The 139192-nt window shown below is 47.2% G+C and overlaps 6 protein-coding genes across 25 annotated transcripts; 3 read left to right on the forward strand and 3 right to left on the reverse strand.

Annotated features, from left to right (window-relative positions):
- The first annotated feature begins 13998 nt into the window (after window positions 1-13998).
- Window positions 13999-23756, forward strand: SELENBP1 (selenium binding protein 1). Its single transcript, XM_046026967.1, has 13 exons — window positions 13999-14052; window positions 15803-15891; window positions 18396-18452; window positions 18630-18742; window positions 19002-19187; window positions 19681-19801; window positions 21155-21337; window positions 21604-21782; window positions 22228-22306; window positions 22399-22520; window positions 22781-22873; window positions 23048-23166; window positions 23343-23756. The coding sequence occupies exons 1-13, from the start codon at window positions 14009-14011 to the stop codon at window positions 23503-23505; spliced, it is 1548 nt and encodes a 515-aa protein (XP_045882923.1). The 5' UTR covers window positions 13999-14008; the 3' UTR covers window positions 23506-23756.
- Window positions 23757-33693: 9937 nt separating this feature from the next.
- Window positions 33694-43332, forward strand: RFX5 (regulatory factor X5). Of its 5 annotated transcripts, none has more exons than XM_046025357.1 (10): window positions 33694-33743; window positions 34625-34753; window positions 35028-35061; window positions 35496-35578; window positions 35841-35960; window positions 36137-36256; window positions 36395-36476; window positions 36737-36938; window positions 37179-37279; window positions 37422-43332. In XM_046025357.1, the coding sequence occupies exons 2-10, from the start codon at window positions 34638-34640 to the stop codon at window positions 38433-38435; spliced, it is 1872 nt and encodes a 623-aa protein (XP_045881313.1). In that variant the 5' UTR covers window positions 33694-33743; window positions 34625-34637; the 3' UTR covers window positions 38436-43332. The 5 variants fall into 5 exon arrangements, with proteins under 5 accessions (XP_045881313.1, XP_045881304.1, XP_045881337.1 ...); XM_046025348.1 differs by having other exon boundaries at window positions 33707-33803; XM_046025381.1 differs by lacking the exon at window positions 33694-33743 and adding an exon at window positions 34120-34232.
- A 5241-nt stretch (window positions 43333-48573) lies between these two features.
- PI4KB (phosphatidylinositol 4-kinase beta) lies at window positions 48574-75818 on the forward strand. Of its 4 annotated transcripts, XM_046003228.1 has the most exons (13): window positions 48577-49236; window positions 56741-57677; window positions 62325-62369; window positions 63701-63723; window positions 64757-64985; window positions 66673-66900; window positions 68473-68582; window positions 69105-69209; window positions 69413-69536; window positions 70284-70549; window positions 73310-73442; window positions 73689-73809; window positions 74948-75818. In XM_046003228.1, exons 2-13 carry the CDS (start codon window positions 56769-56771, stop codon window positions 75127-75129), a joined length of 2475 nt encoding a protein of 824 aa, XP_045859184.1. In that variant the 5' UTR covers window positions 48577-49236; window positions 56741-56768; the 3' UTR covers window positions 75130-75818. The 4 variants fall into 4 exon arrangements, with proteins under 4 accessions (XP_045859191.1, XP_045859199.1, XP_045859184.1 ...); XM_046003235.1 differs by lacking the exon at window positions 63701-63723 and having other exon boundaries at window positions 48574-49236; window positions 64758-64985; XM_046003243.1 differs by lacking the exons at window positions 62325-62369; window positions 63701-63723 and having other exon boundaries at window positions 48575-49236; window positions 64758-64985.
- Window positions 75819-75966: 148 nt separating this feature from the next.
- ZNF687 (zinc finger protein 687) lies at window positions 75967-85242 on the reverse strand. 11 transcript variants are annotated; one of them, XM_046003172.1, is made up of 12 exons: window positions 84607-85242; window positions 83878-84143; window positions 83102-83160; window positions 82941-83016; window positions 79494-81619; window positions 79191-79369; window positions 78641-78817; window positions 78391-78553; window positions 77904-78236; window positions 77696-77808; window positions 77318-77459; window positions 75967-77173 (listed from the first exon to the last, which is right to left on the reverse strand). In XM_046003172.1, the coding sequence occupies exons 5-12, from the start codon at window positions 81600-81602 to the stop codon at window positions 76679-76681; spliced, it is 3711 nt and encodes a 1236-aa protein (XP_045859128.1). In that variant the 5' UTR covers window positions 81603-81619; window positions 82941-83016; window positions 83102-83160; window positions 83878-84143; window positions 84607-85242; the 3' UTR covers window positions 75967-76678. The 11 variants fall into 11 exon arrangements, with proteins under 11 accessions (XP_045859128.1, XP_045859099.1, XP_045859115.1 ...); XM_046003143.1 differs by lacking the exon at window positions 83878-84143; XM_046003159.1 differs by lacking the exon at window positions 83878-84143 and having other exon boundaries at window positions 82941-83030.
- Window positions 85243-106303: 21061 nt separating this feature from the next.
- Window positions 106304-107942, reverse strand: LOC123940476 (L-lactate dehydrogenase A chain-like). Of its 2 annotated transcripts, XM_046003332.1 has the most exons (2): window positions 107167-107942; window positions 106304-106897 (listed from the first exon to the last, which is right to left on the reverse strand). In XM_046003332.1, exons 1-2 carry the CDS (start codon window positions 107851-107853, stop codon window positions 106742-106744), a joined length of 843 nt encoding a protein of 280 aa, XP_045859288.1. In that variant the 5' UTR covers window positions 107854-107942; the 3' UTR covers window positions 106304-106741. The 2 variants fall into 2 exon arrangements, with proteins under 2 accessions (XP_045859288.1, XP_045859281.1); XM_046003325.1 differs by having other exon boundaries at window positions 106304-107938.
- A 13313-nt stretch (window positions 107943-121255) lies between these two features.
- On the reverse strand, window positions 121256-132135 carry PSMD4 (proteasome 26S subunit ubiquitin receptor, non-ATPase 4). Of its 2 annotated transcripts, none has more exons than XM_046003313.1 (10): window positions 132057-132135; window positions 125822-125962; window positions 124208-124322; window positions 123748-123834; window positions 123453-123521; window positions 123067-123282; window positions 122573-122681; window positions 122275-122406; window positions 122123-122190; window positions 121256-121542 (listed from the first exon to the last, which is right to left on the reverse strand). In XM_046003313.1, exons 1-10 carry the CDS (start codon window positions 132080-132082, stop codon window positions 121372-121374), a joined length of 1134 nt encoding a protein of 377 aa, XP_045859269.1. In that variant the 5' UTR covers window positions 132083-132135; the 3' UTR covers window positions 121256-121371. The 2 variants fall into 2 exon arrangements, with proteins under 2 accessions (XP_045859269.1, XP_045859261.1); XM_046003305.1 differs by having other exon boundaries at window positions 125789-125962.
- Window positions 132136-139192: the final 7057 nt, after the last annotated feature.

Here is a 139192-nt window from a genome sequence, read left to right on the forward strand (position 1 = left end):
GACTCTATCCCAGGACTCCAGGATCATGATCTGAGCTTAAGGCAGGTGCTTCACCGACTGAGTCATCCAGGCGTCCCTGGTCTCATTTTTAATTAAACAACTTATTTGGAGATAATTATAGAGTCACATGCAGTTTTAAGAAAAAACAAAATACTGAAAGATCCTGGGTACTCTACCCAGTTTCTCCTGATGGTAGTATCTTGCAAACTATAGTACAGTGTCACAACGAGGAAATCATTGGTACAGTCAAGATACACACCAGTTTGCCCCCGTGTTGCGGGTTTATAGCCACACCCACTTTCCTCCAACCCTCAGCCCCACCTGAACTCCTGGTAATTCCATGTCTATAGTTTTATCACCTCAAGAATGTTATAGGAATTGGATCATACAGTATGTAAACCTTTGTAATTGGCTTTTTTTCACTCAGCATCTCTGAAGATTCGTGCAGTTTGTCATGTATAAACAATAGTTCATTTTTTAAAACTGAGATATAATGACATACAATATTAGTTTCAGGTGTACAGCATGATGATTTGGTATTTGTATATATTGTAAATGACCACCACAGTTAACATCATCACCACCAAATTTTTCTTTATTGTGCTGAGAACTTTAAATCTACTTAGTTATTTTTATTTTTAAAGAATTTATTTATTTCACAGAGAGAGAGACCGCAAGCAAGAGGAGAGACAGGCAGAGGGAGAGAGAGAAACAGGCTTCCTGATGAACAGAGAGCCCAATCAGGGACTCAATCCTAGGACCCTGGAATTGTGACATGAGCCAAAAGTAGCCACTTAACCAACTGAGCTACCCAGGCGCACCTTAGTTATTTTTAAGTATGCAATACAGTGTTTACTATCTATGATCACCATGCTATACATTACATCTCTATGACTTATTTACTTTATAACTGGAAATTTATACCTTTTGATCCCCTGCACTGATTTTTCCCCACTCCCCCCACACTCCTCTCCTCTGGTAACTACCAATCTGTTCTCTGTTCTATGAGTTGTTTTTTTAATTTCACATACAGGTGAAATTTGTCTTTCCCTATCTGACTTATTTCACTTAGTATATGTGCTGCCGAAGCGAGCACTGACTTATTTCACTTAACATAATGCCCACAACAAGGATGCAGAGAAAAGGGGACTCTCTTAACACCATTGGTAGGAATGCAAGCTGGTACAGCCACTCCAGAAAACAGCATGGAGGTTCCTCAAAAAGCTAAAAACAGAGCCACCCTATAACAAAGCAATTGCACTCCTGGTTTTCACCCCATAGTTACAAATATGGTGATTAGAAGGGGCACCTTCACCCTGATATTTATAGCAGCAATGTCCACAATAGCCAAAGTATGGAAAGAGCCTAGTTGTCCATTGATGGATGGATAAAGAAGATGTGATATATATACACACAAGGGAGTATTACTGAGACATCAAAAAAAAAAAAAAAAGAAAGAAAGAAATCTTGCCATTTACAGCGACATGGATGGAACTAGAGGGAATTATGCTAAGCAAAATAAGTCAATCAGAGAAAGACAATTACACGGTTTCACTCATATGTACAATATAAAACAGCGCAGAGGATCATAGGGGAAGGGAGGGAAACTGAATGGGAAGTCATCAGAGAGGGAGACAAACCATGAGAGACTATACTATAGGGAAATAAACTGAGGTTGCTGGAGGGGAGAGGGGTGGGGGAATGGGGTAACTGGGTGATGGACATTAAGGAGGACACAGGATGTAACGAGCACTGGGTGTTATATAAGACTGATGAATCATTGAACTCTACATCTGAAACTAATGAAACACTATATGTTAATTAATTTAATTTAAATAAATTTTAAAAATAACACCCTCAATTTCCAACCATGTTGCCACAAATAGCCAGATTTCCTTCTTTTTATGGCTGGATAATACTCGTGTGTGTGTGTGTGTGTGTGTGTGTGTGTGTACACATTTTGTTTTGTTTACCCATTCCTCCAACGAGGGACACTTATGTTGCTTCCGCATCTTGGCTATTGTAAATAATGCTGCAATAAACATAAGGGTGTGCACATCTTTTCAAGTAGTGTTTTCATTTTCTTCGGGTAAATACCCAGACGTGGAATTGCTGGATCATAGGGCAGTTCTATTTTTAAAATTTTTTAGGAAACTCCATCCCGTTTTCCATATTGGATCCACCAGCATACATTCCCACCCACAGGGCACAAGAGCTCCCTTTTCTCCACATCCTCACTGACAATTGTAATTTCTCGTCTTTGTGGTAATAGCCATTCTGACAGGTGTGAGGTGACATCTCATTGTGGTTTCGATCTGCATTTCCCTGATGATGAGTGATGTCGAGCACCTTTTCACATGCCTGTTGGCTTTCTCTGTGTCTTCTTTGGAAAAATGTCTACTTACATCCTCTGCCCATTTTTTAATCGGATTGTTTGGGTTCGTTTTTGGGTTTTTTTGTTTTTGTTTTTGTTTTTTTTTTTGCTATTAAGTTGTATGTGTTCTTTACATATTTTGAATATCCACCCCTTATCTCACAGATGATTTGCAAATATTTTCTCTTATTCCATAGCTTGCCTTTTCATCGTGTTGATGGTTTTGTTCACTGTGCAATAGTTCATTTCTTTTTGTTGCAGAGTAAACTTAACCATGGTGTGGATATACCAGAATTTGTTTAATCATGCCCACACAGAAAGGCCTCTGGATTGTTTCTTTCTGTTTGTGGCCATTACAAATAAAACTAGTATAAACATTCCTGTACAAGTTTTTGTATGTACTGTTCTCATTTTCCCAACCGATGATGAGGCTGTTGCTGATCTTTATGACTTTCCCCTGTTACTTCTTATTCCTTTGCCCTAATAATAGCTAAAATTTATAGAGTGTTTACTGCATGCCAGACCCTGTCCTAAGTGCTTCATAAGTATTACTCAATTCTCAAAATAACATTTGAGGTAGGAACTATTATTATCCCTATTTTACAGGTGTTGAAACTAAAGCAGAGACAGGGACACAGCCAGCATGTGTGAACACTTGCAGTTGGATCTGGGTTGGTGGGAACCAGAGCTCAACCTCTAAACCATGATGTTATACAGCAAAGAGTCAAAATGGTCGGGATTCTTTCCCTACAGAGTCACGTAGACCTTCACTCCTGGGTGGTCTGAACTCTTTGTTATCTCGATTCTGCTGCTTTAGTGTTCTGCCGAATTTCACCGTTAGACATGGTCTAAGGTATTCCTGGGGTGCCCCTGGCTTGCACCCATCTCCCTCCATGACCCTGTTGTGTGACAGCAACCTTATTTTCTCTAAATCATCAAGACCAATCACCCCAGCTAATATCTTGTCCCCCTTTTCTGCCTGTTCTTTCGATAGCATTAAAAGCCCAAAAGAGCCAGGTCATGGTGTCAAGGTCTTGGAACTATTGGTGTCTCCTCCTTGTGGGAGGAAATCTTGTTGGATACCAAACTTCTAACCCAGCAGAGCCCAGAGTCATGGGTCTGCAAGCAAAACTGTTGTGACTGGGTCATAACTTCCATCCTTCTCTTGGTTTCTGGGCCCATTGTGATTTCTGGCTGAAAGAGAAATGGTGTCATAGAATGCTTGCTGGTTGAAGACATAAATTGTTCTCTGTGGGCAGCACTCCATTCTTAGAAGGTTTTGCCATAAATGAGTCTCCTGTCAGGTCAACTCCTTCTAAGGGATGGTGTACGTGATAAGATCCATGACTCTCGTGAGTCTCTGTGGTGGTTAAACCACAGGCTCTAGGGATGCCTGGGTGGCTCAGTGGGTTAAGCTGCTGCCTTCAGCTCAGGTCATGATCCCGGGGTCCTGGGACTGAGTCCCGCATCTGGCTCCCAGCTCCACAGAGAGTCTGCTTCTCCCTCTGACCTTCCCCCTCTCATGCTCTCTCTCACTCTCTCTCTCTCTCTCTCAAATAAATAAATAAAATCTTAAACCACAAGTTCTAGACCAATCATCTCAATTCAAACGCAGACCTCACCACTCACTTACCTCCTATTGACCTGGAGCAATTCGCAAAAGTTCTCTGTGATTCAGCTTCCTTATCTGTAAAATGGAGCTAGTGATAGTATGTTGCTCAATATGGCTGCCATGAAGATTACATTAGTTAATACGTGCAGGGCACTTGGCACGCTGGGCTTTGCCAGCAGTCTGTCACTGTACAGTGAAGAGCTTGTCTCAGAAGCCACGTTGTGTGGGCCACCATGGGAACGTACGAGGCATCCAGGATGTCCACAGGTGGTGGTGGTAGCAAATGTATGGGGGCAGGGAAAATAAATCCAACTATGAAATTGCCTTCTAGAGAGAACAAATCCCCCCCCCCCCCACCGCCTTGTTGAAAAGACCTAATGTAAGCATCCTGTACCAGTTGCTGGTCTGGTCTGGTGGCTTCTGTAGCCCAAGGGAACCTTTAACAATACCCCCACCAGGTCAGACACAGTACGGGGCAGTCCATCCTGTGAAGGCCATGTGAAGCCTGTGTTCTTGCTGCCACAGCCACTTCGGTGGCTCCCTTCCAGGGAGGAGAACTTATATATGATAAGGGGTCCCAGCAATACAAATATTCTTATATTCAGGGACCCGGCTATGAGGCCTATGCACAAGCCTTCTTCCTAAACTCCCTGTCCCTAGTCCTCTAATTTTTGTATCCAAATCTGTCCACCTGGCCAAAGACTGGCCTTGCCCATGAATCCATAAAGATCCTCAGACTATGTCTTCTTCCAATGAAACCAGCGACGCATTCTACTTGAAATTTTATCCACTGGATGATTTTCTTCCGCCGCCAGCTGCCAGGACTATCTCAGAAAACATTGCTAGTCTTTTTGTTGTTGTTGTTGTTGTTGTTGTTGTTTACAAAGAAAGAGGCATTTATTAATTTTCTGTGATCTGAACACTCTTTTTTTTTTAAGGTTTTATTTATTTATTTGACACAGAGAGAGAAAGATAGTGAGAGAGAGAGAGCACAAGCAGGGGGAGCGGCATGCAGGCAGGAGAGGAGAGAAGCAGGTTCCCTGCTTAGCCAGGCACCCAGTGAGGGAGGGACTCGATCTAAGGATCCTGGGATCTTGACCTGTGCCGGAGGCAGGCGCTGAACAGACTGAGCCACCCAGGCTCCCCCAAACCCTTTTTAATGTACAGTTCCGCTGTGGGTCTATGCAACAGATCTCCAGAACTTCAGAAGAGCTTTCTTGCTACAGTCGGAACACGAACCACTTAGTGAATGCTCAGTGCTATTCGAAGAGCTTTACATATTTAATCTTCAAAATAACTTATGTGGGTAGGTATTTTTTTAACTATCTCTCTTTCAGAGATTAGGAAAGTGAGGTACACGGAGGTCCAATTACTTGCCCGGATTCATGCAGCTAGGAACTGTGGAACCGGAATTCAAACACAGGCAGTCTGGTTCTCCAATGATTGCTGTTCGTCTCCTAACAGACCACTGCTGCCTGGTGATAGTGTACTGTGGAGAGCCAGCTGCCTGTAATCCTAGCTCCAATGCTTTTTTCTTTCTCAGTATCTTTCTCAATATCTTTCCTTAAGCCATCGGGCCAGACTGAGCCATTTCTGGCAAGACAGGGCAAGCTGGAGGGCACGCAGGGGCATTTCGTGGTTCCTCTAGCCATCAGGAAGTTCTCAGGCTGCATCCTGCTGTTCTTGGAGGTGAGCATGGCGCTCCAGAGATCCTGGGTCAGCTAAGTGGACTGGATAATCCTCGGTTCGTGAAGGGGCTTGGGCCACAGAGTCACCCAGTGCCCCATGTTTCGTTTCTCTTGGAACCCAGAAGCCCACAAGAGGCTGTTTATCAAGAGAGGAGCTGTTACCTGCTGATGTGGGCTGAGCCTCAACATGTCTTCTGGCCACCCCGGGTGCAGTGGGGAGACTCTCCTGGCTTTTGCTTGCCACACCCGGATCACCCCAATCTGTAGAGCACTATTGGATCCACTGAGTCCCAAGGCCCCCAGTGCAGAAGTGTTGAACCACAGCAGGAGCAGCCGGAGAGCGCTTCTCTGTCCCAGACCCCACGGTCAGAATACTCTCTGCCCCTGCCATTCCAAGTACAGCCCTGGCTCCTCAGGCCTCAAGGGACCCTGGAAGCTTCTGCAGCATTGCTAGCCACCCACACATTTGCCTGGGCCCCCATCAACCTCAGCGTGCCCACCGCTGTCCTACTTCTTTGCATCTGAGCCCTCCTTTGTGTGCCAGTCTGACCCAGACTGTCACGGGCTTGCTCCCCCCTGCAAAGGGATCTGGGAAAGCGACTATCTGGCCTCTGTGGGTCCTCTAGCAGTGGGTAATCGATTGTCTTGGACCAGACGTAAAAGGGGCTGTCAGTGCTTGCCCTGCTCGCCAGCCCCAAAGCATGAAAGATAAAAACAACCCATTCCAGGAGCTGTAGCCAAGGTTCTATGATTCACTACATTTGAGCCAAGCTGTTATAGGCACAGAGTCTGAAATGGGCTGCCAAGATTCAAATTCTGGGCTCGTGTGAGTTGGAGCGTGTTACTTCCCTTTAGTATCCTGTAAGATCCTTATCTGTAAAATGGGCATAATAAAAGAGTCTTCACTTTATAGGTTTTTTAATAAGGATTAAATAAGGTAGAGCATGTAAAGAGCTTAAGGAAGTACCTGGCACATAGTAAACTTTTATGTGAGTGTGGGGTTCACTTTAAAGTGCTTAGAACAGTAGCAAGGCTATACTAAACATTTCATAAACGATATCTGTTGTTATGATTATGACCTGTTTATTGCCTGCTTGTCGAGGTATTTCTATGGACTGTGTCCTAGAAGTGGAATTCCCAGGTAAAATGCTATGCACAATTTAACTTTTGGTAGGTATTGACTGACAAACTGCCTTTGTTTTTTGTTTGTTTGTTTGTTTGTTTGTTTTTAAAATTTTGTTTGTTTATTTGACAGAGAGAGACACAGTGAGAGAGGAACACAAGCTGAGGGAGTGGGAGAGGGAGAAGCAGGCTCCCCAACCCCAACCCTCCCCCAAGCAGTGAGCCCTGATGTGGGGCTTGATCCCAGGATTCTGGGATCATGACCTGAGCCGAAGGCAGACGCTTAATGACTGAGCCACCCAAGTGCCCCTACAAACTGCCTTTGTTAGTAAGGCACCAGTTGGCACTCTTGCCAATCCTGAATGCTGCCCTTTTCCTCATGTTCTATGACTGGATTTTAACCATTTAAATTCTTGCTCATCTGATAGGCAACAGTGTTATTATATTCTTTCACTATTTCAATTTTTGAATTATGCATGCCTTTCAAGCCTCCTATACAATTTAAAAAATGTGTTATTAATACAAATGTGAAAAATAAAAATTCCTCCCTATAATCCACTTAGAGGTAACCTGTGTTGGTTACATTTGGTAAGTTTGGTATGATAAAAGAAGCTTTATCTCTTCAAATCTGTTTCTACAAACACATAATCATATATATATAAAAATATAGTATGTGTTTATATTACATACTAAATTAAATTATATAACATAATTATGTACTATGTAGTTATAAATTATAATTTAAATTAATTAGTTTACTATATAAATGAATCAAATTAAAACTCTGGTTTAACTAATTAATTTTATATCTCATTTTAATTAAATGGGATCACACTATTTTTCGGCCCTTTCCCCCCTCAACCATATTTCTTGGATATCCTTCCACGTCAAAATGTATAAAACTATACATTATGGTTGCTTGGTGTTCATGTTATGGATGTTCCATAATATATTTATCTATTCCCCTATTGGTTGTTTCCAACTTTTCACTATTATGAACAATGTCACAATGAACATCTTATTAATATATTTGAATACTTGTCTATTTCCACAGAGTAGATCACTAGAAGTAGATTTCCTCTGAAAATGTTGCTAGGTACTGCTAAATTGCCTTATTTTATTTTATTTTTTTATTATTATTTTAAAATTTTATTTTATTTATGGGGGAGGGGCAGAGGGAAAGGAAGAGAGAGACTCTTTTTTTTTTTAAGATTTTATTTATTTATTTGAGAGAGAGAGAGTGAGAGAGAGCATGAAAGGGGAGAAGGTCAGAGGGAGCAGACGCCCCATGGAGCAGGGAGCCCGATGCGGGACTCGATCCCAGGACCCTGGGATCATGACCTGAGCTGAAGGCAGTCACTTAACCAACTGAGCCACCCAGGCGCCCAAAGAGAGAGACTCTTAAGCAGGCTCCACACCCAGCATGAAGCTTGACATGGGGCTTGATCTCACAAACCCGAGATCATGACCTGAACCCAAATCAAGGGTCAGACACTTAACCAACTGAGCCATTCAGCACCTGCTAAACTGCCTTCTTAAAATGTCTCACCATTTTACACCTTTGCCAAAGCATACAAGAGTGCCCTTGTCCCCACACTTCTTCAGCACTAAATATTAACAATCTTTTGATTTTTGAAAATCATATCATGTTGTTTTTGCTGCAACAAGTATTTCTTGGGGCACCTGGGTGGCTCAGTCAGTGAAGTGTCTGCCCTCAGCTCAGGTTATGATCTCAGGGTCCTAGAATCGAGCCGCGTATTAGGTTTGCTGCTCAAAAAGTAGACTGCTTTCTCCCTCTCCCTCTGCCTGCCGCTCACCCTGTTTGTGGTCTCACTCATTCTCTCTCCCTATCTCAAATAAATATATAAAAATCTTTAAAAAAAAAAAACCCATATGTATTTCTTTAATTACTAATGAGATTGCATATCTTATGTTTATTAGCCATTTATCCTTCATTTTCACATTCTAGTAATATTTTTCTATTGTATTGTTTGTCTCTTTCTAATTGATATGTTAAAGATCTTTGCATATTAAGACCAATCATTATTTTTTTTCCATTTTATTTATTTTTTCAGCGTAACAGTATTCATTGTTTTTGCACAACACCCAGTGCTCCATGCAAAACGTGCCCTCCCCATTACCCACCACCTGTTCCCCCAACCTCTCACCCCTGACCCTTCAAAACCCTCAGGTTGTTTTTCAGAGTCCATAGTCTCTTATGGTTCGCCTCCCCTTCCACAATCATTATTTTTTAGTTTAAGCCTTTTTATTGTATTTTTTAATTTTTTTTAAAAGATTTTATTTATTTATTTGACAGAGAGACAGAGATCACAAGTAGGCAGAGAGGCAGGCAGAGAGAGAGGAGGAAGCAGGCTCCCTGCTGAGCAGAAAGCCTAATGTGGGCCTCGATCCCAGGACCCTGAAATCATGGCCTGAGCTAAAGGCAGACCATAAACTGATCAACTGACTGAGCCACCTAGGTGCCCTCACCCTTTTTAAACTTCTAAGCAGTCTTTTGCTAAGCTGAGACAGAAAATCCCAAAATATTCCCTTTCCAGACAGCACTTTCCATCTTTCTACAGTTAGCCGTGACCCCGGGAGATCCTAGGGGAATAGCAGGCCAGATACAGTGTATGAGAGACAGAGGATCCAGGAAGGCAGTGAGGCTCTTCCCCAGACCTTCCTCTGACTCCATGTAGGACTGAAGACAAGGGTCCCAAAGCTTCAGAATTCCCGTGTCTTTGGGACACTGGGACACTCTTCCCAGGCAGCATTTGGGTGAAGAGGTGAGAAAATGGAGGCACTGAGAAGGAGAGGACTTGTTCCTGCCCGTTCTGAGCTTAGTAGAGAAACTGTGACTCAGGGATATGACTCCAGGGGCCAAAGGTTCTTCCAGCCTCAAATAGAAAGGCTTTTATTTTCCTTTGGATTTTTTAGTTACAGTATTATAACATGTCCAAAATGGAGGCTTGATTAGGGGTTTTGATGGCTTAATTTGGGCCATTAACCAAGACTGATGTAATTCTTTCTTCCCAGGGCCTTTAACCGAGAAGGTACAAGCCAAGCGGGCCTCTGTGAAGTTGGAGATGATGCATAAAAGCCATTTTATGGCTCTTGTCTCAGCTTTTCTGGAGCCAGGCTTGGCACAGGAGGAAGGCTAGGGCAGGAGGGGCAGGGGAGGAGGTAACAGTGAACTTTCCCCCACATCCCTGTGACTGATGATGCTGTTCCCTCTTCTCGACTACATAACTGGGTTCAAACCCACTTCACCTTTTCTTCTAGTAGATTAGATATGGGACAACAACGTAATTTCTGTTCTAGTCAGACCCTTCTTCACTTGAACTTGAGTCTGTCTTCAAGGTATCTCCTTTTCTCACCCACAGATTAAAGAGATTGAAGAATAGAAAGCTATGAACCATCTTCAGATCTTGATTCAAATAGACGGTAAAACAAAAATTGATGAGATGATAAGGGAAATTTGAACACTGAATATTTGATCATAGTAAAGACTTACTATTTGTTTAGGTATGCTTATGACATGATGGTTTTTTAAAAAAAAGAATTCTAGGGGCTCCTGGGTGGCTCAGTGGATTAAGATTCTGCCACCAGCTCAGGTCATGGTCTCAGGGTCCTGGGATCGAGTCCCACGTCGGGCTCTCTGCTCAGCGGGCAGCTTGCTTCCCCCTCTCTCTCTGCCTGCCTCTCTGCCTACTTGTGATCTCTCTCTCTCTGTCAAATAAATAAATAAAATCTTTTTTAAAAAGTTCTAATCTTGGAGAGATACATACAGAAATATCGATGCCAGAAATATGACCATGTCCAGGGTTGGCTTCAAAATGGCTTCAAAATGATCCAAGTTAGAGGAGGGCTGGGAGGTAGAGATGAAGCTAGATGGGTGGTGGGCAGACTTTTATGGAAGGTGGGAGGTGTACCTGCAGGTTCATTATACTATTCTCCCTATTTTTTTCTTTTTTTTTTCAATATTTTATTTATTTATTTGACAGAGAGAGAGTTAACAAGTAGGCAGAGAAGCAAGCAGAGAGAGGGGGAAGCAGGCTCCCTGCTAAGCAGAGAGTCTGATTTGGGGCTCGATCCCAGGATCCTGAGATCATGACCTGAGCTGAAGGCAGAGCCAACCCACTGAGCCACCCAGATGCCCCTATTCTCCCTATTTTTGCATATATTGAAATTTTCCACTGAGAGGTAGACAAAGACACAGAAAAAGCTCTCCCTCTCTCAATCTCTATTCTTTTCCTCTGTCTCCAGGGATGGGGAAACGGTTGCTTTTTTAAACACTTCCCAGTGTCTCCGTTGCTCTTATCATCAGAGGCAGGCACCTGATAAAACTGAGTCACACTTAACAGCTCACGGGGAATCCCTACAGTGGCAAGGTGAGAAGAGGCTGCCCCATCCTGAAGAAAGACACTGTGCGTGGCAAAGTTTCCAGCATCCACGGCAATCCCAAAGGGAGGACATTTCCGAGCGGTTGGGGGGCAGGCAAGAAGCCCTCTGAGCACCTCTCAAATCATGTCCCTTGTAGGAAGCCCTAGCAGAGGGCTTTCTTCCCCCCACCCCCTTCTCTGAGCTCTGTTGTTATTCTGGGCGTCAGGCTTTGAACTCAGCCTTGTGCAGAGACAGGGAGGTGCTGTGAAATAAGCATGAGCAGCTGGTTGAAACTCTGTTTCCTCTGATGTGAGATGAAGAAAAAGCTACTTACGTGGCCAGGTTTGCTGTGGGCAGTCCCTGAGCCGGCTGCTAGCAAGCAGGGCCAGGCCTGGCGCCAGTCACATCTGGTAACAGATTCTCAGGAAATGCCCCTGCCTTCTGCAGAGGGTGTGGAGCCGGTCTGGTAAAACAAGGAGGCAGGAGCAGGACAGGGCTCATAAACTCTGTTTAGCTGGTAGAAACCTCAGCCTGCCCAGCAAGTCCTACCTCAGGCCTCCCCAGGCTGCTGCGGTAGGCACCACAGGCCCCGTGTATAGTGGGTTGTGATGCTCCTTTGCAGACAAATCCGTGTATAGACCAGACAACCCTGTTGAACCCCCATCTGCTCTCAGCCACCTGCACTATCCTGTGTCCTTCATAGCACTTCTTGGCCATATGTGATTGGTTTATACGTTTCCTTGATTATCAGTATGTCATCTCTATGAAGGCAGAAACTTTGCCTCCTTCCCCATCTTGTCCACAAAAACAGGTGCTCCAGAAGTGTTTGTGGAATGCGAGAATGAATGAATGTGTCTCCCCAAGGAGAGGGCAGACAGGCCAAAAACAACAACAACAAAGTTGGTTACAAAAGTAATCCATGCTTATTATTTTTAAAATATTTTTTAAAATATGCAAGTGTCTCAAGTAAAAATGGAAAATTACCCTTTCCCTCCATCACCTCTCTCCAAAGGTCATACTTGGATGTAGTAGTATCTTTCAGATAGCACAGGGCCGGGTATCCCCCACTCCCTTCCCACCGTGAAGACCCCACTGCTCAGTTCAGGGGATGCCTTCTTCACTGCTCTCCCCATTCCCAAGAAAGGGCCTCGGAGAACACCCGGAGACAAAACACCACAGCTTGTGCCTTCCTTCTGGCATTTCTGCCTCCCCGCTCCCTCCCCACTACCTTGCCCCCTCCTCACCCCTGACAAAGCCAGAACCAGACAAAACACAATATGACCCCAGAGTAGTTAGAAAAACTGGGAGCTCTAGAGTCAGATGAACCTGGGATTCCTGCTCTGCATCTCCCAGGTGCCTTTGGCTCCTTCTGAGCCTCAGCTTCTTCCTCAGTAAAAGGGAAGATGACTTACCTACAAGACTGGGGCGTGGCAAGGGTTATCTGGGACACACTTGCAGGGGTGAGTGTGACCAAGTGGCTCATACAGGTTAGTTCTGCTTTCTTCCTGATACCACTCCCCTGGCTGGACTTTGATTGCTTCCGTGTCACTTTTATTTTGCTAGAGAGGAAGAACAACTTTTTTTCTTTAAGATTTTATGTATTTATTTATTTGACACAGCCAGACACAGCAAGAGAGGGAACACGGGGGGGGGGGGGGGGGGGGGGGGAGGGTGGGCGGGGGGGGACGTGGAGAGGGAGAAGCAGGCTTTCCGCCTTAGCAGGGAACCCGATGCAGGGCTTGATCCCGGAACCACGGGATCATGACCCGAGCTGAAAGCAGACACCCAACAACTGAGCCACCAGGCTCCCTTTCTTTTTTCTGTTGTTGTTGTTTTTTAACATTTTTAACATTTTGATTCTTGGAGACTCCAGCTTCATCCATCTCCTCCCCCTTCCCTTCTCTGGTTTTAATCCTTCCTTCCTCCCTTTGCCATCTTACCAAACGATGGTCTCAGGACCTGTTTCAAGAGGTCCAAAGAAATCTGGCTGAGGCCAGAAGGGAAAGGGGGGAACCAGCAGCAAGGCTCCATGCCCCCAAGGCTGCAAGAATCCATTTTCTGTCTGTGGAGATGGAGCAGAGCCAAAGTTCAATTACATAACCATCTGGCTATTCAGAGGCTAGCCTGATAACCTGCCTCCTCTAATATTTACTGAGCTTTTCTAGAACTTGAAAGAGCAGGAAGGAGCATGGGCTGCACCCAGCCTTCTTTGCAGTGGCCATGCTCAGTATCAGGATTGTGTACAGCCTCCTGGGACAAACAGACCTGGGCCGGGGTCCCACCTTCCCAGGGCCAGCCCAGGGTGGGAAGCTCAGGTCTCTCCCCATATCCCTTTGTGTGAATCTGGGAGTCAGCCAGCTCTGGTTGGACTCTGGTTGTCTAGAAAAGGAAAAATCAGATAGAGAAGGGAGCCATTAAGTTCCTGAGAAGAAACATTTGGGATGCTCAGGACACAAGGAGGCTGACCAGGGTGGCCCACTATGGGAGCAAAGACACCAGGGGTCATGGACACCACTATTACCAGCCTGAGTCCTCTCCCAGGACTGCCTCCACCCATAGCCCTAATTCGGACAACTCTTCCCAAGCACCTTGCAGGCTCTGGAGGAAATCTTCTGGGAGAAAGCAGCAGGTAGAGGCTAAGGTCCCATGCCGGAGCCATTGAGCACGCCAGGTCCAAGGTCAGGGCATGGAGAGCTGGCAGTTCAGGACGAAACGGTGCTTTGCAATTCTTGTCTAGGACCAGCAAAATCACAGCTTCTTTGGCGGTAACAGCTCAGGGACTTTGGATGAGAGGGTGAACATGGACTTTCTTTCTCTTTCAGATCTTGGATGTTGGATTACTTCAAGCCCCCCAAAGCAGGGAAGTGGAGGAGGTATGAGATGAGACCTCAGGAGGAGGGGGAGGAGGCCAGAGGGGTGGGCTTAAGGCAGGGTAAGTGGAGGCCACCAGCAGACAAAGAAGGAAGCTAGCAGAGGTGAAGAAGCAGCCATGAGGGGTGGCCGGCAGGGGAACAGCTGCCTCCACAGGGTTGTCTGTGGCACATGCCTGGCAGATGGTGCCCTGGTGAGGCTGTAGCAGTAGGAAAAAGCCAGGATAGGTTGAGTGTTACTGGGGAGCAGGGGGTAAGGGAGCCTCCCTGCCCCGGGCAGCCACGTAGCCTCCTCCTGTGTGGGCCCCCTCATCCAGGGGAACCAGGAGGACAGATCCCCGTCATACAGCAGCCCCGTTTTGTTCTCCTTCCTTCCACTCCAGTTTGGGAAGTCCATGGATCTTTCCGTCCGCGGTCTGAAGACCAAAATTTGTCCCTTTCACTAGCCAATAAAAACTTCACCCCATAGCTTTCATCCAAGGAGATGAAAGTGGCTTCTGTAGACACAGAGTCAGCAGGTACCTAGAAGAGGGGGGCAAGGTCACCCTTCAGGCAGCCAGCTTGCAGAAAGAGGGGGGGCCCTTGGCTTCAAGATGAAGGACTATTGGGGGCCCTTCAACCCCAGCTTCTCTGGATGAGGGCAGCCCCAGGGAGAGCTGACAGATCAGGCCTCACCCCTCCCTTGGTTCTTCAGTGAGCAGTTACCATTTGCCCGGAGGCCATCCCACGTCCCTGGGACACTATCCTAGCAGGCTCGGCAGCCCTGGCCAGCACCAAATCCTCCTTCTTTCCTGGATGGTTGAAGACCTGAGAGTTTTGTGACTCATCACAGGCCAGTGAGGGACAGTGGCACCCTGCTGGTCTGCCCTGGGGCCTTGCTCTCCACCTTGGGAGCTGCTGAGGTGCCAAGCAGAGAGATGAGGGTAGGGAAGACTCCACTTCCACTTCCTGAGATTGATGAGGGTAACAGAAGGGGGTGACGGGCACTGCCAACTTCCCTTCCACTTCAAAGCTCAAGGGGAATACATGAGCGTGGAGACATGGGAAGACATGGGTGAGCAGATGAGGGTGGGTAAGAGTGTGCCTTTTGGCCCGTGGGTGTCCGGGATGGGAGGGTTATTTTAGGAGAGAGCTGACTCTGGCTGTGGATAATAGCAAATGGGCCCAGGGCCCTGAGTGCCCCTCCATAGCAAGAAACAGATCCAAGTCCAGAGGAGAGCCTCTAGACACAGGAACACGTGCATGCCTAGGCTCACAGAAGCACAGAAGCACCACAGACACGCACTCCCATGCGTCCAAGCACAGACCCACACGGCATAAACATTCTGGCAGGCACAGGCTCACATAGGTGCACACAGACGTGCCCAAGTCCAGACACAAGGAACATTCCCACTGGCACATTTTCACACACAGAGATACACACACACATACCCAGGGGCTACGCACAGGTATACAAGACCGTGCGGCCCCACAAAGTCCATGTGCCCAGGCACCCACAAAAGAGATGCATGCACAGGCCCAGCACATATCTCCCTGTGCACAGGCCTCAGTGTGGGCGCGAGCACACACACACACACACACACACACACACAGTAACTCAAACACCAGCCTCAGGAGCAGACTGCGTGAGAGAGTCCTGGCCAGCTGCCCTTGATCTTTCCCTTTTTTGCTCTGGGCTGTAGCCCAGGCCCGCCCCCTACTCCACCCCGCCCCCGACTGGTTGTATAAATTCCTTCCCTTTGCCCCTTTCCAGCACAGCCTGCTTGGACACCTGCGTAGCCCGGGTCTCTGATCCCTCCTGGCAGGCCGGTCAGGATCACAGCATAGCAGCAAGCAGCATGGGTAAGGAGGGGGCCTCCTGGCAACCCAGTACCACCATCCTGTTGCCCACAATACAGGGACTGACCGAAAAGCTGGGTGGGGGGAAGCTAGCTAGGGGAGGGAGTGCTGGACTCTGTTCCACCGTCCCCACCCCTGCCCCTGCATTTCCCACTTCAGCCAAAGTTTCTAGAGCTGCAAGGAGAGGAGGGTGGGTGGCCCTGGACCCCCATGTGGGTTCCCACTGCAGCCTGGAGCCAGGGGCCTTTCTGCAGCTGGGAAAATCTGGTAGGGGTGGGGTAGTATGTAAGGAGAACCTCTTGTCCCTGGCTGTCACTGAGGCGAAAGATAATCCTCATTCCAGCCTGGGCCAGGTTTTTAACTCCAGAAAGTAGGAAACCCAGGCCTTTGGGGCCAGTTCACTCTCTAGCCACCTTGAACCCCCTTGAAAGGGAATCAGAGCCCACACACTCTCACTGGGGTCCCCTGGTCCAGTACCTCCCACCCTCCCAGAAGTCCCCCTATTTGCCGTCCTCTGGCTCCCAGATGTCAGGCTGAGGAAGAATTTGGGTCTGCTTGGGATTATCGATGTCTTTGTCCCTTGCATCTGACTCTTTCCTGGACTGGCAGAATACCTAGCAGCCAGCCTGACACTGGGAAAACCCAGTGAGCTTCCCCTGGGTTCATCTCAAATCCAAAGGTGTTCAGAGATCTTGCTTGAAGTGCTTAGGACAAGGAGGGTGCTTCCCAGCAAGCACATTGATACTCCTAGGGACCTGGGGTTGCACAGGGCCTGAAACGTCGGGAGTGGGGTGGGGAGGGAACAATGACACAACCAGCAACACCACTCTCACACCTTCTCTCTGTCTCTGTTCCACTTTGTGGGTTTTGAATCTGTCTTGAGTCTTGGAGTTTTGAATCTTCTGTTCTGTGTCCAGCAACCTCCTTCCTCTCCCCCTTGCCACCTGTGCCAGGCCCTGGCACAAGTCCCCTTAACTGCTTTGGACTGGACCTCTCACCCTGCCCCATCCACCCCAGCCCTCTCTCGGGGCACCAACTGCGGGGCCCGGGATTTCTGTCCCCCCACCCCCTTGCTTTCTGGCACAGCCCTACCCATATTTATACAGTGCTTCTCCTTTACAAAAGTTCTTTGTGAATACCTTGGCTTATTTGACCTTCAGAGTCACCTAGAAAAGAAGGTAAGATATGATTACCCCCTTTTAGCCAAAGAAATGGAAAAAGTGAAGAGAGCAGGTATCAGATCTGGACCTTGAAACTAGGTTTCTGTACTCCAAAACGCTGTTGCCACTTGGCCTCCTAAGTCACTTGGCTGCCCTGAGTAGGGGACCTGGTTTCCTGGCTGAGGGCCTGAGCCCAGGCTCCTGGGGAGACTTGACTCCCAGCTCCTCCTGCCTCCCCACGTGCCGCGCCCCCAGTCGTCAGGGCCGTGGCCAGACTGGCCCTGAGCCAGGGCAGGGAGGCAGTACCCGGTCCTGTGATCTCCACTCTGGGATTTCCTCCAGCCTGCCGCTCCCTCTGGGCTATTCCTCAGCTTTTCCTCCTGGTCAAACCCCAAACCCTTAGACAGGCCCAGTCCCTTGCACCCCGCCTTCTCAGCAGCTGACTTTAGTCCAGTAGATCTCTGTGGTTTCTGTTGCCAGACTTCAGGGACAAGGAGGGCCACACCCTACAGCTTTGCTGGGTGGGCCTCTGAGCCCCCCAGAGGTGCACCAAACACAGATAAAGGAAGTGGGCTCACGGGTAGGGGTACAAACTGGTCTGAGGACATCCAGGTGGTAACAGCCCTACGGCCTTGAACTTCAGCCTCCTGTTCCCTACCAGACCTTCAGCTAAGTCACCCAGGCTCTGGCCAGCAGCCTGGGGTCAGGACCCAGAAGGGAGAAAAACAGGAAGTGTCCCGGGTCTGGGTAGAAATACTGTCTGCGATAGAGTCAAACAGGTACCACCCTTGCTAGCTGGGGGACAGCCAGGGCTGACGGGCTCTGATCAAGTCCAACACTGCACACTTGACTGCACCTTCCTGTTTACCGCTCCTAAAAGCCCACTGTGGTGTTCTTATTACCTTCTTTTTACACTCTGTGTGGAAGTGGGTTAAGTAACTTGCCCAAGCGCCCATGGCTAGTCAGTGAGCAGCTGGGCCTGGGGAGCAAGTTGTCATGGTAACCGCTGTATGCGCAGCCTCTGCTGCGTTCACCCTTGTCCTGCCGTCCCCTGGGTCCTGCTTAAGTGTCTGTCCATCCTCAGGTCCTACCTGTGCAGCTCTTTCTGCCACAGGCACCACACACACACATACACACACACTTTCTCTCTCTCTCTCTCTCTCTCTCTCTCTCAGCAGAGCTTTCAAGGGCAGGGAGATGGGTGGTTGTGATGGTACCAGAGTTGACACACAATCTGGGACAGCGTGTCTGCCTTGGCCAGTGGCGGCACATGGGTGGCAGCACGTGGGGAAGGAGCCTTCACCTTCCAGAAAGTGGTCCAACCAATGTGCCCCATTGTTTCCACAGCTACAAAATGCGGGAAGTGTGGACCTGGCTACCCTACCCCTCTGGAGGCCATGAAAGGTCAGTGGGCAACATCTGAGAGCCCCCCGGAAAGGAATTCTACAAGCCAATACCTTCTACTGAGTCCTCGGCTAGTGGGGGTGGGAGCCCCGAGACCTCAGCCTTGGGCACACCCAGCGCCACCCCTATCATTCCTCTCCACCCTGCCATCCCCACTAACTGCTTGCTACCCTTCAGGACCCAGGGAGGAGATTGTCTACCTGCCCTGTATTTACCGAAACACTGGCATTGAGGCCCCGGATTATCTGGCCACTGTGGACGTTGACCCCAAGTCTCCCCAGTATTGCCAGGTGAGGTGGAGCTCCAGCACTGGTGGGCCCTAAGACCCTTCCTCCAGCCCTGGCCCCAGCGAGGCCCTTCCCCAGCTCCAGCCTTCTGCACCCCCCTTTGGGCGTGACTGTAGATTGTGTTCACTGCCCAAGGGCGCCCCCTGAGGTCCAGGGCAGTGATGAATTCCCGCCTGTACAGTACTGCCAAGCCCAAGTGGATCCAGGGATCCCAGATGCATGGTCTGGATGAGCACCAGCCCTCCCCCATCTCCCCTCGCAGGTCATCCACCGGCTGCCCATGCCCAACTTGAAAGATGAGCTCCATCACTCGGGATGGAACACCTGCAGCAGCTGCTTCGGGGACAGCACCAAGTCACGCGACAAGCTGCTGCTGCCCTGTCTCATGTCCTCCCGTATCTATGTGGTGGATGTGGGCTCTGATCCCCGGGCCCCGAAGCTACACAAGGTATGCCCCTGCCATTGTTGCTGAGGGACCATGGTGGGGGGGCGGGGGGGAGGTGGGCAGTGGAGGGGTGGGCGAAGCTTTTCAGTTTGTTTGTTTTTTTTCATTTTCCCTCCCTTAAGCAGGAGCCTCCAATCCCTCCTTTCACAAGTTGTTGAGTACCTTCTTTGTGCCAGGCACTCACTGCTGGCTGCTGGTGCTACAAAGTTAACGCTGGCAATGGCTGGGAGAAGCTTCTGGTCTCACAGGGCTATGAGACAGGGGAGAGAAGTCAGGCTTTCTGCCTGCAGAATTAGTGGTCTCTCAGACTCTCCCTTGCTGCTCTGCAGAAGCTTCCAGATTAAATCTCTGCCCTAGTCCCACTGGGAAAATTGGGTCCATGTCTTGAAGGAAAAGAAGGTGGGGTCAGCAGATAGGAGTAGGGAAATGGGGGAGTCGTGGGCGGGTCCCTCCCGGCCCTGGGAGATTTCTGATGCCATTCCTTATCCCTCTCCAGGTCATTGAGGCTGAGGACATCCATGGCAAGTGTGGCCTGGGCTACATCCACACCAGCCACTGCCTGGCTAGTGGGGAAGTGATGGTCAGCTCCCTGGGAGACCCCAAGGGCAATAGCAAAGGTATCTGCTGGCACTGTAGGCACACCTGTGGGGAGAAGAGATCCCAAGCTGGGGGAGGGATAGAAGGACCTTCCAGGGAGAACTAGAGAGCTGGGTCTCCTCCAAAATTTAAACCATTGTCAATTAACTTCAGTTGTTCCCATTATTTCTTTTTTTTTTTTAAGATTTTTTTTTTTTAAATTTATTTGACAGAGAGAGAGATCACAAGTAGGCAGAGAGGCAGGCAGAGAGAGAGGAGGAAGCAGGCTCCCCGCGGAGCAGAGAACCCGATGCGGGGCTCGATCCCAGGACCCCGAGATCATGACCTGAGCCGAAGGCAGCGGCTTAATCCACTGAGCCACCCAGGCGCCCCTTGTTGTTCCCATTATTTCTATGAAGATGAAACCTGACTCTTAGAAGTTATAGTCAGAACAGCCTTCCGTGAGGAATGTGAGCACAGACATGGCCCCAGAAAAAGGCATACATTTGACGTCAGTCTTTATGAATTCAGGAGCAAGTCTCATGGCCCTTGGGATCCTGCATCTTCACATTTGCTCTCTCATTTATGGTAGGATTAGGACTGACACAAAATGTCTGCTATGTGCCAAATACAGCTTCTGAGGGAGCCGCTACCAGGATCTCTGGTTCCAGATCAGAAAGCGGGGCACAGATTGCTAAATATCTTACCCAAAGTCACAGCTAGTGAGTTGTGGGTGGAACTCCAACTCAGGAATCTGGATCCAGCTGCGTCCTCATCACATGCCAGGCTGCTTTCCTCCAAACCTTACCCATTTTTGTCAGTGTCCTCCATCTGATCAGAGCGGAATATCAGCTCCTTCTCAGAGACCGGAGGAATGTGACACTCCTAGATTCAATAACACTGAGGAGTTGATACCTAGTTGTATTTGCAAAGAGTTGCCCAAGTGTTGTAACATACCAAGCAAGGGGAAATATGTTGGGCATTCATGTTGAATGAGAAGTAAATATAATTTGCCTGCTCTAAAAAAGAAAAAAAAATGTAGTGAGCAGAATGCAGCCTAGACTCTGGGAGGAACCCCACATAGAATGGGAGGCTGGGCAAGAGAAGCACAGGGTGCTGTGTCCCAGGCTCTTGGCTCAAGAGGACAGAAAATTTCCCCTAGGAAGGGGATGAAATTGATGGCGGTAGGGGTACCAGAGTAAGTCCCCACCTCCCACCTGGTCCTCTGGGTAGGACCCTCTGGACACCTGAATTGAAGGAACTAGCAAATCCAGTGGGAGGAAAGGGCACCTGGCAATGGACTTGGAGCCTCTTGAACATGCCTCCGGGTGGGTGAGGGCTTGGTGATGGTAGCATCTCTATTGCCTCTACCTGCCACGTCCTTCCCTGCTCAGGGGGTTTTGTGCTGCTGGATGGAGAGACGTTTGAGGTGAAGGGGACGTGGGAACGGCCTGGGGGAGCTGCACCTATGGGCTATGACTTCTGGTACCAGCCTCGACACAATGTCATGATCAGCACTGAATGGGCGGCTCCCAATGTCTTTCGAGATGGCTTCAACCCCGCTGATGTAGAGGCAGGTGAGAATCCCCTCCAGAGGCCGGCTGGAGCCTGGGCATGCACACTCCTCCTGTCTGCTTGGAAACCCCTCTCCGGGCCTCTTCCTATGAACCTGACTCTTGGGGTGATGGTATAGGATTGTGCCAAGTACTCTGACTTGCTCAGGCGTCCTTCTAATCCCTCCAGCCGGTTCTTCCACCTTCTGCTGGGGGCTGTGTGGAGGGTTTTGCCCACTGCCTCCTGCCCGGATCCTGAGCCTACCCTCTGGCCCCGTCCCCCACCCCAGGGCTCTATGGTAGCCACATACATGTGTGGGACTGGCAGCGCCATGAGATCGTGCAGACCCTGCCTTTGCAGGATGGGCTCATCCCCCTGGAGGTCCGCTTCCTGCACAACCCAGATGCATCCCAGGGCTTCGTGGGCTGTGCCCTCAGCTCCACCATCCAGCGCTTCTACAAGAATCAGGTGACATGTGTCCTTAGGCCCTCTCCTCCCAGTAGTCCCAGCTTGTACCTCTGCTAGTCTTCCAGAGCCACGAGGTACCCCTCTCTCTAGACTTGGGCCCCTCTGCCTGGCTCTGCTAGCCCAAATTATCCAGGAACAAAATCCAAGGCCACCTGCTCTATCTCGCTTCTCTCCTAAACCCTCAAATCCCATTTATTTGTTCAAAAATTATTTGTGAGTTTCTACAGTAAGCACTGAGCTAGGTGCTGGGAACACAGTGGAGAAGCCGACATCATCCCTGTGTTAAGGGGTCCACGTGGGCTTAGACCCTGGTGGTAGGAAAACCCTGAATCTACTGTCTCCCTGTAGACAGTGGGCTCTGGAAAGACCCAGCTCCAACCCCAGCCCCCCAATCTCCCAAGCTCACCTCTCTACCTCCTCACCCTGCCCCCGCCTACCAAAACAGGGAGGTACTTGGTCTGTGGAGAAGGTGATCCAGGTGCCCCCCAAGAAAGTGAAGGGCTGGCTGCTGCCCGAAATGCCAAGTGAGTGCCCAGGGGAGGGTGGGAATCAGGAAGGGACTCCTGGCTTGGGGAACGAGAGTCCTTAAAGCCTCGGCACCACACCCCCACCCCAGGCCTGATCACGGACATCCTGCTGTCCCTGGATGACCGCTTCCTCTACTTCAGCAACTGGCTGCATGGGGACCTGCGACAGTATGACATCTCTGACCCACATAGGCCCCGCCTCACGGGACAGGTGGGGTGCTAACAGAATGAGGAGCCAGAAGGAGGGCGGAAGAAGAAGTCTGGGGATGAGGGAGAGGGTATGAAGTGGCTGAAGGATGTTAAAGGAGGTGGAGGGAGAACAAAAATGGGAGGCTGAGGGATGGCACAGCCCAGGACTATGGGGCGCCGTGGCTACCCGCGGGGAGTGGGGAACGTGGGGCAAGCTGCTCTTTCTGTGGTGTCCTCACCTCCCACCATTATCCTCCTTATGCTCTGGATCTCCCCACTCAGCTCTTCCTTGGGGGCAGCATCGTTAAGGGAGGGCCCGTGCAAGTGTTGGAGGACCAGGAGCTGAAATGCCAGCCAGAGCCGCTGGTAGTCAAGGTGAAGAGCTACCTCCCCTCGCCCTCCCCTGAAAACCTCCTCCTCGCAGCCCCCATCTGGACTCATGAGACCCTCAGATCCATGCTGGGGAAGTATCGGGGGGGGGGCATGCTCCATGATCCCCCTCCAAGGACCCATGTGTTGCCATGGGGCTCACCCCCTGGTTTTCCCAAGGGGAAACGGGTACCTGGAGGCCCCCAGATGATCCAGCTTAGCCTAGACGGGAAGCGTCTCTACGTCACCACGTCTCTGTACAGTGCCTGGGACAAACAGTTTTACCCCGATCTCATCAGGTGAGAAGCAGACAGCCTGGGCTTCCCTCCCTCGTGTTCCTCTCCCAGAAGACTCCTTGGGCTGCTTCCACCCTGCAGGCCCTGCTCCTTCCTTAGGACCTAGCCCAGCATTACAGACTCTTGGGGGAAGGGGATGGGCCACCTGTGACCTCTCTTCTACTCCCTGTTCCCACCAGGGAAGGCTCCGTGATGCTGCAGGTCGATGTAGACACAGTAAAGGGAGGCCTGAAGTTGAACCCCAACTTCCTCGTCGACTTTGGGAAGGAGCCTCTAGGCCCAGCCCTGGCCCACGAGCTCCGCTACCCTGGGGGTGACTGCAGCTCTGACATTTGGCTCTGAAGTCCAGCCCTGGTAGCCGCTCCATATCTGAGCCCTCATTTCTGCGGAGACCTGGCTTCGTTCTGCTCCTTCTTGGTCCCCAACCCTTGGCAGCTTATCCCACAAAAGCCAAACCTGAGGCTGCTGGAATGTGTTGAGTAGTGTATTCTCTTACAGATCACTGCTGCGTGTTGCTCCCTGGCTGTTTTTACATGAGCTCTTGGGACATTATTTGGCCAAGAAATAAACTGGTGAACCTAGTGATCACCTCATCTCTGGGGGCACGGGGTCTGTGACTTCCCTTCTGCTGACCCTTTGCATCTTGCATAGGAAAGTCCTGGAGAGTACTCCAGGGGAGGGGTGCCTGGGTGGCTCAGTCGGTTAAGTGTCTGCCTTCGGCTCTGGTCATGATGCCAGGGTCCTAGGATTGAGCCTTGCATCAGGATCCCCGCTCTGCGGGAAGTCTGCTGCTCCCTCTCCCACTCCTTCCCACTTGTGCTATCTCAAATAAATAGGTAAAAATCTTTAAAAAAAAATAAAAAAGAGTACTCCAGGGGAGTGTCTAGTTCATACTAGTGATGACAACATGATGCTAAGGGTGCTCTGATCTCTCCTTTATGGCCAGACAGAATGTGGAGCTCTGGGAGATTGTTGTCACAAGGAGACCTGGGAGGAGGGAGTGTCAATTGGTGTTCCTAAACTTTACTATTTTTTAAATCCATGCTTTCTTTCAATGAATGTAAAATTTCACCCACCACCCCCAGGAGAGCGTAGCATGCCCCCTCATACACAAGGGACACCCCAGACCCCTGACCTGGATGGTGCAATCTGCTGGCGAGAGTACTGGGAGAACATAGAGCTGTCAGGAGGTTAGGCCTGTCACCTCCCGTCTGGAAGACATGAATATGACCAGGCAGGAGGGCCGGGAATGTCAAGGTGAACCAATCCAACAGACCAGGCCTGGCCCTCTTGTCTCCAGACCTGGCCCTCTTGTCTCCAGACCTGGACGGTGTTTTAGGACCTTGCTCAAAGCAGAAATGTCTCCTTTTTCTGCAGTAGGTCTTTATTCTTCATGGAAGGAATGAGACGGGAGTGTCAGGAACCTAAGAGACAAAAGCTAGGCAGTAATTCTATTGAATCCTTTACGCCTCACCAGAGACAATACCAAGCAACATTCAGGTATCAGCTTATGTTCTTCTCTGCCTTCCACAAAGGTGTCTTGTTTGAATGGATGAATGAACGAATGAGTGAATTTTTAAAAGTTATCTTGTTTAAACATTGGAAGAGTCTAGGACTCCCAAGATGGCCAGGGCATCCCCAGAATGGAACACACTTCTTTCCTTTGGGGTCTCTAAATATGCTCCTTGAAAGATCTACCTCCACTTAGTCCTGATTCCATGAGTCTGCCTTACCTGCCATCTGGGCCAGGTTATCACATCCTTTGGAGAGCCGCCTTCACTGAGTCCCCAGGGTAGGGGCCTCCTGCACTTCACCTCAGCATGCACATATGTCACGTTATACTGAAACTCCCTGTTTATTCCCAATCCCTGGCTTGCATCTTAGCACACAGCGAGCTCTAATGACTAAATGAATATAAAGGAGGTGTGTGGGATGAGTGAGTTACAGCGAGCCTTGGGATGTTGTGGGTCTTACCAGATGTTTCTCTCCTCAATTTCTTCCCTGTCCTTCTCAATAACCAAACTGCTTCAGAAAGAAAAAAGGATCATATAGTTCTACATCATTTCCAAATATTTCTAAAACCTTAAAATTCCATTCAACCAAATGAACTTCAAACACTTACCATACCAGAAAGCAAGGAAACTATGAAGACTACAGGGGTTATGTCTAAAGGACATGGGCAAAAGTCTGATATCTAGACTACATGAAAAACTCCCGAAATTCAACAGTAAAAACCCAAAAATTCCAATTTGAACATGGGCAGAACACATGAACAGACATTACACTAAAGAGGATATAAAGATGGCAAGTAAGCACATGAAAAGATAACCAACATCACTGGCCATTGGGGAAATTAAAACCATGTGATACCACTACACACCTATCAGGATGGCTAAAATAAAAAATAGTGATAATAAAAAATGCTGGCAAATGTGGAAAGACTGGGTTGTTCATACATTGCTGGTGGAAATATAAAATGGTATAGCCATTCTGGAAAATACTTGGGCAGTCCCTTATAAAGACCAAACATGCAGGGGGAGAGCTAAGATGGTGGCATAATGGGAAGAACCTAGGCTTGCTTGCCTTGTCCCTTGAACACAGCTAGATAGCTATCAAATCATTCCGAATACCCAAGAACCAGACCTGAAGACTGACGGAACAAACTGCACAGCTAGAGGGACAGAAGAGGCCACATCAAGGAAGAAGTAAGCAGAGTCACCTTAAAAGACAAAATAACCCTCAGGCTTGAGCAAAAAAAATATTTAAAATGACCAAACATGTACTTATATGATCCAGCAATTAACTTTTGGGCATATATCCCAGAAAATGTATGTTCAAACAAAAACCTGTATAGAGTTGTTCATAGCAGCTTAACTCATAATAGCTCCAAACTGGAAACCATCCAAATGTCTTTCAGTGGATTCATGGCTAAACTGCTATATCCATACCATGAACTATAACACTCAGAAATAAAGAGGAACTAACAACTGGTACACACAGCAATCTGGATGAATCTCAAGGGAATTACGCTGAGGGAGGGGAGCCAATCTCAAAAGGTTACATATAGTTTGATTCAATTTATAGAACATTCATGAAATAACAAAAGTATAGGTTTGGAGGGACACCTGGGTAGCCCCTCCTCTCCTAAAAGAAATAAATTTAAAAAAAAATTTTTTTTTTTTAAGTATGGAACTGGGGCACCTGGGTGGCTCAGTTAGTTAAGCCTCTGCCTTCAGCTCAGGTCGTGATCTCAGGGTCCTGGGATCAAGTCCCACATCAGGCTCTCAGCTCAGGAGGGAGCCTGCTTCTCCCTCTCTCTCTGCCTGCCTCTCTGCCTACTGTGATCTCTCTCTGTCAAATAAATAAATAAAATCTTTTTTTAAAAAAGTATGGTACTGGAGAACAGATCAGTGTTTGCCAGGGCTTAAGGATGGCACTGGGCAAGGGGGATTGTCTGTAAAAGTATACACAGAGGGTCCTTGTAGTGATGAAACTGGTGTGTAGTTTGACTGGGAAATGATGGTTACACACACCTACAGTATGATAAGAAATTGTATGATAAATATACATACACATACATGTAAGTGAGTGTGTGCAAAGCTGGTGAAACCTGAGTAAATTTGGTGCATTGTATCAATGTCAGTCAGTTTCTTGGTTCTGATATTGTGCTGTGGTTATACAAGCTACACCATCAGGGCAAACTGGGTGAAGGGTTCATGAGCTCTTTCAGTATTATTTCTTGCAACTACACGTGAACCCAAAATTCTCTCCAAAGGAAAAAAAAATCACATGAGTCAACTTGAAGGAGCTTCCACTGGCCAAAGATAGAACAATCTGAGTTTCAAAAAGAATAATAATTGGGGGTGCCTGGGTGTTGGTTAAGCATCTACCTTCAGCTGGTGTCATGATCCCAGGGTCCTGGGATGGAGGCCAGTTTCAGGCTCCCTGCTCAGCGGGGAGTCTGCTTCTCCCTCTGCATGCTCTGCCTGCCACTCTCCCTGCCTGTGCTCTCTCCCTGACAAATAAATAAATAAAATCTTTTAAAAAAAGTCCTTATTTCTTGGCCATACTGAAGTATTTACATGAAAACTAAATTATATACAGGTGTACTGATATAATGAGTGTCTCCATTGAAACGACCTAGAGTGATGAGTTGGAGGATGGAAGAAATGCAGATAAAACAAGATTGAGGAGACATTAATAATTCTTAAAGCAGGGGGCGCCTGAGTGGCTCAGTGGGTTAAGCCTCTGCCTTCGGCTCAGGTCATGATCTCAGAGTCCTGGGATTGAGCCCCGCATCCGGCTCTCTGCTCAGTGGGGAGCCTTCTTCCCCCCTTCTCTCTGCCTACTTGTGATCTCTCTCTCTCTCTCTCTCTCTGTCAAATAAATAAATTAAAAAAAAAATTCTTAAAGCAGAATATTAGGTATATGCATGTGGGGCATAATATTCTTCCTTCTCCTTTTGTATGTTTGAAAATTTTTCATAATAAAAACTTTTAAAAAAATACTATTCACCTGTATCCTGGTCCTGGTTTCATTTCACTACTTCTGATCCTTCATCACTGAAACAGACACTCCAAAAAGAAGAGAGTCCCTCCTGTCCCAGATGCCACAGGCACCAGCAGTATGTGACCCAAACTTCCCTAATTCCTACAGTACCTATTCTGACCCATCTCTGTTGTACATACACAGATTCCTCCCCATGCCCCAGTCCCAGGCTAGAGGAGTATGAAGAGCAAAACTGAGCTTACTGTGCCAAAGTCTAGTGTGACACTAGCTGCTTCTTCTAGCACCATGGTCACCTCCACAAGTTGGTTTAGGACACTATCCAGAAAGTTCTAGAGAGTTTGCTGAGCTCAGAGACATCCCCAGAAAAGCTGTAGCCCCCGTCCACATGACAAAGGATTGACAGAGTCTTGGAAAATGTCCACCCATCACTGGTCCTTTTAGCATGGTTATCCCTCCCGCCATTGCAATTGGGTAAGTCTTTAAGGATAACCTCAGGTAATTGGATTTATCCCAGGAATTATTGAGGATCACTCTCCTTGCATCTTCCAAGCATTGGATTGCCCCACTCCATGTCCTAAATATCTGCTTCCCGCCATTCTCTGGCACACCATTAGGAGTCCCTTTCCTGACTTACTGATTTTTTATTTTTTTTTATTATTATTATTTTTTAAAGATTTTATTTATTTATTTGACAGAGAGAGAGATCACAAGTAGGTAGAGAAGCAGGCAGAGAGAGAGGCAGAGAGAGAGGAGGAAGCAGGCTCCCCGCAGAGCAGAGAGCCCGATGCGGGGCTCGATCCCAGGACCCTGAGATCATGACCTGAGCCGAAGGCAGCGGCTTAATCCACTGAGCCACCCAGGCGCCCCTGACTTACTGATTTTTAAGGCCTAGCAAACTCTCTGATTTAAACACTACCTGACTTAGAGGAATACGTACAACAATATGTTAAGTAAACAAATTAAGTTGCAGAGTTATATATATAAGAGAATAGTATAATACCCATTTTAAGGAAAAAATTGAACAAAAACTTCTGGTTAGGTGGACTTGTGTTTGTATGAACAGGGAAATGGGCATGGAGGATACTTACCAGAAATGTTACCCTAGGGGGTAGAGGATTTTTTAGGAAACCTATAAGCTGTTTCGAAAACTAACCTGGAAAAGTAAATTCATAGTGTTTCAGTTATCTCTTGCTGTGTAACAAACCACCACCAAAACTTAGTGGCTTAAAGCAATGGCAACACTACTTTTGTTCACAAATCTGTAATTTGGACAGGGCTCTATGGGAACTCTGTTCGGTGTCAGTTGGAGCAGCTTAAAGACTAGAAGCTAGAATCATCCGATGGCTCACTTACTCACAAGCCCAGTGATTGATGCTGGCTGTCACCAGCAACCTAGACATGACCTTTCCATGTGGCTGCTTGGCCTCCTAACAACATGGTGGCTGGGTTCCAAGGGTGAGTGTCCTGAGAGAGAGCAAAGAGGAAACTGCCCAAACTTGGAAGTCATACAGCATAACTTCCACTGCATTCCGTTCACTGAGATAGTTACAAAGACCTGGGCTTCAAGGGGACAGGAAATAGATTCCATCTCTTGATGGGGAAGTGGCAAAATTCTGGAATAGTCTGTGAAACCAGAAATACTTTTGTGGCCACATGTGAAAAATATAATCTTCTATATGTAGAAACTAATAATGGAAAATGTCCAGGATCACACATCAAAACACAATTACATCAATTAAAACAGAGTGGGGGGGTGACTGGGCACCTCAGTGGGTTAAGCCTCTGCCTTTGGTTCAGGTCATGATCTCAGGGTCCTGGGATCGAGTCCCGCATTGGGCTCTCTGCTCAGCGGGGAGCCTGTTCCTCCCCTCTCTCTCTCTGCCTGCCTCTCTGCCTACTTGTGATCTCTCTCTGTCAAATAAATAAATAAATAAAATCTTAAAAAAAAAAAAACAGTGTGGAGTGGGGGCACCTGGGTGGCTCAGTCATTAAGCATCTGCCTTCTGCTCAGGTCGTGATCCCAGGGTCCTGGGATCGAGCCCCACATCGGGGTCCCTGCTCTGCAGGAAACCTTCTTCTCCCTTTCCCACCCCACCTGCTTGTGTCTCTCTCTGTCAAATAAATAAATAAAATCTTAAAAAAAAAAAAACAGTGTGGGGTGGAGGAATGGATAAATGGAATCAACAGGAGAGCAGAAGGTCCAGGAACAGACCCAACTATAAAATGGAACTTAGCGTGCTCGCTTCGGCAGCACATATACTAAAATGGAACTTAGCATATGATAAAAGTATGAAAGGAAACAACTATAATAAGAAGGAAGTGAGGGGTATCTGGCTGACTCAGTCAGTGGAGCCGACTCTTGACCTTTAGGTTGTGAGTTCGAGCCCTACATTGGGTGTAGCTATTACTTAAAAAAATAATTTTTTTAAGAAAAGAAGGAAATGATAAATATTTTGAAAAGACTGGCCAAAAAAAGAAAAGAAAAGATAGGCCACCCATTTGGAAAACAAACAAATGAAATTAGATCCTATGGAAGACGTTTTTGAGGGGCACCTGGGTGGCTCAGTCATTAGGGTCTGCCTTTGGCTCAGGTCATGATCCCAGGGTCCTCTGATGGAGCCCTGCATCAGGCTCCCTGCTTCTCCCTCTCCCACACCCCCTGCTTGTATTCCCTCTCTCACTGTCTCTCTCTGTGTCAAATAAATAAAATCTTAAAAAAAAAAAAAGACATTATTGATTGACTGAACAACCATTCCCAAAACTTTTTCCCTTGTTCACCAGAAGTAACTTATATCTTTAATTTTATGGTAATAATTCTATTACTTTTACTCTTTACCACATATGTATTTATCCATAAACAATATATTGTTCAGTTTTGCCTGCCATTAAATATTTGTAAATTGCATTGCACTATGTGTTTTCTTCTGTTATAGTTCCTTTGCTGTTTCTAAAGTTCATCTGTGTAGATGCATGTAGCTGTGGCTCATTCATTCCCACTCCTATGACATTCCATACTATAAAGATACCACAGCTTATCACTCTGCTCCTGATGGACATTGGGATCTCCAGTTTTTGCTAATGCACACAGTGAGACTATAAACCTTACCGCCTCTATCTTCAGGGCGTGTCTGTAGCAGTAGGTTGCTGAATCATAGAATATTCACATATTCAACATTATCAAGTAATTCCAAACTCTTTTCCAAAATTATAGCAGATTGCATCCCCACCAGCAGTGGGTGAGGGCTCCTGTTGGCTCACAGCCCAGTCAGCTCTCAGCACTGCCAGACCTTGTAATTGCTGCCAATTTAGTGGGTATGAAATGGTATCTCATTGTGGTTTTAGCTTGCATTTTCTTGATTACTATAGAGAGAGAACAACTTTTCATATGTTTATGAGCCATTTCTGCTTCTTTTATAAAATTCCTGTTGATTTCCTCTGCCCATTTCTCTGGGTGGGTGTTTATCTTTTCATTTGTAGAAGGCCTTTATAAATTCCACATGATAATCCTTTGTCAGTTATGTGTCTTGAAAATACCATCTTCCAGTCTGTGGCTCCATTTCACATTCTTTTCATAGTGCTTTTTAAAGTAAATTTAGGTTTTTAATATTAATTATCTAAATTTATCAATATTGTCTCTCATGGTTTGTTTTCTTGTGTTTAAGAATTCACCCCTGGGGCGCCTGGGTGGCTCAGTGGGTTAAAGCCTCTGTCTTCGGCTCGGGTTATGATCCCAGAGTCCTGGGATCAAGCCCCGCATCGGGCTCTCTTCCTCCTGCTTCCTCCTCTCTCTGCCTGCCTCTCTGCCTACTTGTGATCTCTGTCTGTCAAATAAATAAATAAAATCTTAAAAAAAAAATTCACTCCCAATAGGCATTGTACAATAGTTTCTAGAGCATATTCTGAATCCAGAATATGGATTCCCTCACTTACTGTGTAACACTGGGCAAATTATTAACCTCTCAATGCCTTTGTCTTCTCATCTGTAAAATAGGGATAATCACAGTACTTCTCTGACAGAGTTGCTATGAGATAAAGTGGCAACATTTGTGGGGTCTTTAGAGAAATCCTCACCACATATTAAACTCTAGATAAATACTTGCTGTTATTGTGGTGATGTTTATCAGATCATTTCTATTGTTACTCCTCAGGGGAAAGTACATTATACCTTATTCAGCGTTATATCCCCCCCCACCCCGCTCTGGGGGGGATATATATTTATGCCAATGCCTGGCATAAATGAACACTTGGCTGTTTTTTCCTTCTTGAGCCTTTCACCCCATGCAACCTCACCTCCTTACAGTGCTGTCAAAATAATGTCCCTTACATAGCTATGATACTTTTTCTCCCTTTACTGAAGTTTCCATTTATTCCTTGCCACCTGCAAATTCCTAAACCGGCATAATTTATTCCAATCTCTTTTTCTAATCAAAGTGCCCTATATCTCCCTTCATATCAAACAGTGGTGATTGGGTGTATCTTTTCATCAGTCTGTACCTACATTTGTGTATTATTAGTATCTACAAGTATGTATACAGCCAGTCTAGGGCAGTGTTCAAGAGAATGGGCTCTGAAGGCAGACTGCCTGTCTTTGGATCCTGATTCTAGCACTTACTACATTTGTAACTGTGGACAAGTCCTTTCATCTCTGGGAATCTCAGTTTCTTTGCCTGTAAAGCAGAAACAATAACTACCTATTTCAAAGAGTTGCCATGACCATTAAATGAGGTAGGTGCTCAGCATTCAGGATGGTGTCTAGCACACAGTGAACACCAATAAATTTTTGCTGTTATTAGAAAACCTTCTCGCCAGTATATCCTTATTCCCCCAAACTCTGCAATTCCTTGGGTTCTCCCTGTATCCACAGAAGCCAGTTGCAGGTAATTAGAGGCTATCGAGGCCAAAGGAGACCAGAGCGGCGGTGTTGCTGTCTTCTTTACAAAAGTACACTGATGATGAGACTAGAGGATGTATTAGAAGTCAGGACTGCAAATATACTTTTAGGTGTCACAAATACATATTTAGGTGTTGTGCAAAGCGAAATGTATCCACTCAAAAGAATTTTAACCTGCAGTCCCTGACCTCTGAAATCAGATGCAAAACTTGGCCTGTGTATGCATTTTTCATGGCTAAGGGTTCATTGCTTTCATTGGATTCATGACCTAAAAAAGATCCTTAACGAAAAGGGTTAAGAACCTATGACCTATACAGGACGATGTGCTCTAAAAGCAAAGAGTTCCTGTGGGCATCCAGCACCCCCTGGGGGTGTCAGTCAAAATTCCAATGTTCGCTGAGTGCATAACTGTGGGGATCCAGATACATTAGCAACTCTGTGGAAGGACATAAAGTACCCTCGGAAACCCAGAAACGCTTGGCATTTTAACTAAATGTGGTCCAGCTGCGGAGGTTTTGAGGCCTCCATCACAGAGGAATGTAAGCCTGTGTTTACAGATTTGTTGTGGAGTGCCAGTATGCTGTGATGACGGCGGGGGGCAGGAATGGGGTACTTAACTTGTTTTTCATCAAAAGGAGGTTATGTGAGCTTACAGCGAAACTCCCATCACTACTACCCATAATTTTCTAGCTTTTTTTTTTTTTTTTTTTAATCATCCGTTTATTTTCTTCCAGTAGCTCAGACGGCCGAAGGCAAAACAGAAACCCGGAAGGAGAGGGCAAAGGAAAAGAAAGCTCCAAAGGGAGCCCTACCGCCCGGTCTTTCGTCCTGCGGTCCCTTTAAGAGAAGAATCTCTTGGGACCGGCCGTCCCAACCGACCCCAGTTTTAACCGAAACCTAACCCGGACTTCCCCCTCTTCACTCAAATAAGACCAACTTTGGATTTTCCCTCCCCTATTGACCAATCAGAATCTGTTACCAGGCAGACTTTAGCTGCCGCCGGTGCGAGCCCAGCGCCTTCTGTCTCCGGGTGGCAACAAAGACCAATGAGAAAGCAGGTCGTCCGAGTATCTAGGCAGATCGGGACTGTTCCAGCCATTCAGAAAAAAAGAAAATAAAGCAACGCACGAGCCCGCTGGGCCAGGACCGTGGGCTGGGCTGGAGTGAAGGTGGCTACGAGGTAGTTTCTCTTTCTCCCTTACCTTTATTGTTGCTTGTGTTGGAAGGCGACTGTTCAAAGGTAGGGAGGGGGCAGTATGAGTTGGGAGGAGAGCAGAAAAAGATTTTGGCTGTATTTTCAACAGCTCCTTCAACCAATGTGCACGTGCCCCGAATTTGGGACCCCGTTCCCCCAACCGGGTTTCCTACGCCCAGCCCAGGAGTTCGCCGCCCTGAACCCCCAACCTTGCAGCAACGCAGGACTGATTGCAGGGGGAAGGGAAGGAGGTGGGGGCGCGCCTCAGGATGGGAGGTTGAGGGAGATGACGTAGGGACCGGCGACGTGGGGAAGGGGAGCGGCGGGGGAAGCCGTGGCGAGATTAAGTAATGAGAACTTGGGCCCAGTGTTTTCCAAGGCTGGAAGGGCAGAATATGTTCGTATCCTTTCTGACCGCCCAGGAAAATTCAGGCGTGAGGAGTAGCTTAGAGAATTGAAGAACTTTGCTTTGTGGTTGTTATTGTTTTTATTTTTATTTATTTATTTATTTTTTAAAGGGGATGAGGGCAGCGGGGTCAGAGGCAGAAATGGACCAGTCTAACGTCGACTTCCATTCCCCCTATCTCTTCCTTTACAGTTTTCCATATTTAGGAGACTGCAGAAAGGTGGGGCAGATGGAATGGGGATGGCAAAGATCTCTTTGGGTATACATGGGCATGGAGAAGTAATGGGATAATTTCTAATTTTTGGAGAAGGCAAGTAGTGAAAAAAAAAAACAACACTGAGGCAATTTAGAGCCTTTCTTTCTGTTTCTCTGTGTTTCTGGGTAGGGAGATGGGAGTGCCCCTGGGACCTCCAGGGAAAGGGAGGTTAAGTCTTAATGCCTACTCTTCTCTCAATTCTAGCCCTCATGCCGGGATGGCAGAAGATGAACCCGATGCTAAGAGCCCCAAGACTGGGGGAAGGGCCCCCTCAGGTAGTACTGAGGCGGGAGAACCCACCACCCTTCTTCAGAGGCTCCGAGGTACCATTTCGTAAGTACTCATCTCCACCTCCAAATCTTGCTCCAGAACAGTAGCACTTCCTCTGTAGATGAATTGCCTCTCCCTGAGCAAGTGCATCTGAGCACTTCATTCTTCATGAATGATCCTTCATCATTCTGGAAGATTCACCATTCATGAAAGATTCTCCATCATGGGAATTGTTTCTGAGCACCCATTAAGCATCTCATCCCTCTTCCTCTCCCTAACAATAAGACACCAGAGAAAATCTTGTGTATGACCTCCAGCTTTCTCCTCTTTTCCACAGTAAGGCTGTGCAGAACAAAGTCGAGGGAATCCTGGTAAGTATTTTTGGGCAGAGGGCAATAGAGAGGTGGACTTGCAGGGGAATGAGGATGATGAAGATAGGAGTAACTGAGAGGCCTGTGTGGGACAGGCAGTATAGTCTTCCCTGTCAGAAGGTAACTAACTGGCTTTGCAACTCTTGCCAGTTTGACCTTGAGCATCTTACTTCATCTCTCTGTGACCTGTTGTGTAGATGCTCAGTAGGCATAATATCAAAGCAGATCCCTGCCACTCCTCCTTTCAACACGGTAGCTCACGAAAGCATTCCTTGCGCACAGTGAACACAGAGCCCCAAATCACTTCTAAGGTCCTTTTTTTAGTCTGAGGATCTCTAAGGCAGCTAGACTTTGAGGGATGGATCAGAAGATCCTATCTTGCATCCTTCTTGGCCTCATTTTTTCTTCTGCCTCTCTCTTCCTCCCTACCTCAGCAAGATGTACAGAAATTCTCAGACAATGACAAGCTGTATCTCTACCTTCAGCTCCCCTCAGGGCCTAGTACTGGAGACAAAAGGTAGGTTTGGTGCTAAAGTTTAAGATAGCAGAGGGTTCTGGTTCTTAAAGGGAGGCTCACTGGGATGGGGCTGAGTGAATAGGAATCCTCATGACAGCTGTCCTTGGTGAGAAGAGTAGTCCCTGTCCTGCCCTGGTTTACCAGGAAAAGCTGGATTCTGGGCAAAGTGATTTGGTCCAGCACTGCTGAAGCAGTGGTCTGGATAGAACCACGACAACCCTTAGGATCTGAGTAAAGCCTGTCCCTTTCACTTCTCTTGCAGCTCAGAGCCAAGTACACTCAGCAATGAGGAGTACATGTATGCCTACAGGTGGATCCGCAACCACCTAGAGGAGCATACTGACACCTGTTTGCCAAAGCAAAGTGTTTATGATGCCTATCGGTGGGTGAATGGGGTGGTGGTGTGTGGGTTGGCGGGCATAGGACTCCCCCTCACCCCTGGAGAGCTCCCTGCCTTGACAGAGTCTGACTTCTTAAAGGGTTTCCCAAAATCTAACCATGACCTCCCTCTCTGAGTGTCTTCCCACTTTGCATTCCCCCCCCCAACCACTCACTCAGGAAGTACTGTGAGAGCCTCGCCTGTTGCCGCCCACTCAGCACAGCCAACTTTGGCAAAATCATCAGAGAGATCTTCCCTGACATCAAGGCCCGAAGGCTTGGTGGCCGGGGCCAGTCCAAGTATCCTTGAATGGAGAGGTGGGCTTGGAGGACCCAGGGAAGAAAACTTAGGGTGTGGAGGGCCAGGAGTGGGAACAGCCTAGCCTTCCCACGGGGCTTGGAGATCCCCACTGTTGGCTGCTCTTTAACTTGCCTCAGATATTGCTACAGTGGCATACGAAGGAAGACCTTGGTTTCAATGCCACCCTTGCCTGGACTTGACCTGAAGAGCTCTGACAGTGTAAGTAACAACCAACCCTCCCATCGCACTCTTCTCTCCAAGGTGGAGGGCTGACACAACCTAGGTCATTCTGCACATAACTTCTGCTATATAAGATATGCCCTTCCGCGTACCCTATGGCTCAGACAGAGGCGAATAGAATTTGTGGGTTTCTGGGATGAGTCACTGCCATCTCCAGTCTAGTCTTAACTAGGGTTGACCATGGTGTCTGAAGGGGGCCAAATTTGGAGTGTGAGTGGGTATGTCCTTCCCCACTGCAGCCAGAAATGGGCCCAGAAGTAACCCCAGCACCTCGAGATGAGCTGGTAGAGGCAGCCTGCGCTCTGACCTGTGACTGGGCAGAACGGATCCTGAAACGGTCCTTCAGTTCCATCGTTGAGGTCGCCCGCTTCCTGCTGCAGCAGCATCTCATCTCTGCCCGATCTGCGCATGCCCACGTGCTCAAGGCCATGGGGCTCACTGGTGGGTGGAGACCCTCACATGTCCCAAGAAACTCTCAGCCACTTTCAACCTCATAGGCCCTCCCACCTACTCGGACAGAGACACCTTGCATTTGTCTTCTGTTCCTAGTGACCCTCATGGGAATTGGGATGTGCCTTAGACCGCCTTCTTCCCCTTCTCCACCCGTCAGTGAGGGTATCCTCCCTTGGCCATTGTTTCCTCCTCACCCTTGCCCTATTACCTTTTCCCCCACCTCTGCAGAAGATGATGAACATGCCCCTCGGGAGCGGTCATCTAAATCCAAGAATGGTGTGGAGAGCCTAGAAGGTGGAGCCCCTAAGAAATCAGAAAGAGCAGCCCAGGTAAGGAGGTTAAAGCCCCTGACCTTACTGCCCTGGGCTGGGGGCTTGGTATCCCCTTTCCTGTATTTTCTTACCCTCCTGTGTCTGTGTTCACTCCAACATCTAGGCTTCCCACTTACTGTGTCCTCTCTTTACCTTTTAGCCCCCTAGGGAGCTGGAAGCCCGGGCTGGGGCCGGCACCCCTGCACGCGGTGAGCGGAAGAAGAGTGTAGTGGAGAGCCCAGCCCCAGCAGCCAATAACCCACAGGTTAATGCCCTGGTGGCCCGGCTGCCTCTGCTCCTTCCCCGGGCCCCTCGCTCACTTATTCCGCCAATCAGAGTCTCTCCACCCATCCTGGCCCCCAAGCTTTCTTCAGGCCTGAAAGTGGCTACGTTGCCTCTGCCCAGTAGGGCTGGGGGGCCCCAGGCAGCTATGCCGATCATTAACATGATCTTGCCGACTGTTCCTGCTTTGCCTGGACCCGGATCCGGACCCGGACCCGGACCCAGACCCGGGCCTGGGCCTGGCCAAGCCCTGCCTACGGCACTCAGTCAGCTGCAGGGCCCAGAGAACAGGGAAGCAGGCATAGGTGGTGACCCGGGACCCCATGACAAGGGTGTCAAGAGGACAGCTGAAGTACCTGTGAGTGAGGCCATTGGGCAAGATCCACCTGCTAAAGCCACAAAGCAGGATAGAGAGGATACAGGAAGTGATGCCAAAAGAAAACGGGGGCGCCCTCGAAAAAAATCAGGTGGAAGTAAGGAAAGGAACTCCCCTCCTGACGAATCAGCAGCTGCCATGGACTCGGCCCAATCCCCAAGGTTACAGACGTGGGTGTCTGGAGGGGAAAGCAACTCAGCTGGAGGGTCAGGGAAGCCAGGGCCAGTGGGAGAGGCTGAGAAGGGGATGGTGCTTGCCCAGGGTCAGGAAGAGGGTGCTGTTGCCAGAGGAGGAAGGGGCCCCAGTTCCTGGCATGCCAAAGAAGCAGAAGATAAAATTCCTCTGGTCACCTCAAAAGTGAGTGTCATCAAGGGCAGTAGAAGCCAAAAGGAAGCTCTTCATTTGGTGAAGGGCGAGGTAGACACCGCAACGCAGAGTAATAACGACTTAAAGGGGCACAGGCTTCAAAATTCCTTATTCCACGAGGGGAAAGACCCCAAAGCAACACCCCCATGATAGGTATGTGGGGGAGAGTGTTTATAAACACACTAACTCTGCCTGCCTAGTAGAGGCCCCTCTCTGCATTTGCTTCTCATTTGGCTCTCCTTTTCCTAAGAGAATTCATTCTCAAGTCCAGACAGCTGAGGCACCCTGTCTTACACAGTGTCCGGCTCCTGCTTCTGACCTTTCCAGCTCAATACCCTTGGCTTTAGAGTCACTGATAAATCTGTCGTGACTGTCTTAACCTGGATCTCTGGGCTATCCTGCGGAAAGATAGGGATGGAGTTAAGTATGATGAATGTACTGGATAGGAATCTTTTGGTTTTAAATGGTAAACAAAACAAAACAAAAAACCTAACTCAACTGGCTTAAAAATAAAGACTTACAGGCTCAACCTAACTGGAAAGTCCAGAGGTGGTACTGGCTCCCAGAAAAGCTGATGCCTGGCTCAGTGCGTCTCTAAACACCTGATTGATTCCCCCTCCCTGCTGCTACCTTCTGTAGGATCATCTTAAACCTGGGCCACTTAGTGGCTGCCAGAACTCCTGGGATTACACGTTTTCTCGTTTATATACAACCAGAAAGGGGGAGGGGGTGGGGGTGGGGGTGGGGGGGAGATCTTTGTGCCAGACATCCTAGCAATGCCTTAAAATGGACTCTGATTAGGCCAGCCTGGGTCACATGCTGATCCTTAACCAATCACTGTGGCCAGAAGGATGGGGTATGCTAATTTGCTCTTTCTACATCAGGGGCAGGATGGGATCAGCCACCTCAGCATCACACAAGTCTCTAAAATGACAACTGTCATGGGCAGTTCCTGGGGAGATAGCGGACCCCTGGCCAATACCAGGAAGTCCGTGTGCTTTTAGCTTGCGAGGTTGGGATCAGCTACACCTATTTACGTTTCCCCTCACCGTCTTGCATTTTCCTTCCTGCAACTGTAGCCTCTTTCCTCTTGCAGGCTCAGAAGGAATGAGAGAGAAGTCACTCTCCTTTAGGGACTATCTCTTTCATTTCTTTTAGATGACTATCCCTTACATTTCAGAGATGGAGTTCCTTCCCTTTCCTGTTTCTGAATGTTAGTTTTCTCCTCATTCTGCTTCCCTATCCTCTGACCCTACGGCCACTTTCACCAAGTAGAGTGAAAGGTTTCTTTCCTAGTCATTTTATTAAATCCATTCTGTATCCACCAGGTGTCAGTCTCTTGTCATACATATGTCAGGATTTCAGCCAGGGTTGTGGGGCTTAGGCTAGGTATGTGGCACGAGGGAGCGCTGCACAGCAGCAGGCACCAGGAAGAAGGGAACCCAGACGTTACCCTTCGAAAAGCAGTAAACCAACCAATATTTACTGAGGACCTATGTGGTCTTCTGCATAAAGGTAGCTTCCATCAGGGAATCTCGGTTCTGCCCAGGAAACAGGTTTGCTTTCAGGGAGGCTTCACTCATTTGTTTCCACCACAGCAGGCTTTTAAAGATTATAATATGTAATATTTGGCATCTATAAAGAATATATTTAACATGAATAAATTATGAAACATAATATTAAATGAATACCTTTGGCCCATCACCCAACTTATACATTAAAACATTAGAAATACCATTGAGTTTGTTGTGTTCATACCCAGTCCTATCCCACTGCCTCTCCCTAGGTAACCACTGTCCTTAATTTTGTGTTAAGTTGCCTGCATCACACACACACGTGTGTGTATATATTTAACCATATATGTATAATATTCTTTAAAAATTATTGTTCAGTTTTGCTTTAACTTTACAAAAATTTTATGCTCTAATAGTGCCCTGAAGTTTTCTTTTTTTCACTTAACATTATTTCTAAGATTCATCTATGTTATAAGTAGCTGTAATCCATTCATTTTCACCTGTGTAATACTCCAGCAAGTACATAAGCCACAAGTTATTTATGCATTCACCTATTAATGGACATTTGGGTTGTTCCCAATTTCCTGCTATTCCAAACAATGCTGCTATGAACATTCTTGTACCTGTTAGTGCCTTTTTTGAAGGAAGATTTCTAAAAAGGTTTCCAAGCTAGTTCATTTGGTCTGTACACCCTCTGAGCTGGGGCCTGTTCCCTCTTTTCTTATTCTCTGGAAGAGCTGACATCAGATTGAGATGAGCTGTCCCTTGACAGTTTGGCAAAACAGTTGCCAAACCCATCTTTGCCTAGCATTTCTTTTTGAGAAAGATTTTAACCATCGATTCAATTTCTTTAATAATTATAGGCTGTCTGGCCTTCCTGTTTCTTTTTGAGTCAATTAAGGTGGTTTTTCTAGGATTTTGTGCATTTCCTGTCTTTTTTTTTTTAATGAAATTTTTCTTTCTCTTTTTTTTTTTTTGCCTCTGTTCTCTGGGTAGTCATGTGTGTCTTTTCATTTCTACTATTTACTTTCACCTTCTTATTTCCTCCTCATCAATTGCACCAGAAATGTGCTATTTTACTTGTTTATGTAGCTACTACTTTGGACTTTGTCAATCTTCTCCCTTGTGTATTGTTTTCCATTTCATTAACTATGGATATTATCTATAATATTTCCTTCTTCTGCCTTCTTTAGATTAATTTTATGTTTTTCCATAACATCTTAATTTTGACACTTATCTAATTTTCAAGCTGTTTTTTTACTGTAAGTTTTTAAGGACCTGTTTCTCTACATCCCCCCAATATATTTTTTTGCTGTATTTTGATTATAACTTCACCCTAAGAATATTTAAATTACCTGTATGACTTTTTAAATTTATGAGTTATTTAGAAAAGTTTTATGAATTTCCAAGTGACTGGTTATTTAAAATTCTATCTTTTTTATATCCATTTTCAGCTTAACCCATTTGTGCTCAGAGATGTGGTGCTCTGATACTAAACCTTTGAAATTTGTTGGGATTATATTTCTGTAATTCCTGCTCGATATCTAAATGGTTTGTTTTCTGCTCACTCTTGCCTGTGGTAGTTCATTTCCTTGTATATTCTCCATTTGGGGATTTTGAGCTTATATTTTGTTAAACTTAATCTATGGTAATTCAGAGAGCCTAAATTGGGGGTACTTTCCTCCAAAGAGGATCTGCATTTGCTTGTGCCAGGAGTCAAATGATGCTCCTGACCTGGGACTGTGTTAGCCCCTCAGGAATCTCAGTTCAATCCGGGAATCCCAGGTTTTCTCCTATTCCATGGCTAGGCCCAGGGCCTAGCACCTGTTCACAAAACTGATATTGGCCTTTGTCCCCAAGGCAAACCTATTGCTCCTCCTGCATGTTGCTTGTCTTTCCTAAAGGTTTCAGCTTAATGTTATTTTTTTTCTTCCTTTCGTGATTTCTCTTACTTTCTAATGAGCCCAGCAATGTGTTAAACATTATGTTTCTTGTAATTTATCCAGGCTTCACTTGTATTCTAATGGGAGAGCCCTTTCTCTTCCCCAGGCTGCCAGAAATAGGCACTACTGCAGTTTTTGTATTTTCCTTCTTGTTTTTTAAGTTCCAGGAACTTATTAGAAGCCAACTGACATAGGCTCGACTTCAAGTCAATAATGATCACAGCACAGTGGCAACCTAACAGTTATGTTAGCATTACGCACAGAGACCTGTGGGGGCCCAGAGGAATAGCATATAGATTGGACGGGGATCAGGGATGACTTCCAGTAGAGATGAGTAGGAGTTAGCTAGACAAGTCTAACTCATAAGCAAGGACAGGACAACATAAGACATATGGTAAAAAGAGTTAAATCATAGTACTCATTCTGCGTAAGAGCTATAGTTCAGAGAGATCACTTTGGGCTGAATAATTTGGGAAGGTTTCATGGAAAAGATATGCTTGAATTAAGCCTTTAAGGTATGTGGAGCTTGGGTGAAAAAGGAGAAGACATTCCAGAAAAAGCAGGAGTCAGGGGATGTGAGATGTAGAGATGTGACTAAAGGCATAGCAGAACAACTCCCCCACCCCAGGTTGGAGACCTGGCAGGCAGAAGGGGTGTCTACAACACTGAGAAGTCAACTTGAAGAACACACAACCATTATTATAGGTATCTGTTGACTGAATGAATGGATGAAAGGTATAAAGTCTCCATTAGAGGATGAAGTAACTGGAATCAGAAGGAACCAGGCAGGCAGATGGTTCCATGTGGAAGGAGAAGAGGGACTGGGCCGGGCTGCTGACACATTAGACGTGACAGGCATACAGGAAAATAAACTACTGGTATGAGATGGAAGCATCCAAGGGAACATAGTCCTTACCTTGGTTGAGCCTGAGGATGTATCCATTCATTCTGGGAGACCAGCCCACCCGAGGATTTGAAATTTACATGTTGGGTGGGTTTTTTTTTTTTTTTTAAGTTTATTTTTTATTTTTTTAGTAATCTCTGCACCCAATGTGGGGCTCAAACTCATAACCCCAAGATCAAGAGCCGCATGCTCTTCTGACTGAGCCAGCCAGTACCTGCCCCCCTACCATGAAGTTTTTAAGTAACCTATTTTAAAAACCTATTTTAAAAATCTAACATGAGGGGCGCCTGGCTGGCTCAGTTGGAAAAGTATGCAACTCTTGACCTTGGGGTTTTGAGCTCAACTCCCACACTGGGTGTAGAGATTACTTAAATTATGTAAGTAAATAAAACTTGAAAGAAATCTAATATGAAACAAGTTATTGTAGTTTAGGCAATCTTCAGTTTACTAGATTAAAGGTTTGGGGACTACCTGCTGCTTCCTCTCTACCATTCCTTATTCTCTCCTCAGGACCCTACGGTGTACTTCCATGACCTCACCCACCAAGTGTCATATTTTTTTATTTTAGCCCTATCATAAGTTGAAGATAATTTATAACTTACTAAAATTGAAATAATCATTTACTATTAAACCAAGACAAGCTATATATGTCTAGTCTATAGCCCCAAATAAATGAACTCACTGTTTATTTTTGTGGATAATAAGCAACTTTCTTCAGAAATGAAAGCAAATGCCATATTCACTCATATACTGAACAGGGGACTAATGTCATTATATGTTTGTTTAAGTGTTTCATCTCACGTTATGGTTCCTCAGTAGGCTTATCCCTTCTTTGCCTAGGATTGTCCTGCTTGCTCTATACCATGAGATAAAGCTAAGCACAACATACATAATGTATTATTTAAGAAATGTTCATGAGAAGGTATTTGTTTGCTGGAAAGAGCATGAATTCAGTTCATATCTTCGCTTTACTTCTTATGATTTTGAACATTTATTTAGTCCAGTTTTTCAAACTGTAGATTGCAACCCATTCGTGGGTTGTGACACTGATTTTGCAGGATGCAAAACAAGGGAAGAAAAAATACGTTTTCAAAAAAGGAAATTAAATAGAGTAGAAAATATCAGAATGCATTGCATATAGTTAGGTATTATTTCATGAAACCTTTATTTCAGTGAAGACACATTTGTGTGTTCCTCAGTGATCATGATATAAGATGTATTTTTTATTGTGTGTTGAAATTTTTAAAAAATGACTTGACCATTCTGAAGCTCAGTCTCCATAAAATGGTATATCTCTTTTACAGGATTGTAATGAGGAATAAATGAAGTAATGTTTGTTTTCATCCACAGTAGAGGGTTGGGCAGTAACTGTGGCTTCTTATATTTTCTCTGAAAAACACTCCAGGGGCGCCTGGGCGACTCAGTCAAGTGTTGGACTCTTTTGATTTCAGCTCAGATCAGGATCTCAGGGTCCTTAGATGGAGACTGCGTTGGACTCTGTACTCAGTGCAGAGTCTGCTTGTCCCTCTCTCTCTCTGCTTCTCTCCCAGCCCCCCGCTGCTCACACTCTCTAAAACAAATAAATAAAATCTTTAAAAAATAAATAAAAATAGATTCAGCATGGTGAGGAGTTTTAGAGAATATCATAAATATCATGCTTTTAATTTAATATAGGAAACAACGTGTTATAATCTGACAATTGAGATCAAGAAAACAAAAGCAAGTGGGAAGAAGAAAAACTAGTCAAAATATTTACTTGTTAATATTTTTAATTTATTAATTCATTTATGAAAAATAACTTTTCCCAAACCAAAATAAAGTCAGTAAGACAGTTGGCATTGTTTTACATTTTTGGAAATCCCTTTAATGCCCCACTGGATTCTCATATCTGCTTCTGCATTCCATCTGTTGCTATATCAACAAACATAATTTTTTCTCCATGTGGTAGAAACTAAGGATACGGCTAGAATACGAAGATGAATCCTATCCTGTCTTGAGTTTAGACCAGAGGGGTTTGGAGACTTCTAGAAACAAAGAATGAGTGAGTGAGTAGGTGAGTGAGTGAGTAAATAAATGAGTGAATCAATCTCTAGAAAAAGAAAGACCAAGTCATACAGAGATGCAAAGAAATTCACACTTGAGCCCTTAGAGCTATAAACACAGAAACTCAATACTCTTTTGCTTAATATTGTGTTTGTGAGGGGAGGGCAGGGGAGGTCTCACTTGGTTAATGAAGGTCTTAATAGGTGCACATGGGTGATTCATGTGGTTAGTCATCTATTTTTTTTTAAGATTTTATTTATTTATTTGACAGACAGAGGTCACAAGTAGGCAGAGAGGCAGGCAGAGAGAGAGGGAGAAGCAGGCTCCCCGCTGAGCAGAGAGTCCAATGTGGGACTTGATCCCAGGACCCTGGGATCATGACCTGAGCCAAAGGCAGAGACTTTAACCCACCAAGCCACCCAGGCGCCCTCATCTAACTCTTTTTAGGGTTTTATTTATTTAGTTGACAGAGAGAAATACAGCAAAAGAGGGAACACAAGCAGGAGGAATGAGAGAGGGAGAAGCAGGCTTCCCTAATGCATGGCTTGATCCCAGGATCTGGGGATTATGACCTGAGCTGAAGGCCGATGCTTAATGACTGAGCCACCCAGATGCTCCAGCATCCAACTTTTGATTTCAGCTCAGGTCATGATCTCAGGGTTGTGAGATCGAGTCGGCATAGGGCTCTGCACCAGGCATGGAGCCTGCCTAAGATTTTTCTCTCCCTGTCCCTCTACCCCTCCACCACCTCTAAAAAAATAATAGACTTAAAAATGGTCTGTAAAAAAAAAAAAAAAAAGGTCTGTAGCTATAAAAAGTTCCTACTTAAAATTTCAGCAGAGATGTTCCTGAAATCTCGTTTTATTGTTGTTGGAAAATAAACAACTTCCTACTATAAAAAGTAGGGCTTTCCCATCCCTTTCCAAATGTTTCAAAAACTGACCTTAAGGGGCACCTGGGTGGCTCAGTCCCTTAAGTGTCTGACTTCCACTGGGGTCATGGTCTTGGCGTCCTGGGATCAAGCCCCACGTCCAGCTCCGCACTCAGCAGGGAGTCTACTTCTCCCTCTGTCCCCCCGCCCCTGCTCATTCTCTCACTCTCTCTCAAATAAAAAAAATAAAATCTTTTTTAAAAAAGATTTTATTTGTCAGAGAGAGAGAGAGAGACAGAGTACAAGCAGGGGGAGTGGCAGGCAGAGGGAGAAGCAGGCTCCCCAGTGAACAGTGAGCCTCATGCAGGATCCAATCCCAGGACCACCACCTGAGCTGAAGGCAGATGCTTAACTGACTGAGCCACCCAGGCGTCTCTAAATAAATAACAACTTAAAAAAAGAAAGAAAGGGCCTTAAGGCCCTTGGGAATCCTACCCTGGAAGGGAGGAATATGTGACACCTTAAACTCTAGGCTAAAGCAGGATCATCATCTCTTGACCCTTGCCTGACAGCAGATTGGGAGCTGGCCACGAGTTATAGGACCTGACAAGCGAACTGGTGATTCCCCGCTCCAGACCAGTGGTGACAAATTCAAACTATCTTCGGCACTCTTGGCCTCTTTCTCTGCTCACCTTTCGCTACTGTACTCCCGCTTTAACCTAGTTTATCAGCTTGCCCTCTCCTCATGATTCAAGCAAATTCCTATATTTCTATTCTTCAACATACAATTTTTTAGTCTTCAGAATGCTCTCTCCTCTTTTTTGTTCTGTGGGATCCTGCCCAATATCTCTTCTAATACTTGGTTTGCAGTATTTTTCAGAGGTCTTCCACACATTCATTCGCCATATATTGAGTGGCTAGGCCTTCTGTGTTAATTAATCATGCTACTTCTTTTTTAAAAAAGATTTTATTTATTTATTTGACAGAGAGAGACATCACAAGTAGGTAGAGAGGCAGGCAGACAGGGGCGGGGCGGGGGGGGGAGGGGAACAGGCTCCCCGCTGAGCAGAGAGCCGGCTGTGGGGCTCTATCTCAGGACCCTGAGATCATGACCTGAGCTGAAGGCAGAGGTTTAACCCACTGAGCCACCCAGGTGCCCCTAATCATGCTACTACTTTTTATTCTGCCTCCCTTTTACCTCCGTGTATTTTTTTAAGATTTTATTTATTTGGGGCACCTGGGTGGCTCAGTGGGTTAAAGCCTCTGCCTTCAGCTCAGGTCATGATCTCAGGGTCCTGGAATCGAGCCCCGAAACGGGCTCTCTGCTCAGCAGGGAGCCTGCTTACCCTCTCTCTCTCTGCCTGCCTCTCTGCCTCCAGGTGATCTCTGTCAAATAAATAAATAAAATCTTTAACAAAAAAAAAATAAATAAAAGATTTTATTTATTTGCTAGGGATCACAAGATCACAAGTAGGCAGAGGGGCAGGTAGGGCGCGGGGAAAGGGGAGCAGGCTCCCTGCTGAGCACAGAGCCCGATGCAGGGCTGGATCCCAGGATCCTGGGATCATGACCTGAGCCGAAAACAGAGGCTTTTTTTTTTTAAGATTTTATTTATTTATTTGACAGACAGAGATCACAAGTAGGCAGAAGCAGGCAGAGAGAGGAGGAAGCAGGCACCCTGCTGAGGAGAGAGCCCCATGCGGCCGGATCCCAGGACCCTGAGATCATGACCTAAGCCGAAGGCAGAGGCTTTAATCCCCTGAGCCACCCAGGTGCCCTGCTTCCATGTATTCTTAAAATTTCTTCTTTAATTTCCTGATTATTCTGGAAATTCATTCTATTCTGCCTTCCCATTAAACAACCTGCGTGGCTCAGTCCGTTGAGCGGCTGCCTTCAGCTCAGGCCATGATCCCAGCATCCTAGGATCAAGTCCCGCCTGATTCGGCTGGGAGTCCTCCTTGCTCGGCAGGGAGCCTGCTTCTCTCTCTGCCACTCTGCCTACTTGTGTGCGCGCTCTCTCTCTCTCTGACAAATAAAATCCTAAAAAAAAAAAAAGTAGGATGTATGACATCCTTGTCTTCAAAAAACAAAACACACAAGCAGTGACCCTTTTCTTTCATCGTCCTATATTACTGTCCCAATAATAGTAATTTAGTGCTATGGTTGTAAAGTGCTATGGCTGTAATTTGTACTCCCCTTTAATCCTCACAAAACCCTGTAAAGTGTTAATATTCCTGGATCCACTTTGCAGACATAGAAACTGAGGTTCAAAGAGGTTACTTCAGTCCTCCCAAATCAAACAGACCTTAAGTGGCAGGGAAGGTGGCATCCAAGATCTGGGCTAGCCTCAGAAATCTAGCCTCAACAACAGTATTAAGTAAGGCCCTATGAGGATTGGGACAGAGGTTCTGAGGGAGAGGGCTCCCAATCAATAAGACTGACAAATACACAAAACCAAAACCACAGGTCCAGCTTCAGGGCGTGTTTTTATTTGTTTAGTTGTACATGGTTTGTTCTTGTTTGGAAGAAGGGGTTACGGTCACTCACCTCTCCCGACCTGGCTCTGTCCAGCCCCTCCCTGGAGGGATCGACGTCCGGAGGCGGGAGTTCAAAGCCTACCCAAGCAGGTGGTGACCTCCGAGGCAGGACCACCGCCTCGAGTCGCGCAGCTAACGGCGAAAGACTGACGCGGTTGGACCGCGCCATTCCCGAAGCGATAAGGGGCGTAATCTGGGCAGTGTCCTTAAACATTAATAGGAAAAGGGTGGTGAGGGTGACGATCTTTCCCGCCCGCTCTTTCTCTTTCTCCGCTCCCCGCCGGGCCCGCCTCGTCCTTCCCACAGCCTAATTTACTAAGAGAGTCTTGCGGAATAGAGGGAAAGGGGGAAAGCCACTCACAGCAATTACGGTAACTCGGTTGCTAACACATACGGGCTCATTTACATATAATTTGCATGTTCAGGTACTTATGGAAGTACCCGACGTGTCTATACTTCCTTTCTAACAGGGCACCCGCACCGGCCTACGGACCTGCCGCTCTCCGCTCTAGGACAGGAGCCCCTTTCCCTAATCCAGTAAATTTTACTACCTTCTCGGTTCCCTAGCCTCGCAAACGCTACCTCTTAACCTCACGAACATTGGCCCCTCCTCCCACCCGTAGGATCCTCCCTTCGTCCTCTCCTCCCTCCCCAGCTTCCAAAAGCGTCTGACCCGCCCCCTTTTCTATTTTTTTTTTTTTTTTTCCCCTTTTCTATTTCTGAACGGGCATGTTCCAGGCAGCTTACCCGACTCCTTAGATTGCTATAGGATTGGTAGGGTCCTGAGCGTCGGAGAAGCAGGAAGGCATATCCCAAGAAGGGTTGCTGGGACTCACAAGAAGAATTGAGCCCTCCTGGGATTTTTTTTTTTTTTTTTTTTTTTTTTTTTTTTTTGTCTTGCTTTTGCGGAGGGAAGGCGAGGAGGCTGGGCGACCCGGTCCTACTTGAGGCAGTGCGAAGGCCCCCTCAGGCGGCGCCGAGGGCAGCCCTTAAGCCGGGGCCTGGCTCAGCCGCCGCGGCCGCTGTCAGGGAAGCGCAGGCGGCCAATGGAACCCTGGAGCGGGCGCTGCTGCTGAGGCGGCGGTGTCGGCAGCCCGACCCCGACCGCCCGCACCCCCATCGTGGGGGGGTCCCCCGAGGTAAGCGACCCCTACCCCGTGAGTCTTCCTGGCCCTGTGAGTTGTGGGGAGGAGTCCCTCTCCCACCCTGTCCCGGGCAGTGTGCCCCCGCCCCCACACTTGGGTTTGACTACAAAACTGCTCCCTGGGTGGCAGCTACACCCCGGGTGCCTTCTCCACCCTTTCTCCCCAAGTCTAGGGTCTCCTCTGCTTTTTTGGCCTCCTCTTCTGTTTAGCTCCTCCCTCCGTCCCGGGATCTCCCCCTCCCCCTTATCCCTGTTGCCTCCGTCCCGAATTATTTTCTCCTAAGTCACTAACCGTTCATCAGGGTACCTTGTAATGTCCATCCTTGTTTGCCCTTCCTCGTTATCTGTGTTCCTGCCCCCAAACCTTTGCCACAGCCTTCGCCTTCATCCCTTTTCCTATTTTTGCCCCTCTCCTCTTGTCTCGGTGCAGCGACAGCACTGGATTCCCATTTCCCTGAGCTCTCTTTTCCCTGTGGCCCTCTATTCCTCTGTTTCTGATTCCATTACCTCACCGCCACCCACCCAGCGTCTAGCTTCCAAGAATTGCCTGTTCCCCTCCCCTTAAGGAATCTCAGGCCCTCATTGTCATTCCCAAAGTAACACTGGCACTGTACTTTGACCTTAATCCTTACCCTTCTCTAGAGTGCTTTATGACCCCTGTAACTTTCTTTAGCTTCCCTTTCCCCCCCGTCCTCAGTACCCCAACCTCTGGAGGTTTGTTCCTATAGAAAAGATCTGACAGTGCGTCTTCCCATTCAGGATTTCCATCTCTGGCACTTTCTCTCTTGAGTTTCAAGGATTTTGCTAATCCTGTGACCCTTGGTTCTGCTTTCCCTGTAGTTTTTTAATGTGTTTTCTGTCACATTCATTATCTCTACATACCACTTATTTCAGGATCAGCTAAACCTTGAACTAAGAAGAAAATGTGTTGAGAGGAGGGACAGGGGGAGGGGGAAGCCTCAGCTGTTTCACTCAGGCTTTTCTGGACAGAAGTGTGTTTCTGAAGGATGGAGTAAGTTTTGTAGTTCATATCAGATTGCGCTTTGTTGACTACCCAGGATCAGCCACTAAGAGGGACGAACAGGCCTGCATGGAAACTGTGTGAGATTGTGAGAAATTTTGTTTCGGATTATTTGATTTTAGGCTTGTCCTTAAGAGATCACTGAGTAGAGTGTCTTCCAGATCTACAAGGAGTCAATTCATTGTCTGTGGCTTAATGGAATGGTTTTGGTTGATTCCATAAGGGCTTAGGCCTAGGGGTTGGGGTTGGGGGTAACTGGAAAAAGAATATGAGACGTTGGACATTCAGAATCAGGACTCCTGGGTTCAGCATGTAACTTCCTCAGTTGACCTCTAGAGTGACCTTTTTGGGAGAAGGGCCCACTCTGTAGGCATCAGCAGTAATAGGCTACTTGTAGGATGTGGGTTGGGGGGAAATTAGACTTGGTTTATTTGTTTACAAAACGTTCTGAGTTTCACAGATGAAAGGCATTTTTTTTTTTTTTTTTTTTTTTGACAGAGAGAGATCGCAAGTAGACAGAGAGGCAGGCAGAGAGAGAGAGGGAAGCAGGCTCGCCGCCGAGCAGAGAGCCCGATGCGGGACTCGATCCCAGGACCCTGAGATCATGACCTGAGCCGAAGGCAGCGGCTTAACCCACTGAGCCACCCAGGCGCCCCGAAAGGCAATTTTTTAATTTTTATTTATTTGACAGAGAGAGATCACAGATAGGCAGGCAGAGAGAGGGAGAAGCAGGCTCTCCGCTAAGTGGAGAGCCGGACACGGGACTCGATCCTAGGACCCTGAGATCATCGCCTGAGCGATGAAGGCAGAGGCTTTACCCCACTGAACCACCAGGCACTTTCCTGCAAGAGGTGTTTCTTCGTAGTGGTTTAGCGACCTGAGAGGTTTTCCTTCATTGTGATCTCTCTATTGGGTCTTTCTAGTCGACAGTTGTGGTAGTAAGGCCATTTGAAAGACAAGCTCCAGGTCTGCTTCCTTTGTCTGCCTTGCCTTTTTTCTCCACTACATGAAGTTGGTGACCACCTGTGCTGTTCCTCTTGGACTTGACTCCAGATTCTGTAGGTGGAAAGTGTGTTTGTGGGAAAGCCTTTTGAGGAAAACGGCTGGAAAAGAGAACTTGGAGTGAAGTGGGGCTCAGGAAACTAGTTGCTCTCTGGTATGCCATGTCTCTCTTGGCCTGTGATAGTGAAGAGGGCATGTGAGGTTGGATTTATCTTCCAACTCTAGGTCTTTTTGGAAGTAATCATACTTCCTCTTCCCACTTCTCCCTTGTCTCTCTCTTAACTGTTACCCAGAGTGCAGTCTCCTCATCCTCCTTTTTAGGAGCAGTTTTACTCCTTGGAAACACCCCCAAAGAGATATTGTATTTCCCCTAGTTTCCCTGCTTCATTCTCATAGCAGGATCCACACTGCATGAGAACATGTTTGCTGAATGCCATCCAAAGCAGCAAATTGAGATTCTTTGATTTGGGAAAGAAGTTTGGGAGGAACCTTTCAGTAACTGGCATGAGACAAGAGAGGGCCTAGTCCAAGCACATTTGGGGCTTGCTGCAGGGAGGAACAGTTCAGAGCGAGGTGAATGCACAGGTTACTTTCTTTGCCATCCTCTGTTTCAGCAGGGGCTCCCAGAGCTGGCTTGAGCTGTCTGACTGGATCTGCTTATACCAGCTCCCATGGCCCTGCACAGAGACCTCTCAGCTTGATTCAATATTGACTTAACTACTCTGAGACTACTGCCTTCCCTACCTTTCTCCTGCTAGCTCGAGAATGCCCTCTTCCCTGATGCCAGTCCCCCACTGGGGCCTCGGGGAAGCATTCACATGATTCCTGCTAGGACCTGAGCCTACTTCACTATTTGGCCCCAAGTTTCTATGAGGAAAAAGTAGTACTTGATCTTCACTTTGTCCATTGAGGTCAAGGGGAAAAGATGAGCTGAGACCCTTTTAACAAAAGGTTTGAGTTAGACTTTAAGATATGAGGAGGAACTTCTTAACAGCGGAACAAGCAGCCTAAGGTGATGCGGTATCTCTTTGGAAGAGCAGCTTCTTTTTAAAAATTATCATCAAAGGTGGGGTGCCTGGCTGGCTCAGTTGGTGGAGCACACAACTCTTGATCTCTGATTTGTAAGTTCAAGCCCCACAATGAGTGTAGAGATTACTTAAAAAAATAAAATCTTTAAAAGAAAATTATTATTAAAGGCAAACATGCACTTGGTAATAAATCCAATGGTACCTAAGAGTTTATGGTAAAATCAGCAGTCCCTTTCCATTCTGCCCAGGACTCCTTTAGAGTGAACATCTTAATTATCTCCATGTCACCATAGCATTGGATAAAATGCTTGTGCCTCTATTTCTTGATTTTTTTATTTATTGTTACAAAAGAAGATTGAACGTTAGAGGATTTATACTTCTTGTTTATATAATTGTCATTATTATTAGAAGCCCGTGTAATTTTAAATAACATATGTGAACTTCTCTTTCTTTTCCATGAACTTGTAACAGTCTGTTTTAACTATCCACCTTGTAGGATGAAGATAGTGACTTCACTATCCTTTTTTCCAACTCACACGATCCATCTCAAAGGGAAGAAAATTGAGCTTGCCTATCTGCTTGGAAATCAGATGATCTCTTAAGACAATTCCACGAAAGTACAGGAACCTTTAAAAACACGAGGATTTGTCTGAACCTTTTCATATATTCCTAGTCCCCCAAGAAGGGAATGGTCATTAGCCTGGTGGGGGGGATTGATTTGGGGCTTTCTACTATCTTGTCTCAGCAGAGACCAGTCCCTTTAATGGAGATCAGTGGAGGGTTGGAGGGCTCTTTGCCTGGAATCTTTTGAGGAGATGAGAAACAGAAAGCCAGGTTAAACGTCCCCTCTCCCTAGAGTTTTTGCAGACATTTACTTAAATGCTAAGTCATACAGAACACAAGCATATACACCCTCTCTGTCCTCTATAGCCACTGCTGTGCTCAGCCCTGAACAGCCCCCTGATGCATGGATGAAGATTCCCTACATTACCCAGACAATTAGCTGTGGAGCCCAATCAGTTGTTAACACTCCTCCACTCCCACCCCAGTGCCTAGAAGCCAGCTGCTAGGCTGGGGTGGGGAAGGCCTCTAAGGGTTCCTTCATCATCCAATTGGAAGACCAGTTTAGGCTCCCAGTGTGAAATGTGGAGCCTCAGTTGTTCGAATGTTCTTGAGAGCATAGGAGCCATTTGATATTAAAGGTTTGGATTGTCGTCTTTTTTTCTGTTCTCTTGCAAGGGGAAGGGTGATGAATAGAGGACATCTTCCTTTTTTCTTTTGCTTTCTAGTCCTTTCGCTTTCTTTAGAATGGTTCCTTACCAAAGCTATATTGTCTTTGCTTTTGAAAAATGAATGAATTGATGTTGAAGATTGTATTAGGACTTAGGTGTTGGAGAATCCCTTTCCTATTTCTTATTGTCTAAATTGGCAAGTCAACATCTCCTCTCCCCATGACTTGTTTCAGATGTAGCCAATCCTTGAGGCTCAGGGAGGCAAGGGAGGTCCAGCTCCAATTTGGTAGTTTCTAGTGGCAGAGCCACTAGAGAGGAGTCCAGCTTCCCTGCATCTCTTGACACCATCTGGTTCCCTGGGGAATAAGAACTGTGAGATGGAGGTCTGTTCAGTGCAGTGCTGTGATGCGGGATTCCTGGCTAAGCTCTGGGATAAGAAATAATAATAATAATAATGGCATCCTTCCCTCCCCTCCTGGTGCCAGTAATAATCCCAGTAGTGATCATTGAAGCAGGCATCTGCTGAGGATCCTGGGAGGTCTGAGGTGCTGTATATGGGAGGCTATCTGAACTTCATGTCCCTTGGAAGTATTGAAAAGTGGATTTCAGGAGCTTTTGATAACTTGGAAGTCTCTGGAGTAGAGGGAAGGGGAAAGATTTGCTAAGCATAGAGACACTGAGGGAAAAATAAAAGCTGGTTGTATAAAATGACTGAGGCTATCATGTGAGTTTTTCAGCAAACCTAAAAGGTGGTGGTCTCAGTTGAGTTAGAATGACCCACTGGGGCAGAGTGCTCTGCAGAGTTGTGGCAAGGAGTGATTAAAGCTTTCTTATTATTTCTGTGTAACCTAAAGTTGGCGAGTAGAGACAGCTCCACATAGGCAGCCATGCTGGTTCTACTACTTAGAGGGCTCTGCCTAATTTTAGGAGAGAGCATGATGAACGAGTTGCCAAATTTTTACTGATACCAAGTGTAAGCTGCATCAGAGAAATTAAATTCAGGGATGCGAACTTCTTGTTTGACAGAGTGGGGAGAAAGATAAACTAAAGTAGCCTTTTTTGGTGATCTTTGAGAACAGAAGAATTCCCCATCTGTCTTCCTACAAGACTTTAGTAGTGACTGCTGGGAGGCAGAGCAGAGTAACTGACTTTTTTTTTTTAAGATTTTATTTATTCATTTGACAGAGAGAGAGAGAGAGCACAAGTAGTCAGAACAGCAGACAGAGGGAAAGGGAGAAGCAGACTCTGCTGAGCAGAGAGCCTGATGCGGGACTCGAACCTAGGACCCTGGGATCGTGACCTGAGCCCAGGGCAGCCCCTTAACCAACTAAGCCACCCAGGCGCCCCTGAGATTAACTGACTCTTAACATTTCAGAGGTGCAAGAAGAGGCACTGTAAGAGTAGTGGTGGGAAATGGGGCTTCCTGCCCTGATTAGAGAATTTGTATCTCAAGCCTCCTTTCACCAACCCAAAGTTATATGCACCCAGACTTGCTTCAAAGGCAGCGTCACTAATAGTTGGAAACTACCTGCATTTCAGCTCCACAGTAGATTCTGTCTTCCTCTTGCTCACGCTCTTGAGTTAGTCTTAAACTCACTCTCATTTGTGTTTTTGTGAAAAGGCCTCTGAGCCTGTTGTTGACTATAGTCAGGCTCTGGAGCTGGGTTGATCTGACATCAACAACGTGCCTCTCCCAGTCTTTGCTTTGAAATTTCCTTTTGTTCTACTATTCTAATCCAAATTTGGTGGGGCTCAGGAGAATCGTTCTAGGAGGGCAGTGGCTTTTGTCAGCAATGTTCTCTCACCCCTGAGAGGGATTCTTGGTGATGTGATTCCTGTTCCTCCGTGTTCTTTGGATGTTATAGACCCATGAGCTCTAGCTGAATTCTTTTTGCCTTCTCCCAGCCTTTCTAGTTCTTGGGCTGTGTGTATGATAATGGAGAAAGTAGTGTTGCGGGTAGGAGAGGGGTGTCCTGGGAGATTCTTAGACACAAGTTTTTGGGAGATTCTTAGACAACAAGTGTAACTCTGATTGACTTATTTCCTTATTAAACAGTGTATGTGTGTGCACACACACACTCGTACACATACACACTGTTAACTGGTTTGTTAGGTGATTAGGATTCACCTAATATTTATTGAGTACTACTGCGTGCCAAGGACTGTGCCAGATCCTACACTCCTGAAGTTTTCCCGCACAGCAGTAATAAGAAGTGAATGTGTTTTTCCCATTTTGCAGTTGAGGAAACAAACTCAGAAGATACATGGTTTGCATAAGTTTACACATCTGATAATGGCAGAGCTAGGATCTTGAATCCCAGCGCAGTTGACTCCAAGTTCAGGAGTCTTTCCACTATTCCTAACTGCTACAGCACTAAAGAAAGGGGGAATGACGTCATGAAGCCAGACAAGCAAGAAATGGCACACTTCAGCAGGGGTGTTGATGGTTGTTTTAGAACTGTTTTCTTCTCAGTGAAGCCTGGATGTTATTTGCTGGCCCTTATTCCTTGGGAACTTTGAGTATGAAGGGAAGGTAAGAAAGTATCTGTGTCTAGAAAAACATATCAGGACTTGGATACCGGGGGTATCTGGCTGGCAGTTGGAAGAGCATGGGACTCTTGATCTCAGGATCTTGAGTTCGATCGAGCCCCACATTGGGTGTAGAGATTACTTAAATAAAAATAAACCTTAAAAAAAAAAAAAAAGACTTTGATACCAAATGGAGGTGAGATGCTTAGGACCTGTGCTGGAGTGTTATAGGAGTAAGGAAATATGATTTAAAGAGGAAAAGAGAAAGGTATTGGCAGGCATGTCAAGAGAAACACAAGACCACAAAGATAGAAAAGCATCTGAAGAGTGAGCGACAAGGGAATAAGACCAGAATTGCTTCCCAGTCTACCTGAAGAATTTGTAAACCTCTGTAAGCATAACGTATAAAGCAGCATTTTGCAAATGCAAGTTAGGACCAGAGGCTAAGCGGATAGCTAAGTGCAGAAGGAGGGGAGAGTACTATGGCAATTAGCAGTAGAGGTAGTCAGGGAAGGCTTCCTGGGAGATGACTTCTCATCTGATTTTGAAGGAGTCTAAGGAGACAAAAGAGAGGAGGGGCCTGGGAAGGTTTCATGGTGGGTGAAAGGAAGACCTGAGGATGGCACTACTAACCATTGTATGTATGTGTCTCCCTTTCTGTTCCTTTCTCCCTCCTTCCTCCTGTAGCTTGGAAGCTCGAAGTCTGGCTGTGGCCATGGGAGACATGGTGGTGGAATCTGCCCCCCTGAAGCCAACTTCTGAGCCCACTCCTAGCCCATCAGGGAATAATGGGGGTTCCTTGCTAGGCATCATCACAGAGGGGGTTGGGGAACTATCAGTGATTGACCCTGAGGTGGCCCAGAAGGCCTGCCAGGAGGTGCTGGAGCAAGTCAAGCTTTTGCGTGGAGGTGTGGCTGTATCTAGCCCAGATACCCCACTGGAGTTGGTCAATGGGGATGTTTTGGACAATGCGATCCGTTGCCTGGACGATCCACCTGCCCAGATAAGGGAGGAGGAAGATGAAATGGGGGCCGCTGTGGCCTCGAGCACTACCAAGGGAGCAAGGAGGCGGCGGCAGAACAACTCTGCCAAACAGTCCTGGCTGCTGAGGCTATTTGAGTCAAAACTATTTGACATCTCCATGGCCATTTCATACCTGTACAACTCCAAGGAGCCTGGAGTACAAGCCTACATTGGCAACCGGCTCTTCTGCTTTCGCAATGAGGATGTGGATTTCTATCTGCCTCAGTTGCTTAACATGTACATCCACATGGATGAGGACGTGGGTGACGCCATCAAGCCCTACATAGTCCATCGCTGCCGCCAGAGCATTAACTTTTCCCTCCAGTGTGCCCTGTTGCTTGGGGCCTACTCTTCAGACATGCACATTTCCACTCAGCGACACTCCCGTGGGACCAAGCTCCGGAAGCTGATCCTCTCAGATGAGCTGAAGCCAGCTCACCGGAAGAGGGAGCTGCCCTCCTTGAGCCCAGCCCCTGACATGGGGCTGTCTCCCTCTAAGAGGACTCACCAGCGCTCTAAGTCCGATGCCACCGCCAGCATAAGTCTCAGCAGCAACCTGAAACGAACAGCCAGCAACCCTAAAGTGGAGAATGAGGATGAGGTAAAATGCCTGGGAGGGGCAGCGGGGCAAGATGGCATGGAGACAGGATGTCTGACCTACAATTCCTCTGTCCTTTTCTCTCCTTCCCTCTGTTTCATTTCACTGATAAAAGCATGGGATGTCAGAGTGGAAAAAGACCTTAGAAATCATGTATCCCAACTGTCTCATTTTACAGAGGAAGAACTCAGAAACCTATAGAGATATAAGTGACTTGCCTCAGGTCATGTAGCTAACAGCAAGGCTGACAATCCTGACTCTGTCCTGTTGTTTTTACTCAACTTCACTGCCATTCCATTAACCACTTACTTACTGAGAACAGTGGCAGAGACCCTCTCCACCCTGACTTGAGACCTGGGATATCTACCAGAACCTCTCAGAGTAGCAGCCATCAGGGAGGAAAAGGGATGGTGTGTGTGCTGGGGGTAAAGGTATAAATAGAGCCTTAACTTCATTCTCCTGGTCACTCCACCTCATAATTCTCTGCCCCACTCTCCAGAGATCCTGCTTCTTGTTGACTTAAGAATAAGGTTCCTTCCCTATCACTGAGGTATCTGCAGAATGCCCTCATCCCTGCCTTTCCTTGGGGAAGGGATGTCTTAGCATTTGGGAGAAGCACAAAGGGAAAAGGGAACCAGTCTTGGTGTAGAGGAAATCTTGGGCATGTCCAGAGATGAGTCAGAGACCTGAAAGCTGGAAAGAAGAGAAGGCCACAGGAACATTTGGGGTGTCCAGAGCAGGGAGGAGATAAGCACATCAGTAGGTTATGCCCACCTTCCATTCCATATCTGGACTGATAGCTTGGAAGTTGCCACTGGACAATTGTCAGTGACCTGGTGTCCCAGCCAGACAATGATGCCCCAGTCCCCGCTCTGACTCACCACTGGCCCAGCTCTCATCCTGGCTGCCAGCCCGGCCTGGGAAAGAAGGGAGAAAAGAACAAGGAATTTGCACTTGTTGGAAAATGCATATTGCTGTGGTGGTGGCATCTGCCCCATGGGGCACATAACCCACCTACGGTTTTGATACAATGGGACTTCTTTTCAGCTTCTTTGAATCTGAGTGACCAGGGAAGGGAAAAGGCAGGACAGAGGGAGACTACAGAGCCTGCTTTCTGGGAAATTTGGGGTTTTGTTAGGATAATAATAGTGAAGCTAAAAGAGCTGACATGTATTGGGCCCCTCTTAAGTGCCAAGCATCATGCCAACCTCAACAGTCTTAAGAGACAGGGATTATTTTCCAATTGAAGAGACAAGCTTAGAGAGGTGAGGTGATTTGCCCAGCATCCCTCTGCTGGGCCTCACATCAGGTGTTGCTCTTAATTATTCAGCTGAGCCATCTCTCTTATTTCTCAGCATCTGCATTCCCAGGTCCTCAGCTGTCCACTTGGGGAAGAATGGCCTAAGCCCATCTAGGTTTCCACAATTCCCTGCACAGGCAGAAGAGCGTAGACGTTCTCAGAACCAAAATGGACCATTTTCTTTTCTGGTTGAGCTTGGCAGGGAAGTTCAGAGTCATGAGGGAGGTTGTTGCAGAACAAGAAGAATCATCCACATCTGGTGGGACTAAGGTCCTGAAGGGTTTGGGGGCCCCTTCTCTTGGGGTCAAGCCTGTAGCAGTATATGTGTGAGCAGCTGCAAGTGAGCCCCTTGGTGCCTCCTGTCAGGCATGGCTTTTCTCTATACTCACTTGGTAGTCGCCATCTTAGGACCAGAAAAGCTGAAGCCTCGGGCCTACTCTGTGCTGGTCCTTGGTCCCTCTTCCTTGGATCTAACTCCTTCCGAGGATGGGATTATAGGTGACTATGAGACATGAGGTATTCTTTGAGCGCTAAATCCTCTGGGGTGGCTTCTCTGGCTGCCATTCTTCCCTGGCTCTTTATCATGGGTTATTAGATCCAGGAAAGGAAGGAGATACCAGATCCCTAGGCATTCCCGGCTTATCTGATGCCAGCAGAATGAGATATCCGAATCCACTGTGTGTTCTTAGGAAACGTGAGAGCAGGAATGAGCGAATAAATATGAATATCTCTGGGGTCTGAGCATTGGAGTCTTCAGCACAGAGGTCTGTCCAAATCCCTTTGGCAGTTTGAGGATATGTCTGTCAAGGCTTTTGTTCCCCACATACCAAGGAAATTGGTTTTCCTCCTGCTCCTCCTTCTCCCCTGTTATGCAACATTCATTCACTCAACAAATGAGCTTGTACCGTGTGCACAGCGCATGCCAGAGGCAGTGAGGGATGAAGGATGAAGTGCGGCTCTTCCCTGCAAGAATTTATAATGTGGAGACACCATTTTATCTACGTGTATGACTCTCAATTTTGTATACTGAAACTTTACAGAATTTATCTGGTGGAGCCTTTGACTCTCTTAAAAAGCTGTTTCCTGCATATAAGGAGGAAGTCTGCAGCTTACTAAACAAAGCACGTCATTATCTAAGGAGAAGTTCTGGAGGGTAAAGTGAGGCCACCAAGAAGAGGCCCCTGCTCACGCAGTTCTCTTCCTGCCTGGAGTCTCCCTGCATGGTCCTTTTCTGCCCAGATCTCACACAGGGGTTCTGTTTTCTTTTAATGATGGATCTTTCACACTCTCCACAATAAGCCAAGGACTCTAGCATAGATTTCTCCCAGCCCCCACCATTTCAGCCCCTGAAGCCTGCTGCTTCAAAGCAGATTTTGTCAGCCTAATTGGAGGAGTCTGCTCAGGTAGTCTTTCTTCCCATTAGTAGCCAAATGGTAAACATTTTGGCCTAGAATATGGGTGTCCAGGGAGCAGAGATGATTTAGCTACCGCCCCACCCCCCGCCCCACATCATGACACTCTAGTAGATCAGCTCTGGCTTTTCAGGACTATAACCTTTGTACAGAGAAATCTGTTGCATGTCACACTCGAAGCCCCAGTGGGCTTTCCAGCCTGATGTGGTGTGATGTCAGCTTCTTGGCCTCAGCTTTTCTCCTGGAGCTGACTCAGTATGAGTGACTCAAGCTTACAGAGTAGGAGAGAGGAAAAGATCATGATATACCTCCCTTCCCCCAAGGCTACTGAGTCAGTCAGGCCCTGTCTGTGGAAGAATCAGCTGGAGCATTGGTCATGGAGCTGGTATCCTTCCTGCCTGCTGTTCCTTCCCCGACCACCTCATGGATAGAAATTGAACCACTAAGTCCGAATAGGCCCTGACATCCTCACTGCCTCAGTTCTTCCTCCTACCTCTTGCCAAAGCAGAGGAGTTGTTGCCTTGGGATAGTATTTGGCCTGCCTTCTCCAAGTGCCCCTCTTCTCAGATTCTTCGAGGAATATCCTGACTATAGGACCTCCAGCTAGAAGAGAATGTAAACTGTGGATTAGAATTAAGTAGATGCTTGAAATGCTGATTGTGGAGTAGAAGCTCAGTGACTACTGCCCTCCTGCCCTGGGAGCTCCCAGGACTCTGTCTCTTAGTCAAGGCCCTGCCCTTCTGCCATCTGTGCATGCGTATTGCCGCCTTCTTCCTGCCCTGGGAGACCTTGGTGGACAGAACTCAGATTGGGCCCATGCACAAGCTACAGTAGAGCCGCTGATGACAAGTGTGACCACCAGCCCTTTCCCAGTGAGACACGGCTGGGTGAGATTCAGATAAATCTCCTAGGCTGGGACCTGGACAGTTGCTGCCCCACTGCTCAGCTTTCTCAGGTAGATTCAGCTAGGACCAGCTCCCCAGCTGAGGTCCAAAGATTGTAATGTACTGAGCGTGGCATGAAAAAGATAGGAAGCCTGGGGAGGTTAAGTAGATAGGAGAGTTAGCCATCTTTTACACCTAGCAACATCTAGCCCAGAAGTGTCATGCTCATGGATCTGGGGTGTCCCTTCTCACATGGCTCAAGGTTGGGACTGGTCTTCCCAGGATGATAATGAGGCTGGTTGGAAAGGAGACACCCCTGGTACTGAAGTTTAGCTCTTTTTTTTTTTTTTAATTATTTTTTTTTAAGATTTTATTTATTTATTTGACAGAGATCACAAATAGGCAGAGAGGCAGGCAGAGAGAGAGAGGGAGCAGGGTAGAAGCAGGCTCCCCGCTGAGCAGAGAGCCCGACGCGGGACTTGATCCCAGGACCCCGGGATCACGACCCGAGCCAAAGGCAGCGGCTTAACCCACTGAGCCACCCAGGCGCCCCTGAAGTTTAGCTCTTTGACTTCCACCCTGACATTTGCAAGAAGCTGGAGGAATGCAGGCATTCCAGTATGGGGGCCATGCAACTTGTTAAATTCAGTCTCTTTGTGGCAGCTTCCACAGAGAAGGGTTTGGTTGGGAGCATGTGAGTGGCTGAAGAGAAAGGCAGCTAGGCGTGCACTTACTGCCCTGAGGCACCCAGCTGTAGGGTATGTCCTCTAGGGAGAGCTTGGTGCAGGCGAGGAGAGAAGAGGAGAAAGTGAAAAGCCCAGGCCCTCTGTCTCTTCAGCCCTTCTATGATCTGAGCCAGCCCTCCAGCATCTCCCACAAGTTTCAAGAAATTGGGCAAGTAGTGTTTCTGGGTTGACTTTCTCATTAAAGCAGCCAGGTAGAGATACATGAGAGAAGCAGTTACCATCCAAGTTGGAGCTAAATTCTTTGCCTTTGTCTCTCTCCCCTCCCTCCCTGCCCTTCCTCCTCCCCTTGCCCTCTGGCCCTTTCCCAGGAGCTCTCCTCCAGCACCGAGAGTATTGATAATTCATTCAGTTCCGTAAGTGGGGCCAGGCTGGGACTGGGTGGCAGGCTCCCCTCTGTGGCCGCATTTCCTCTCCGTCCCCAGGTCTTCTGAGTCCCCAGGCCAAGGCTGGAGTTAAAAGGTGCCTTTTCTTCCTGGGAGATCAGCCCCTTCCTTCCCAGGACTCCCCAGCCTGGAGGAGTCCCCTGCCCTTTGTCACCAGTGCCCTGAGCCTAGGCTTAGTCCGGCTCAATCCTCCCAGATGCAGCTGGGATGCAGTGCAACTCAGCCCCCAGTTCCAGGTCTCTAGAGCAAACAGCTGGGAGAGAGGTAGAATTTACCCCTGGATTGGAGCCAAGAACTGCTTGGCAGAAACCCCCAGGATCCTGTTTCTCCCACCCAGAACCCTTTCCCCATGGCTTCTGCCATCAGACCATCAAATATTTATTCGGTTCTTCTAAATGCTAGGTGCTGTGCTGGGGAGCAGACCCCAGAAGCAAACAGGATTTGGCCTGAAAGTTTTACCTCCCCATGGCCAGTTTTCTTTTTTAGTTTCAACCATCTTTCTTCCAGGTCTGAGTTCTTCCCTTTCCCAGCTCACTGCCCAGGAGGTTCCTTAATCTGCATTCTCCTTTCTTGTTGCCTCTGGACTAACCCCTGACCCTCTGGTCCCACAGGGTCTCAGACCTTGTTGCTGGGCAGAGACGTGAGAGGAAATGCTGGACCCTCTGGGAGTTTGGATGATTTTTTTACATTTTCTTTTTTATTTATCTACCCAATCAGTTTTCTCCCTTCTGTGCTGATCCCCTTTCAGTCACAACTCCTATCTCCTCCCCATGTGGCAGAGCCTCTCTAGAGGCCTGGGGTCACATCTCCAACATGCTGAAGGAACATAGCTCCCTGCCCCTTACCCAAATGCTCCTTTGAGGATGGGAAGGAATTCTGCCTTTTCTAATCTGAGTTGAGCATGAATTGGTTGGGGTGGAGGGTCCTTGGAACAGTGACCATTTGCCACCTGAGTGGATAGATTAGGGATCAGGATAAATGAAGGAGTGAGTTTCCAAATTTCCTCTTCCTTTCTTTTGCTTTCTCCTTTCTCCTGAGGCCCCTGAGATATTTCCAGGGACCACAGAAGCCCAGTTCTGCTGTCTTCTTTTCTTGATCTCTTTTCAACCCTGTCTCCCGGGGCATCCCCATTTGATTCCCCATACCCTGTTTCATTATTATGTGGGACCCTGAGCCAGTGCCCAGTGAGGCAGAGGCTGAGAAATGAGCTGTTCCTTTGAAACTTGGGTCTTTGCATATGCAGAGATGGGCCGGGTACTACCCATCTTTCAAAAAGAAGCTCTTTTTTGCAGTGTGAGGGAGTGAGGATAGAAATTCTCAGTTCTCAGGAAACTAAGCAGGACCCACAGAGAGGGAGAGAAAGACCTGGTGAGTGAAATGCTGTTTTTTGTAAGAAGAGGAAATATTGTTCTTACCTAGCTGAGGGGAGCTGGGATAGGGATGCTGGTGGCTACCTTGATAAAGTACCCCTAATGGTAGAAGGACTTAGGCTGGGAAAAGGGCTCTTCTGTGTGTCCATCTTTTCCCCCACCCTTACCTCACTGCCCAGACGGACTTTGCCCTCTCTGGGAATGATGAAGTGCCCAGCCTGAGGAACCAAGCTCACAGTAGGGAGTTAATATGGGGAGTCTGTCCCTGAGAGGTAGGGAAAGAGGACCCAAGGAGGAACCCCTGAAGGAGACAGACCTTCAGGGCCCTTGTCAAGGGCTGATAGGAGCTATTGCTTTCTCCACCCACTCCCCACACCTGCCTCCCTCTGTCTGCTTTCTCCCCTCATTAACGCAGAATCTGCTCATCCCCTTGGATCCCCTGCATGTGCACTGACACCTTGTAAGAGATTGTGGGGTGGATAGGGGGATGCTGTGAAAGGTAGCAAAAGTCATTTGAATGGATTAAGTCCTTTGAAAGGAGATGTAGGGACTCAGAGTGCCGCTCCCTAGTCTGGGGCACTGGCAGAGGCCCTCAGCAGAGACTCAGCCCAAGGACCTGGAGAGAAGTGAAACGCATCAGGTATAAGCAGCTCTTCTCTCTGGATGTTGTCCCCCCACCCATCTTGAAGCCTTGGGACAGTTCGTAACAAATTCAGGTCCAAAAGAAGAGGGGTATCTCCAGTGACACAGTTTCCACCCCTTCACCCTCAAGAATCAGCCTGTGGAGGAGTGTGCTGGCTTTTCTACCTTTGCCCAGCTGACACCCAGTTGTCGGGTGGAATGGTGGCATGTCCCACCAGTGCTGAAAGATAGCTCCTTCCCTAGCGTTCTCCAGACTTTGGAATCCATGGCTAGGTGTGGCTAAGTGGGCAGGCCACTTTTTCTGTGGTTTCTTCACCGTCTTTTACTTTGCCCCAACCCCCTGTAGCCCGTCAGACTGGCTCCTGAGCGAGAATTCATCAAGTCCCTGATGGCGATTGGCAAGCGGCTGGCCACACTCCCCACCAAGGAGCAGAAAACACAGCGGCTGATCTCAGAGCTCTCCCTGCTCAACCATAAGCTCCCTGCCCGAGTCTGGCTGCCCACTGCCGGCTTTGACCACCACGTGGTCCGTGTGCCCCACACCCAGGCTGTTGTCCTCAACTCCAAGGACAAGGTAGGTGGGCTCTGGCCCATACCCTACCCCCTATTTGAGTCTCCTCCTGTGGTTGTCGGGTTCATGCATGCACCCAGGGATGCTTCACCAAAATCCTGGCCTCCATGGTCCATGTGCACATGTTGGTCTAGACTTTACCTCAGTGCTGTGATTCTGAGGGCCTTCTTGTCCCCCTTCTTTGGGCCTTGATTTTCTGGACCAAAAGAGGCCTAATCTTTTCAGCTTGCCTCTTCTTCCCATGTCTCAGCAGAGAGTTGCTCTCCAGTCTCCTCCTAGCTCTTTGGTAGCTCTTCCCCAGCCCTTCCATAACTCTTAGGCTTTCCAGATACAGTGACAGTGGGAGTAGAGACATCTCTTATTTCTAAGACCTTTGCTGATCAGAGTGGGAAGGTAGAAGGAGAGAAGGATGCTGGACTCACGTTGGAGAGAATTAGCTGTCTGCTGATTGGAATGAGTACTAATGGTTCAGATTCTTCTTTCAGAAGAAGTATTGAGGATTAGAACCCTGCTTGGAACAGTGCCTGGCTTTTTCCCAGTCTCTGTCCTTGGACAAGCCCCCAAATGGGTTTCTAGGCCTCTCTGAAAGTGGTAATTGATAGTTTTGCCCGAGTATATCATCTGTACATGTTGAAGCTCAGCTGAAACTTTTTTTTTTTTAAAGATTCTATTTATTCGGGTCACCTGGGTGGCTTAGTAGGTTAAAGCCTCTGCCTTAAGCTTAGGTCATGATCCTAGGGTCCTGGGATCAAGCCTTGCATCGGGCTCTCTGCTCAGCAGGGAGCCTCCTTCCCCTCTCTCTGCCTGCCTCTCTGCCTACTTACAATCTCTGTCTGTCAAATAAATAAAAAAAACTTAAAAAAAAAAGATTCTATTTATTTATTTATTTGACGAGACAGCGAGAAAGGGAACACAAGCAGGGGGAGTGGGAGAGGGAGAAGTGGGCTTCCCACTGAGCAGGGAGCACAATGCGGGGCTCAATCCCAGGACCCTGGGATCATGACCCGAGCCAAAGGCAAATGCTTAACTGACTGAGCCACCCAGGCGCCCCATCAGCTGAAACTTTTTTTTTTTTTTAAGATTTTCTTTATTTGAGAGAGAAATTGAGAGAATGAATGAGAGAAGGGGCAGAGGGAGAGCAGTGTGGGACTCGATCCCAGGAGCCTGAGATCATGACCTGAACTTGAAGGCAGGCACTTAACCAGCTGAGCACCCCTGGCACCCATTGGCTGAAACATTTTAAAGACCTATGCACTGGGCGCCTGGGTGGCTCAGTGGGTTAAGCCGCTGCCTTCGGCTCAGGTCATGATCTCAGGGTCCTGGGATCGAGTCCCGCATCGGGCTCTCTGCTCGGCAGGGAGCCTGCTTCCCTCTCTCTCTCTCTGCCTGCCTCTCTGCCTACTTGTGATCTCTCTCTCTCTCTCTGTCAAATAAATAAATAAAATCTTTAAAAAAAAAAAAATAAATAAAATAAAGACCTATGCACTCTCTTGCCCACATTCTTGAAATGTATGTTCACAGGACAGGTTCCTGCCCTGAATGTGGCATTCATAGTATCAAGGGACTGACAGGTGAGGGTTGGAGCTGGGAGTGGGCAGCTGGAAGGACTGTGTCAGCTGAGTTGAGATTTGGGGCATGGTGGTAGAGGGAAGTTGGAAATACTGTTCTCACATACACACTGCCCCTCCAGGCTCCCTACCTGATCTATGTGGAAGTCCTTGAATGTGAAAATTTTGACACCACCACCGTCCCCGCCCGGATACCCGAGAACCGAATTCGGAGCACACGGTCGGTGGAGAACCTGCCCGAATGTGGTATCACTCATGAGCAGCGGGCAGGCAGCTTCAGCACTGTGCCCAACTATGACAACGATGACGAGGCCTGGTCGGTGGATGACATCGGCGAGCTGCAGGTGGAGGTGAGGGAGCTCCCGGGAGGTGGTACTGGGGCCAAGCACCTGTTCTCCAGGAACTTTCACTGTATTTGAGACAAGGCAACACACCCTGAGGCAGGCTGAGGCAAGTGCCCATGGGACAAGGGGGAAAGCTCTGAACACTGCCAGTCTGGAATATTCAGGTGGAGCTCACTTTCCTGCAGAAGGAATTTAGGTTATATATAAGGATGAACTTCTAAGCCCAAGGGAGTGAGGGAAACCTAAAATATTTCTTGAACATCTGCTATGTAAAGTTGTCTGAGAAAAGTAGAGAATAAGTCATACATTCATTCCTTCAAGAAATATTTATGGAGAGCCTTCTTTATGCCAGCCTGGAGTGCTGTGGACTAGTGAACAAGATGATCCCTGCCCACAAGGAATTCATGACCTAAAGAGAAAGGGAACAAAGCCAGTTAGCAGGTAGCTGTAGTATGGTGAGATCCAGGTTGTGCTGGGTCATTATGCCACCCCTGAGGGTGGTGGTAGGACGATCTCCAGACTTGGGCCTGGGCACACCTTAAGTGATTTCCTGAGGAGCAGGTATGTCAGCGGGGCCCTGAAGATGGGTAGGAATTCACTAGACAGAGCATTTCCTGCAGAGGGAATAGCAAATGTGCAGACTGGAGGACAAGACAGCTCAGCTCGTTTGAGGAACCAAAGGACATTACGTGTGGGTGAGAAGTGGTGAAGGAGGAGGCTGGAAAGGTTGGCGTGAGCCAGATTGTAGGAAGGATTCTGTCAACTATGGAAGGAGATTTGGACTTGGTGCTAGGGTTGTGAAGAGCCAGAGCTGCATTTTATGTAGGACTGTGACACAAGCAGTTGTCACTTTGTGAAGACAGACTCTCTGTCCTTGAGCTTACAAGTCCAATTAGACAGATTGGATGCAGACATTTAAGGCGAAAAATCTGTTTCCAGGATACACAACAAGGCAGTGTGCAGTAAGTGCCTAGTGGAGTTGAGAAGTGATCTGCTCCAGAGGAAGAAGAAGGGAAGGGCCTTGCTGTGGACCCTGGGGTCTGTTGGAATATTTTGTATTTGAGAGAGTTGGGAAGATTAGACTGAATGGCTGAGACTGAAGAAATGGTCAGAGGGTCCTAGTTGTGGACCCTGCAGGAGAAGGCAGCTGTAGCCAGGGAAAACTCATAGTAGAAGGCTGAAAGTACAGCTTTCTTTGGAGATCGTGACAGTGGTGTGCAAACCTGAGCACACTGGGGGTCTTCTGGAGAACTTGTTACAAATCCCACTCCTGGTATACTGCTTCAGACTGATGGCAGGATATGGTAATCTGTCTTGTAGCAGCATCCCAGGTGATCCTGATGAGGTAGTTTACACTTAGGGAAGCCTTGCTGTAAGGCCCGTGTGAGTGCCAGGCGTTTGGTGTCCAAGTGGTGAGGATGGCGTGGAAGCAGGGCAGGCCTTCTGGAACAGAGTCCAGAAGTGGGGAACTGTCATGATGCAGAGGTGGCAGCAAGCATGCAGAGTGACTGGAGGAGCAGGTGACGGAAGTGAGGCCTGTGTTTGGCGCTTCTGACCTGTGGTCCCCTGCTCTCCCAGCTCCCTGAAGTGCACACCAACAGCTGTGACAACATTTCCCAGTTCTCTGTGGACAGCATCACCAGCCAGGAGAGCAAGGAGCCTGTGTTCATAGCAGCAGGGGACATCCGGTATGGCCAGACTGCCCTGCCCCGCGTTCCTCCTCCTTCTCAGGCATTGCCTGTCTCTGTCCTTTCCTGTCTGTCAGCCTCTCTTTCCCTCTTCTTTCTCCTTACTCCATCCTTGTCCTGAGGCCACCAAACTTGAGGCGGTGAAGGTACAGGTTGAAAAATTACTGGGCCAACACAGAAGGAAGTTACATTTAAGAGAACTCCATAGGGAGTAGCATTTCTTGGAGTGGGTCTGAGGATTACATGTATCAGAATCAAGGGAGAGGGAGGAGAGCTTGCTGGAAATGCAGATGTGGAGCTACACCTGATCTGAATCAGAGTCTCTGTCCAGAAATGGGAAGGGCCTAGTAACCTGCATTGCAACTTGAATGCAGGACACCAGGTTAGCAAAACTCTTAGCCCCGGTTTCTATCTCTGTGTGCCCAGAATCAAGGAAAGAGTGCAGGAAATGCTGGCATAGTCAGGGACATGAGGCTCTGGGGTAACCTCCTCCAAGCAAATGATACAGTTTCTTCCTGCTAGACGGAGGCTTTCAGAGCAGCTGGCTCACACCCCCACAGCCTTCAGAAGAGACCCGGAAGACCCTTCTGCTGTTGCTCTCAAAGAGCCCTGGCAGGAAAAAGTAAGGTGAGTTGGATGGGTGTGGTTTCCAAAGCTTGGAGGTGGCCTTAGGTACTCACTGCTCCATCTGTCTTGTCCGCCAGTCTCTCCCAAACTATCAGGCTCCCAGGCATCTGAGTCGTTGCCTTGTGGGGAGTTTGATTTGGACGTCAGGCAGAAAGCAAGGTCTGTCCTCAACCCTTTGACACCTTTTGTTTCTTTCTTCACAGGCGAATCAGAGAGGGCTCCCCCTATGGCCACCTCCCCAATTGGCGGCTCCTGTCAGTCATCGTCAAGTGTGGGGATGATCTTCGCCAGGAGCTCCTGGCCTTCCAGGTGTTGAAGCAACTGCAGGTAAGAGAGGGAGGGAGTAAGGGGAACTCAGCCCAGCTGAGGTGAGCATGCAGGTTGTTATACAGGTTGTTCCACAGGGAGCTCTGCTAGGGACCAGCCTCCTACCCAGGTTTAAGTTGGATGCTGACCCTGCACCTTCCCCCGTGTGCGTCCCTAGGAACTACAGCCACAAGAACAGCTCCACAGCGACCCCTCGTGGCCCCTCTGTGACCTGCGCCTGCTGTGATCTCCGAACTCTGGGAGGCTAGATTTGTCCTCTTAGTCTAACTGGTCTGTGGCAGCTCGTTTGCAGGGTGCAGAGATGTTGATCCCCTGAACCTTTGGATTGGTCGCCTGCAAGCAACTTTCCTTGTCAATCCTATTCTTCTATAAAGACTGTCGTTTTCTTAAGAGGATTTCTCTGGACCTAAATCCTTTCCTGTTTTCTTCGCATTATTTGATTTTGGATTAATGGCTCACATTCTCTAGGCCTGTGAGGTGTTAGTGTGGTTTCCTGTCCTCCCTGCCTTTTTGGGGCTTTCTACCTATACGATGCCTTTCTCACGTACTTCCCCATATCTTGTCAAGCCCTGGCCTTGTCTCAGAACTCCCTGGTCCTCAGGGGGATCAGTAGTTTTACTCACTTGATGGCCTAGAATCCAAGGCCACAAGGATGAGAACTGTTCGAGGTTGGGGACAGAGGGGGATTTTTGCCTCCTCTCCTAGTTCGGAAAGATGATAGTTGCATGCCTCTGTGTCTCCTCACAGTCCATTTGGGAGCAGGAGCGAGTGCCCCTATGGATCAAGCCATACAAGATCCTTGTGATTTCTGCTGACAGTGGCATGATTGAACCCGTGGTCAACGCTGTGTCCATTCACCAGGTGAAGAAGCAGTCCCAGCTCTCCTTGCTCGATTACTTCCTGCAGGAGCACGGGAGTTACACCACTGAGGCATTCCTCAGTGCACAGCGCAATTTTGTACAAAGTTGTGCTGGCTATTGCTTGGTCTGCTACCTACTGCAAGTGAAGGACAGGTGGGTGAACTCCTTATCCTAACCTCGTCCCTTTGTGAGAGTTCTCACTTAACTCTTCACCACCTCCCATTGCCTAGATAGAAAAATGGAATGAACGACACATTTTAAGCAGAGACGTGTTTGTGTGCGATTAAGCAGGGAGGCAGACCAGTTAGTGCCAGGGTACAGGGGCAGAGAGGTGAAGGACTTCAGGGAGGAGCAAGGGTTTGAGCAAGGCAGATGAGGACAGAGACACCTGTGAGGGGAAGGATGCTCCAAGTGAGAAGGCAGCTCAGGGTGCCCGAAGATCAGGCTACCCTGCCAGGCTGGTAAGCAGGCAGCAGCTCCGCTCTGTAGGGGAGGTGAGGTCAGGTCAGAAGGGCCATGGGTATGAGGCTGAGGAGCTTTATTTTGTAGGCAGAGCCAGCCTGTGTTTAGTGACTGCCCCCAGGGTGCAGAGGGTGAGAGTGGATGTACCTGGGTCTGCCATAAAGCAGGAGGTCTTAAGGCCTGGCCTGATGGTAGCGGCCACCCACAGAGCAGAAAAGAGAAGATGGGTATGAGGAACATGCTGGATGTACAGTTGTGCTCCCAGCCCTGAATTCTCCTTCTTGTTCCAAAATGTGAATTTTAAAACTTTTAAGTATCTCTTGTTTTGCCCAGAGCTGTCATTTCTTCCAATATCACATTGACCTTTGTGAGCTCCAGCTTCATATATAGGTGAGCAGGTCAGACAGAGAAAATGATACCACCTGGGTCTTGCTTTCTAAGACCGTCTCCAGACAGTGACCCAGGGTCAGCGCCCTGAGTGCTCCTGTGAGTCGTGCCTCCCACCAGGCAGAGGGCAGCCTCCTGAAAAGGCCGAGACGCCGTGGCCTGTGCTCCTTCGGTTCCTAGTGACATGGCAGCACATGCAGACCTAACTCACAGGGCTGCTTATCAGAAATCTAGTCTCGGTTAAGTGCCTGCCATTCTTATATGAAAACCCTGTCAGGCAGGCATTTCCTTGTGAGGGAAGTAAGGGCCAGGGAGCTTTCAAGACCTGTGGTTATTCTCCCCTGCCCAGCCCTGTAAATGAGCCCTGCAGCAGCTCTGCACGCGCAGGCTGACGGGAAATGTAACTATTGATAAGGAGTTTGGTTGCAAGCTTTAGATTGTCCCTGAAGAAGCAGGGTTTTGAACCCAGGGCCGAGGGAGCCTAGACCTGAGCCCCCGGTTGAGTAAGTGGGTGGCATGGAGGCAGGGGCTAGTCAGGCCTCTGGGCTTTCCTGTAGAAAACCAATATGCTGGGAAGGTTAGAGTCTGTCCCTTTAAAGAGGGGGAGGGGACTGCAGCTGATAGACCTTTTATTTTTTTTTTATTTTTTTATTTTTTTTTTAAAGGTTTTATTTATTTATTTGACAGAGATCACAAGCAGATAGAGAGGCAGGCAGAGAGAGAGAGAGAGAGGGAAGCAGGCTCCCCGCTGAGCAGAGAGCTGGATGCGGGATTCAATCCCAGGACCCTGAGATCATGACCTGAGCCAAAGGCAGCGGCTTAACCCACTGAGCCACCCAGGCACCCTGATAGACCTTTTATAATAACTCAGAGAAAAAAATGGATGTGGTGAAGCCAGGAATGGAATCTGCCAGTGGAAAGAAGTGGCAACAGTGAACGGGGCCTCAGACTGGAATCAGGTGCGGGGTCTCCTTAACTGCTTCAGGATGAGCCCCAAACAACTTTGCAGCTGGAGCTAACGCCAGCAGTTAGGAGAGAAGCTGCCCCTCCGTAGGCTTGGGACCTTGTGCACAAAAGTCACTTTTCCTCCCCCGGCCTGTGTTTTGTCCTGTAAAATGAGACGTTGGATGAGGATATCTAGAACCTCTCTTGCTCCCAAGATTGTGTCTTTGTTGGTAAATTTGTAATGCTTTCCCCAAAGGGAAAGGACTGAGTTGGGACTGGTTCTCTCTCCATCCCCCTCTTCTGGCCAGTCAGACCAAACCTAGAGAAGGTGGCTTCAGACCTGGGGCTCTTAGTCTAACAAAGCCTCTCTGGTGACAGAGGCGGTCTCTTATGTGGAATGGGCCAGTCTCACATGCTTAGCATCATAATTGTTCTTTCTTCTGCTGGCCATTCGTGTGGGAATCACAAAGACCTGGGATTTATCTCCCTCTAACTCTTCTTCCTGCAGCTTCCCCCTAGTAATTGCTTCCTGAGATTTTTTACATTAGTGATTTTACTTAATGGTTAAAGCCTACTCCTCTACTCCTTGGAACCCCCACACAGTAATTAACATTTAAACTCTACTCAGCCCGCTCTCTTGTGGAGGGTCTCTGCTCTGCAGCGGGCTAACAGGAATTACCAGTAAAACTCAGGTAAGTAGGTTCAGAGTGGAGGCCTCCCATTGAGCTGAGGGCTTGGCCTCTGAGAGGATTGGCTAGAACTATAGAGTCCTTCCCTTGCTTCTAGGTTCTCCACTCAGTTGGGATCAGTTTGGTTGCTAGAAGCATGATTTTTGGAAAATGGAAATATTCTTAGACTGGTTTTAAGTTGTTAATAATGACAATTCAACAAAATCATAATGATGGCAATTTCAGACCCCAGAGCCTTTGACAGCAGTTTACTTTTCTGATTTTCCTTCTTTGCTCTGATTAGCGTTAGGTCATAAGAGGTTGTAGGCAGCAACAAACCTGGCAGGAAGCTCCCTTAACCTGGTATCACGTGGCCAGGGTGTTACAGCTTGAGGCCCCTGCCTCAGTCAGACTGACGACTGCCTCTTTCTCTCCTCTGCCCCCTCCTCAGACACAATGGAAACATCCTTTTGGATGCAGAAGGCCACATCATCCACATCGACTTTGGCTTCATCCTGTCCAGCTCACCCCGAAACCTGGGCTTTGAGACGTCAGCCTTTAAGCTGACCACAGAGTTTGTGGACGTGAGTCAGGAAGGAGAGGTGCCTCACTGTGTTCTTTCTCTGTCATGGGAGAGGGAGCTGTGGGCTCCCCCCAAATTAGGGACTAACAGAACAGAAATGGCAGCGACTCATGGTGAGGCTTGGTGCCCTGGGAGGCTTCCTGCCTGTTAGGAGAGTGGGGAAGTCGGAGTTTGGCATGTTTGCCCCAGTGGAGGAAGTCCTGGCTGGCTTGTGAACCCCTGTGCACACATACGTCTCCCTTTGCAGGTGATGGGGGGCCTGGATGGCGACATGTTCAACTACTACAAGATGTTGATGCTGCAGGGGCTGATCGCTGCTCGGAAGCACATGGATAAGGTGGTGCAGATCGTGGAGATCATGCAGCAAGGTGAGTGGGGAAGAGGCCATGTGTTTGGGGACAGGGCAGTGCCCACAGTGCTTCAGGTTTCCCACTTGATGTTGGGCCCCAGGGCATGGAACCTCCAAAAAGTGGATTGCACCTCAAGACTAGGGGCAGTGTTTCCCAGAGGGTGCCATTTGTCCTTTGGGAGTCCTCCTGACTCCTGACGGAGCTGGGTCCCAGGGATGGGAGGGGTTGGGGCGTACACACTGCAGAAGCTATCCCTTAGGCACCCTCAAGGAGAGAACAGCTCCATCTCCAGTCTCCTGGTCCCTGTTTCCCCATCCCTTGTCCACCTGATTTTTTGTTTCCTTCCATCCCTCTGGCTCTGCTCTTTGCCAGCCCAGGTGTTTCCAGTCACCACTTGCCTCCCTGTTGGCCCTTGACCACTGACTGCCCTGTCCCCATTGCCCCTTCCCTGTCCCCATACTTACTCCTCCCTGTGAGCTGGAAGTATTTCCTTTCCACTCTTCTTGATCTATTCTCCCTGAGCCATTTCCTCACTGCCTTGCAACCTGAAGTCTCTTCTCTCCCAGCTCTTTCGGGTCCTCATCTCCATTCCCCCCTCCTCAAGGCTGCTGTGTACACTTGGGCTGAGCTGCCAGTCTCCTCCTCCTCCTCCCCCCATCCCTGCCCCCACCCCACAGGTTGTCGCCGTTGCTCAGGAGCATCCCCGTCTGGCCCCGTGATGACGGTGGCCCAGGTCATCTGTGAGTGTCAGACGTAGCATAGGCAGAGGCCTGCGACCAGATAAGTGCCCAGCTCAGGGCCCATTCCCCAGACCCTCTTCCCAGCCTTCCCTCTGGGTCCTGAGACTCTGCTCCCTCTGCCCTTACGGGGAGGTGGGGGGGGGGGCAGTGTAGTGTCAGCTCTCTCCCCCTCTGCCCTCACCCCCTCACCTAGAAGGGCTTAGGCGTGTGGGATGAAGATGAGCTCAAGACAGGGCCCCCGCCCAACTCCAGCTTCTCTTCCCAGGCAGAACTGCACCCACAGTCGGGGAGCTCTCTGATGTGGGAGGGAAGGGACGCTTCAGACACCCCCAGTTCTGATTTAGCTGCTGTGGCTACTACCACTGCCCCTCCCCACTTTGCACTCCATGACCCTATGCCCTCCCCGCTTCCCCCAGGTTCTCAGCTTCCTTGCTTCCATGGCTCCAGCACCATCCGCAACCTCAAAGAGCGGTTCCACATGAGCATGACTGAGGAGCAGCTCCAGCTGCTGGTGGAGCAGATGGTGGACGGCAGCATGCGCTCTATCACCACCAAACTCTATGACGGCTTCCAGTACCTCACCAACGGCATCATGTGACACCCTCCTCCTCAGGCCCGGGAGTGGTGGGGGATTCAGGGGACCCTCCCTGGGAGGGCCCTTATCTGAGAAACCCCAAACCAGGAAACCCCACCCACGGGCAGTGGAAGGCAAGAAATACAGAGGATCATGTGGTAATTGTAAAGCTTGCGGGGGTTGGGGGGGGAGGCAGCTGTGGGGCCCATACTTGCCGGGGGCTTCCCTGCCCCCAGTGGTGTCATTGTCACCGTCTGATAAGACTGCGGGACTCACTGCCCTCCAGAGAACAGAGGTGATAGATGTGAGGGGCACTGGGGCCTGCCTTCTCACCAGGGTCCAAGAGGTTCTTTCCACAGGCCATCCTTCCTCTGTTCTGGGTCCCATGAGTGGGGGGAGGGGGAGGAGTAGGTTCTTGGTACTTGGGACGTGATCCTGTGGTTGGCCTCTGGCCGTGCTGCTGCCCAACTTTATCTCAGCGACTGGCCTAGGCCCAGTTCCCTTGTTAGGTGGGCTCTGGCGTAGGGTCCTACATCTGCAGAGGTTCCCCATCCCAGGGGCAGGGAAGGGAAGGATCACGACCCCTCCAGTGGATGAGGCTATCAGCCTGGTCACAGGGAATTCCTTGGCCTGATCCCTTTCCCACACCCAGGGAAATAGCTCTCAACTTTTTATTTTTAATTTTTGTTTGAAATAAAGTCCTTAGTTAGCCATCTGTGTCATTTCTGGTTGTATTTTTTTTCAGGACTTGGGGGGTAGGTGAGGAGTAAGAGCAGATGCCTCAGTATCCTGGATGCCGAAGGCAGAGAACTGGGTTGAGGAAGACTTGCTCTTTCCCTGCCTGTCTCAGTCAGTGTCACCTTGTCCTGGGAACGGCCTCCCCAACTTTGACTCTTGCCCTCTCCCTGCCAAGCCCACAATGTTTAGGTCACATAAAAAGAGAAGCCTGAATGGGGATTAAACCACGAGCAGTTTTAATGGTCTGGTTTTCTCCCTCCCATTTCCCCACTGTTAGTATTATTATTACTACAAGAATAAAGAATTCCTGAGAGCCTGTCCCCCTCCTCTCCCTCGGGCCCCCCCTGACAGGACTCGTCCCTACCAAACCCCCCTGGATTTTTGGGTTAAAAAAAAAAGTGAAAGGCACTGCAGGGATGGGGTGGAGGGCTCAAGTGCCAGAGAGTTGAAGGTGCAGGGGCAGGGCCAGGCCCTTGAGGGTTGAGAAGCGTCCTGAGGGCCCCAGCAGAGGCCTTCCCTGGGCCCAGCTAACAGGCCTAGGAAAGGCCCTCCTCCCACCCCAACCCACTTTGGGGTCTGCAGCAAGAGGATAATTAGTGTTGGGCTCAGAAAGGAGGAATGGAAGGCCCACTCTACTAGGACCCAAGGGCCAAACCCAAAGGGGGGATTGCAAATCACTATAATCCTCAAAAGCCTGTTGTGTTTGGGGGTTAGAGAGGAGCTGAACAAAACGTGAATTAGAATGAAATCCCTAGCCTGGGGACAACAGCAGCAGCAGTGACCCAGGCTCCCAACAAAGAAGGAGGGGAGGCGGCCGGTCAGTCCAGGTTTGGGCCTAGTTGTCCCCACTGCCCCCTTGCCGGGCCCTGATGAATGCCATGCCGTGTGTGCGGAAATGGGTCTTGAGGTTGAGCGGGCTGTCACAGCTCTTGCCACAGACTTTACAGGTCAGCGGGCCTCCAGACGCAGGCAAGGGAGACTCTCCACCCTCTGGGTCAGACCTCAGTGGAGGGGCCTCTTCTTCCCCATCACCCAGGCCCAGGGCACTGGCATTACCCGCACCCCGTTTCTTCTTGTGGCTGATGAAACGGTGCCTGCTCAGAGAGCCAGGGGAGGCGAAGCACAAGCCGCAGTCGAGGCACTGCTGCGCACCACCATCCACCCTCAAGCCCACCATGAGGCTCTGTTCCACTGAACCGCTGCTCCGGTAGCGCAGGGGGCCATGGCCTCCAGAGCCAGGCCCACCCCTAGGGGACTTGGCTGGCGGTGTCGTGCTGTCTGGCTCTTCACTACAAGAGTCAGAGGACTGGCGGCGTTTCCTTCCTGGTCCCTGGCGATGAGAGGAAGAAATGAGGCCTTCCTATCACCCTACACTGACCCTGGCACCCCTGTCTTGCTTCCTGAGGCCAGGGCCTAGAGCCCTGCAGTTTCCTAGCCCCACAGCCCCAAAAGAGCAGGCTGGGCTTCTGCCTACCTGGGCTCTGGCACTGGGGCCCCGAGCCAGGGTGCTCCCCCGGCCAGGGGACTGGGCCCCGAGCGGCAAGCCATGCCGGACCTGGACGTGCTTCTCCAGGATCAGGCGGCTGCTGAAGGTGCGCTTTCCCTCTGTGCAATACCTACAGGGGGAGAGTGGGTAGCGTGGGTGCCGGCTGAATAGCCCAAAGACCAAGGCCTGTGGCTTAAGGTTGCGGGGTTTCCCAGAGCAGAGGGAGGCCTCAACCTTTGGTCCATTCACACAAGTCATTGGAAGGTGCTCAGTAAGGCTGGGGGCATGGGGTAGGCAGGTCACTTGCTGCTCAGAAAGAGGAAGGGGACGCGGGAGGGGAGGTGCGGGTGAAGGGGCAAGGGTTACCTGCATGGGTAAACTCGCTTGATACCCTCATGATTGACCCTGACATGGCGCCTCAGGCTGGGGGCGGAACAGAAGGAGCGCTCACACAGGCGACAGGGAAACTTTTTCACTGACTGGGAGAGCAGACGGTAGGGAACCTCAGAGCCAGGCTCTAAGACCCCCACCCCCACAGCCACCCAGACCAATCCCAAGGGGACGCCCCACTCACCTTCCCATGCTCTTTCTTCATGTGAGCCACATACTCGTCTCGCTCAGGAAACCAGGAGTGACAAAGGCCACAGGTCCAGCCTCCAGGGCCCCCACCCCCACCCTTGATGCCTTTGTTCCCTAGTTCCCGTCGGGGCCGTTTGGTTGCACGAGGGGGCTCAGGAGAGCTGGGCAGTTCTTCCTCTTCTGAGGATGAAGATGATTCCTCAGTAGGGGCAGCTGCTCCTCCCCGGGACACAGCCAAGTCCTCGGGCTCAGCCTTGGGGGTCATGAGGGCATCCGCAGCCCCTTTCCCAGCTGTCTCCTCCCCAGGGCGCCCGGACTGATGGGTGTTCTGTAAGAGGAAGACAAGGGGGTAGCCACTGTTGGGGAGGGCCTGGCTCTGCCGGAGGCCTCACTGCTCCCCCACCCCCACTCCGAGGGTTATGTCACTCCAGCCCCAGGTTACCACAGCAAAGCACCCCGCCTCTGTCCCTTAACTCCTATACCTTAAGATGTTCCAGCATGGTCCTTTTTTGGGCAAAAAGCAGAGGACAAGATGGGCACTTAAAGACGCTGACACGCTGGGGCAACAGATGCTGGTCGAAGTGTGAGGAGAGGAGGGGTTTGTGAGTGAAGACGGTGTCACACATGGCGCACTTGTAGATCATCCTGTGTGGGTGGAGAGGACAGTGCAGACACCCTGCCCATCAGGGCCCCAAGCCCGCTCTAGCCCACCCTACTCCTGCCAGGTCTCACTTGGCTTGCTGTGTGTGGAAGCTGGGATGCTGGGTGTACAGGTGGGCATGGGCGCTGGGCGCAGACTTGAAGGCCATGGGGCAGATGGGGCACTTATGGAAAACCTCGCAGTGCGACATCTGGATGTGGGACTTGATGGAGTTCACGCCCCCGAACACCACTGCACAGCTGGGGCACCTAGGGGGCAGAGGGCGCGGAGGTGAAGCAGGGTGTCTCTGGCCCGTACCCCAGCCCTGTCATTCCTGGGAACTGCTGGAGTCCAGAGCTGATCAACTGCGGTGGTGCATGACCAAGGTGGGGACAGGAGGGGTATGCAGACCCTGCCCATTGACGGTGGCCTGCGGAGGCCGAACTGGAGCTCTCCCCACAACCATGGGGACAGGACACAGATCTCACACTGGGGTTCAGCAGGAGAGAGGGGGCTCTCCCTGACAGGCCAGCCAGAAGGCTGGTGCTGGGACGCAGGGGGCCATGAAGCGCTGGAGGGGTAGGAGGCTGGGAAGGGGTGCGGAGGATCAGTAGCGAGGCCACGGGGAGAGGCAGGAGGCACCTGTATCCCACACGGCGAGACAGATGTAGACAGGCCTCCCGCAGGTGGGCCTGAAAATTGGCTTGCAGGAAGTTGCCCCCACACTCAGGGCAGACATGGGGAGGCCGGTTCTTATGCATGCGCTGGTGGGCACTGAAGCTGCAGCGGTTGGGGAGCATCATGGGGCAGGTCGGGCACACCTGTCGAGGGGGTTCAAAGAAGGCCGATCAGTGAGGAGTGGCCCAACCCCCCCAACACCTTCCCAGATCCTACTCCCATGGCTTCGAGCTCTACCCCTAGGAAGGGCCAGAGGAGATCACTCACAGTGCTGTTGGCCCCCGGGGCAGAGGGCCCAAGCTGCTGAAAGTGGGCAGCCATGCCGGCCTTGTCCCGGCACTGCTCCTTGCACTCCAGGCAGCGAAAGCACGTGTAGGCCGAGGTGGCAGGGGCAGCAGGCGGCTCAGACGAGAGCGGCAGCACTGGGACCTCAGCAGCAACCACAGTGATGGCAGCGGCGATGGCGGCCCCATCACCCTTGCCCAAGGCAGGCAAGGTGGGAGGTCCGAGGGCTGACGGGACGGCCAGCAGGGGCGTGATGTCCGGCTGGCCCACCATCTGGTCCAGGGCGACGGGCTTCATGACCAGGTGCGAGCACTGCATGACGAGCCCTTTGTCCTTGTGCTCTCGGGCGTGCAGCAGCAGGCTGCATTTGTTGAAAAAGACGAGGCGACGGGCACAGTGGTTGCAGGTGACCTCGATGCGCATGCTCCGGCGGTCATAGTGCCGCGCCAGACTCTTCTCCAGCGAGAAGGCGTCCCCGCACTCAAGGCAGCGGTAGCCCGTCGGAGGCAGGGCCAGCCCAGCCTCAGCTGGCGGACTCAGGTTGGGCCGGTAGGCAGGCAGCAGGTTCTTGCTGTTGAGGATCTTGTTGAAGGCCTCCACCAGACTGGACTGCGTCCGCGAGATCACTGTGCCACCCCCAGCCCCTGGCCCAGTGGCCTGCTTGGAAGGCTGCACCATCACCACGGAGGCACCATTCACCTTCTGCCCCCCAACCCCCAGCCCTGCCCGCCCCTCCACCTTGGGCAGGGCTTGGGGCACCAGCCCTAGCACATTCTTAGCCATTGTCTTAGGGCTGGTTGCAGCGCCCCCAGGCAGAACCACAGCTTTGCGGGCCACGCTGGCAGCCATCAACATGGCGGTACTGGCGTTCTGGATGGTGGCCACAGGCAGCACGGTGCCCTTTAGCCTTGTGCCATCCCCCAGCTGGACGCTCACTACCTTTGGACCCTCAGGGGTCGAGGTTACAGGGGACAGCTTCAGGAGGCCAGCCTCAGCCAGGAGGGTCCCCTCAGCCAAGGGGGTAGGAGGATCGGGGTCTGAGGGTACCCGGGTTACCGTCCTTGTGATATTCCCGCAGGAGGTCTTAATGGTCTTGATCCGCACCTTGAGAGGCCTTGAGGAGCTGGAAGAGGCAGGGGAGTCATTGCTGTCCTCATCTGCAGCCTCAGCTCCACTGGAGGGACTCTGGGGACTTTCAGGGGAAGGCTTATCCACCGGCCCCTCCTCTTCTTCTTCCTTCAGGGGCTGACAGCGGGGCACTTTGGGGGAGGCAGCAGGGCTCTGATGCCCTGGAGACTGCTTGAAGAAGGACAACCCAGCAACCTGGGGAGGCGAGGCACCGGCAGAAATGCCCGTGGCCTCGGGGCTCATGCCAGAGCCAATTCCGGCTAGGCCCTGAGGATGAAGGGGGCTGCAGCTATCTTGCTTCATGGTCCCCAGTGGTGGGGGAGAACCAGGTGGCAGCAAGGCTGGGGTATTCTCCCGGGACAGCTCAAATGGAGAGGGGAAAGGAGGCGGGGTCATGGCCCCTTCCCGAGGTGGGGAGGGTGTAGAGGGAGGGAGGGGGTCAGGGTGCTCCCCTGGCTCAGGCCCAAAATGAGCAAAGAGGTCCAAAGGAGCTTTGCCTTCCATGGCTTTTTCTTTCCAGGTACCCCCACTGGGAGGCGCTGGAGAATGGGGTGTACCTGGAAGAGATGACTCAGGGCCCCCAAAACCATTTTGCATCAGATGAGGCCCCACAGGTACTTCCTTAGTCACCCCCTCAGCCCGGGCCCCTTCCCCTCCTGCACTCCCAGCTGGGGACTCAGGCTGCTCAGGACACACTGTGTTCTTGACAATAACGCTGACTGCTGAGATGTCTGGCGGCGGCAGGCCATGATCAGAGGCCTGGGCTGGAACCTCGGGGCCATCTCTGGCAGCTGCTGCCGTTGCTTCTCCAGAGTCAACTCCTATACTGGGTTCTGGCTTTCCTGGGCCACCAGGCCCTTCGTTTTCTTCTGGCCCAGAGTGGATGGCTTCATTTGTGTCAATATCGGGGATGTCAAAGGCAGCAAGGAGGTCATCAAAATCAGGGGTCTTCATGTCCCCCATGGCAGCAGGTCCCAGACCTGATAAAAAAGGAAGAAAATAGCAAGAAACTGAGCCCTCTGGAGGCAAGAACCCTGGCCCTCTTCCCTCGGGATCTCCATATTTATCCTCTCAGGACCATGCACAGTCTGAATTGGCTACACTTTTACCACAGCACAAATCCTAGAGCTGGTGGAGACACCTGGTTTGCCAAACCCTAAAACTGAAATGTAGGTTAGGCACACATTCCAGGGAAGACACCAAGATAGACAGAAAGCAGAAGAAAAGGAACTTCTGAGAGACACGGGTTATAGAGATGGAGGGAATTCAGTGAACATCTTGGTTAAAACCACCTTGGCCCCTCCTATGCCCAGCACAGAACCCATCAATTAATCAATACCACTATTAAGGAGGAAGATGTACACGATGCTCTGGGTCTAAGGGCTCATTCATGGCAGCGTGGGATCCATTCATAATTCTTCATGGATCTTCTGGGTATCCACTGAGATCTGAAAGGCCATGTGTGCGAAGGGACAGTAACTTAAGCAAAGATGAAGAAATGATTCTAGTTCCAGCTGCATCAATGGCCTGATGTCCACCGCCTTACTTTTGAGAGGGGAGGCAAGTAACCCACACATCACAGGGTGATTCTGAGCACGAATGAATCATAACCCTGAGAATCAGAACCCAGGATAGGATTTATTATTACAGCTAGGACAAACAAGGACATGTCAGGTCAAGGAGGAGCTGGGAAGGAGTAAGCACTGGGAATCTAGGCCTGGGGTCAGAGACAAGGGTTAAGGGTTAAGTCCAGGGACTTGGGGTCATAACTGGCACCTGGAGATCTAGCCTGGTTAACAAGGAGAAGTGGACTCAGGGAAACCACCCAAGAGACCAAGATGGAAAGAATAAGACACAGGAACAGAGAGACAAAAAGAAAAAGACAGGGGAAAACCGTGACGTGACGGCAGCCTGGTCACAAGGGCCCCAGCCTAGGCCTCTCCTGTCACAAACACCTGCCGCAAGCTCACCTACCTTCCCCAGAGTGCCTCTGCCCTCCCATGGCCCTCCAGGGGCCAGCCCCTCCTCTCTCCCTCCCTCCCCATCTTGCTCTCTCAGGGCCAAACTCCAGGGTAACTTATCCAGCAGGGCTGCCGCAAAGGGGAAAAGCCAAGCCCCTTCATCCCTGTCATTCCTGCTCTGAGCTCCTAACTCACATTCCTCACCCTTTTCATTTTCCTTGGCAACACCAGTCCAGGAAGTCTTGCCCAACCCCAATCTGGCCCAGTGCTTGCGCCTGCCGCCCGCCTGCACACACACACACACACCCCCCCCCCCCCATAAGATGTATGTGGCACTAACCAACATGGCCAGCCCGGAGATCGTGGGGGACCCAGATCTGTTCCTCACCAGTTTCTCCCCCAAGGTGTTTCTAGATCTAGGAAGAAAAAACTGAGAAAGTCTCTGTCACTACACATTCTCTGCCCAGGATGTAAGCCATTTCTCAAGGCCAATTCTCTCACCTCCTGCCAGCCTTTAGACCGAAACTGAAGATAGTCCCAGCAGGTGGCAGCTGGCAATGCTGGGAGGAAGGTAGCGTGGAGGAAGAGGGTACCAACAAGAGAAAGAAAAGAAAGTTTCCCATCAGCAGACCCTACTTAATTCTGCAGTCTCTGGGTTTAAACAAAGCCCTCCACCCTTTGCCTCTGGCCTGATGGAGAACTAGGGCCCTCCCTCCTCTGCCTGCTTCTCTCCCCACCAGGAGAAACCCGAGCTACCTTCCACCCAGGCCCTCGGAAAAGTGGGCTGGTGGTGAACTAGGGGAAAACATCTACCCACTCGCCCTCCCCAAGCAACTCCCCCCTCGGCTCCAAGTGACTTAGAGGTCATGCGATAGCCAGGAGCGGACAGTCCAGCAAGCAGCACAAGCTCAAGGCCGAAGAGGTTTCCCCCACCCCACGGCCGAGGCCTTTCTGCGGCTGCTGTGCCCAGACTCTCCGGCTCTGGCCCTCCCCCCTTTCCCTTTACTCTTCCCCAAAAGCCAAAGGAAGGGGCTGAACAGGAAGAGGGTGAAACTGGCCTGGGTCGGGAGGGGATTCCACTGCTCTTCGCCTGGCCGGGGGCCTGCAGAGCAGGGCGAGGGGCCGGCGGCCGGGGGCGATTAGGCTGCCGCCAAGCTGGGCAGCGGGCGGAATTAAGTCCCTGCCATCTGCCTAGGGCCGGCGCCGGGAGCATGTCCGGGGTTGCGGGAGGGGGCGGGGTGTACAGAGGAGAAGCCACTGGGGAAACTGAGGCTCACCGCGCTTCTCTCGCTCCCACCGGCGTGAGAAGGGAAGGACCGGCCCCGGCCAGGCCAGGCCCCTGGGGAGCTGCCGCGCAACACCTCCCCGCCCAAGACTTCACCAGAGTAGGGGAGGCGCGTGGAAAGAGAGGAGTGGGGAGAAGACGGTCTCTGCGTGACTCGCAGCTCTCCGACAGGGGTCCGTCCCAACTCCGACCTCCTCCCCTCCCGTCCCGGCGCCGCACAGCCTCTTCCTCCCGCAGACTCCCGCGGCTCCCTGGAGACTGAGGAGTGATCCGAAGGCGCGCGGCGGCCCGGGGCATGAGCCCGAGCCCGGCCGCGGGCCCGGACGCTGACCCGCGCCTAGTCAGGGTGCAGGCTCCGCTCCGGCCTGGCCCAGCTCCCCCGCCCCCGCCCCCAAACACGGACACCATTTTAGGTCGCGACATCCCGCAGCCACCAGTCACCGGGCCGTGCTTCGGACGCCTCTTGGACTCGGGGCGCCAGGACTTGGGGACCCCGACCCTCCCTCCACGTTTACCCGGCTAGGGGCTGTGCTTTCAACAGGCTGGGAGTTTCGCCCATCCGCCTCAAGGGATGGAGGCAGCGGAGGGGCCTTCCTAGAAGCCGCCCCAGGGGGGCGGCGCGGAGAAGGGGGTAGTTGACCAAGTGGGGGAGGGGCGGGGGTATTTACCCGCCCCCCCAGGGGGCGGGGCCAAGGGCGGGTATTACCCCAAGCGTGCTTACTTGTTCCACTCCAAGTGCGGGTCGAGACCCGGCGGTCTCTACCCTGCTCCCACCGCCACCGCCGCCGCCGCCGCCCTCCCCGAGGCCGCCGCTACTTCCTGCTTCTCTCCCGTTCGGCTTCCCCCTCCTTCAGCTCCCTCCGCGTTCCAGGTCTGGGCTGCCCGCTTCCGCACTCGCCATTGGCCAACACCCCCGTCCTTCAGCACTGCGCCCCTCCCAGGGCCGCACTGGGTTGGCCGTAAGCACTGCCGCTCGGAACTAGCCCCGCAAAGTCCTCCCAGCTTCATTGGGCAAGGAGCCTAGTCCTTCTGAAGATGCCTCTCCCCATTGGTTGTGCCGGGCCCACCGGCTCCATCAGGGCATCTCAAAAACGACTGGCTTCCGCTACTGTCGCTTAGAAAAAAGCCAATCTGATGCCCAGCTTTCCCTCTAGAGGCGGTGACTATCCCGGTGCGTCTCCGCCCCCTTACTCCCTATTGGCCGCAATTTTTGAAGCCCGCAGTTCACTTATGCAAATTAAAAGAACTCTCAGCTTCTATTTGGTGGGCACTTTGAGGAGAACCTCGCCGACTCTGAACGAAGCCCGGATGCGTAGATCCGTTTGCTCCGTTTTCTCAAGCTAAACCCAGTGTCAATCATGCTGTTCAGAAGTCACAAAATGGGACGTTACCCAAAACATTACGTCATCTGGTTGACCAGTTCCTTGCCGTTTTCCCACTGTCTAAATCGTTCTATAATCTAGGTGGATAGGGTTCTCCCGCGGACCAGCTCCTGGGCGATGGCGTCACCCGTGCCTTCTCCCTCTACAGGAGGTCTTGCAGGAGGGGCGGGATTAGTTATGAGTGTGGAAGGAACCGGCACCTGGAGCCCCGGACGGCCCTGCAGACCGGAAGTGGAGGAGAGGTGACGTTCGAGAGTTGGTGTGGCCTGGGCCATTTCCAAAGGTATTTTAAAGCGGTATGCTGGTAGGCTTTCTAAGCACGGAGATAGGGTGTGAGTGAGCCGGAGCTCGCTTCCATTTCCCATTTAAGAGCTCTCCGTTTCCCCCCGCCCCAGCACGGGGTGGGGGGTGGAGTCGAAGCCGGTTTTCCCGCGCTTTGTTGCCACGCCCCCTGGAGGCGGGTGAAGCGGAGGGGATGTTCCGCCACAGAGTTACGAGGATAATCAGTATATTATGCAAACCCAGCATCCCCCATACCCCGCGTACCGGCTCTCTCGTTTGCGAACCTCCAGTTTGTGGCGCTCGACACCGTTCACCACCGGGATGCGGTTATTGAAAGTGGTCCTGCGGCTCCTGGGTGGCTCAGTGGGTTAAAGCCTCTGCCTTCAGCTCAGGTCATAATCTCTGGTCCTGGGATCGAGGCCCGCACCGGGCTCTCTGCTCAGCAGGGAGCCTGCTTCCACCTCTCTCTCTGTTTGCCTCTCTGCCTACTTGTTATCTCTGTCAAATAAAATAAAGTCTTTTAAAAAAATAAAATAAAAGTGGTCCAGTTACCCTGCCCAGGGGTCACTGGACCTCTGGATCGAGAACTCTCCGGCGCACCCTGAGAGCATGCATAATAGCGACGATATTAAGATGTGAATCCGAGCCTCTGGGCGGAAATCTTGGGAAACCTATGGTTCTATCTGGCGAGTCGCTCGACCTCCCTGAATCGGTTTTCTCATGGATAAAATGGGGATTGTAATACCAACCGACAGGATTGTTTTTGTGAGGATTAAACGCGTGTAATGCACCTGGGTAGTTCGGTGGGTTAAGCGTCTGCCTTCAGCTTCGGTGGTGATCCAGGGTCCTGGAGATCGAGTCCCGCGTGGGCTCTCGGCTCAGAGGGAAGCCTGCTTCTCCCTGACCCTCTGCCCCTCCTTCCCGCTCGTGCTCTCTTTCTCAAATAAATAAAGTTTAAAAAAAAAAAAAAAAAGACAACCCCGTTTAGAACGTAAGGTGCTTTGTAAAGTGATGGGCAAATGGAATTAGTGCCCCCCCTTCTGCCACCTTCTTGTTGGAGGTTTGCCTGCAGTTACTCCAGCTCCTAGGGCTCTTACACCTCTGAACCACTAACTAGAGTAGCTTCCTGGATGTGGCCAACCGGCATTCCATTCCCTCCTCTGCAACTTCCTGGGTGGAATAATAGTTATTACTGATGCACACATACTGTGTGTGGGACCCATTATAAGAACTTCATGTATATTAACTTACATAATCCTTACCGCAACCGCATGGGGGAGGTATTAATATTATCTCCATTTTACTGGGGAGGAAACTGTGGCACAGACAGGTTAGGTTAGGTATTAACCAAGGTCAAAGGCAGTGGAGTTGAAATTCTAAGGGTCTAGAAAGCTAAACACTGTTTCACAGACGACTTTTGCCAGGAGAGCTCTGAATAGAAGTTTGTTCTTCAATTAGAAGCACTATTCACTCACTTAAATATTTTTTTAAAAGATTTTATTTATTTATTTGACAGACAGAGATCACAAGTAGGCAGAGAGGCAGGCAGAGAGAGAGGAAAGGAAGCAGGCTCCCTGTTGAGCAGAGAGCCCGATGTGGGGCTCGATCCCAGGACCCCTGGATCATGACCTGAGCCGAAGGCAGAGGCATTAACCGACTGAGCCACCCAGGCGCCCCCACTCACTTAAATATTTTAATTCTAACAAATATTGAGCACCATCTACAAGTAAAAACTGTTGTAGGCACGGAGGATACAGCAGTGAACAAAGTAGACCAGAATCTCTGTCCTCGTGAAACATACAGAGAAGACAAACAATAAATATGATAAAGTAAGATAAATAGAAGCATGTTAAAATCGGTAACTGCCAGGAGAAAAATCAGCCAAAACTATTAAGCCATGAAAAGAAATGCAGGAAGTTTAAATGCACATTGCTAAGTTAAAGAAGCCAACTGGAAAGTCAGTATACCGTGTGATTCCTACTAGATGACATTCTGGAAGAGGCAAAACTGGAAACAGTAAAAAGATCAGGTTTGAAAAGCATTCAGATGGAGGGAAGATTGAGTTGGTGGAGCACAGTGGATTTTTAGGCAGGGAAACTGGTGTCTCTGATACTGTCATAGTGGATACACAACATTATACAGTTGTCAAAAGCCCACTGTACACTACGGACTTTAGTTAATAATAATATATCAGGGGTGCCTGGGTGGCTCAGTGGGTTAAGCCTCTGCCTTCGGCTTTGGTCATGATCTCAGGATCCTCTGATCGATCCCTGCATCAGGCTCTCTGCTCAGCAAGGAACCTTCTTCCCGGTCTCTTTCTGCCTGCCTCTCTGCCTGCTTGTGATCTCTCCCTCTGTCAAATAACCAAACAAAATCTTTAAAAAATAGTAATAATAATATATCAATATTAGTTCATTAATTGCAACAAATATACCACACTAATGCAAGATGTTAATAATCTTCTTAGGGAGAAGGAAGTACATGGTAACTATAATTTCTACTCAATTTTTCCATAAACCTAAAACTGCTCTAAGAAATAATCTATTAATCTGTTTTTAATGTGAAAAATAAAGCAGGGAAGGAGGACAGGAAGTGTAGGAGGGCTGCAATTTTAGATAGGACAGACAGTAAAGGCCTTTTGGAGAAGGTGGCATTTAAGTAAAGGCTAAAAGTTAGTGAGTGAGCCATGCAGCTATTTGCATAGCTATCTGTGAGAACATTCCAGAAAGAGTAAATACTAGATCATGAGGTGGGAGTGTGTTCCTGAGGGGGAAGAGAGTGGGAGGAATGGATCAGGTCATGGGATACCTTGGGGGCTATTGGAAAGACTTTGGTTTTTTCTCAGAGTGACGTAGGAAGGAGACATGACAGGTGGCTCAGTCCTTGGGCATCAGCCTTCGGCTCAGGTCATGATCCCAGAGTCCTGGGCTCAACCCTGGCATTGGGCTCCCCACTCCAAGGGAAGCCTGCTTCTCCCTCTCCCACTCCCCCTGCTTGGGTTCCCTTTCTCGCTACCTCTCTCTCTCTCTCTGTCAAATAAATAAATTAAATATTTTTTCAAAAAAATAAGATAAAGGATGGGTGCCTGGGTGGCTCAGTTGGTTAATGCCTCTGCCTTTGGCTCAGGTCTATGATCCCAGGATCCTGGGATCAAGCCCCACATCAGGCTCTCTGCTCAGCAGGGAGCCTGCCTCCCCCCCCCCCGCCCCCACCCCGCCTGCCTCTCTGTATACGTGTGATCTCTGTCTGTCAAATAAATAAAAATAAAATCTTTAAAAAAAAAAGATAAAGAAAGGAGACGTAACATAGCGGCCTGACTTACTTTTGGGTTGGATATGCAAGGAAATGCAAATCAAAACCACAATAAGATATCACCTGTCAGAATGGCTAAAATAAAAAACACAAGAAATAACAAGTTTTAATGCAGATGTGGAGAAATAGGAACCCTCATGCAGTGTTGGAATCCAGACTAGTGCAGCCACTGTGGAAAACAGTATGGAGGTTTCTCAAAAAGTTAGAACTACCCTATGATCCAGTAATCACACTACTGGATATTTACCCAAAGGATATAAAAACAGTAATTCAGGGCGCCTGGGTGGCTCAGTGGTTTAAGCCGCTGCCTTCGGCTCAGGTCATGATCTCAGGGTCCTGGGATCGAGTCCCGCATCGGGCTCTCTGCTTGGCAGGGAGCCTGCTTCCCTCTCACTCTCTCTGCCTGCCTCTCTGCCTACTTGTGATCTCTCTCTGTCAAATAAATAAATAAAAATCTAAAAAAAAAAAAAAAAATTGTTTTAAAAAAAAACAAAAAACAAAAAAAAAACAGTAATTCAGAGGGATATAGAAGCACCCTATGCTTACTGTGGCATTATTTACAGGAGCCAAATTATGGAAGCAACCTAAGTGTCCACTGATAGAGGAATGGATAAAGGAGGATGTGGCATATACATACAGTGGAATATTATTCAGCCATAAAAAAGAATGAAATCTTGCTATTTGCAGTGACATCAATGGATCTAAAGAGTATAATGCTAAACAAAATAAGCCAGAGAAAGACAAATACCGTATAATTTCACTCATATATGAAATTTAAAAAACAAAACAAATGAGCTGAGGGTGGGGGCAAGACAAACCAAAAACCAGACTCTTAACTACAGAGAACAAACTGATGGTTAACACTGGGGAGGTGGGTGGAGGGATGGATGAAACAGGCGGTGGGGATTAAGGAGTGCACTTGTGATGAGCACCAAGTAATATATGGAGGTGTCAAACCACTCCATTGTACACCTGAAACAAATGTAACATTGTCTGTTAATTACCCTGGAATTAAAATTTTAAAAAGAAAAATCTGTCTAAATAAATAAAACTTTTTTTAAAAAGGTTTTATTTGTTTATTTGTCAGAGAGAGAGAGCACAAGCAAGGGGAGTGGCAGGCAGAAGGAGAAGCAGGCTCCCCACTGAACTAGGATCCCAAGGCAGGACTTGATCCCAGGACACTGGGATCAAAACCTAAGCTGAAGGCAGATGCTTAACCGATTGAGTCACCCAGGTGCCCCAAAACCTCATTTTTAAAAAGATGGATGTGGGGTATAAGAAAAAGAAATTCAAAACATTGAGGCCTGAGGAAGTAGAATGATGTTGCCAATTAAAAAAAAATTTTTTTTTAAAGTAGGCTCCACAACCAACATGGGGCTTGAATTCACAATCCTGAGACTAGGAGTCACATGCTCTACTGACTGAGCCAGCCAGGTGCTCCTGGTGTTGCCATTTCTTGAGCTGGGAATGCTACCAGGAGAAGCGCATTTCAGGGCAAGGTCAGCAGCTTGATTTCAGTCATGGTCAATCATATGACACTTCCAAGTGGAGATATAAATTTGGGTGTCATCAGCTTATAGATACTATTAAAGCCCTGGTTAGAATACATGAGATCAAAAAAAAAAAAAAAATGCATGAGATCACCAAGGGAATGTATGAAGGTAAAAAAGAGGGGGCGCCTGGGTGGCTCAGTGGGTTAAAGCCTCTGCCTTCAGCTCAGGTCATGATCCCAGGGTTCTGGGATTGAGACCCACATCCGACTCTCTGCTCAGTGGGGAGCCTTCTTCCCCCCCGCCCCCCCCCCCACTACTTGTGATCTCTGTCAAATAAATAAATAAAATATTAAAAAAAAAAAAAAAAAAGGAAGAGAGAAAAGTCCAAGGACCGAATCATGGGGAACTCGAGTCTGAAGGTCAGGGCAATAGAGAACCAGTAAAAGGGATTGAGAGAACTTGGGAAAAAAACAAAGAGAGGGGTGCCTTGATGGCTCAGCAGGTGGAATATGCAGCCCATTTGTTTGTTTGTTTTTAAGATTTTATTTATTTATTTGACAGACAGAGATCACAAGTAGGCAGAGAGGCAGGCAGAGAGAGAGGAGGAAGCAGGCTCCCTGCTGAGCAGAGAGCCCGATGTGGGGCTCAATCCCAGAACCCTGGGATCACGACCTGAGCCGAAGGCAGAGGCTTTAACCCACTGAGCCACCCAGGCACCCCAAGATTTTATTTATTTATATAGAGAGAGCACAAGCGGACAGAGAGATCACAAGTAGGCAGACAGGCAGGAAGAGGAAGAGGTAGAGGAAGGGAAGCAGGCTCCCCGCCGAGCAGAGAGCCTGGTGCAGGGCTCGATCCCAGGTCCTGGGATCATGACCTGAGCCGAAGGCAGCGGCTTCTTAACCCACTGAGCCACCCAGGTGCTCCTAGTTCTGCCATTTTCCAAGAATCATTTCTGGAAGCCCAGGAATTCCTAGAGCCCTCCCTTGCAGCCCTTTCAAGTACTTTGCAAATACCTAATTCAATAAATTGAATTCCTTTCTTCTTTTTTTTTTGAATTCCTTTCTTCTTAATATCGGATTTTGTTTTTTGTACTGAACTCTAAACCATCAAGCCCTCACACTTGTGTGTACTACTCATCGGGCTTGTCTCCAGTGCGGGTTGGTCATCTATTGTTGCCTGGAGCTTAAATTTGTCCACTTACCCCAACGGCTACCTTGTTACAGGGTAGATGGAACTGTGGTAAGAAAGATGAGAAAAGCCTTCCTGTGGTTTTAGACTGTGGCCCCCTGAGGGAAAAGTGAGCTGCTGAAATGACCATCAGTGAGTGTAAGAGCACACTCCAAGTCTGCTCAGCCTCATCCCCCCCATGACACAGAAGTCACCCAGGCAGACTCAGCTTTTAGATGCTGGAAGTCCTCACACACACCCCCCCCCCCGGGTCCCAAAATCCCCTCACTGTCTCCCTGAGGGCCTCATGCACAAGCATCTATCCCCTTGACCTAAGAGCTCGGCATATGTGTCACTCACTCAGCTCTCCCACCTGAGTTCCAGAGGGCTACCCAGAAATGCCATAGTTACTTCCAAGGACCCATGATGGGAACCAAATTCACCACTTTCTACCGAACAGTCTCTCATTCCTGGATCTGCATCTTAGGGAAAGTCAGCACCGCTAACACACACAGAAACCTGGGAGGCCTCTTCCACTCTTTCCTCTTCCTCATCACCACGGTGACCAAGGCCTGTCAATTCTAACTCCTTAATATCTCTCAAATCGACCCCCCAGACACATCATCACAACCCTTGTTCCAGCCACCATCATATCTAATGTTTGCAACACATTCCTTATCCTTGCCCACCCCAATTGAGAATGTTTTCCTATAAAACAAAACTAATCATATTCAGATGCTTAAAGCCCCTCCTCTCCAAACAGCTAAGTAAGACTTAGAAAGGGAAGGTAAAAATCCTGTCCTGCCATCACAGAAAGCCAGCAAGGTTAACAGGAAACACCCCTTCTCCCAGTATGTAGCCATACAGTTCATAAGGACTCCCTTCTGTGACTGCTGCTTTCTTCCTCACCAAGAAACTCTGTTCTAAACTCATGGGCTCTAAGAAACATTGCTATTGGACGGGATTTTGTGTTGTGGTGAGCACTGTGTATTGTGTAAAACTGATGAATCACAGACCTGTACCCCTGAAACAACTAATATATTATATGGTAATAAAAAATAAAATAAAGTTTAAAAATTAAAAGTACAATTAGAAAGAGGTAAATAAAACCATTACTATTTATAGGTGCTATCATTGTCTACCTTGAAAACCCAAGAAAATCAAATGAAAAACTCCTACAAAAAGCAACATAATGGGGCGCCTGGGTGGCTCAGTGGTTTAGGCCACTGCCTTCGGCTCGGGTCATGATCTCGGGGTCCTGGGATCGAGTCCCGCATCGGGCTCTCTGCTCAGCGGGGAGCCTGCTTCCCTCTCACTCTCTCTGCTTGCCTCTCTGCCTACTTGTGATCTCTCTCTGTCAAATAAATAAATAAAATCTTTTAAAAAAAAAGCAACATAATTCATAAAATAATGGAGGGAAATATAAAGAAATCATCACCTTTATTACATACAAAGAATATTTTTTTAAAAGATTTTATTTGACCTCTGCTCTCAGTGTGTAGAGGCCTGGGGCCTCCATTCTTCAGGCTTCCTAGCATGGATTTTGATGATGATTAAAGGGCTATATTTTTGGAGAAATTTAAAAAAAAAAGATTTTATTTATTTGACAGCAAGAGAGGGAACACAAGCAGGGAGAATGGGAGAAGGAGAAGCAGGCTTCCTGAGCAGGGAGCCCTATGTGGGGCTCAATCCCAGGACCCCGGGATCACGACCTGAGCCGAAGGCAGACGCTTAAGGACTGAGTCACCCAGGCTCCCCACATACAAACAATAATTAAAAGAAAAAAGATATCAGTCAGCAAAATAGATAGATAAATTGCTTTTTGAAAACCTATCAGTAAGAATGGATCCTTCTCCTTCCACCTGAAGGATCCAAGTCACCTTGAAACAGAGAAGCAGTGCTGATTTACAACCCAGGTGCAGAGGTTCAGATAGGGGATTTCCCGACACAGAATCTCACATCTGTTTACTTCTCAGTCCAACCCTGATATTAACCACTTTGTGTGGATCTCTGTTTACCTTGAGTCTATTAAGAACACTGCTTCATTTAAATTTCACCTGCGCCTCACCTTTGCCCCAAGGCCTGTAGTCTTGTCCTTTGTTTGGTGACAGACCTAGGGTTCCTTTGGCCCGTGGTCTCCCTCAAGGCGACACACACAGATAAGCCAATAAGCCCAAACTGTCGGTTGGGTGGTTCGGCTAGGACAACTCTTCGGAAGAAAACTGGAGGCTTTGGTCTACCAAAGCAAGAGAGAGTACACCAAGAATGAAGCCCAGTGGAATGTGGGAAATGGGATTTGACACAGGCAAGAAGCCAGAGAATTGCAGGATGAGAGTGAGGGGAGGTCACAGGGAATAAGGCAAAGAAGTCAGAGAGGATTGGTCCAGGAGCCCCCAGGAAAGACTTCCATGGGAAGGTGAGATTGAGTGCTTTCGGAGGAAATGTAGACAGCTGGAGAAGAGTTTGGAGTCAGCTTGTAATAAGTAGAAGACAAAAAACACTCCAAGGAAGGAAAAATATCTCAGGACACATCTATGAATAGCATTTACATAGTCAAAATAATGACAGTTCTGAATAGTCCTTTAACCAAAGTTGTTATATGGAGGAAGTGGGGGAGGGAGGCAGAGGCTACGGAAGATCTGAGTTCTCCTCTTTCATTGTAGAAAACCATGCATATATTATAAAGTAAAAAATTAAGTATTCACAATATAAGATGTTATTTAGGGATATGGAGATAACTGGTAAACTACAGGAAACAGGAGTCTGGGTGGCTCAGTGGGTTAAAGCCTCTGCCTTCAGCTCAGGTCATGATCGCAGGGTCCTGGGATGGAGCCCCGCATTGGACTCTCGGCTTGGCAGAGCCTGCTTCCGCCTCTCTCTCAGCCTGCCTGTCTGCCTGCCTGTGATCTCCGTCTGTCAAATAAATAAATAAAATCTAAATAAAATCTTAAAAAAACCAACCTACGGGAAACAGGAATTGAAAGTGGTTGAAATGGGAAATGGGGAGAGTGGGCTGGGATGTGTTGTTCATAAAGTATTGTAACTGTTTACATCCAAATTGTAACTTAAAAATCAAAACTAGGGAGGTGCCTGGGTGGCTCAGTCCGTTAAGCGGTTGCCTTCGACTTAAGTCCTGATCCCAGGATCCGGAGATGGAGCCTGCTCAGCGGGGGCCTGCATCTCCCTCTGCCTGCCTCTCCCTTTCTCTCTCTCTCTCTCTCTGACGAATAAATAAACTAAATCTTTTTTAAAAAATCAAATGTAAAACTAAAAAAGACAGAACTTTATAAAATCTTGAGCTTCAACTGTATATTGGTTGGGAGGGACTGATTAAAGTTACTCTTAAGGTTTTAATTTTGATTGTTAAATTAAATGTTCATGTTAAAATTTTTCATTTAGGGGCACCTGGCTGGGTCAGTCAGTGGATCGTGTGACTCTTGATCTCGGGGTTGTGAGTTCAAGCCCCACAATGGATGTAGAGATTACTTAAAAATAAAATCTTGAACAACAACAACAAAATAACAAGAAAAATGAAAAACAAAATTAAAAATTTTCCTTTAAATATCAGTAGAACAGAAGCAGAGTATATAATTTCCAAGTATGTAGGGAGGAAAAAAGGAAAGGACGGGAACTCAAATAGCCCAAAAGAAGACAAGAAAGGAGAATAAATAAAAAGCTTAGAAAATTCTGGACGCGGGGCACCTGGGTGGCTCAGTGGGTTAAGGCCTCTGCCTTTGGCCCAGGTCATGATCCCAGGGTCCTGGGATCGAGCCCCGCATCGGGCTCTCTGCTCTGCAGGGAGCCTGCTTCCTCCTGTCTCTCTGCCTGCCTCTCTGCCTGCCTGTGATCTCTGTCTGTCAAATAAATAAATAAAATCTTTAAAAAAAAAAAAAAAAGAAAATTCTGGACGCATAAAAACCACCAAAAAAATTTGCTAGAAATGAATCCAATGATATCCCAATTACAATCAATGTAAATAAAGTGAATTCTCAGTTAGAAGGCAGTTTTTACTTATTAGACTAAATAAAAATTAATACCCAGCTATATATATTAATTATAAGAGACATACCTAAAACATAAGAAATATAAAGCCTAAAAGCAGAACAGAAAATATATATGTACCAGGCAAATACAACCAAAAGAAAGCTAGTGTAAATATATTAATACCAGATAAAATGAAATAAAATTTATGACAAAAGTACCCACAGGTAAAAAGAGCTACTACGTTGATATAAGTTTCAATTCACTACAAAGACACCATAATTATAAATCTATACGTTCTTAATAATACAGTTTCAATCTTATCAAGAAAAATTTGACAAAACGCCCAGGAGAAATGGATGAATCCACCCAGTTGTGGAAAAATCTTAGCATAGATCCCTCAGTTAATTGATGGATCAGGAAAATAGAAAAAACATAGATGTGTTTATGTTTTTCATTAAGAATATAGAAGATCTGAGCAACACAACCAAAGGTTTGACCTAATGAACTTTTATAAAACCCTGCAGCCAAATACTAGAGAATACATTTTTTTCTAGAACACATACATTTTAAACAGATTTATTGAGGTACACCTGACATACAATAAGCTGCACATATTTAAAATGTAGTTTGAAAAGTTTCAACTTAGTACCCACGCATAAAACCATCACCACCATCAAGAAGATCATATTCATCAATCCCAAAAGTTTGCTCATGCCCCTATTATCTTGGGTGGCAACATAACTTGTTATTTTCCACCTCTTACAGCTACTTGTGACTATGAGACTACATTCTATGCACATAAACACAAAAAAGCCTTGAGTGGTGTTTACTGGATGAATCTTCCAGAAATGCTCCTTTAAAGAAGGGGTAGGGATGCCTGGGTAGCTCAGCTGGTTAAGTGTCTGCCTTCCACTCTAGTCATGATTCCAGGATCCTGGGATTGAGTCCCACATCCTGTTCCCTGCTCAGTGGAGCCTGCTTCTCCCTCTGCTTGCAGCTTCCCCTGCTCCTACTCTCTCTGACAAATAAATAAAATCTTAAACAAGAAAGAAAGGAAGGAAGGAAGAAAGGGCAGACAGCTGACATATACCCTCTTTAATCTTTTCAATCCTTTTTCCCTTCTCCCCAATTTCTGTTCCTGTTTGGAGCACAGACCTGATGATTGAAGGATCTTGTGATCTGGAGGCAAGATTCAGATGGAAGACGCAGGCTGAGGATGGTAAACAGAGAAGCTGAGGACCACCCCCCCACCCCCACCCCCACCACGCTCTGTCAGCACTGGGCGATCTACATCCGGACTTCATTACCTTGAGAGAAAAATTAACTTCCGCTCACTTAAGTATCTGTTTCCAGTCTCAATTACAAACATAAATGCAGTCCCAAACTGATGGAAGTGGAATGGTATGTAAAATGCGGCATTTGCTTATGGGAAGCATGTCACCTGTTGTTTAGGGAGGATCCGTTCCACTGCAGGCTGGAAAGCTAGCAGCCCCTAGTACTTGCAAACCACTTGAGCCAAGAGTTAGTTGCCCATTGCATCTTAGAGAGCCATTGAGTAAGGGTTTCATGTTCTGGTTTGTTGGTGCTGCTTTTAGCAAAATTCTGCATGAGACATGAAACTACGCTTGAACCAGTCTGTAAACATAAAAAAGAAAAGAAAGGGAAAAAACACTGCTAGGGAAAGCATTATCTCTCTCTCTATATATATACATACACACACACACACACACACACACACACACACACACACACACACACACACACTCAGGAACATAAAAGTTTGAGGGAGAGTGTCTTTTATATGGAGGCTGCTGGACTGAAAAAGACAACTGCTTCTCTATCCTAAATTGAAGCAGTTCAAAATGGCGGCTGCTAAACAATCACTCACCAGGAGATAACACTCTTTCAAGCACTTTTGCTTAAGAGTTCTGTGCCTGACTCGACTATGGTGCAAGACTCCCTGCGAAGATCGGAGTAACGGTGTCATCTTCCCCGTCAAGCCTCCAACAATTGGCAGGGTTCAGGGGTGGGATGGGGGGGATGACACAGCTGCCAATATGCAAAATATGAGTTTCTAGCCGCGCCTCAGTATGATCCATTTGCCACGGTAACTCATGTTTAAGAATTGACTGGAAGCCTACTAATTCTTTCAGGAAAATATGTTAACAAAAACAAAAACAAACAAACATCCCCACCTGGCCTGCCACACCCTATGCTATAAACTAAAGCATCCGGGATCCAGAACTCGGAAGTGGCTCCCTCTAGAGGTGACTACCCAAATGGCGTGGTCTTTAAGGAGAGTATCCCCACTGGGGCCCCTTCAGATGGCTTTGAGGGATGGTGGGCAAAGAACCACCTCCCTGAGGGCAGAGCAAGAGTCCATGGAGAGCAGTGGAGATTTTCCCAAGGGGCAGAACAAGGGTAAGCCGGACGGACCAACGACCAACGAAGGAACTAATTCTTCCATCAGGGCACCTACCCTGTTATTCCACATATCTATTTCTGTGTAACACATTACTCCAAAACTTAAAAATAACAATCATTTATTATCCCCACAGCTTCTGTGGCTCCAGAGGGTTTTGCTGGGCACCCTGGGTCAGGGTGTCTGGTGTGGTAGGAGTCACACAGCCAGAGCTGGAACAGCCAGGGGATGACTGGGCATTTCACTTTGTATATTCTTGGGGCTTCTCAACAAGATGGTGGCCTCCAGACAGCTGGAGTGTTAACTTGGTCCTAGCATCAGTGTTTCAGCAAACTAGGCAAAAGCTGCATTGCCTTTCAAGACCTAGCCTTAGAGGTTACAAAGTATCACTTCTGCTCTCTATATTGTTCAACCAAACATTGGCATATCCAGGTTCAAGGGATGAGAGCATAGGCAAACCACTCAATGTTCTATGGGCTGGTGACTAGCAACTCCTGGGTGTTTCCTATGCTCTCCTGAAAAAGAGAGAGCTTTGCTTATGGTTAATTTTTCTTATTCTACCATTGTATATAAGATAAATTGGCAGTTGATAATTTGTCTTTGGTTCATAGGTTGCTAGGGGCACCTGGCTCAGTTGGTAGAGTATGTGACTTTTTTTTTTTTTTTAGAAGATTTTATTTATTTATTTGACAGATACAGATCACAAGTAGGGAGAGAGGCAGGCAGAGAGAGAGAGAGAGGAGGAAGCAGGCTCCCTGCCAAGCAGAGAGCCCGATGCGGGGCTCGATCCCAGGATCCTGGGATCATGACCTGAGCGAAAGGCAGAGGCTTTAACCCACTGAGCCACCCAGGCGCCCCGAGTATGTGACTTTTGATCTTCAAGTCATGAGTTTGAGTCCCACACTGGTTGCAGAGATTACTTAAATAAATAAGTATAGATTGCTGGAACACGAATAGCCACATGAGAGATATTGAGTAGCTAAGGGGATGTACCACTGCAGAGTCTAGTAGTCACCTGTCTAAACTCCATTCTCCGTGTTACTGGGTATTTACCCAAAGAATACAAAAACACTAATGCAAAGGGATACAGACACCCCTCGGTTTATGGCAGCATTATTTACAATAGCCAAGATATGGAAGCAGCCCAAGTGTCCCATCAATGGATGAATGGATAAAAAAGATGTGAGATATAGATAGATAGGTAGATAGATAGATACAGAAGCCAATGGATGAATGGATAAAAAAGATGTGAGATATAGATAAATAGATATAGATGTGTGTCTGTGTGTGTGTGTGTGTGTGTGTGTGTGTGCGCGTGTGTGTATAATTCAATCACAAAAAGAATGAAATCTTGCTAACTGGAATGACATGGATGAAGTTAGAGAGTATAATGCTACGTGAAATAAGTTAGTCAGAGAATGACAAATACTATATGGTTTTACTCATATGCAGAATTTTTTTTTTTAAAGATTTTATGTATTTATTCGACAGAGAGAGAGATCACAAGTAGGCAGAGAGGCAGGCAGAGAGAGAAGAGGAAGCAGGCTCCCCGCAGAGCAGAGAGCCCGATGCGGGGCTCGATCCCAGAACCCTGAGATCATGACCTGAGCCGAAGGCAGTGGCTTAATCCACTGAGCCACCCAGGCGCCCCTCATATGCAGAATTTAAGAAACAAAACAAATGAGCAAAGGAGAAAAAGAGAGACAAACCAAGAAACAGACTCTTTTTTTTTTTTTAAGATTTTATTTATTTATTTGACAGAGAGAGATCACAAGCAGGCAGAGAGGCAGGCAGAGAGAGAGAGGAGGAAGCAGGCTCCCTGCCGAGCAGAGAGCCCGATGCGGGACTGGATCCCAGGACCCTGAGATCATGACCCGAGCCGAAGGCAGAGGCCCAACCCACTGAGCCACCCAGGCGCCCACCAAGAAACAGACTCTTAACTATAAAGAGAAAAACTGATGGTTACCAGAAGGGAGAGAGGTGGGGAGATTGGTGAAATAGGTAAAGGGGATAAGGAATACACTTGTCATGATGAACAGTGGGTGATTAAAATAAAAACTTAAGGGGCACTTGGATGGCTCAGTCAGTTGGGCGTCTGAGTCTTGATCTCAGCTCAGATCTTCATCTCAGGGTCTTGATCTCAGGGTCATGAGTTTGACCCTGGCATTGGGCTCTGCACTGGGCATGGGGCCTACTTTTAAATCAATCAATCAATCAATTAATTAAAAACTTTAAAAAAACTCCACTCTCCTCTACTTCTTTAGTAAAATAATTCATGTTTCCTGTGTTCCCTTGCAGTTAAGGGTAGCCATGTGAAACTCTGGCCAGTGAGATGTAAGCCAAAGTTGTTGGATAACACATATAACAAAGCTTTTTTTCCCCTTAGATTTTATTTACTTATTTGGCAAAGAGAGAGAGGTCACAAGTAGGCAGAGAGGCAGGCAAAGAGAGAGGGGGAAGCAGGCTCCCTGCTGAGCAGAGAGCCTGATGCAAGGCTCCATCAGAGGACCCTGAGATCATGACCCAAGCTGAAGGCAGAGGCTTAACCCACTGAGCCACCCCTCCCCTTTTCTTTAATAGTAGCTACACCTGTTTTTTGTTTTTTGTTTTTTAATTTTATTTATTTATTTGACAGAGAGAGATCACAAGTAAGCAGAGCAGCAGGCAGAGAGAGAGGAGGAAGCAGGCTCCCCACTGAGCAGAGAGTCAGATGCAGGGCTTAATTCCAGGACGCCGAGATCATGACCTGAGCAGAAGGCAGAGGCTTTAACCCACTGAACTACCCAGGCACCCCAATAAGAAAGCTTTTTTTTTTTTTTTAAAGATTTTATTTATTTATTTGACAGAGAGAGAGATCACAAGTAGGCAGAGAGGCAGGCAGAGAGAGAGGAGGAAGCAGGCTCCCCACGGAGCAGAGAGCCCAATGCGGGGCTCGATCCCAGGACCCTGAGATCATGGCCTGAGCCTAAGGCAGCGGCTTAATCCACTGAGCCACCCAGGCGCCCCAAGAAAGCTTTTTAAAAGGAACATAAAGGGGGCTCCTGGCTTGCTTGGTCAGTGGAGTGTGGGATTCTTGATCTTGGTGTGGTAAGTAAGCTCAGACTGATCTTGGCCACAGAAATTACTTGAAAGTAAATAAATAAATAATTGATTAAAGTTTATATTAATCATTTTGTGCCATTTCCCTAACCTCCTGATTTCTGGTTTGAATGCAGATATGATAACTGGAGCTCCATCAGTCACCTTGGACCATGAGTTAACCAAAAGAACAACAACAACAAAAAAAATGAGAGTAAGAAAGTAAAAATTAAAAAAAAAAAACAGAAAAGCACAAGGACAAAGAAAGAGAAGAATGGAGCAAATGAAAGATGTAATTTTGAAAATGGAAAGTCATATGTGTGAGGTTTTAAATCCTTAAGTTTGAATATTTTCCATTCTACTCATGAGGTATGGAGCTAGAATCCAAAACGGTGTAAGATAATTGAAGTCTTAGAACTTGTAAAGACTTAAAAAATTAGATCTTAGTCCTTCGAAAGCAGGGTCAGGAGGATTGGAAAATTCCTTTTTGGGGGACAATGACTGACCCAGGAGAAAAGTTTATAGGAGCTCAAGGACTGGTCCCTCCCTCATCCACCACATGATGAGGCCCACCAGCTGACTTTTTCTGGACCCTCTATGAACTTTCAATCTCTCTTTTGGACCTCATGCTCAAGTCGGAGCAGATAGCCAAGGATCAACAGAGATCTGAAGACAGCCTCAAACATGACAAGAAAAGGAGCCAAGAGGATAACAGATAATGAAGGGGTCAGAAGACAATTACAAAAAACTGCAATTAATATCCTCAGAGGGGTGCCTGGGTGGCTCAGCAGTCGGTTAAGCTTCCGATTCTTGGCTTTAGCTCAGGTCAGGATCCCAGGATTAAGCCCTGAGCATGTAATCTGCTCCTCCCTCTGCCCCCTCCCTGCTTATACTTTCTTGCACTCTCTCTCTCCTCCTCACAAAAATAAATTTAAGGGGCGCCTGGGTGGCTCAGTGGGTTAAGCCGCTGCCTTCGGCTCAGGTCATGATCTCAGGGTCCTGGGATCGAGTCCCGCATCGGGCTCTCTGCTCCGCAGGGAGCCTGCTTCCCTCTCTCTCTCTCTCTGCCTGCCTCTCTATCTACTTGTGATCTCTCTCTGTCAAATAAATAAAAATAAAATCTTTAAAAAAAAAATAAATAAAATAAATAAATAAATAAATTTAAAAATCTTTTAAAAATCAGAGTTTTTCGGGGTGCCTGGGTGGCTCAGTGGGCTGGGCCTCTGCCTTCGGCTCAGGTCATGATCTCAGGGTCCTGGGATTGAGCCCCATGTTGGGCTCTCTGCTCGGTGGGGAGCCTGCTTCCCCCTCTCTCTGCCTGCCTCTCTGCCTACTTGTGATCTCTGTCTCTATCAAATAAACAAATAAAAAAATAAGAGTTTGGAAGAGAGAACAAATCGAGTAGTTGGTGGGAAATTATTAAAGAAATAATTCAAAAATACGTTCCTGAACTGAAAGGACATGAGTTTCCAGATTGAAAGGGCCTAACACACTAAGTATAAAAAACAAAGAAACAAAAAAAAATTTTTTTTTAAGATTTTATTTATTTATTTGACAGAGAGAGATCACAAGCAGATAGCGAGGCAGGCAGAGAGAGAGAGAGAGGGAAGCAGGCTCCCTGCTGAGCAGAGAGCCGGATGCGGGACTCAATCCCAGGACCCCGAGATCATGACCTGAGCCGAAGGCAGCGGCTTAACCCACTGAGCCACCCAGGTGCCCCCAAAAATTTTTTTGAAAATCAAACACCCAAGGGTATTTCATTATGAAATTTCATAGTAAATACTTGGTGAAACTTCTAAAGGCTTCCAGAGAGGGGCATCCAGGTAGCTCATTTGATTAAGTGTCAGACTCTTGATTTTGGCTTGGGTCATAATCTCAGGATCCTGAGATCCAGCCACAGCCTGGCAGCAGGCTCTGATCTGGCTATAGAGGCTACTTAAGATTCTCTCCCTCCCTCTTCTTCTGCCCCTCCCCACGCTCATCTCGGTGCTCTCTCTCTCTCTCTCAAAAAAGAAAAAAAAAAATTAAAGGCTTTGAGAGAGAAAATCAGGTTGGCATACAAGGGATACTCAGTTGCATATACCGAATGGCATTGGATTTAATAACACTCCTGAAAACTAAAAAATGATGGGGATAATGCCCTCAAAACTCTAGATGATTATTATTTTTTAATCTAGAATCCTATACTCCTCCAAGATGTTTCCAAGCATACAAAGACAGGAAATTTTCTTTCTGTGCTCCCTTCCTCAGGAAGCTAGTGGATGATGAAGTACTAAAACAGAGGATAAAACCAGGGAAAATCAAAACACGGCATCCTGGAAATAAAGGGTTGATCCACACAGAAAAGAATCAAAGGGATTCCATGGATGACCGTGTAGGGAAGAGCCAGGACAACTTTGAAGCAGGCTTCCTGCCACCAGGCCAGCTTGACAACACATGAGGTCAACAGGCTACCTACTGTGTTTGACCAACCTGAGAGATTTATACTTCTTCTTTTTTTTCTTCAAGATTTATTTATTTGAGAGCAAGAGAGAGCAAGCAAGCATGCATAGACATGCATGTACACACACACACACACACACACACACGAATGGTGGGGAGGGGCAGAGGGAGAGAATCCTCAAGCAGCCTCTCTGGCTGAGCTTGGAGCTCAATGCAGAGCTCCACTCAGGGCTCCACCTGGTTAGGGGCTTGACTCTGGCTCTACCTCAGGACCCATGAAATCATGACCTGTGTTGAAACCAAGAGTCTGGTACTTAACCAACCAAGCCACCTAGGCACCCCAAGAGGTTTACACTTCTGACAGAATCTATGAAACAAAATGAACAAACAAAAACCCAGGGCAATTTGAAATTTCAGGAAAAAACAAAAATTTATATAAGGCAAAATTAACCATAATTATTTGGCTTAATTGTGAATAAAATATATATAGTCACAAACATATAAAAATAAATACTGGGCACCTGGATGGCTCAATTGGCTAAGCAACTACTTTCAGCTCAGGTCATGATCTCAGGGTCCTGGGATAGAGCCCTGAGTTGGGATAACTGCTCAGCGGGGAGTCTGCTTCTCCCTCTGCCCTTCACCCTACTCTCGGTCGCTCGCTTGCTCTCTCTCTCGAATAAATAAAAAAAAATTATTTAAAGAATAAGTACTAATTGATTCTAAAACTATGGTCTCCTGGGGTTCAGCACCAAAACAAACAAACAAACAATAAATACCCAAGAACTATGGTCTACTATTGGAAGAGGTGATGAGTGTTGCTTGTGGAATATTTAAAGAGTGAAATCCGAATCTTCTATCGTAGAAAGTGTACTAAGTGAACTAAAGATTTTACTGATTTTTATTAAGCAAAATTGGTTATAAAATTTTGAAGTGACATTTTCTCAAAACAGTACGTCAAAAATTTATTTTGTTTCCAATGAGCTGTGGCTTTAGTTTTTTGTTGTTGTTGTTTTAAAAAATGTAGAAATTATTGGGGCGCCTGGGTGGCTCAGTGGGTTAAAGCCTCTGCCTTCGGCTCAGGTCATGATCTCAGGGTCCTGGGATCGAGCCCTGCATCGGGCTCTCTGCTCCGCAGGGAGTCTGCTTCCTCCTCTCTCTCTCTGCCTGCCTCTCTGCCTACTTATAATTTCTGTCTTTCAAATAAATAAATAAAATCTTAAAAAAAATGTAGAAATTACAACATGGATGGGCCTAGAAGGTGTAATGCTAAGTGAGATAAGTCAGTAAGAGAAAGACAAATATCATACGATTTCACTCATAGGTGAAATTTAAGAAACAAAGAAAAAAGAGACAAACAAGAAAACTAGACTCTTATACAGAGAAATGGTAGTTGCTAGAGAGGCAGCGGGTGGGGGAGTGGGTGAAATAGATAAAGGGATTGAGAGTATACTTATCATGATGAGCATGGAGAAATGTATAGAATTGTTGAATCACTGTATGGTACACCTGAAACCAATATAACACCCTATGTTAATTATACTTCAGTTAAAACTGCAGAAATATTCTACATTTACTATAACATTTTTTTTTAAAGAATATTTTATTTAGGGACGCCTGGGTGGCTCAGTTGGTTAAGCGGCTGCCTTCAGCTGGGGTCATGATCCCAGCGTCATGGGATCGAGTTCCACATCGGGCTCCTTGCTCAGCAGGGAGCCTGCTTCTCCCTCTGCCTCTGCCTGCCACTCTTGTCTGCCTGTGCTTGCTCTCTCTCTCTCTCCGACAAATAAATAAATAAAATCTTTAAAAAAAAAAGATTAATTAATTAATTAATTAATTAATTTGATGGGGGGGAGAGAGAGAGAGCACAAGCATGTGGAGTAGCAGGGAGAAGGAGAGGGAGAAGCTCCCCACCGAGGTCCCCACCGAGCAAGGAGCCTGACATGGGTCTTGATCCCAGGACTCTGGGATCACGACCTAAGCCAAAGTCTGATGCTTAATTGACTGAGCCACCCAGGTGCCCCTATTATAACATTTCATAGAGGTTTCTATGTACACTAAAGTATCCATTAAAAATGTATATTTTGTCCATTCCTCCCTCATATAATATGAAAATAGTGTGATCTTTGAAACATCTTATGTCAGTTTTACCAGAGATGATGATTTAAAATGCAGATTAGGGGCGCCTGGGTGGCTCAGTGGGTTAAGCCTCTGCTAGGGTCATGATCTCAGGGTCCTGGGATCGAGCCCTGCGTCCGGCTCTCTGCTCGGTGGAAAGGCTGCTTCCCCCTCTCTCTCTGTCTGCCTCTCTGCCTACTTGTGATCTCTCTCTCTGTCAAATAAATAAATTAAAAAACCTTTAAAAAAAATAACCCAGATTAATTGCCATAAGATATACTGAACCATTATGTCTCTGAGATCCAGCATTGATTTCTGGCAGAGTGCCTCAGTGATTTTTAGGTGTCCTAATGGAATCTAGAAAAACACATCCTGGATTAGTCTAAGGTATTTTCAGTTACAATAATTTATTTTGCACTGTATTTATCCTCTCAGAATAGGAAGTTTCTTTTCTCTCAAAGCTCTGAGATACTGTTGATTCTATCATTCTTTCAAACAATATCTCATTCTGTTGTTTCATCATTATTGTCTTAATAGTCATATTACTCTAATTTTTCTATACTTACTTATCAGATAATGACTTTGTAGTTATTCATATCATAACTCCATTTCATTCTCAGGAATTTCAATAGAAGAATGCCTCACAAGTGTTGATCAAAATATGACAATGAAGAATAAATTAAAATCTGATGAACAATATACTTTAAAAAACTAACATTTGTTTTCCCTCAAGGCTTTATTTTTTCTTTTTTTCTTTTTTTTGTCACTGTTCAAATTTTATTTGGTATTTTAGTTGGTTGCATGGTCTTTTTACATGATATGGCAATGTACACTATATTCTGACATACATGGTACACGAATTAAGATCCTTTGGAACAGTTATGCACAATACATGCAATAATGAATTTATATGTTGGAGCCCAGGATGTGACTGACTGAAAAAGATGGACTAGGCATGTTAGGTGTTGGCTGAAGGAACCAGAAGTCATAGAACACACAGGAAATATGCATCTGGTTGAAAGAGCACCTGCAGCATACACAATATTGGCAGTGGTGCCTCTGAGATGAACCCATTTAGGACTACAAAGGCAGGTATCATCCAGCATTAGGGTATAGCTGCAGGGTTTGCTGAACCATTCCTATTTAGAACTTTAGGAAACTGATGTTTTTTCCTTAGGCCATTTTGATATTATTTGAGTAACAGATCAGATAATAAGGACAATGTACACAACCTCCAACTAAAACCCTGTCATAGTCTAGACAGTGAAGTGATACATTAGAAAACTTTAAAACTGCAGCTCCTTTTGGATCCCCCAGAGTGTATCTGCACTCTTCTTCAAACGGGCCTCCTCCTCAGAAGTCAGAGTCACCTTCACAACATCTGAAATTCCATTCTGTCCCAAGACGCAAGGAACACTAAGGAAGACATCATCTTTTATTCCATAGAGACCCTTAATCATGGTGGAAATTGGATGCACCCGCCTAAGATTCTTCATTATACTTTCTGCCAAATCTGCGACAGACAGTCCAATGGCCCAGGAAGTGTAGCCTTTCAGTTTGATTACCTCATAGGCACTGTCAACCACCTGTTTGTGAACCTCTTTCCACTGTTCCTTATCTGCATCAGTGCCTAAGTCAGGGTGCAGATTCTTCAGAGAGACACCAGCAATGTTTACTCCACTCCATACAGGCACACTGGAGTCTCCATGCTCCCCGAGGATCCACCCGTGACAGCTTAACGGGTGAACTCCCAGCCTTTCTCCCATCAGGTACCGGAACCGGGCTGAATCCAGATTGCAACCACTTCCAATGACACGGTTTTTGGGAAAGCCACTTATCTTCCAAGCCACATAGGTCAAGATATCCACTGGATTGGAAACAACAAGCAACTTGCAGTTTGGGCTGTATTTGACGACATTGGGAATGATGAACTTAAAGATGTTCACGTTACGCTGGACCAAATTAAGACGGCTTTCTCCCTCTTGCTGACGTGCCCCAGCTGTGATAATAACCAGCTTGGAGTTTGCAGTCACATTATAGTCTTTGCCAGAGACAATTTTTGGTGTTCTAAGGAAAAGGCTTCCATGCTGGAGATCCGTCATCTCTCCCTTCAGTTTGTCTTCCATGACATCAACAAGAGCAAGTTCATCTGCCAAGTCCTTCATTAAGATACTGATGGCACAAGCCATGCCAACAGCACCAACCCCAACAACTGTAATCTTGTTTTGGGGGACATGTTCTTCCTTAAGAAGATTCTGAATCAGCTGATCTTTGAGAGTTGCCATTTTGGACTTAGAACCAAAAGGAATCGGGAGTGCACGTCGGGAGGGCGGGCGTCAGCGGCCCGGGGAACTAGATCCGGACTTGGCGGCAGCGGCTCCGACCTATTTTTTCTTTTTTATATAGAGTCTTAATGATTTATTTAAGAGAGAAGGGGAAGTGCAGAGAGAGAGAATCTTTTTTTTTTTTTTAATAAAGATTTTATTTATTTATTTGACAGAGAGAGAAATTACAAGTAGGTAGAGAGGCAGACAGAGAGGGAGGGGGAAGCAGGCTCCCCACTGAGCAGAGAGCCTGACATGGGCTCAATCCCAGGACTCAATCCCAGGACGCTGAGATCATGACCTGAGCCAAACGGCAGAGGCTTAACCCACTAAGCCACCCAGGTGCCCCCAGAGAGAAAGAACCAAAAGCAGACTTTACACTGAGGGCAGAGCCCAGGGTAGGGGTTGATCTCACAACCCTGCGATCACAACCTGAGCTGAAACCAAGAGCCCATCACTCAACAGACTGAGCCATTCAGGCACCCTTCCCTCAAGGACTTCAGATACAATTCCCTGTGTTTTTTTTTATCTATTGTTGCTGATTAGAAGCCTGTTGTCAGTCTGTTTATCTTTTCTTTTTAAGATTTATTTACATGGGGTGCCTGGGTGGCTCAGTGGGTTAAAGCCTTGCCTTCAGCTTGGGTTGTGATCTCAGGGTCCTGGGATCAAGCCCCGCATTGGGCTCTCTGCCCAACGGGGAGCCTGCTTCCCCCTCTCTCCCTGCCTGCCTCTCTGCCTACTTGTAATCTCTGTCTGTCAAATAAATAAATAAATAATCTTAAAAAAAAGATTTATTTACTTGTTTTTTCAAGTAAGCTCTATGCCCAATATGGGACTTGAACTCATGACCCCAAGATCCTCATGTTTTACCAACTGAGCCAGCCCCTTTTCTTTTCGTTCTTTGGTAGGTACTCTATTGATCTTTTTCTTTTCTTTTCAATATTTAGTTTATTTATTTGAGAAAGAGTGAGAGCACAAGCAGGGTAAGGAGCAAAGGGAGGGGAGAAGCAGACTCCTCACTGAGCAGGGAGCCTGTCATGGGACTCAATCCCAGAATCCTGAGATCACGACCCACGCCAAAGGCGGAGACTCAACCCACTGAGTCACCCAGGTGCCCCATCTTCTCCCCATTTCTTTTTTTTTTAAGATTTTATTTATTTATTTGACAGACAGAGATCACAAGTAGGCAGAGAGGCAGGCAGAGAGAGAGGGGGAAGCAGGCTCCCTGCTGAGCAGAGAGCCCGATGTTGGGCTAGATCCCAGGACCCTGGGATCATGACCTGAGCTGAAGACAGAGGCTTTAACCCACTGAGCCACCCAGGTGCCCCTCTTCTGCCCATTTCTTGACTGGATTATTTGTTGAGTAATGAGTTTGATAAGTTATTTATAGATTTTGGATACTAGCCCTTTATCTGACATGTCATTTGCAAATATCTTCTCTCATTCTGTCGGTTGTCTTTGGTTTTGTTGACTGTTTCCTTTGCTGTGCAGAAGTGTTTCATCTTGATGAAGTCCCAGTAGTTCATTTTTGCCCTTGCTTCCCTTGCCTTTGGTGATGTTTCTAGGAAGAAGTTGGTGCAGCTCAAGTCAAAGAGGTTACTGCCTGCAGTCTCCTCAAGGATTTTGATGGATTCCTGTCTCACATTGAGGTCTTTCATCCATTTTGAGTCTATTTTTGTGTGTGGTGTGAAGAAATGGTCCAGTTTCATTCTTCTTCATGTGGCTGTCCAATTTTCCTAACATCATTTTTTGAGGGGAGTTGTCTTTTTTCCACTGGACATTCTTTCCTGCTTTGTCAATGAATGGTTGACCATAGAGTTGAGGGTCCATTTCTGGGCTCTCTATTCTGTTCCATTGATCTATGTGTCTGTTTTGTGCCAATACAATACTGTCTTGACGATTACAGCTTTGTAATAGAGCTTAAAGTCCAGAATTGTGATGCCGCCAACATTCCTCTGGCTATTTGGGGTCCCTTTTGGCTCTATACAAATTTTAGAATTATTTGTTCTAGCTTGGTGAAGAAGTATTTTGATAGGATTTGCATTGAATGTATGGATTGCTGTAGGTAGCATAGTCATTTTAACAATATTTGTTCTTCCAATCCATGAGCATGGAACAGTTTTCCATTTCTTTGTTGAAAGAAATGAAGGAGGAGAGATCACAAGAAACACCTTGTTGTTGTCTTCTTCAGTTTCTTTCATGAGGGTTCTATAGTTTTCTGAGTATAGATCCTTTACCTCTTTGGTTAAGTTTATTCCTAGGTATCTTATCGTTTTGGATGGAATGTAAGTGGGATCAGATCCTTAGTTTCTCTTTCTTCTATCTCATTGTTGGTGTATAGAAACTGATTTCTGTGCATTGATTATATATCCTGACACTTTGCTGAATTCCTATATGAGTTCTAGCAAGTTTGGGATGGAGTATTTTAGGTTTTCCACATAGAGTGTCATGTCATCTGCAAAGACTGAGAGTTTGACTTCTTCTTTGCCAATTCAAAAGCCTTTTATTTCTTTTTGTTGTCTGATTGCTGAGGCTAGGACTTCTAGTACTATGTTGAAAAGTAGTAGTGGCATCCCTGCCATGTTCCTGACCTTAGATGAAAAGCTCTCAGTTTTTCCCCATTGAGAATTATATTCACTGTGAGCTTCTCATAAATGGCTTTTATGATATTGAGGTATGCTCCCTCTGTTCCTACACTATATAGAGTTTTAATCAAAAAAGGATGCTGTACTTTGTCAAATGCTTTTTAAGCATTTATTGAGAGTATCATATGGTTCTTGTTCTTTCTTTCATTAATGTAGTGTATTACATTGATTGATTTGTGGATGTTGAGCCCCCTTGCAGCCCAGGAATAAATCCTACTTGGTCATGGTGAATAATCCTTTTAATGTACTATTGGATCCTATTGGCTAGTATTTTGTTAGGAATTTTTGCATCCATATTCATCAGGGATATTGGTCCATAATTATTCTTTTTGGTGGGTTCTTTGTCTGGTTTTAGGATCAAGATAATGCGGGGCACCTGGGTGGCTCAGTGGATTAAGCCGCTGCCTTCGGCTCAGGTCATGATCCCAGGGTCCTGGGATCGAGCCCCACATCGGGCTCTCTGCTCAGCAGGGAGCCTGCTTCCCTTCCTCTCTCTGCCTGCCTCTCCACCTACTTGTGATCTCTGTCTGTCAAATAAATAAATAAAATCTTTAAAAAAAAAAAAAAAGATAATGCTGGCCCCATAGAAAGAGTTTGGAAGTTTTCCTTCCATTTCTATTTTTTTTTTTTTTTTTTTTTGCTACAGTTTCAGAAGAATGGATGTTAATTCTTCTTTAAATGTTTGGTAGAATTCCCTTGGGAAGCCATCTGGCCCTGGACTGTTGTTTGTTGGGAGATTTTTGATTACTGCTTCAATTTCCTTGCTGATTATGGGTCTGTTCAGGTTTTCTATTTCTTCCTGTTCCAGTTTTTGTAGTTGATACATCTCTAGGAATGCATCCATCTCTTCCAGATTACCTAATTTGTTGGCATATAGTTGCATATAATATGTGCTTATAATTGTTTGTATTTCTTAGTTGTGATCTCTCCTTTTTCATTCATGATTTTATTTATTTGGGTCCTTTCTCATTTCTTTTTGATACGTCTGGCCAGGGTGGGTATCAATCTTATCAATTCTTTCAAAGAACAAACTCCTAGTTTCATTGATTTGTTCTACTTTTCTTTTGGCTTCTATTTCATTGATTTCTTTATTAATTCTCTTCTCCTGCTGGGTGTAGGCTTTATTTGCTGTTCTTTCTCCAGCTCCTTTAGGTGTAGGGTTAGATTGTATATTTGAGACCTTTCTTGTTTCTTGAGAAAGGCTTGTATTGTTATATAATTCCCTCTTAGAACCACCTTTGCTGCATCTCAAAGGTTTTTTTTTTTTTTTTTTTTTTTTTTTAAAGATTTTATTTATCTATTTGACAGAGAGAGAGATCACAAGTAGGCAGAAAGGCAGGCAGAGAGAGAGAGGAGGAAGCAGGCTCCCCACTGAGCAGAGAGCCCGATGCGAGGCTCGATCCCAGGACCCTGAGATCATGACCCGAGCCGAAGGCAGCGGCTTAATCCACTGAGCCACCCAGGTGCCCCATCTCAAAGGTTTTGAACAGTTGTGTATTCATTTTTATTTGTTCCATGAATTTTTAAAAATTGTCTTTAATCTCCTGGTTGACCCATTTATTCTTTTTTTTTTTTTTTAAGATTTTTTGACAGAGATCACAAGTAGGCAGAGAGGCAGGCAGAGAGAGAGAGAGAGAGAGAGAGAGAGAGAGAGAGGAGGAAGCAGGCTCCCTGCTAAGTAGTGAGCCCGATGTGGGGCTCGATCCCAGGACCCTGGGATCATGACCTGAGCCAAAGGCAGAGGCTTTAACCCACTGAGCCACCCAGGCACCCCGACCCATTTATTCTTTAGTCAGATGCTCTTTAGCCTCCATGTCTTTGAGTTCTTTCCAAATGTCCTCTTGTGATTGAGTTCCGCATTCAAAGCACCATGGTCTGAAAATATACAGGGAATGATCCCAATTGCTTGGTACCAGTTAAGACCTGATTTGTGTTTTTTTTTTTAATTTTATTTATTTATTTGATAGACAGAGATCACAAGTAGGCAGAGAGGCAGGCAGGGGAGGGAGGGAAGCAGGCTCCCTGCTGAGCAGAGAGCCCGACTCGGGGCTCGATCCCAGGATCCTGGGATCATGACCCTAGCTGAAAGCAGAGGCTTTAACCCACTGAGCCACCCAGGCACCCCAAGACCTGATTTGTGACCCAGAATGTGATCTATTCTGGAGAATGTTCCATGTGCAATCAAGAAGAATGTGTATTCTGTTGCTTTAAGATGGAATGTGCTGAATATATCTGTGAAATCTATCTGGTCCAGTGTGTCATTCAAAGCCCTTGTTTCCATGTTGATCTTCTGCTAGATGATCTGTCCATTTCAGTGAATGGGGTGTTAACATCCCCTACTTTTATTCTATTATTATTGATATGTTTCTTTAATTTTGTTATCAACTGGCTTATGTAATTGGCTGCTCCCATGTTAAGGACATACATATTTATTTATACCCTTATATAAATATTTATATTTATTGTTAGATCTTCTTGTTGGATATACCCTTTCATTATGATGTACTCGACTTCCTCATTTCTTATTACAGTCTTTGATTTAAAATCTAATTTGTCTGATATAAGGATTGCCACCCCAGCTTTCCTTTGATGTCCATTAGAATGATAAATGGTTTTCCATCTACTTGCTTTCAATCTGGAGGTGTCTTTTGGGTCTAAAATGGGTCTCTTGCAGAGCGCATATTAATGGGTCTTGCTTTTTTATTCAGTCTAATACCCTGTGTCTTTTGATTGGGGCATTCAACCCACTTATAATCAGAGTAACTATTTTTAAAAAATTTAATTTATTCATTTATTTGACAGAGAGAGAGAGAGAAAGCAAGAGAGGGAACACTAGCAAGGGGTGTGGAAGATGGAGAAGCAGGCTTCCCTCAGAGCAGGGAGCCCAATGCGGGGTCAATCCCAGAACCCTGAGATCATGACCTGAGCTGAATTCAGATGCCTAACAACTGAGCCACCCAGATACCCACACTCAGAGTAACTATTGAAAGATATGAATTGAGTGCCATTGTATTACCTGTAAAGTCACTGTTTCTGTATATGGTCTCTGTTCCTTTGTTGTCTATGTTACTTTTGGGCTCTCTCTTCACTTAAAGGATGCTGTTATATTTCTTGTAGGCCTGGTTTGGTAATCACAAATTCTCTTAGTTTGTTTGTCCTAGAAACTTTTTATCTCTCCTCTTTTGAATGACATCCTAGCTGAATAAAATATTCCTGGCTGCATATTTTTCTCATTTAACATCCTGAATATATCATGTCAGTCCTTTCTGGCATGCCAGGTCTCTGTGGAGAGGTCTTCTACCAGTTTAATATTTGTACCCTTGTAGGTTACTGACCTTTTGTCCTGAGCTGCTTTCAGGACTTTTTCCTTGTCTCTGAGACTTGCAAGTTTCACTATTATACCTCAGGGTGTTGAGTGATTTTTATTGATTTTGAGTGGGGTTCTCTGTGTCAGGGAGAGAGAATCTTAAGCAGATTCTGCACTGAGTGCAGAGCTCAACTCAGGGCCTGATTTCATGACCCTGAGATCATGACCATGAGACTGTGTCCTAACTGGAAACCAAGAATCCGTTGCCTAACTGACTGTGCCATCCAGGAGCCCCAAGAGAGTGTGACTCTTGATCTTGGGGTTATAAATTGCAGTCCCACACTGGGTGTAGAGATTGCTTAAAAATACAATCTTTTAAGGTGTTTGGGTGGCTCAGTCTGTTAAACATCTGCCTTTGACTCAAGTCATTACCCTAGGGTCCTGGGATTGAGTTCTGCATCAGGCCCCCTGCTTATGCATGCTCTGTTTCTCTCTCTCTTGCATTCTCTCAAATAAATAAAATCTTTTTCAAAAATTTTAAAAAACAAAATAAAATCTTTTAAAGTAAAATAAAATCTTTTTTTTTTTAAAGATTTTATTTATTTATTTGACAGAGAGAGATCACAAGTAGGTAGAGACGCAGGCAGAGAGAGAGGCAGAGAGAGAGGAGGAAGCAGGCTCCCCGCGGAGCAGAGAGCCCGATGCGGGGCTCGATCCCAGGACCTTGAGATCATGACCTGAGCCGAAGGCAGCGGCTTAATCCACTGAGCCACCCAGGCGCCCCAAATAAAATCTTTTTTAAAATAGATAAAATAAAATCTTAAAAAATATCTTTGAGAATGTCCAGCTCAGTGACACATACTAGTTTTCCAAAATTTCTCTTGAGAGCTCAAATTTTCACTAGCAAAAACTATTTGTTGTTTGTTTTGAAGCAAGGCTCTCTTCCATTCATCTTTTTGGGGGCATTAAGTTTGCCAAATATCTAAGTCTAAATAACCATAGCTTGTCTGGCAGTTGTTCTTTTATGTAAGAATCTTCTGTGAAAATAGTGGCTACTTCATCTCACAACTCAAAGAGTTGCTCAAGTGCTTTTCCTCAAGACAGTCGTCAAACTCCAGCCTGTGGCAAAAGTGTTCCATGTATTTCCCAGGTTGCTTCAGAAAATATTAAAGATGTGCACTCAAGGGTTGAAATGTAATCAAACTAATAAGTTTTACTGATTCACCACAAAGTTTTTTGTCTGTTTTTTTAAACCACAAGGATGTGGGGTGAAGAATACCATGACTACTGGTTTAATTTGGTGCTATCACCTTGGATCTGTGCTAAGGCACCAGCAGTTTCCCCTCATTGCCTTTGCATTGGTGCAAATCCTAACACAGTGGAAGAGGTAAATGACATCCTAGTGTTATCATGAAAATAGTTTTGACCTCACAACCCCCTTGAAAGTGTCTTGGGTATGCTCAGGGGTTTACGGATCACCATGAGAATCATCATTGTAGAGGAAGTTACCTACTTGTGCAGGGTTTCAGTTTCCTCATTTATCAAATAGGACAAATAATGCTATAGCTACCTCAGAGTGATGGGTGAGTAGCCAGGATTATTGGGAAAATTAAATAATTTAAAACACATAATACATTTAAAATAGTCTCTGGCACATTATGTTAGATAAGCATTTGCTGGGAGCACCTGGGTGACTCAGTGGGTTAAGCCTCTGCCTTCAGCTCAGGTCATGGTCTCAGGGTCCTGGGATCGAGCCCCACATTGTGTTCTCTACTCAGCAGGGAGCCTGCTTCCCTCTCTCTCTGCCTGCCTCTCTACCTACTTGATCTCTCTCTGTCAAATAAATAAATAAAATCCTTAGACAAGCATTTGCTAGTATTATAGTCATATACGCAATGGTCTTCCAAAATAAATTTATTGATAATGCATTGGTCCATAGTAATGAAACATAATTATTGAATTTTAGGTTTTTTCCAATTCTTGAACACCCTTATACATAAATCTTTGGTACTTCTCTGATTATTTAAATTCCTAAAGTGGAACTGCCCAAGGAATATACCCATTTCTTCACTTTATTGTTGAAAAGTATACAGAGACTATCAAAGTAGAAGAGCTGAAAAGATGAACCAAGTGAAATTTGACTTCAGTAGGAAGCAATACTTAAGGAGGACACAACCCAGGGTGTAGTCATGAGAGTGAAAGAATGAACAGCAATGATGATCACAGAATGAATGTGTGGTGATGAACTGGAAGAGGTCATGGTGTTGGCTGAGTCATCCTCATGAACACTGACATCACTCAGTTGACCTTCAGAGGGCCAGAAGACTGACACACAGGTCCTGTCATTACTGGATGGATGGGCTGTGCCAGAACAGGGTTTTGCTTGGGGCACCACACCCAGGCCCAGGAAAGTGACCAGTACCTTTATAACCAACAGCAGTAAGATCCCTAGGACTTGATGATGGGCCATTTCTTTTAAGCAATATTTGATTCAAAAAAATACTAGTCTCCCCAAAATTTAGGGACAAGTGTCTACAAATTCATTATTCAGAAGTGGAACTTATTCATTATGAATATAAGGTAAGTACAAAGTAGGTTTTCTGGCTTCTTTTTGTGGAATCTTGTTTACATTCAGATTTTTTTTAAGGTTTTATTTATTTATTTGACAAAGAGAGATCACAAGTAGACAGAGAGGCAGGCAGAGAGAGAGAGAGGGAAGCAGGCCCTCCGCTGAGCAGAGAGCCCGATGTGGGACTCGATCCCAGGACCCTGAGATTGTGACCTGAGCCGAAGGCAGCGGCTTAACCCATTGAGCCATCCAGGGGCCCCTACATTCAGACTTTAAAGTCTGACTTCAGGATACTAGAAATAAAACTCATGGAATCTTGGGCCAGGCAGAAATAATAATGCAGATCACTGGAGAAAAGTGGAATTTTTCGATAAAAAATGCTATAAAAATGGTTGTCCATACTTAAAAATTGAAATTGAGGGGTGCCTGGGTGATTCAATCAGCTAAGCATCTAACTCTTGAACTCAGCTCAGGCTTTGATCTCAGGGTCATGAGTTCAAGCCCCATGTTGGGCTCTATGATGGGCATGGAGCCCACTTAAAAAAAAGATAAACAATAAATAAATAAGTAAATAAAAATTGAAATTGGATCCCTATTCCAATGTACACAAAAATCAATTCTAAAAGATATATTTTTTAAGATTTTATTATTTATTTGAGAGAGAGAGCATGAGAAGGGGAAGGGTCAGAGGGAGAAGCAAACTCCCTGCTGGGCAGGGAGCCCGATGCAGGACTCAATCTGGGGACTCTGGGTTCATGACCTGAGCCGAAGGCAGTTGCTTAACCAACTGAGCCACCCAGGTGCCCCACAAAAATCAATTCTAGGGAGAATACGGAATTTCCATAATTCCATATACCTTTAAAGCCATAAACCTTTAAAAAGAAAACAGGATATCTTTCTGACTCCTGGAAGAGTTTGCTGGACACAAAAAACACTAAACTTGAAAGAAAACATTGAGAAATTTGACTTTAAGAATTTTGTTCACGGGCACCTGGGTGGCTCAGTGGGTTAAAGCCTCTGCCTTTCGCTCAGGTCATGATCCCAGGGTCCTAGGATCGAGCCCCGCATCGGGCTCTCTGCTGGGCAGGGAGCCTGCTTCCTCCTCTCTCTCTCTCTGCCTGCCTCTCTCCCTACTTGTGATCTCTATCTGTCAAATAAATAAATAAAAAATCTTTAAAAAAAAAAAAAAGGATTTTGTTCACTAAAAAACATCTTTTAAAGATTTTTTTGATTTTTTTTAAAGATTTTTTTTAAACTTACTTATTTGACAGAAAGATCACAAGTAGACAGAGCAGCAGGCAGAGAGAGAGGGGGAAGCAGGTTCCCCGCCGAGCAGAGAGCCCGATGCGGGGCTCGATCCCAAGACCCCGAGATCATGACCTGAGCTGAAGGCAGAGGCTTAACCCACTGAGCCACCCAGGTGCCCCTAAAAAACACCTTTAAGGTGAAAAGAGAAATAATAAATAAAATATGTAATATGTATATAATTGGTGATTTAGTATCAAAAAGAGTTAAAGAACTCTTACAAAGCATCAATAAAAAGACAACCCAGTAGAAAAATGGACAAAAGACATGAAGAGACATTTCATAAAAATGGAAATACAAGACCTAGTTTTAAAAATTATAAACAATCTCATTAGTAATCAGGGAAATGCAAATCAAGACCACAATGAATTATCATTTATCACAATTGGACTGGCAGAAATTAAGAAGCCTTAATAACGCCATGGGCTGGAAAGGCTGTTGGTCAATAGGCATTCTTACACCACAGGAAGAATGCAAATCCATACAGCCACTTTGAAAAACAATTGAACATTGTTTTGTGAAACAGCCTAGAAACTCACACATGTGCATCAGGAGGAATGTCCAAAACTCTCCACTGTAATCCTGTTGCTAATACAAAAATAACTGCGTGCAATGCAGATGGCCATCAACAGGAAAATGGAAAGATTGTGGTATATTCACAGCATGTAATACAATACAACCAGAAACAGGGAATGAACAGCTGTTCATTCAACAACTTTGAAGAACCCTAGAAATGAAAGCTTTGTTTAAAAAGTTCCAGGGGGGTGCCTGGGTGGCTCAGTGGGTTAAGCCTCTGCCTTCAATTCAGGTCATGATCTCAGGGTCCTGGGATCGAGCCCTGCATCGGGTTCTCTGCTCAGCGGGGAGCCTGCTTCCCTCTCTCTCTCTGCCTGCCTCTCTGCCTACTTGTGATCTCTCTCTCTGTCAAATAAATAAATAAATAAATAATCTAAAAAAATAAACAAAAAATAAAAGCTTTAAAAAAAAAATTTTAAAAAAAATAAATAAATAAAAATCCTCAAAAAAAAATAGCCACCTGGGTGGCTCAGTGGTTTAAGCTGCTGCCCTCGGCTCAGGTCATGATCTCAGGGTCCTGGGATCGAATCCCACATAGGGCTCTCTGCTCGGCAGGGAGCCTTCTTCCCTCTCACTCTCTCTGACTGCCTCTCTGCCTACTTATGATCTCTCTCTGTCAAATAAATAAATAAAATCTTTTAAAAAAAATCCTCAAAAATATATTGTTATCTCTGAACAGGACAGAGGTGGGTTCAAGAAGACACACATAGGTATGTGACATTAGGAATATTTAATTTTTTTTAAGATTTTTTTTTTTAATTTATTTGACAGGGAGACAGCATGAGTGAGAGGGACAAGCAGACTGCCCGCTGAGCAGGGAGCCTGACATGGGGCTCTAACCCAGAACACTAAGATTGTGACATGAGCCAAAGGCAAACCCTTAACTGACTCAGCAACCCAGGCATTCCTGGAATATTCTAACTCTTAAACTAATGGCAGATATGTTCATTTTGTTGTTATGCTTCATGATTTATATATGTTATTTTATGTCAAATATTAATTACCTCTTTAAATACAGTAAAGAGGACAATGTGATTTTTTTAAATTGAATATAGCTGATACACAATGTTACATTAGTTTCAGGTATTCAACAAAGTGATTCTGTAAATTTCTATTCTGTGTTCTCCAATCTGTCACCATACAATGCTACTACAATACCAATGACTATATTCCCTATGCTGCACCTTTCATCCTTGCAACTCACCCATTCCATGAGGAAGCCTGTGTCTCTCACTCTCCTTCACTCATTTTACACACCACCCCCTCCAATTCCCTGCCCTCTGGCAACCACCAGTTTGTTCTCTGTACTTATGGAACTATTTCTGCTTTTTTGGTGTTTGTTCCTTTTTTAAAGATTCACATATAAGTGAAACCTATTTGTCTTTTTCCATCTTATTTCACTTATACCTTCCAGGTCTATCCATGTTGCCACAAATGACAAGATCCCATCCTTTTTTATGGCTGAGTGATACTCCAGTGTGCTTTTGTGTTTATAGATATCTAGATATACCTATACAGATAGAGATATCTCTATATATAGATGTATCTATTCTCTTTATCCATCTACTGATGGACACAGGTTGCTTCCATTATCTTGACTACTATAAATAATGTTACAGAGTGGTGCACATATCTTTCTAAGTACTTTTGTGTTTGGGCAAATACCCAGTAGTGGAATTACTGGATTGTATATATTTTTAATTTTTTGAGGAAACATCAATCTGTTTTCCACAATGGCACCAATTTACATTCCCACTCACAGTGCATGAGGGTTCCCTTTCTGTAACATCCTTGTTAATACTTGTTATTTCTTACCTTCTTGATACTGGCCATTCCAACAAGTATAGGTGATCTGCACTTTGATTTGGATTTCCCTGATGATTGGTATTGAGCATCGTTTCATGCATTGGCCATTTCTAGGTCTTCTTTGGACAAATGTCTATCAGGTCCTCTGCCCATCATTTAGGCAATTGTTATTGTTGGGTTGTAGATGTTCTTTATATATTTTGGATATTTAGTCCCTCACCAGATATATCATTTGCAAGTATTTTCTCCCATTCAGGAAGTTGCTGTGAATTGAATTTTGCATTTTATTCTATACCCTGTAAGAAAACCCTCCTCTAAATATAACCCTTTATATTTTATATAAATATAAAATGCACATTTGCGTTGAGATATACCATGTTTATCTTCTGGCTTCATAAACCCCACCTTGTGAAAGTCAGGCCTCAAGGATCCCTGATCTTCAGTGTTTTGATTGCTGCCTACTCCCATCTCGTGCCATCTGCCCAACCAGTCTCTGAGCTCCTCAACTGCTTCCGAGTGCCTCTGTGCCATCAGCATATACTTGTTCCGATTGACTGGAGACAACTGCACATCTCTTTCCTGTTGGCCAATGAACATTTCACCCTGTTACAAGGCTCAAATGTTACCCCCAGGAGACTTCCCAGAGGCTATGAGGGTTTGGCCCTTTCTCCTGTTTTCACAGGGTCTTGTTCATGGCCCCTGGGGCACTTGTCTGATGTGTGTTATCACTCATTTCCAGGCCGGCCCTGCCCTGGACTCCAGAGTCCCCAAAAGCCAGTAGTGTTTGTATGTATGTATGTATGTACCTACTTACAATAATCTCTACACCTGACGTGGGGCTTGAATTCATGACCCCAAGATCAAGAGTCCATGCTCTTCCGACTGAGCCAGCCAGGTGCCTCAAGGCCAGTACTGTTTTCTACTCAGTCCTGTGGCCCAGAGCCTACCCCAAACCGACTTTGAGCCAAGCTCCTCTTCATGAGACAGGGAAACAGCCCCAGGGCAGAAGAGTCAGGAGAGACTGCCATGGAGCCGGGAGGAAGAGGGAGCAGGTCAGGAGTTAGAGGCCAGGTGCTGGAGACACAGAGGACTCAATGGGGACACTCTCCTTGTGCCAGGCACTCCTCGCCTCTGTCGCCCTCAGAGCTACCACTATTGGAAACAAAAGAGAAACAAAGGCTGCCAAGCTTTATTCAGTCATACTGGTTACAGATAACATACGGAAGCCTGCATCCAGCCCCCTGAGCAGGCTGTCACCCCTGCCGCCAGTCTCATTTCTTGTCCTCTTCCTTCTTGTCCTTCTTGCCATCCTTGTTGGCCTGAGAGGCCAGGGACCCCATGGCATTTCGAATAGCTTCATTGTTGGGATCCACGCCTGGAAGGTTCTCCAGGACACTCTGAAGGAACTCAGGGTCCTGCATCACGTCATAATCATCCTCCTCCTGAAAAAGGGCAGTGTTGGCTCGGGCCAGGGGCTGGGCCAGCTTGGGAGCGCACTGCTGCCTGAGCCCCTCTCCACCTGTCTGTGGGTGGGGCCACCTCTGGCAGAAGGTAGAAAGGACAACGGAGGGGAATACCCAGTGCCTACGGATGGTACGAACTCATACATTCATGCGCCACCAAACAGAGAAACTGGAACTTTGCTTCCTGAGCATACAGGATAAAAACAAATGCCATCACGTTCAGATTTCTTGCTATCAGACACCCACTCCTTCTTTGCCTTAGACTCTCTCTCACCCTCCTGGGAAGACAACACTCTATATACCAGTCCAGACTGCTCCCACCAAGAAGGAAGAAAAACGACAGAACATCAGGACACTGAGCCAACCTGGACTGTGTTCATTCTATTGCCTTAGCAATATTTACAAACAAGAAGTGTAGAACTAGGTGTTTTTTTCCCTCTGCTCCTCAAAAAGCTCATCTATGAAACCCTGAAGAATGTTCCAGGCCTAGAGGGCTAAAGACATGAACACCAATGGACCTTAAGTGTTCTGGGGGTGGGGAGTCATTGTTGGTCCTCACCTTGGCAGGCTCAGATGTGTCCATGGCGGAACTGGCATCAATGTCAGCAGATTCTGCCTGGCCAAACTCTGAGGAAAAGAGGGCAGTCCGTTTAGCTCCATTTCCCTACCCAGTGTCTCTGCCCAAGCACTACTTCCCAGGCCCTGGCTTACCAGCACCCTGCAGGGACATCTGCATGGCATAGGCGATCTGCTCTTCCTCGGTCATACTGCTCAGGTCAGGGAGCCCAGTGCGGCCAAACTCCTGCTGGCTGATGGTCATCTTCAGCAGGGCGTCATCTGAGTCTGGAAAAAGGAGGGGAGCAGCAGAGTAGGATCGCTCCCATGCTCCACACAGGCCCACCCCTAAGCTGCTCCCCCAGCCCCTATGTTCCCATGCTGCCCAGCCTCCCTACCGCTACTCCAGCGTCTACGCCCGACTCCACGGGATACCCTTCGCCCCATCCCTCACCTTCAGCCCCAGCTGTAGCAATCCCTGCCTCAGCCGCAGAGGCTGCAGCTGCCCGCCGGGCCTCTTCCTCCTGCCGCTGCCGCTGCTCTTCCATAGAGACACGGAGGGCCTGGCAAAGGGCAGGGCAAGGTCAGATGTTCTGCCCTCCCTCCTTGCAGGCGCTTGGGAAAGTCAGCTGAGAGGTGGGAAGGGAACATAAAGTGGCAGCCTCTGGTTTATGCACATGGGCAAGAACCTGGGGAGGTAAGAGGTGACATAGGGAAAAAGGACCTGGGAGAAGCCTGGGGTTTAATCAGGAGAAGTGAACAAGAGAGTCTGACTGGTGTCCCTAGAGATCACACAGAATTAAGGGGAAAAGGGACCAAAGGGAGTCTGGGAAAATGAGCGAGGGTGTTCAGGAAGGTTTAAGCCTGGAGATGCTATGTGATATGTGGGTCCTCAGTACAGGAGGACAAAGGACCCTTGGGCTCTACATGAGGTCAACGTTTGCTCACCAGGGCCAGCTCAGGATCAGCACTGGGATCCACTCCGAATTCAAAGTCACTGGCACCAAGACCCAACATGGCACCACCCTCACCAGCCAGAATTGGAGAACTGATGAGGGCATCGGCCAAGCTGGGCCCAGGAGGCACTGTCACCAGATGAGAACCGGTTCCATCTTTGCCATTCAGTGTGTTTACAAAGGCTGTTAGTTTTTCTGTGTTCACCTCCTGGAAGAGAGAAGAACAGAGGAGGTTCTTCTTCCTGCCTTGCTCCCCCTCCTCTGCCACTTCAGCATCTGTCCGGAGCTGCTCTCTCACAACGCAGGCACTGCTATGGGGAAGGACTGCTCTGTTTGTAACCAAATCAAGTCCATGCCCCCCAACCCGTCCTTACTCACCTCTTCCCCGAAATTGATAATATCAACATTTACTTTTTCTTTCTTGAGACGTTTAGCCAGCTTCACCAGCTAGGAAGAGGGAAGAGAAATGAAGAAATCTGTTCCATACCACGAGGGGAAAGGATACTCCCCACAAGCATACAGAAATCAGTTCATCTCCTCAATGACCCCCAACAGAAATACTGAATTCTGCATATCCACATTTTCCCAAAAGGTTGAACCCAATGCCTCTGGCAGTTTGCCTAAGGCCCAAGGGGACCCATTCCCATGTTCCCCAGCTGTCACCTGGACTCACATCCTTCTCGTTGTCCTCTACGGGGCTCCCCACGAAGGCGATAATGCGCATCTTGTGATTCTTGCCCTGTCGGTGCTTCAGAGCCAGCTTGTAAAGGAAGAGGAAGTTCTCACAGTCAGCCAGAGGAACCACTGAGCTCTGTCTTCTGTCACTCTGCTTCTTTTCTTAGGGTCTCTATGTTCAAGTCCACCGTCATGTTCACACAAGGTCTAACCCCTCCTTTACCCTTCCCTCCCTCCTGTGCCTCTGCGTGTGGACAAGGAAGAGGGGCTGTCTTAATTTTCCTTCACCACCCTCACCAGTCCTGGAATTCATCCCACCTCCTTTCTACTCCTTTCTCTGGGTCACTTCTCTTCCCTGCTCTGGTTCTAGCTCAACATTCCAGGGAAGAAATGAACCAGTGTTGGGGGCAGAGCCTCAGAGCAAGGGGGAACAATCAAAGGGATCCAGTAGGACTCACATGGGCCACACGGATGCCAGTGCAGAAGGTGATCTTGCCCTTGGGTTGGACAGTGTGGAGCTTGGAAAGAATGCGGCCGGTGTCAGGGGTGAGTGTGGTCAGCACTTCACAGTCACTGGGATGTACGGAAAGGGTTTCTATGATTTCAGGTCTGGACAAGTGCCTCTGAACCTGTATCTGACTCATCTTTTTTTTTTTTTTTCCCAAGGAAACTCTACGCCTGACATGGGGCTTAAACTCATAACCCCGAGATCAAGAGTCACATGTTCTACCGACTAAGCCAGCCAGGTGCCCCCGACTCATCTTTTAAGACCTTGATAATAACTGTAATCTCTCCTGTTCTTAATCAAACATCCAGTGTTTAGAGGGTAGATCTTAGATGTCCTCATTAAAAGTAAAGAATTTTTTCTGACTATGTGAGATATGTGTGTTACCTAAACTTAGTGTGGTGATCATTTCACAATATATACATATATCAAATTGTTACGTTGTATACCTTAAACGAATGCCATGTTGTTTGTCAGCTGTATCTCAATAAAACTAGAAAAAAATCTAGTATTTAATAGTTATGAACACAGGAAGTAAGGGGTTGACTTTACAAGAAATTTGCCCTCTTCCTCCCAATGTTTCCCTTGAACTCTTCTCATGTTATCCTGCTCCCAGGGCCCCAAGAATCCTCCACCACAGCTGGATGCTAGTGAGCATGTCTCCCGCCACTCCATTTTCAGACCTGCTTGTCAGCTAACAACATACATAGTGGGATGGGAGGTTACTCATTTGAGGATTATCAGTTCCTTAAACAAATCACTTCTGGGTAAGAGGATATGTGATACAGGTCCTGGGGACTCTTAAACCAAAATGACTTTTCATTAACTTTAAAATACATTCTGGGGGCGCCTGGGTGGCTCAGCGGGTTAAAGCCTCTGCATTCGGCTCAGGTCATGATCCCAGGGTCCTGGGATCGAGCCCCGCATTGGGCTCTCTGCTTGGCTGGGAGCCTGCTTCCTCCTCTCTCTCTCTCTCTGCCTGCCTCTCTGCCTACTTGTGATCTCTATCTGTCAAAAAAATAAAAAAAATCTTAAAAAAAAATAAGAATACTGTTACGCTGAAAAAATAAATAAAATGGAAAAAAAATAAAATAAAATAAAATACATTCTGAAATTTCACCCCAGAAGATTTAGTTTCCTAACTGTATTAAATTCAGATTAATATCAAACCCAAGCTGCAGGGCACCTAGGTGACTCGGTCGATTAAGCATCCCATCCGACTCTTGATTTTGGCTCAGGTCCTGATCTCCAGGTCCTGAGATGGAGCCCTGACCACATGGGGCTCTTCGCTCAGTGGGGAGTACTCTGGGACTTCTCTCCCCACCTTGCCCCTCCCCACCCACCCTGTGCTCTCTCTTTCTGAGATAAATAAGTCTTTAAAATAAATAAATAAATAAACTCAAGTTGCTATTAATATTTTTTCTGAATAGGGAAAAAGGTAGTCTGAGAAGGTTGATGGGCAAATGCAACTTCACGGGACCTGGACAGCAACCTGGATGCTACAGCAAGTCACATGTGGGAAACAGCCACCCACCTACCATACCCCTTCCTCCTCTGCCCCATGTACTTGGCCAGTGTGATGAGGCCCACGTTGTTCTCAGGGTTGCTGCGGGTCTTAGAGTGACAAACTATGTTGACAGCATCTTGTTGAGCCTGCAGCCGGGTGGGTAAGAAGTCCCCATTCCGCATATACTCACTGTTGTCCACACTATCAGATTAAAAGACAGAGAAGACATATGGTAAGATCTCTCTAATACATTCTCTCTAATTCCAAAGACCCCTACCCTCTTCCCTCCTTCAACACTTCTTTGAGGGACACTATCATGCAGAGTAGTGGCTCTCAGTCTCTGTGAAACACAGAACCACCTACAACTTAAAAAATATTAAATGTGGGGGCGCCTGGGTGGCTCAGTGGGTTAAGCCTCTGCCTTCAGCTCAGGTCATGATCTCAGGGTCCTGGGATCAAGCCCCGTGTCTGGCTCTCCGCTCAGCAGGGAGCCTGCTTCCTCTTCTCTCTCTGCCTACTTGTGATCTCTCTGTCATATAAATAAATAAAATCTTTTAAAAAAAAATTAAATGTGTATGTATGTGTATACACACACACACACACACCCATATATATACATACACAGACACAGACTTCCAAGCCTTACACCAGACTTACTGACTCAAAATGATCAAAGGAGGGGCGACAGAGTGGGTCAGCTGGTTGGGCAGCAGACTTGATTTCAGCTCAGGTCACGATCTCAGAGTTGTGAGATCAAGCCCCACATCATGCTCCACACTCAGTGAGGAGACTACTTAAGATTCCCCCTCTCTCTCTGCCCCCCACCTTTCTTAAAAAAAAAAAAAAAAAAAAAAAAGACCAGAGGAGGAAATACACTTTTTTTTTTTAAATTGTATTTATTTGTCAGAGAGAGAAAAAGAGAGCATGTGTGCGCACGAGCACAAGTAAAGGGAGAGGCAGGCTCCCTACTATGCAAGGAGCCAGATGGACAGGACTCAATTCCAGGGCCCTGGGATCATGACCTGAGCCAAAGGCAGATGCTTAATTGACTGAGCCACCCAGGCATCCCAGGAAATAGATTTTAAATCTCCATTCCACAGACGATCAAGCACCACAATCACCTTCTTAGAAGCTGCAATTCAACATTATTAAGCAGTGTCATGGATGAATATTCTAAATTTGTCTTTAATTTACTCCTCGGGCGCCTGGGTGGCTCAGTTGGTTACGTGTCTGCCTTCAGCTCAGGTCACAATTCCTTGGTTCTAAGGTCAAATCCCACATCAAGCTCCTTGCTTGGCGGAGAGGGTACTTCTCCCTCTGCCTCTGCCTGCTGCTCCTCTTGCTTATGCCCTCTCTCTCTGTCAAATAAAAATCTTTAAAAATCCATTAAAAAAAAAGTATTCCAAAGGTAGAAAATATTTACAAAATAATACATGCTCGGCAGCAATGAGTGCAGAAAAGCATAAAGCAATCATCTGGTTAAATGTTTACCAGCTTTGGCAGCTGGACCAAACTACAAAAATGAAGTTCTATGGAAGTGGGCTCTCACATCTTTTTTTTTTTTTAAGATTTTGTTTATTTGTCAGAGAGATCACAAGTAGGCAGAGAGGCAGGCAGACGGAAGCAGGCTCCCCGCTGAGCAAGGAGCCCGATGTCTGGCTTGATCCCAGGACCCAGAGATCATGACCTAAGCCAAAGGCAGAGGCTTAACCCGCTGAGCCACCCAGGTGCCCTGGCTCTCACATCTTTTATCTTTGCAGTTCTTCCCAATTTAAGAAATCCAGATAATATGAAATACAAGTGGGGCACCTGGGTGGCTCAGTGGGTTGGGCCTCTGCCTTTGGCTCGGGTCATGATCTCAGGGTCCTGGGCTCGAGCCCTGTGCAGGACTCTCTGCTCAGAGGGGAGCCTGCTTCCTCCCCCACCCTGCCTGCCTACTTGTGATCTCTGTCAAATAAATAAAATCTTAAAAAAAAAAAAAAAAAAAAAAAAAGAAATACAAGTTCTGGCTTCCCAGAGACCATAAGGAGAGAAGAAAGTGAAGGAGTTATACTTCAAGCCCCAAACCCATTCCTGATGACTTGAGATCCCATAGCACTCTAATCATCAAGGATTCCATCTGTACTGCTGGGAGGAAGCAATGTTCTCCCAGATGAGACACTTCATTTCCACTGCCAACAATGGGCTGGGGAGGAATTCCTGGGTTGCTCAGTGGGTTAAGAGTCTGCCTGAGCCTCAAGTCATGATCCTGCAGCCCCCGGGATTGAGCCCTGAATCCGGGCTCCCTTATCAGTGGGGAGTCTCCTTCTCCCTCCCGCTCTGCTCCTTCTCCCACTCACGCTCTATCTCTGACAAATAAATAAATAAATCTTAAAAAAATACATGGGGGGGGCGCCTGGGTGGCTTAGTGGGTTAAGCCTCTGCCTTCAGCTCAGGTCATGATCTTGGGGTCCTGGGATCGAGCCCCGCATGGGGCTCTCTGCTCATCAGGGAGCCTGCTTCCTCCTCTCTCTCTCTGCCTGCCTCTCTGCCTACTTGTGATCTCTCTCTCTGTCAAATAAATAAATAAAATCTTTTAAAAAAAAAAATACATGGGTGGGCACAATCTTTTTCTTTAATATCCTTTGACTGGCAATAAATATAAGCCAAAAATGAAGAGAGGTAATTAAGAAACTACTGAAAGAAACAGAAAAGGGAGTAAAGGGAAGTGTTCAGTTTCAGGTTCAAATCCCCAATCTGTTATTTATTAATACTATGATCCTGAGGAAGTTACTTAATTTCTCTAAGGTCTAGCTGCTTCATCTGTAAAATGGGTTTTACTATACGTAGGTGAGGGTAAGCTTTCAGGATTGCTATGATGATGAAATTAATAGAAAATACTTAGCAAAGTGCCTAACAATAAGCATGAAACATGGACTAGTTCTCTTGTGGAAACTCCATCTATGTAGAGAGGTCAAGGGCTCACTCTCCTGACCATTCATTATATTCTTTTTTTCTCTGATACACTGTTTCGGCTTATTTTCCTAGCAGAGAAGCAACAGCCTCTCTAGCTTCAAATACAGTAGTGAGTCCAAACATAAAAAACAATGGAGGCTTTGAGGACCATCCAGCTGGAACAGCTACTAAGTAGAAGGGCTGTGGGCAAGAGCAGCAGATGGATGAGGCCTGCAAGAAAGACATCAGAGTGAGCATGGGGACATGAGAGGTAGGGAGAACAGACAGTGGAGAGTGTGGGAGCAGGGCTCACACTTTGTCCTGCATCAGAACACTGGGAGGGTGATGGTAGTATGGAGGTATTAAAAACACAGATGCTTGGGGCGCCTGGGTGGCTCAGTGGATTAAGCCGCTGCCTTCGGCTCAGGTCATGATCTCAGGGTCCTGGGATCGAGCCCCGCGTCGGGCTCTCTGCTCTGCAGGGAGCCTGCTTCCTCCTCTCTCTGCCTACCTCTCTGCCTACTTGTGATCTCTCTCTGTCAAATAAATAAAATAAAAAATCTTTAAAAAAATAAAATAAAATAAAATGTTTAAAAAAAAAAAACAAAAAAAACACAGATGCCTTAACACCTAGGTATGTATCCCTAGAAAAAAAGTTCAGTTTCTCCAATCTTGAACTTTATATGAATTGAATAATATACCTATTTCTTGACTACTTTTGCTCAACCATATACAATTCTTCCCAACAAAAATCCATCTCAAAATAAGGGCTTGTGAGATTATACAGCTATTCCATAAAGTCTTCATTTAAAAAAGAATACAGGGGATGCCTGGGTGGCTCAGTGGGTTAAAGTCTCTGCCTTCAGCTCAGGTCATGATTCCAGAATCCTGGAATCATGCCCCACATTGGGCTCTCTGCTCAGCGGGAAGCCTGCTTCCTCCTCTCTCTCTACCTGCTGCTCCACCTACTTGTGATCTCTGTCTGTCAAATAAATAAATAAAACTTAAAAAAATAAATAAAATAAAATAAAAATAAAGAAGAATACAGATGCCTGGACTTTCCTGGCTGGGCATCTGACTCTGCAGATGGAAAACAGAGTCAAATACCTGCCATTTTTAATAAACTCCTCTGCAGGATTTTGATGCACAGCAGAGCATAAACCTCTACAGAAAAAAAGGAGTGGGTTTCCTCACTATTCTGTGCCTGTGCCGTTACAACTGGCCACCCATATGTCTCTCTGGACATAATTTTTCCTCCTATACATCAAGACAAACCAATGGTCTTTTTTTTTTTTTTTTTGAAGTAGGCTCTTGAACTCAGAGCCAGACACTTCACCAAGCCACCAAGGTGTCCCTAGGCCAATTTTTTTTTTTTTAATATTTTATTTATTTGACAGAGAGAAATCACAACTAGGCAGAGAGGCAGGCAGAGAGAGAGGAGGAAGCAGGCTCCCCGCAGAGCAGGGAGCCGGATGTGGGGCTCGATCCCAGGACCCTGGGATCATGACCAGAGCCGAAGGCAGAGGCTTTAACCCACTGAGCCACCCTGATGCCCCCCCAGGCCAATTTTTAAACCCCATTTTGTATGCGGGTTTACATGGCTCTGCCTCCACCATGTTCAGAACTCCTCCAGAAGTCCTCTATTGAAAGGTACCAGAGTCCAACCTCCTGAGCGCAACATTTGTGGTTTTCTATCCTTCAAAAAAAGAAACTACCTTAAACCAACAACCTTAAAACCAAGTCACACTAATCTATTTCCTAATCCTTAACCACACCTTGGGCATTTACACTTCAGCAGCTTAGTTTCTGGCCCACCCCCTATTTGTCATGGTCTCTCCTCAACATCTGTTAAAGTCCCTTCAAGGCCCCTCTTGAATTACCTCTTGAGGACTTCTCAGGCACACTGTGACTAACAGATGTACAGTGCTATAGTCTACAGAGCACGGTCACAAACATTCTACCTACCTGTGCTATAAGGCAAGTGGAGATTAAGATTACTCCCAGTGAAATATTTAATACATTCTCAAGAACATGCAGCTAGTAAGTAGCAGAAAACACAGGACTTTAGATTCCAGATCCTGTCCTTTTTCTATTCTAACATGCTTTGGCAACATAAACATCTAGAACTCCCAGTTAAATCTGAACTAAAGATAATTAACAAATAACTTTTTAGTATAAGTACATCCCCTGCAATATTTGGGACACATTTATAGCCACTTTTATATTAAAAACTACTGTTCACATGAATTCAAATTTACCTGGGCACCCTATATTTTACCTGGCAATGTAATCCTTCCCCACCCCACCAAAAGAAACTCTTAGGTGGCTGCTCCATCCAACTAGCAATTTGTGTATTTGTATACTATTCCTTATTATATTCTACTCTCATCGTTCAAAGAAACTGGAAATCTTGCAAAAATGTCTGTGTCCTCTGCTTCTAATCCAACTCATAATAAGATATTCATAGTAAGTTTGAGACTGAAGAAGAGGGCTAGCTCAGCAGACAAGAGTTTTAATGTCAGCCAGCCTAGGGTTTAAATCTTGGCTCCCCCACTCAATTAGCCCTGCGACTTTGGGGAAGTCATTTAAAATTGCTGAGACTCGGCGGGCGCCTGGGTGGCTCTGTGGGTTAAAGCCTCTGCCTTCAGCTCAGGTCATGATCTCGGGGTCCTGGGATGGAGCTCCACATCAGGCTCTCTGCTCAGCGGGGAGCCTGCTTCCCCTTCTCTCTCTCTGCCTGCCTCTGCTACTTGTGATCTCTGTCTGTCAAATAAATAAATAAAATCTTTAAAAAAAAAAAATTGCTGAGACTCAGTATCTTCACCTGTAAAGCGGACGAATATTTACCTACAAGTGTTGTGAGGTTTAAGTGAAAAAACTAAATTAATGCCTGACACATAGAAGGCAATTTATAAGCTGTACCTCTGAAGATGATACAGGGGAAGTTAATGGAGACAGATATGAGCCATTGGGACAGAGAAAGGATTTACAATCTCTCTTGTTAATATCCATTATTTTGAAAAGAAGAGAGCAGGGCAGATGAGTCTAAGAAGCAACACTCCCTACAGACAGCAGACTTGGGGCTAGTCTAGGGGAGACGACGCTAAAATAGAGCGAAGAAGCAAGGATCGGGCAGTCAATGACTGTCCGAGGGTTGAGGGGTACTGAGGTACTCCGAACCCGTCCTTCTCTCCCGGGCCCTGGGATGACTCAGGGAGTCGATGGGGCTCCTTCCTTCCGGGCCCAGGGCCGCATCTCACCGATCGGTCCCCCACCTCCCCCCCAGGCCCACCGAGCCTCCGCGCGAAAAGCGCCCTCTCACTCAGTCCCGCCCCCCACGGGTCCCGAGGTAAATCCTCACCAAACCATAGTGCTTTCCAACACCATCTTGCCACCTTCCTCCCTCCCTGACCGGCTCTTCTAGACTGCCAAACAACAACTCCTCCCATTGGCCCAGTGCTCACCACCAATCACAGGCCTCGCTCAGCCAGCCACTTTCCGCTTCCAGCCGCGTTGCGCTCTGGGAGTTGTAGGCGCCGCCAACATAAAAAGTTGTGTAGGAGAGGGCCGGAAGACTGAAGTGACATACAGAAAGAAGTACCCCCTACCAGGTTCTCTGGTTGAGTTCCCTGCTGGCGGATCTAAAAGAGGCTGTGGAGGAACCCTTGAAATTGCAGTGGGTGTGTTTGCCAGCATCTTCATTTTTAGAAAGTGGTGGGATCGTTAATGTTTCAGCTATGTCGCTTCGGCATAGCGCTTTGTGCACCTAACCACTAAGTCCTTATCCTCCAGAATTGAATATATCTCTCTCTCCAATTTAATTAAGGGCAGGAATGGTGTCTTAATCTTTGCAATCCCTGAGCCAGTACAGAGCCTGACACATGATAAGAACCCAGAAAATGATGAATCAATCCTTTTATAACTAATCTCCCAAAGAATGGGAGACAAACTAGTAAACATTTTGGTTTGTTAGTGAAGAACAACATTAAAAAATGTGTTGGATTGGGCGCCTGGGTGGCTCAGTTGGTTAAGAATCTGGGATTGAGTTCCGGATTTGTGTTTCCTGCTCAGTCAGGAGTCTGCTTCTCCCTCCCCTCACTCGTGCTCTCTCTCTCAAATAAATAGATAAAATCTTAAAGAAAAGAAAAAAATGCTTCGGGTTACCTTTCCCTACACACACACACACACACACACACCACCGCAAACCCCCCCCCCCACCACCAACCTGGAAATCCCAGGTCTCTTGGAGAAGAGAAGGGGCAAAGGAGGAAGACACCTGGTGTGGCTACAGCACACCATACTTGGAGATGGGGGAGAGGAGCGTTGAATATTACCTAGATGTTGTTGTTATTTTTTTTATTTTATTTTTTGTTCTGTGTTGTTTTGTTTTGTTTTAGAGAGGGGGTGGAGGGGCAAGGAGACAAAGAGAGAATTTTTTTTTTTTAAGGATTTTATTTATTTGAGACAGTGAAAGCGAGAGAGATCACAGAGGGAGAAGAAGCGGACTCGGCACTGAGCAGAGAGCTCGATGCAGGTCTCAATCCCAGAACCCTGGGTTCATGACCTAAGTCAAAGGCAGTTGCTTGGGGCGCCTGGGTGGCTCAGTGGGTTAAGCCTCTGCCTTCAGCTCAGGTCATGATCTCAGGGTCCTGGGATCGAGCCCCGTATCAGGCTCTCTGCTTGGCAGGGAGCCTGCTTCCTCCCCTCTCTGGCTGCTGCTCTGCCTACTTGTAATCTCTCTCTCTCTCTCTCTCTCTCAATCTGTAAAAAAAGAAAAAAAAAAAAAAAAGGCAGTTGCTTAACTGAGCCACCCAGGTGCCCCAAGAGAGAGAATTTTAAGCAGCCTCCATCCCAGTGCCCCAGCACAAAGCCCAACTCAGGCCTCCATCTCACAACCCCGAGATCATGACCTGAGGAGAACAAGAGTCTGAACCTTAACCAACTGAGCCACCCCAGATGCCTCTAGATGTTGGTTTTAATAGATATGTTTAAAAATAACCAGTAGAGCTTGAATAGGAATAAAATCTATCATGGGGGGGGAGCCATCAATAATAACCATAGACAGGAAAGGGGAAACAAATAAGAAAAATAATTACTGACAAGTTCAAACATAAACAAAATAGTTTGCAAACAAGACAAATACATTTTTAAAATGTATTAAATGTATTTTTATGCAGAAATGCTGCATAATGTGGGGTGTCTGGGTAGCTCAGTGGGTTAAGCCTTTGCCTTCAGCTCAGGTCATGATCTTGGGGTCCTGGGAGCAAGCCCCACATCGGGCTCCTTGCTTGGGGGTGGGGGGAGCCTGCTTCTTCCTCTCTCTCTGCCTGCCTCTCTGCCTACTTGTGATCTCTCTCTCTCTCTGTCAATAAGTAAATAAAAGGCTCAGTGTGTTGGGCCGCTGCCTTCGGCTCGGGTCATGATCCCGGGGTCCTGGGATCGAGTCCCGCATCGGGCTCTCTGCTTAGCGGGGAGCCTGCTTCTACCCTGCTCCCTCTCTCTCTCTGCCTGCCTGTCTACTTGTGATCTCTGTCTGTCAAATAAATAAATAAAAAATCTTAAAAAAAAAAAAGGTAAAAATAGAGTGAAAAAATATTCCGGGCAATAGTAATAACAGAAAGCATGTGTAACTATATTAATATTGTACAAAACAAAAATCAACACAAATAGCTGAGATCAGATCAGGAGAGGGATATTTCAAAATATAAAATTCATCAACAAAAAAAATTGCTCTGGTTTAATCGGGATAATGCAGTTCCAAAGACAAGTTGAACATCAGGGATAACTAAGTCAGTATTCTTCTAAATGTGTAAGTAAATGAAGACACACATTCAATCCCAAACAAAGGAACTAGGAAGTGAATGTTCTGAAATGTCATCACTGTTATGGAAAACCGTGATATATGATCCCTGTGCAGGGAAGTGTCACCTTCTCAGCTTTAGTCAGATATTTAATAGATTGTGCCCTGTGTTTAGTTATTGAATTTTTTCTAAATATTTTATTTATTTATATTATTTATTTATTTGACACAGAGAGAGAGATCACAAGTAGGCAGAGAGGCAGGCAGAGAGAGAGGGGGGAGCAGGCTCCCTGCTGAGCAGAGAGCCTGATGCAGGGCTTCATCCCAGGACCCTGGGATCATGACATGAGCTGAAGGCAGAGGCTTAACCCTCTGAGCCACCCAGGCGCCTCTAGTTAATACAATTTTTAAAAAAGATTTTATTTATTCATTTGAGAGAGAGAGAGAACAAGTAGGGGCAACAGCACATGGAGAGGAAGAAGCAGACTCCCTACTGAGCAGGAAGCCAGATTGGAGGGGGGGGTCCTGATCCCAGAAAGCTGGGATCATGACCTGAGTCGAAGGCAGATGCTTAACCGAATGAGCTACCTAAGTGTCCCTAGTATACTTTTTTTTAAAGATTTTATTTATTTGGGGCACCTGGGTGGCTCAGTCGTTAGGCATCTGCCTTCAGCTGAAGTCATGATCCCAGCAAGGTCCTGGGATGGAGCCCCTGCATTGGGCTTGGCAGGAAGCCTGCTTCTCCCTCTCCCCTTCCCCCAGCTTGTGTTCCCTCTCTCACTGTGTCTCTATCAAATAAATTAAAAAAATCATTTAAAAAAAAGATTTTATTTATTTGAGAGTGTGAGAGAGCATGAGAGTGGGGTGAGGGGCTGAGGGAGAAGCAAACTCTCCACTGAGCAAGGAGCCCCATGCAGGGCTCAATCCCAGGCACCCTAGTTAGTACACATTTAAAAAGTCTATGGAGGGGCACCTGAGTGACCCATTCAGTTAAGTGTCTGCCTTTGGCTCAGGTGGTGATTCCAGGGTCCTGGAATTGAGCCCTGTATGGGGCTTCCTGCTCAGCGGGGAGTCTGCTTCTTCTGCTTCTCCCTATAAAAAAATAAAATTTTAAAATAAATCTTCAAAGATTTTATTTATTTGACAGAGACACAGCAAGAGAGAGAACACAAGCAGGGGAGGTGGAAGAGGGAGTGAGCTTAAGGCAGACGCTTAATGACTGATCCACCCAGGTGCCCCATTAAATAAAATCTTTTTTTTTTTAAGATTTTATTTATTTGAGAGAGAGAGAGACACAGCGAGAGAGGGAACACCAGCAGGGGGGTGAAAGAGGGAGAAGCAGGCCTCCTGCCAAGCAGGGACCCCGATATGGGGCTCGATCCCAGGACCCGGGGATCCTGATCTGAACTGAATGAAGGCAGAGGCTTAACGACTGAGTCACCCAGGTGCCCCTAAATAAAATCTTTTTTTAAAAAAAAGTCTGTGGGGGGCGCCTGGGTGGCTCAGTGGGTTAAGCCTCTGCCTTCTGCTCAGGTCATGATCCCAGGATCCTGGGATGGAGCCCTGCATCCGACTCTCTGCTCAGCGGGGAGCCTGCTTCCCACCCCCACCCCTGCCTGCCTCTCTGCCTACTTATGATCTGTCAAATAAATAAATAAAATCTTTAAAAAAAAAAGTCTGGGGCGCCTGGGCGGCTCAGTGGGTTAAGCCGCTGCCTTCGGCTCAGGTCATGATCTCAGGGTCCTGGGATCGAGTCCCGCATCGGGCTCTCTGCTCAGCAGCGAGCCTGCTTCCCTCTCTCTGCCTGCCTCTCTGCCTACTTGTGATCTCTGTCAAATAAATAAATAAAATTTAGAAAAATGAGATAATGAGGGCACTGGATGGCTTGGCCAGTTAAGCATCCAACTGTTGGCTTTGGCTCAGGTCATGATCTCATAGGTTGTGGGATCGAGCCTCATGACAGACTCTGCACTCAGTGGGGAGTCTGCTTGAAGATTCTCTCTCTCTGCCCCACCTCATACACTCTCTCTCCCTCTCAAATAAATAAATCTTTTTAAAAATGAGATAGTTGGGGGGCCTGAGTGGCTCAGTCATTAAGCGTCTGCCTTTGGCTCAGGTCATGATCCCAGGGTCCTGGGATTGAGCCCTACCTCGGGCTCCTTGCCCAGCGGGAAGTGTGCTTCTCCCTCTCCCACTGTGTCTGTCAAATAAAGATCTTTCAAAAATTTTTAAAAATGAGATAATGAAAAATAGATGCTGTAAGAATGATTTAATTCAACCTGGAGAATGGAGAACTCTTCTTTGAACAGAAATGTCCCCTTAGCACTATGTCAGAAGCTGTTCAGTTAAGGGGCACCTCAGTTAACTCACTGACTCGTTAAGTGTCTGCCTTTGGCTCAGGACATGATCCCGGGGTCCTGGGATGGAGTCCCTCACTGAGTTCCTTGCTCAGCAGGGAGCCTACTTTCTCCCTCTGCCTGCTGGTCCCCCTGCTTGTGCGCTGACAAATAAATAAAATCTTAAAAAAAAAAAATATATATATATATATATACATACGTACACCCACACACATTTTTTTTTTCAAATAACGGGTGATCGGGGCGCCTGGGTGGCTCAGTGGGTTAAGCCGCTGCCTTCGGCTCAGGTCATGATCTCAGGGTCCTGGGATCGAGTCCCGCATTGGGCTCTCGGCTTGGCGACGAGCCTGCTTCCCTCTCTCTCTCTGCCTGCCTCTCTGTCTGCTTGTGATCTGTCAAATAAATAAATAAAATCTTTAAAAAAAATAATAATAATGGGTGATCACTTCAGACAAAAAGAAATTGGGTTGGATGTGGTTTGAATTTAATATAAATAGGATATTAGGGAATCCTTTCATTTGAACAGAGATCCAAAGAATACCTGGGGAAAGAGAAAGTGGAAATGTCCTGAAGCAAGAAGGTATTTAAGAACATGGAGTCCAGACACTTAACGACTGAGCCACCCAGGCACCAAGAATACAGTTTAATCTTGAATGCATTTTATTTTTAAAAGATTTTATCATTTGACAAAGCAAACACAAGCAGGGGGTTAGGGCAGAGGCAGAGGAAAAAGCAGACTCCTCACTGAGTGGGGAGTCCCACACTGGGCTCAATCCCAAGATCCCTAGATAGTGACCTGAGCTGAAGTCAGATGCCTAAGGGAGCCACCCAGGTGACTCTCCAGCTTTATTATCCTATGGTCTCATTTGGTTTCCTTAACTTTTAGTTTCGGCAGTCTTCCCCTAGCAGGCCCTACCTGCTTTGGGATTGCAGGGTTCCTCTCTAGAAGTAGCTAGCAATTGCTGCTCACCACTAGAGGGACCCTGACTGTTACTGCACGCACTCAGCAGTTGCATGGCTAAGTTGAAGAGGGAGTGACCAGATAACGGTGGCAGAAAGACCACGTATGCCTAAAACATGTTTGGATCCAATTCCTGTTAGGGAAAGAGTTTTCTCCTTATCCAGTCTAAAGGAGTGGCTTAAACTCAAATTCAAAACTTTGACAATCCCCAGTTCCTCCTTCACTCCAGTAACTACTTGTTCTATCATAGTTTTATCATTTACCTCCAGCCTCCCACACCATTTCACACCTAAATTATGAGTCTAATCTGCTTGTTCCATCCATTTTTACAGAATTCTGTCAACAGATTAGTCTGAATTATTTTCATCATGTTCTACTTAAAGGCAAAAAACATTCTACAGTTCCTCACTTCCTACAGTTTAAAATAAAAAAATTCCTGGGATGCCTGGGTGGCTGTCATTAAGCGTCTGCCTTTGGCTCAGGTCATTATCCCAAGGGCCTGGGATCGAGTCCTCCATCGGGCTCCTTCTCTCCGACTAGCCCTGCTTATATTCCTTCTCTCGCTATCTCAATCTGTCAAATAAAATAAAATATTCCTCAGTCCCGGGTGATGCTGTTCTGACGGGGACCGCTGGGGTTCGGCAAGAGCACGGAGCCACCCTAGCTGTGACGGCCACCTCAGAAGCAGGTGTCCCCGCCCCACTGGCTGGGCAGACACCTGGGAGAGAGGAGAGCTGCCCCTGGGAAGGCTGCCCTGCTCCGCGTCTGTCCACTGCTTGCCACACATCTGCCGTCAGAGACGCTCCTCTCTGCAGGGGTCTCCCCGCGGGGAACAAAGGTCTGTCCTCGGACAGAGCTCGCTGTGTGTGAGGTTGGGGGTGGGAACGGGAGCAGAAGCGGGTCTGGCCTGAGACCTTTTCTGTCCGCAAGCTGCGCCCACCTCTGAGCATCCGTGTCCTCTCAGAAGTCGGCACTTCCCTGCCTCCAGCTGCGGGCAGGGGAGCTGGGGTCCCTGGACAGCAGCCTGTCAAGGGGTCTCAGAGGTGGCGGCCTGGGCGCCCCTCCAGCTCCGCGTGCTGGGGAGCGCCCAGGCAGCTGCTGTCGTGACCGACAACATGTTCTGCTCCTCCCCCACCCCCCCCTAAATAAATAAATAAATAAATAAATAAATATTCCTCAGTCTAGGGGGCGCCTGGGTGGCGTCCTCAGTCAGTTAAACGTCCTCCTTTGGCTCAGGTCATGATGCCGGGGTCCTGGGGCCAAATCCCAGGTCAGGCTCCCTGCTCAGTGGGGAGTCTGCTTCTCCCTCTCCTTCTGCACACACCCATCCTGCTCAGGCTCAAATAAATAAAATCCTAAAAAAACAATTCCTCAGGGGC

This window comes from Meles meles, chromosome 1 (assembly GCF_922984935.1).
Source record: "Meles meles chromosome 1, mMelMel3.1 paternal haplotype, whole genome shotgun sequence".
In the NCBI taxonomy this organism is placed as follows: Eukaryota; Metazoa; Chordata; class Mammalia; order Carnivora; family Mustelidae; genus Meles; species Meles meles.

Coding starts and splice junctions, on each gene's coding strand:
- SELENBP1 (XM_046026967.1), top strand. CDS start 14,009: ATGTTGGATTACTTCAAGCCCCCCAAAGCAGGGAAGTGGAGGAG. Junction 18,453..18,629: donor CCCTCTGGAGGCCATGAAAG/GTCAGTGGGCAA, acceptor GCTACCCTTCAG/GACCCAGGGAGGAGATTGTC. Junction 19,802..21,154: donor CCCCAAGGGCAATAGCAAAG/GTATCTGCTGGC, acceptor TTCCCTGCTCAG/GGGGTTTTGTGCTGCTGGAT.
- LOC123940476 (XM_046003325.1), bottom strand. CDS start 107,853: ATGGCAACTCTCAAAGATCAGCTGATTCAGAATCTTCTTAAGGAAGAA.
- PSMD4 (XM_046003305.1), bottom strand. CDS start 132,082: ATGGTGTTGGAAAGCACTATGGTTTG. Junction 123,522..123,747: donor TAGAGGACAACGAGAAGGAT/GTGAGTCCAGGT, acceptor CCCTCTTCCTAG/CTGGTGAAGCTGGCTAAACG. Junction 121,543..122,122: donor ACACATCTGAGCCTGCCAAG/GTGAGGACCAAC, acceptor GCCCTTTTTCAG/GAGGAGGATGATTATGACGT.
- ZNF687 (XM_046003151.1), bottom strand. CDS start 81,602: ATGGGGGACATGAAGACCCCTGATTTTGATGACCTCCTTGCTGCCTTT. Junction 78,554..78,640: donor TTCCACACACAGCAAGCCAA/GTGAGACCTGGC, acceptor CCACCCACACAG/GATGATCTACAAGTGCGCCA. Junction 78,237..78,390: donor CCATGCTGGAACATCTTAAG/GTATAGGAGTTA, acceptor TTCCTCTTACAG/AACACCCATCAGTCCGGGCG.
- PI4KB (XM_046003228.1), top strand. CDS start 56,769: ATGGGAGACATGGTGGTGGAATCTGCCCCCCTGAAGCCAACTTCTGAG. Junction 69,537..70,283: donor AGGTGTTGAAGCAACTGCAG/GTAAGAGAGGGA, acceptor GTCTCCTCACAG/TCCATTTGGGAGCAGGAGCG. Junction 73,443..73,688: donor TGACCACAGAGTTTGTGGAC/GTGAGTCAGGAA, acceptor CTCCCTTTGCAG/GTGATGGGGGGCCTGGATGG.
- RFX5 (XM_046025357.1), top strand. CDS start 34,638: ATGGCAGAAGATGAACCCGATGCTAAGAGCCCCAAGACTGGGGGAAGG. Junction 36,257..36,394: donor GGTGGCCGGGGCCAGTCCAA/GTATCCTTGAAT, acceptor AACTTGCCTCAG/ATATTGCTACAGTGGCATAC. Junction 36,939..37,178: donor CAAGGCCATGGGGCTCACTG/GTGGGTGGAGAC, acceptor CCACCTCTGCAG/AAGATGATGAACATGCCCCT.